This window comes from Neovison vison, chromosome 8, assembly GCF_020171115.1.
Source record: "Neovison vison isolate M4711 chromosome 8, ASM_NN_V1, whole genome shotgun sequence".
NCBI lineage: Eukaryota > Metazoa > Chordata > Mammalia > Carnivora > Mustelidae > Neogale > Neogale vison.
In genome coordinates, this window is record NC_058098.1 from 1,034,582 (window position 1) to 1,168,444 (window position 133,863).

The following is a 133,863-nucleotide window of genomic DNA, read 5'->3' on the forward strand; positions in this document are numbered from 1 at the left end:
TGCGCATTGGGACCGTCTTCATGCAGCACAAGGACAGTTCAGTCAGGAGTAGCCAACTGTCGACGTGGACCTGTGGAGGTGGGCTCCAGCCTCGTCACCCTGGGCCAGTCTGTGCCGGGCGGCCGAGGGCCGGCGCCCACAACAGGCGCTGCAGAAGGGTCGGAGCTCCCCGCAGAGGTGTGTGGAGCGCGCAGGCTCTGCCAGGCCCCAAGCAGGCCCCTCAGACCTCCCTCGCAGGGGGCTTCACGTGTCCACAGGAAGGACCCAGCCAGCATCACGCACACCGCGACCCAAGGGCAAGGAGCAGACTCCGGGCGCACCGCGCGGCTGCCTCCCCCCGCCCCCCAGCCCACCCACCTCGCGGCAGCCTGGCCAATCTTGCCAAGGCTTCTTGCTGCCCTGAGAATCAAACCTGGGAGAGCCCCGCAGCACAGGGCCCCCCTTCCCCACCCTCCAGCCCCAGGGGCTGATTCCCACCCGCCCCAGCCCGCACAGCCAGCCCCACTGGGATGGAGGGGACCGGCCGGGCCTCCGCTGTGCCCCCTCCTCCATGTGCGCAGGAACCAAAGGAGGCGGAAGCTATCTTCTGAGCAGAATTAACAGCGGTAGAGGGAAACGAGGGCAACAGACTGTGTAATTTCACTGGAAACCAGAAAGACGAACTTTATGATAATAAATGAATTTAATGCAATATAGGTTCTACACGTGGAATTCTTGAAGGTTCTGGAACAGATCATTCTCTTCAAAGTGCTGGTGAGTTCAGTACGTGAGTCTTGAAAACAGCGCTGTGCAACACGTTTCACACTAAAAATACGCCTGGACACCCAGAGATTACAGACTCGCTAACCCATGACTCTGGAGCCGTGCAGGGACCAGCACTGCCCCCTCCCCCTGGGTCTGGGTGCTTCTGCTGCCTGCCCCTCCCAGCCCCCCGGGGTCCCCGGGGCCTAGCCGGGGAGTCCTCCATGGTCCTCCAGCTTGCTTCCCTTCCAAAAGCCAGTTGGGGGAGGCCAGCCGCGTGATGCCTCGGTCTGGGCGAGCAGTCTGTCACAGCGTGGCAGGGAGGGATGTCACAGCCAGGCAGCGCTCCAACACCGGAGTCCAGCAGTCCCAGGAGCAGGGGCCAGCGGCAGCCTCGTCTCCTCACCCCCAGCTCCAGATGGGAGGCGCAGCCCCACAGCACGCAGCACACGGCACGCACGCTAGCCTAGGCTGCGTCCACAGCTGGGCAGGGGGCCGGCGGTGTGACCTGCTTCAGGACGTGCGGATAAAGCCACTGCCCCCGGTTCTCACTCCTTCTGCCAAAGGTTGTGGTTGGAGCGGAGTGCAGAGGAGTCCGGAAGACATTCTGTGCCACGGTCAAAGTGAGCCCATCCCCCTGGCCTTCTAGCCGGGGCCTTCCTGACCACACAGAGGTGTCTCCGCCCCACCACATCGACCCCGCAACGAGAAAGACCTCTGGCCCACAGCATCAGGGATGCGACGACCAGCTCACCCAGACCGCCCCTCCCCGGCCGCCAAGGCCCTCGGGCCGCTGGAGCTGGGGCCTAGTGTCCTGCGGCGGCCGAGCGGCTCAGGACCCCCCCAGGGCACAGAGTCCGCAGAGCCACAGATGCCCAAGGCCCACGCCAACCCTGTCTCTACATCCACGGACGTCAATCACGACGAGGACGGGAAGAGAGCCTCGACGGCGTCTGGGAATTAAGGCACATCATCCACGACAGACGGGCTTCATGTGCCAGGGACTGCGGTGCCAGCCAAACACCGCAGACGGTGTCGAGCGCAACCCACGCGCTCAGCGCTCCACGTGGGGACGCTCTCAGAACCGCGGCACGGCCTCCTGCAAGGAGGGGCAGGCTGGCGTGAAGAAGGCCTCAGACGCCATCGCCACCTGGGGAAGAGCGATGGGGAGGCTTGTTCTCCCCGCTCCAATGTCCATGCACCCGTGGGGGCCGCAGTCCATGATGCCGCTGCTCTGGCAGGAGGCACCTCGCTTCTGCACTCACTAGAAGGCACTGGAAAGCGGCCACTCCGCGTCTCTGCCAAGCGTCCCACAACTGCCTTCACGCGAGGCGCTGACAACCCCGCTGCCCGCGGCACAGGCCCTATGGGGAGAAGGGCCCTGGCGCTCACCGTGTAGCTCCTGTACTCTGAACGTCTGGAAAGATCCAGGAGTATTAAAAAAAAATAACGTCTCAGGTTAAAATCATGCGGTAGTGGCCCCAATCGATTTCCTTCACAAAAATGGAAGTTCAGGACCACCCTCTGAAGAACAGACGGCACACGGCACACGGCACACGCACAGCCATGCACACGCGCCCCCGGATGGTGCTGGTCAGAGGGGACGGAACAGCAGAGCCTCCAGGTGAGCGAGGCCGAAGCTTCCTCCTGCCGGCTCTCGCGGACGGGCTCCCAGAGGACCGTGTGTCGCACTGAGTTCCTTATTCTTATTAGAGTATCCCCAAAACCCGGAAAACCCCAAAAGACCTTCCAGGCAACCACTCTGAGAAAAACATAAGCAGTTGACCACGAACTTAAGAAGAGGCACCAAAAGCAACCTACTCTGCGTTCTCAGAAGACGCTGTGACGGGCACACGTGCCCTCAGGGGCAACGCGGAATCGGAACCAGGGGCGCACGGAGGCTCGCGGCTGGCCATGGAGGGACACCAAAGTCACATGACTGACACAGACAATATAATTTACTCTTAAATGCGAAAAAGCAACACATTTCTGAAACAGAAACATACCCGCTATAGAAACGAAGTGCGTGGTTTCCAAATAACACATCAAAATGCCACACCACGGGGCTTCTGAGGCCAGACAGCCTGGCCCCCGACGACCCACTGTGCTCGCATCTCGGGGGCAGGCCCGCCGGCCTGCCGGTCCCGGTCTGGCCTCCCGCTCATGCTGGGAAGGCCCAGTAACTCCCAGAAGCGGGTCCTGCCTCGCTCCCCCAAAGACACCACTGACTTGAACGTAAAACGTGCAGTTCTTTCTGAGCCCCCGGCTCCGCCTGTCCCCCAAACCGACACTGTCCCAGGACACAGACCTCACGCTGCCTGACGAAGACTGTCCCCAGGAAGCACCCTGACTGCAGGAAGAGCTGCCTCCTCGCTCCCGACGCCGCACACACAGGGTCTTCAGTCAATCCTGAAGACCAGTCCCGAGACACATCTGCCTTTTCTAGAACCTGGAAACCTTAATCCAAACGTCCAAGTACATTAGCTCTCACTGGGTTTACAAGAATCCCAACGCCTCGTCAAGACTCCAGAAGGGGGCGGTTCCTCACACAGCTTCACGATGTCGGGAACGCAGAGTACCAGGGTATTCTCAAATTTTATTTATTTCAAGGCACTTTCCACAAGAAAATGTAAAAAGAATAAACAATGTAAAACATCACATTTTAATAAACACAACAGCAAGATCCAAAGGAGATAAAGAAAAATTAAATTCCACTTCAAGTTCATTATCTCAAAATGGCTTAATGTCGTCTGCCTGAAGACAGAGAGACGGCAAACGGCGGCAAACAGGAAAAGCCCGCAAAGCCGCTCCTGCAGAGCAGGTTCCCAGCCAGGGACGGCACAGGAGGCAGGAAGCGCAGGCCCGCAGGGGCACAGCCAGGGGTCCCGGCCGCACCACACCCGGCCCGCACTGGCGGCAGTGCCTGCTCGCGACGCCACACGTGGCCCCGACAGGTGACCGCGCGCCAGCAAACTGTCCCACGCCGCTCACCCGCGCTTCCTGCACGTGACAAAGCCCGGGCCCTGCTGGCTCCTGGGTGGCTCCCGCATACAGCACGTCCCGTCAGCACGCACCTCACACCCTCTGATGAAGAACGGGTCAGGTGATCACGTGATTGATCACATGTAAATCAAGCTCGTAAATGACCTCACATACACGACCAGAAACACGCGGAGTCCTCCGGTGCTTTTCGAACGCAGGCTCCCGCACACCTCTCTGCTGCTGTGTCTTCCAGCTTCTGCGCTACGTGATGGTTTGCTGCCCGAAGATCCAAACCTCAGCTCTAACTTACCATGCTCAGGCCTCAGAGGAAACAGCCCCCAAAAAGGTCCCATTTGGAGAGGACTGCAGGGACAGAGCAGAAGCACGTCCTCTCCCTGGCGTCAAGAAGACCGCCCTCCAGCCTCACAAAACCACAGGGCAGAAGGGCAGTCAGAGGCCAGGACAGCCCCCTGAGCCCACACCATCTTGCCTCTGCGTCACTGACCCCCCAGGGCAGCCGACCCTGCCCAAGGCTCCTGCCCACTGGAGGAAACCACTGCTCCCCGAGCACGGCAGGAGAGGAGCCGACCGACATCACTTCACGCCACCACCCAGAGTTGCAGGCACACGGGGACAGGGCCCAGCCACCACCTGACCTACAGGAGCACCCACAAGCCTGCCCAACCTCGCCAGACACAAGAACATGTGCCCGGCAATTCAGCTGCCATGGGCATCTCCCTCCGTGAAGCCACAGGTGCCGGACCCCATCCCAGCACAAGGATCTACCCAGTGAGGACAGAGTCCTAGCCGCCACGGCCGCCGGGAGCCCCCACCAGGGGACGTGCACTCCTGGGCACCGTCACCACTACCTCCACGAGACACAGCTCTGTAACCATCGCCCCACAGAATCCGTGGCCAGTGACACCTTGCAGTGAGGCCACACACATGTTCGCATCCAAGTCACAAGGGCCCCAGCACCTGCCCCAGTGGTGGGACCGGGGAGAGCGCAGAATCAGGACACCTGGGAGCTCACAAACACCGCGAGACCGCAAGCGCACACCGAGCCGCTGTGGTGCCAGCTTCCCAAGGTGAGCACGCGCTCCCGCCAGGGACGTCTGCGGCCCTCCAGCCACAGGGACGAGCTGATGCCACTGCCGTCACCACCGGGACCTAAGCCCCGAGAGCAAAAGGTTTGAGATGATTAAAACTTTTTAGAAGCCGTTTGGTCATTCTTGAGATCAAAGAGAAACCTTTATTTTCAACAAAACTGCCTAGAAGAGAAGGTTCATTGATCCACCAGGAAAGAATCTCTCACCACAACCAGCACCAAAATATATATTTAAAAAATTAAAAAACACACAGCCCCACCCCTCAGGCACACATCTCCCCAAAAGCCACACAACCCAGACCGAAAGGGAAAACAAATCAAACTCAATGCCCTCACACAAGAAAAAAGTCTGTGAATTAGGATTTACAAATTTATATAGTCTTTCCTACGAAAAACAAAAACGAAAAACCACGGGGTAAGAAACAACTTCTGCACCGCGGCCTGGAGAGTCTTAGGAGATCTGAGAAAACGTACGCTCTGCCTACAAGCTAACAGAAAGCAAAATAACAATCAGCGCTTTTCGCAGATTTGAGCAGGAGGCCCCCGCTTCACGGTATTCCCTCCTGACCGAGCACTCGGCCGTGCGATCCTCCGGGAGCCGGAGGCAGGAGCGCCCCGCCGCCCGTCCGCGCCGTCCGCACACGCCCTGCCAGCAGAGTCTGCATCACACTTCCAAAGGGACAGTGCCATTCACGGCAAGGTTTCCAGCGCTTAAAAGGGCCACTTTTCCCTTTAAAAAAGATGCCAGGTCAAAAAAAAAGAAAGGAGGAAAGGGAGGGAGGGAAGGGGACGAGTTCTCCACTGCAGTAAAAGTGTCTGTCACGGACGGCTGCTCCGAGGAGTCCAGGCTGGGGGAGCACGGGGCCACTGGCGCACTCTACTTGGGCTCCTCGATCACACCTTTGCTGAGGTCTGTCATTTTGGGATATTTGACTTTCTTCTGGTCCAGCTCATTCTGAGCCCAAAGGAGGAGTTTCAGTAATTTTGCCAGCTTGGGCGTTGACTCCCGATTTTCATAATCTAGGACAGCTTGGTTAACCTCGCTCCACACCTAGAAAAGAAACACATCCCATAAAACCAACACACGCACAGAGCACCAGCGAGAGGCAGCTACCATGTGCTCTTTATACTTCCTGGAAGCCGTTCTTACAGGCCGAGCTCGTTCCTTATTTCAGCGAACGCGAAGCCCGTCCCCAGGGGGCATGCCGACAGATGTGCCCCACACACCCCTCGCCCAGAAGGCGCGCGGTGCAGTCGGCACCGATCACATCTGGCCTGGGAGACGCTTAAACTGACTGAGCCACCCAGGTGGCCCGAGGACACCTATTTCTAAGTCTCTGAACAAAGAGAAAGAGTACGACAAAGGAGGAGCTAAGAAAGACGTCGGAAAGTCGTACGATCGGTCACAAGGCTCTGCTCCGGGCCTCGCACAATGAGAGACCCCACGTCAGGGAAGGAGAGGGGCCGCCACGACCGTGCGGCACCCGCCCAGAGGCGGCCGCTGTGCTCTCTGAGCCCCACCCAAAGGCCGGCAGGCGGGACGGAGGACCCCTCGGCGGGCTTACCTTCTGCCTCTGCATCATATGAAGCAGGTCTCCGAACGGCGACTCCTCGGGGTTATCGAAGGCCAGCAGGGCCAGTGTGCGCTCCATCTCCGTCAAACACTCCCTGCTCTCCTCGCCCTGCTCCGCCAGCTGGGTCTGCGCGAACTCCAGCGCCGCCTCGGTCTCCCGTTGGCGGATCAGCTCTATGAGGTGCTGTTGCTGGTCACCGGCAAAGGCACACGGGCTTACACGCCGCGTCGGGCAGTGCGGCCCGAGTTTCTAGTCAAAGGTCACCTTAGAGGACAACCTCCCAGCATCCCTGCGTTACTAGAGTAACGTTTTTTAAAATTTTATGTATTTGAGAGAGAGACTGAAAACACCCAAGCGGGGTGAGGGAGGGGGGCAGAGGGAGAGGACGAGAGAAGCAAGCAGAGCCCGACCTTACAACTTGGGATCATGACCTGAGCCTTAACCAAGGGTTGGGTGCCTCAGTGACGGAAGCACCCAGGTGCCCCTAAATTAGCATTCTTAAAGCAAGAAACGTCTTCTGAAATGCAAAAAACCACAGCTACCTGCAACCCCTCCCCACGCAAACGCACACATACTGTAGGAGTGCAACGTAGCCCCGCGAGCTCTGGAAGCGCCGCACGCAGCCCGCGGCGCCCGCACGCGGCCGGCCGCTCACCTGCAGGTGGAAGTAGAGGTACCGGTTTGTGTCGAGCAGCTCGGGGTGGAGGCTGTTGATCAGCGCGATGGCCTCCTGGATCTGGCCTTTCAGGATCATCTCACGGATCTTGATCCGCTCGTCAAGTGTTTCTAAGTCCACACTAGGTTCAATCCCAGATTCCATTCGAAACTTCTCTGCTGCTTCCTTAAAGCCCTCTGAAAATGACAACCATCTCCAGTGCTCAGAAAGCTACCGAAACACGATGCAAAGCATTTTTAACCCCAAGAAGCCCACTCACCTCCAATAACCTTCAACATGACCCGCACTTTCTTAGGGATTTGGTATTAACATCTCTGTCACCTACCAGTTGCGCCCCATAGAGAGAATGAAAAGAATGAATTTCACTCCTTTGCATCCCATCCAAAACACCTCTCCCCCACCAGCCGGGGTGAAAACGAAGGCCACGAAGCCCGTACGTCGTGGGCCCCTGAAAGAGGGCTGCGGCCCAGGTCCAGAGGCAAGGAAGGTGCAGGTCTGTCCCGGGCATGTGTCCCCCAGGCACATCTGGACACAATGGCTGGCCTTCACAGATGACAGAGACCTGGTCCCCTGCCTCTTGGGAGACCATACTTCTCCTCAACGCCCAAGCAGCGCGTGTGCCGTCCCCCAACCCCACCCGGCCAGCAACAGGCAGACACTTCCTCGTCGCCTTTCAAATGACGGTCGACGAATTTGGGGAGGGGAGTGCTGTGAACGACAGGAAGGAGACTCATACCGGTCTCAAACAACTAGATTTCCTGATCGGGCACAGAATTACCCTTTTCCTTCCCAGTATCGAGGAGGACTTAGTTAGAGACCCCATTTGTTTGTTTCTGTAGGCTTCTACCTTTCCCCCTTCCTCTTTTGAGTTAGGCGCACCTTCTAGAGACAGGAATTTATCGGACTGGCACGAAGAGATCAACTACCTGGGACTTTCAACGGACTTCAGAACGTTCTTACGCATCCTGATTAACTGTAAACACGTCACCGGTCAAGAAACAGGTTTTCGCCTTTGAGCTCAGACACCCAGAGTAACAATCTCCTCTCCAGAAGACCTCATCTTTACTACACTGATCCACGCATTTGCTAAATCAGCCTGGTGTTTTTTCACAACAAGCAAACACGCTAACTTCACCAAGGATCGTCGGCGGTACAGCTCCGACCACGGGCACGTCCCCCGGGCAGCGCCTGGCTCAGGACGTTACCTGTCACCAGGTAGTTCATGATGAGGCGGTTCATGTCCGCGCGCTGCACATGCAAGTTATTGAGTTTCTCCAGCCACTCGTCCTTTGAGATTTCGTCAGGCTTCTCTGTGTAACTCATGCCGACGTGTTTCTACGAGAAAAGATATTTTCAAGACCAGTGAAGATGCCGGGAACGAGAGACACGGGACAGGAAACACACTCCGCGGCACGGCCATCGGGCAGGACAGGGACAGAGGGCGGCTGTACTTGGGAGCGTGGCACAACCCAGACAGCGGTCGAGTCCCGACACGGTGCACGGGAAACAAACCTAACACTGGTCTCTGCTAAACTTCGGTTAAAAAAAAAAATTCTTAAGAATTCTACGACAACTGTGATCGTTTCAGAGATAAACACAGCTACACAGTGTGAAGTGACAGAGAGAGAGTGGGCAGATTTAAATCTGGAGGACAGCAAGTGCAAAGGGCCTGATGCCCAAAGGCAGTGCGGGGACCAGAAAAAAGGCTGGGATGTTAGCAGACAGGATGTGTGCTAGGAAGAGCCAAGAGCCTCTGAACTGCCAGGTCAAGAGGTGGGGCACGTCATACTAAGGCATTAGAGACTCGGGAATTTAGATCAATTCTCTTCTAGACAGAGGGCAGCCACTCGAGAGCTGGGAGTGGAGGAAGCGTGCACTCTGACACAGAGCCCACGAGAAGTCCGCTGCCAGACACTTGCCGGACCGACCGCCACTGATAGCGCGACAGAGACACAGAGCTCCCTCGCAGTCTCGACGCTGCTGTCAGGGCAGGCGGGAACTGCAAACGTATCTGGTCCTTCTGCAGAGCTGCTCAGAGGCCAACAATCCTGCCGCAAGACTGAGACCCTCCAGGCTCCCCGCTGAGCACCAGACACGCACGAACCCACTCAAAGGACCACTGCTCAAAAAGGCAGAAACACGGGAGCCCAGCTGTTCACTCGGTAGCGGCATGGACAGACAGACTGTGGTTCACAGAACCACAGCCCCAGGCCCCGAACCCTTAGGCAGTTATGTTTCGGAATTAAAAATCTTGCAGACCTTACCGAGCCTGTTGGCACAACTCACCCACGTCACCGGACACTCGCAATGCAGTCTGGGGCGGCACCCCACGCTAAGTACTACTTCTCTGGGGACAGGTCTGAACACCCACACTGAGTGAAACAGAAGTTATTAAAAGCTTTCACCAACTCAGGTTTTTTGCCACGCAATAGTTCAAAAAATAAGCACACAAAAACTTCTGGCTTTCAGAGCTATCTGGATGTCAGGATTGCTGAAGGAGGATTATGGTCGTGGGTCCCCCAAGAAAATTGACTAGAACAGCTACAGTAGGAACACAGCCACAGGGGTGACTCTCGCCAGCCAGCGGGGAGAGGGACGGGTCCTGCGGCAGAGCTTGCAAACAGCCCCCGCTGCAGTAAGTGCAGGGCGGGCCTGTTTCAGCAGCGGCTACCGAGGGAGGGCAGGGCGGACAGCGGCCGGGGAGCCAGTGGCGCTCTCAAGACGGCAGTCAGCCATCCGGTCCTCTGTAAGCAGTGGATGCCACGGAGCAGCGAAGTCCACGCTGAATTAAGAACTTCAGCGGTGGAAGCCGGGTGGCCAGTGCGGAGCCACCAGTGAGAGCCGAGCCAGGAAAGTCAGAGACAGAGCAAGCGACAGCCTTGGCGGCCCGCGTGCCCAGGATGAAAACACACTCACACACTCACACACTCAGCAGCTGCCCCTGAGCCGGCCCTGAGACCTGGGAGGCCAGAACTGGGCCACAGCCGCGGACGGAGGCCGAGGAGAGGAACAGGTTCGAGCGGTGGGGCAAGTCTGGGCCGACTCTCCGACGCGCAGCCGGGACGCCCCGCAGGGCCCCCGCCGCAGGCCCGGCTCGGCGCTGGGAGCGCGCATTAGGCAGGCCCCCTCCGAACGAGGATGCTGAGGGCCAGGAGCCGGCCAAGGACCGCGCGGGGGAGAGCCCGGCGGGGGAAGCACCGGCCCAAGACCGAGTCGTGCAGCGCCCGCAGCAAGACCGCGGACGAGCCCCGCGCCGCGTCTGCGGCAGGCACGGACCTCGCTCGGGCCGCACGCCGCTTCCCCGACGAGCCCCGGCCTCCCACCACCGCACCGGGACGCCGCCGGCAGCGCGAGCCGCTCCGGGGAGCAACGAGCCGCCCGACGTGGCGCACCGAGAGCGCTGCCGGCGCACAGCCGACGGGCTCCGTCGCCTCCTCACCCGGCCGGCGAGCGCTCCGCCGCGCGTGTCCCAGACGCCGTTCTCTCCCCGGGCGCGCCGGCGCGGCGTTTCGCGGCAGGACCGGCGTTCCAGCGCGCGGCCAGCCCGGCCCGTCGGAGCCCTCGCCTGGCGCGCTCTGCCCTGAGGAGCAAACACCGGATTACGCCGCGGCCCCGGGGGGTCAGCGGCCTCCGCCGCCGGGACACCAGGGGCGGCTGGACGTGCGGCGCGCAGGGCCGCGGCGCGTCGCCCGCTCGGACCTCGGAGCCGGCAGAGCCCCGGCGCCCGCCCCTCCGCCGCCCCCGGCCCGCGCTCCGCCCCGCGCTCCTCCCCGGCCCTCGCCGGGCCCCCGCCCAGACGCGCCCCGGCCCGCCGCGCTCCCGCGGGGAAGCCCGGCCCGGCCGCCTGCGTCCGCCGCAGCCATCTTACCGTGCGGATCCCGCCTCCCGCGCTGCGCGGTCTCCGCGGCCGCTCGGGGGGCCGGGCCGAGCCGGGGGGGGGGGCGGTGAGGCGCCGAAGACGGGAGCGGAGGCGGGAGCCGCGGCGGAGGCGGGGGCGAGGGCGGGGAACGCGAGGGCAGACGCACCGACGGCCGCCCCTCCAGGCACCTCCCGCGAGATCGCGAGAGCGCAGGCTCACGATCCCGCAGCCAATCAGGAGCTCCCGCGGGGCGGGGCGGGACGCGGCCACCGCCCGGAAGCGCGGGACTCCGGCTTCCGTCCTTGCGCAGAACTCCGCTCGCGGCGCCCTCGCTGTACGGGTTGGCGCGAGAGTCAAAAGGCGTCGGCCGACCCTGGACAAGATGGCCGCCGTGGAAGAGTCGTTGTGGGGGAACTTCGCGCCGCGATGGCGACATCTAGACTGAGTCGGAGGCCAAGGTCCCAGCTTCCTTTCCGTCATTTGTGTGAGCTCGGAGGGCAGGGAGCGGGGGGCGGGCGCCGGTGCCGCGCGCCGCCCCGAGGTGGGGGGGCCCTCCCCGCCGGGCGCCTGCCTTCGCGCGGGCCTGGGAGGAGGCGGCCGAGCGCGCCCGGCGGGGGTCTCCGCGCTGTCGGTTGGGGCGGGCTGCGGGGGTCGTCCGCCCGCGGAGGCAGCGCCCGGCGCTTCACGAGTGGACAGAGACCGGCCTGTCCTCGGGGAGCGGCGCGGGGGTCCGCCGGCCGCGCGAGGTCGGGCCGGGGCTGCGGGCGCGCGTGCGGCCGGGCCGGGCCGGGGCAGGCGTGCGGCGGGGCCTGAGCTCCCGGGCTGCGGGAGCCGGGCGCCGGGGGCAGGGGCCGACGTCGTCCTGGGCTAGGAGTCGGGGCTCGCCGGGGTCGTGCGCTCGCTCCCGCGGGTGGCGGGTCGGCCTGACCGCGGCGCCTGCTGCGGCGGCTGCCCGGGCGACGGCCGACCTGCGGGCCCGAAGTGCCGACGCGAACCCAGGACGCGCGGGCGCTGCGTGTCGGTGTCGGTGGCGGGGCCGTCCGTCGCGACGCGGCCGTCGGTGCCGTGCGGCTGTCCGGCGGAGGGCGCGGGCGGCCGAGGGCTTCGAGGCCCTGGCAGAGACGCACACGCCCAAGCCCGAGCGCCGCGCCCTCCGGAGACGGACTGCTCCGCCCGAGGAAGCTCCCGCGCCGTCTCCCGGGGTCGCGGGCGCACGGCCCCTCCCGCCGCGGCCACCGGGTCCCCAGCCGCGCAGACCCCACCTCCCCCGTCCTAGGGGGATGCCCGCAGCGTCCACCGTGGGCAGTTCTGCCCCGACATTGAGGCCGCCCTCCTTTGGGAGTGCGTCTGCCGGGGTCCTGCGCCGTGCTCTCCTGAAGCCCACCCAGCGGCAGGGTGACCTCGCCTTCGGGGACCCCCTGGCGGCCCGGTCCGGGCGAGCACGGCCGGAGAGCTCCCCACGCCAGCCCGTTCCCCGCCGGCCCCTGCGGTCCTGGCGAGCGGAGGGGCTTCCCGGTCTCCCTGGGGTCGCCCTGGGGTCGGCAGCTCGGCAGGGTGGGGAGGCGTTCCCGAGCAGAGCGAACGAGCGCCCCCGCGTCCTCCGCCGCCTGGAGCGTCTCGCGCCGCGGTTGTGCTCACCGAGGCCTGATAACCGGTCAGCGTTCGGCTCAGACGCGGGAGCTTCCCGAGCGCCGAAAGCTCTGGGACGGTTGTTGAGGACGGAAGGAGCCAGCGAGCGATGCTGACGCCGACCTTCCCGACCAGCGCTGCCAGCACGGCGGGACCTTCCCTGTGGAGAGAACAGAGGCGGTCCTCCGGGACGGAGCTCCGGCACTGGATGGGGCTCCGACCTGCGGCCTGGCTGACCCCTTGGCGGTGGTGACCCCCGCGGAGGAAGGACCATCGGCTGGGCAGTGGGCTGGAAGGGGGAGGAGAGGCCGGCATCGGTGGTGCCTGCAGGTGAAGCTTCTGCGGGGAAGCTGGGGACCTCGGAGAGGTGTGCTTAGAGAAGGCCCTAGAGAGGAGGAGGCGAAGTCCAGGATCCAGACGGACCGCAGCAGATGGCGGGTACCCAGAGAGCCTGTCCGCTAAGGCGGCAGAGAGGCTTGACAGGGACGGGGCTGAGGCGGGCTCTGGGGACGCCCCGGGGTGAGCAGTTTGAGACGACCCGGACAGCAGCGGAGCACCCGCTGAGAGCGCACGGCCGTCCGCTGGTCCTCCTGGACAGGCGTGGCCATAGCAAGAAGCTCAGGGACATCAGATGGCAGGGGTCCCGAGGTGAATAGGGTGAGGGGGACACCTACGTGCGTCGAACACGTTCGGAAGCAGCACGTGAGGAGAGCAGGCCGCTGGTGACATCGATCCCGTGAAACGAATTAATTTAACTAGTTTAAACTAAATTAACTTTTGCTAAAGCAAAAGGATTTGGTGGCTGAAGGGACGGAGGATCTCCGAGCTTCCGGCGGGTGTGTTGGGGTTTACCGGGTGGGACCAGCACTGAACAGGGGACACCGGGGAGGGTCCCGATGGGAGGCAATGCTCAGAAGTCAGGAGCTCATTTTGTACACGTTAGGTTTTGAGGTGCATTTGAGGCGTCGGGTGGAGTTAGGGGAACTAAGTATAGGAGTAGATGGACCCGGGTCTGGGCACAGGTAAAGGTAAGCACAGCCAGGAGGGAGCTCCCATGTGGAGAGTGTGCGGAAGGCAGATAGAGGCCAGCCTGGGTCAGGGCCCTGAACCCTCCTTGCCGCTGGGAGTCTGGGGGTGTGGGGTAGCACGAAGGACGCTGGGCCACTCTGGTCGCCACCTCGGGCAGCCACCGCGTGGATAGGAAAGAGGCAGGGCTGTGGAAGGGGAGCTGCCGGGTGGCCAGAGCCTCCACTGTTCTCCAAGTCTGGGCGGAGAGTTTTGTTTTAATAGATGAGCAGTTCTGCACAGGGTAGTGTTAAAAGTTTGCTAGTCTTAAAAGAGCTTTAATGCATTTTTAAAAATGGGAAAGTATTTGGGGAATGAAACACACAGTGCTGCGTGTCCTCAAATCCTAGACTGCTCGGGAAGCTGGCCGCGGCGGTGTCTGCCAGAACAACGGCCTTCCGACGGCCGCTTTTATCTTGTTCTCAAAACCTAAAAGCATGAAATCAAGCCCGTATGTACTGGAGATCCTGCTTTCAAAGAGATTTGGCTAAAACAGACCTAATTCTTCTGGATAACACATAAACTGACCCGTTAGTGCTGCCCAGGGTCATTGCCACACAAGGCAGTTGGCACCAAGCGGTCACCAGCCTTAGCGGCCGCTTCTCACAGTGGGCTCCGTCTCCTCGTGCGGGTGCCGAGAGTCAGGAGGAACTGTGTGATTGTTCTGCTGCGCACATTCAGCTGCTGGGGGCTCAGCTGAATTCTAAGACCCGGGAAAGCACGTTTAATGGGGTTTTTGATGTGCCCCCCTGCCCCCCGCCTGATTGTATTTCTGAGACTGTACCATCGAATCAGAAAGCACCGGCTCAAAGTTTCCTCGTGTGCGTAAAAGCCAGAGCAGGTACCTCCTGGGGTAACCTGACCTGTGTACAGCGTGCTGTTTCCGTGGGGCGTGGGGGCCGCACGGCTCGCCGCTGCCCACTGCTGAGCCCCGTCGAGGTGCTGGTCCTGCACCGTTTCAGACAGATTTGACTGCACCCTTCAGACCTGGTGGGTCAGAAGTTGATGTACACGTGAGTTAGCCTTTCTCTTCTGAGTTAGAACGAAAGCACGGAGCTAGCACACACACACGTGCTCACACACACGTACTATTTCCCGCGCTCACTTCTGTCTGTACATGTTCTGAGGATTCCGCCCCTCCTCCACAAACCCAGCCATGTGATCGTGATCAGGTGCCGGACTGCGTGGTGCAAGTCTTGACGAGATTTTCCCAATTCATACGCACATTTGCTCTTTTTAGAAACACGTGTGAAATACTGGTTTTTGGTTTTTTGACTTTAAAATTCTCTTATATTCTCCAAATGCCTGCTTTCTGTTGGAATGAGAGGAACTTTCGTATGTCTGACAGATTCCCAAGAGTTTTCACTTCTCTATGCCCCCGTAGAAGGCAGCATCCTGGCCTCCCGCCTCCCTGGACAGATTGGGGGGGATGTCCCTTCTCCCTGCATCTCTTACATATTAGCAGCCGTTTGTTTGATTTGGAACTCAGAGTCGTGGTGTCGAAAGAGTAATTTGTGTGTACTGATGTTGTCAAAGTCCAGAATAAAGCTCTCTGGGTGCTCTCTTGAAACCTCCGGGGCTGAGTCTCTGATCCTCTTGTCGGCGCTTCCTGCAGACGTCCGCGCTAACCCTCAGCACTCGGGCCCCACGAGCCGGTCGGGAGGAAGACTTAATTCATACAGTATTTCTGTTCTGCACAAATCCAGAAAGCCACTGTTTGACCTGAGTTTCAATGGTCTCTCACTTTTTAAGTAGTTTAATTTTGGAAACAATATTTTTCAGTTATAGGCTGTACACCTGTAGGCAGAGCCCTGCTCCCGAGGGCCCCCCGGGCAGCAGACGGGCGCCCTGACACTTACTGGTGCTGACGGGCAGCCTCTCACCTCAGGGAGCCCCCCACACCCCCCCGTTAACGCACCGTGTGTGATGACTAGCCCTAGAAGCCTGCGTGGACACCACCGCTTTGCTCTCACTGCTTTTCTGTCGAACTCGGGCGACAGGCACGGCCTGGTCTGGCGTTTGTACTGGATGATGCTTGAGAGACTTAGGAGGGGAAAGCAACCAGAAGGAAAACACGGTTCTCATGCTTCGCACTCATTAAAACACTGGTTTCTTCTGAAGTCGACTTATTTTTCCCTGAACTCACAGCGCGATGCCGTTGGGAGTGGAGTAAGCGGGCACTGTGGAGTGTGAGCCCAACACTACTCGCCGCCGTTGCTCCGCGTGAGCACCTGTGGACACGGGCAGGAGGACAGAGGAGAGCACGTCTGCATCACCTGGTCTCATACACACTTCTTCGTACCTTGATTTAAGATAGTGCCCCAAGCCCCTGTCCTTGTCCCCTCATCCCACAAGCATCCACGTGATGCTGCCCCAGCCTCCCCGGAGTTCCGCCTCACCTTGCACGGCCACTGATGCTGGGTTTGCTTCCTTTAAAGACCCTGTGCGGGTTCCCCTTCCTACTTCTGACCTGGGAGGCCTCCTGTGATCCTCCCCTCCCCCAGCAAATGAGCCCGGTTTTACAGTGGGCCGCCCTGGGTCACGCTCCTTGTGGCAGCTGCTGTCCCCTTACACCTGCCTGGCCTCTAAACCCCCCGCTCCCCGTATCGGGGGGGCAGACTTGAAGACATGGTCAGGATGGAAGAGTGGACACCGCAGCCCTGCCAGATTCCAGGTCGGTGGTCCTCACGGAACCACAGCCGCAGAAACGAGCTGCGTTGTAGTCCTCGGGAGGAAACGAGCAGGTCTGGGGATCCCTGGAGGTGCTCATTAGAAGGACGGCGGTCCGCGCATCGGGATCTCGCCTCTCTGACAAGAGCCCCGGGCTTCCTGCGTGTGTGGGCCGCGCTGGGGGGGCCGTGGAGTTGCCTACGTCATGGGGCTCCTGCCCTCGGGGCAGAGGCGTGTGGTGCGCACAGTGCCCCGCGGTCCATCTGTGGCGTGTCGGGGACTGGCCGGGGCCGGCGCACCGAGTGAAGAACATCCAGGTGGAGGGCTGTGACCCTTGGCCAGACCCCCTTTCCCTTTCTGGGCAGTGACCGTCCCCACTTTCCTCGCAGGCCCTGCGGGGCGGTCGTGCGTGCGGGGACGAGAGGCGGGGGGCCGGCGTGCTGCGCTCCGAGTCCAGCAGAAACTTGAGAGCGCGGCTGGTGGCGGTGGAGCGCCGTCCCCGCCCCGTCGCCACGACGCCGGCCCAGGCCGCGGGGCGCTCCCCGGGAGGGCGGGTCGGCCTGCGGCTCACCGCGGCCTGGGATCCGCAGAGCGCAGGCGCGCGGGCGGGGCGCCGGGCCTCCTCCCTCCGCGCGGGGGCGCTGCTCAGGGCGCGGCCGGCCCTTCTAGCCCCGAGTCTCGGTGACCGGCGCCGACCCCGCCCGCCCGCCCACTCCGCGGAGCTCCGAGGAAATGGCTGCGGGACCCCAGAGGCCTGCGACCCGCGGTGAGTGGTGGCGTCCCGGCCGCCGGGCGGGGGGGTTGGCGGCCGCCGTGGGGCCGCCCTCGGGGGCGGGCGGGGGTCGGCGGCGGTGGTGCGGGAGGCCGGCCCGCCGAGAGCCGCGGCGTCCGCGCAAGTCCGCGCTGCGCTCCTGCCGAGGAGAGAAGATGGCGGCGGCCGCGGGGAGGGCGGGAGCGCGGGGAGGAGAGGCCCGGGGGGGTGAGGAAGGGGGCGCGCGGGGGGGGGGCTCTCCGCTCCCGCGACCCCGAGGCCCCTGCGGCGCGAGGAGGGTGCGGGCCGGGCGCTCGGGCGGGAGTGGGGGGCGCGCGGCGGCGGCGCGGGAGGCGGGGCCGCCCGTGGGGAGGGAAACGGCTTCTTCCGCCAACTTCGGGGTCCGGCTGGCGTAGACGCCGACGGTCCGCTTCCCAGGTCGCGGGCGTGGCCGGAGTGACTCCCCGGAGCTCCGGTTCCCGCCGTGGTCCGCGCCTGCCGGCGTCTGAGGCCGTGGGGGGGAGTGGGGCGCGGCGGTCGGCCCGGAAGCGGATGCGTGTGCGCGGCCGCGGGACACTGGGCGCTGCGGGGGCAGGGGGGCTGCGGGAGGGCGGGCTCGGCCTCGCGGCCCGGCGCCGGCGTCGGGTTTCCGGGTGGGGGCCGCGGGGCGCGCGCCGCCCCATTGTGTCGCAGCTGGTCGTCTCGGAGGTAGGAGGGCCCGGCGTGGAGCGTCCCAGGGAGGCGCGCCCGTGGCCCCTCTGTGTCCCGTGCGGTGGGCGCCGGACCCCGCCGGTGCTCTCCGTCCGCTGCCCCCGGCCTCCCAGCCGCGTACGCCTGCGCCGCGCTCCCGGCCAGCCTCCGCGTCCCCGAGGTGGAGCAGCCAGAGCGCGGCCGCCGGTGCGGGGCCACGTGCAGACTTCGCGGCCCCACTCGCGTCTCCGCGGATGGACCGAGGCCTTCGGGTCCCTCTTCGCTGCCCCGCAGTGCCGGTGGGACGCCGCAGCTCGGCGCCCGGTGTTGGGCTGCGAATCTGGCTCCTCAGTGAGGAGCTTGAGGTGGGCCCCGGGGTCAGAGTCGCCCGCGAGTTCCGCTGAAGGCAGCGCCGGAGTCGGCGGTCGGCCGCGGAAGGAAGGAGACGCGAGCCTGGTGCGCCCGCGCTGGGGCCGGTTCCGACCTCCCGGGAACCGCAGCGCCGGACGGGGCTTGCTGCTGGGTGGGCTGTCGGGGCCCGGCTCGGACGCACGTGCCGCAGCCTGCAGAGCCGCGGGGCCGGCTGAGACCCGCTGCCGGGAGGTGTAGCCGTGCGCCTCGAGGCGCTATAGCCCGCGCCCTTCACCGGGCTCCGCGGTGCACCGGGCAGATGCTCGCGGCCGCGCCCCCTCCCCGTGTGCTAAGCCCCCTGGCTGTGGCGGCGACCCGAAACGCCTCGGCCGTCCTGAAGACAGGTGCAGCGGGGGCTTGCGAGGACGTCCCGGCTCCTTCATTGGAATCCGGGGCTGGTGTAGGTGCGGGCATCTCCGTAGGACCCGTCCACGGTGCCGCTGCCTTAAACAGCAGCGCGGGCGTCTGTGAAGTGTCCCTGATGCCCCCGGCTGGAGGCCGCTGCCAGACACGGCGCCAGCTGTGTGTTCTAGGCGCCTCCTTGGTCCTGGTCTTGCCAGCGTGATCAGCGAAGTCAGGTGTGGTGTGGCACTTTACTGCCGGTGTTCCACCAAGAGCTGCCCCGCGCCAGCATTCGACTAAATTCGCGTTACTTCCCGGAAAGTGTAGTCACTCTGCTCCGTCCGGTGCGGGCTCCCACGGGTACCAGGCTCTCCTGCCCTCTGCTGCCGCGGGCGGGCCTGCGTGGGCATCACCGTGGCTCCCCGAGGAAACGCTTTATGTCGCTGGGGCTCGGTGGGGCTCGGAGGTCCGTGCATTCGGGGTTTCGGGTGGGGCTGGAGTCGGACTCGTCTCTGCTTGGCGCTGGAGCTTCCAGCTGTTGCTGCTGACACCCTGAGTCCTTCTCCCACAGGGGGAGCGGCTCAGGGACCGGCTCGCTCTGGGGCTTGGCGTAGTCTGCTCGCGCCCGCGGTTCTGGTTCTGTTTTTGCTGAGGTGGTCCGTTTCCCTTTCTGCGCTCCTCCGGCGATCTGGGTGGAGAGCGGAGGTGGGACGCGTGTGCAGGATCCACCGGAGATCGCTGGTGTCCTTGGGCCCCTGCAGTGCACGCTGTCCGTCGTCCAGGCTTGGTTCTTACGTGCCCGGTGGACTCCGGCAGCCCGTTACGGAGGGTGTTTTCTTAAGTGGAGTTTCTCGCCAGGGTGTCTGCGCTTATGTGGCAGGGTCCCTGAGAGTGGCTGTCTGGTCCTCGCGTCACAGGATGGGCCCTAACTCCGTTAGGAGGACCGTGCTTGATGGAAAGGCCCTACTGGGAAAGGGTCTGAATCGGGCTCACTTGCTCTAGGCGCTCACAGCGCTGGAGAAGTCCTCCTGCTTCCAGCCGGTGCTGATCCGGGAGTGCTGGTCCTCAGGGCCCCTTGCTGCACGGAGCTGAACCAGTAGCTGCAGGTGTCTTAGTCAGGATTCTTGTAGCCGTGGCTGTACAACGTGCTCCGTCGGGGGGCGGTTACCGCGTGTGTTACCTGTGAACAGGTGTGTCTTTGGGGATCCAGCTCCGATGCTGGGGCTTTGTTTTCCGTATGCTGATGCGGACTCGTAGGTGGCGTTTATCCCACCTTTATAAGAAATGGAATGAGCCCATCCCCCAGCGTAAAGATAGCTTTACCGTGTGTTGGGTCACAAATACAAACACAGAAAACTAAAGTAACAGAAGAAAAGCAGCAGAAACACCAGAAATGGCCCCATTCCGAAGCCCACGCTGCAGCTGCTCCCCCATTCGTGAACGTGGGTGGGTGGGTGTGGCAGGATGTATTTAGGGAGTGTGGTCCCTGCACAGGGCTGCCTTGTCACCAGTGCTCTTCACTCGCACAGCGCTTTCCGTGGCAGTGGCTCTGTGGTTCGTCACCTTTTACTTGCGGTCTTAAAGAATTCCATTATGTGGATGTTTCTTGAGTTTGTTCCCCCAGCACCATCCTGGTGATGGACATCGGTTTGTGTCCCTTTGTTTAAAAAAATACACGTATGTGCGTGGCTGGGAGCCCCCCTACAAACACGCCTGCCCGCTCCCAGTTCTCCGAGGCCGGTCATGCCTGGTCCTTGCGAACAGGAATGTTGCCTGCGCTGCCCTTTGCCAAGTACACAAGGGGATCTTGGTAAACACCTGTAAAATGACCCTCGCAAGAGGGCCTGTCTCTCCAAACGCCCACCCACAGGGATGTTGTCGTGTCAATAGATGACACCTACTGCTTAACGCTTGCCCGCCCTGTGCGCGCGCTGGTGGCCGCTCGGCACGGGGCAGCCTCCCGTGGCCTTGGCGGAAGTCGTGTGCTCACGGCTGTGCACATCTCCCAGGCAGGAAGGCGCGGCCCAGAGGGAAGCCCGCCTGTTCAGCGCGTCCACCGGTTCGGTTTGCAGCTGGGTGGGAGCCCCGGGCGTCCTGCCGTGAAGCCTGTGCGCTGGGCATCTTCTGCCCCGCTGCCCCCCCGAGCCTCCCGACGCCGGTCCGCTTACGAGAGCTTCCCCACTTGCGCCTGGGGTGGGGGCACTGCCGGCTGCTGCGGGCGGGACCGGGACGGCCCGTCAGGGGCCCCGGCACCCCAGGGAGGTTAGCAGGGCTAAGTGGACCCTGGTTGTGGACTCCTCAGCTTTGTTAGATTGTGGCCAGGCAGGCTTCCTTTTCACAGCGTGGGTCCTTTAGCAGTAAGAGACCCTTTCTCTGCCCTTCTCGCCCGTGCGGCAGAGAGGGTCGAAGTGCGGTCCCGCTGTCAGATTGGGAGTCTGGAAACTGGTACAGAATGTCCTCTGATTCTGTCACTTCTCCGTTTCACCTTGGACCTTGTCCACGACCCCCCGGAACAAAACTAGGCATTGAGCTCTGCTAGTCTCAGGGAGAGAATGGAAGACCCCACGTGAATCGCAGTGGCTTCCTGACTTGAGGTCCTCGGTCGTGATTCTCGTCTTCTGGCCTGTGGCCTGCAGTTCTGATAGCGCCACTCGGGAAGCAGGTGCTCGGGACGCAAGGCCTCTGCGTCTCCAGACCACGCGGTCTGTGAGTCCGGGCGGCGGCCGCTGCGCGAGGCTGCCGTCATCGTTGGAAACGAGCGCCTTCTCCGTGATCTCGGGAAGCCGGTTGAGGCAGGGCAGGGGCAGGGTGTGGAGGTGCTGCGGTCATCTCGGTCCTACTGACTGGGAGGGCCTGGAACGGCTTTGGCCTTCGGAGAGCAGCCCTGTGAGGTCCCCTCAGAACGCGAGCCTCTCCCTCCTGCGGTCCCCGGGGACACCGCAGACCTTCTGTTCCTGTCCTCACGTCTGTTGGTGTTTCCTGGGCTTGGCATGGAAAGAGGCATGTAAGCTTACTCGTTTTTAAATATTAAAACTTCATGGTTAGCCCGAATAACATTGTATTTAGAAACTATCTTCTAAGACAAAAACAGTAAGAGCCGTAGCATTGTTTTGCTTGAAGGTGTTTTTTTAATCTCGGACTTCTGGCTTAGTTGACAACAGCTGGATTCTCCGATCTGCACCCAGAGGCAGACGGTGGTAAGGTCATTGTGCTCCAGCTTCTGGAGGGCTCTGCCGTGCACTCCTGTAAGGGCCTGTGAGAGAGGCATCCGTCTTTTGTGTTTGTGCGGATAATTTGAGCTCAGGGACCTCCCCCAAAGGCCTGTGGACCTCATTTTGGGAACTTCAACTCAAAGTGTGATTCGAGTTGCTTCTGCCAAGAAAAGAGAACTTCGCGAGAGTCGACTCAACTGGAACACCTGCGGAACTGGGTTACTTGTAGGAGGATAGACCCTGTCTTTGGTTTGTTTTTTTTTTTAGTTGACTCAGCTGTGTGTTTGCTTTATGCAAAGAGCATGAGATAAGGACGGTTTGTGATTCCAGTGCACACCTCATTCCAGTAGACCACCTGCAAGGAAGCAAGAGACCCAGGGCATGGCCAGGGTGCTGGCTGGGTGGTAGGGCCCCGAGACCTCTTTTGGCCTTAGGTCATGAGGCCTGACTGCAGTCTGAGCATGTGGACAGCCCTTTCGCGGGGGCCTGCCTTCCTGCTGCAGGGAAGCTGGGGGTGAGGATGGACTGTATGGACTGGGGACTGATCCGGCCTCCCGTGGTGTGAACCCAGGAAACCACAACAGGGTGTGGGGTCCAGCAGTGCCCGCATTGGTGCTGGAAGGCAGTGCCAGGCAGCCACCCACGAGGACTGCTGTGGGTATAAAAGCAGTAGGGTGGCCAGTTGGGCAGGAGTCTTCCCTGGAAGATCAGGGTTCTGAACAGCTACAGGACCTGGAAACTCATTTGAGGGGAAACAGCCCCCAAAGTGCTGAGCGGGGATGACTGGCAGTTGCATGTCATACTGTCCTGGGAAATGACTGTCAGTGCTCTCGTCCCATCCGTGAGCATACACGCCGCTGTCCCTCCTCCTCTCTGTCTGGGAACCCATCCCGGCGTTATTCTTCGGTATTTAGCAGTAGCTGGACTTGTCCCGTAGGGCAGATTTTTAAACAAGCCTCAGAACCTCTACAGTTCAGGGGATCACAGGAACAAGGTGGTGGCCTTGTCTCAGGAGCACCAGTCCCCCAAGATGTAGGATTCCTGTAGTCCCTTGCAGTATTTAGACCATGTTTTTATCCAGAGGCACAAGGGGAGCTGCTCTGTATGCTTGGGCTGCTTTAACAAAGACCGTGGGCTGGGGGGCTGATAGAAAACCCACGTACCGGGGCGCCTGGGTGGCTCAGTGGGTTAAAGCCTCTGCCTTCGGCTCAGGTTACGATCCCAGGGTCCTGGGATCAAGTCCTGCATTGGGCTCTCTGCTCAGCGGGGAGCCTGCTTCTATGTGTGCGCGCACTCTCTGACAAATAAATAAAATCTTCCCCCAAAAAATCTCATCAGGAAATTAAAAAAGAAGGAAAACCCACGTATCTTACAGCTCTGGGGGCCGGGTGCTGGCGTGGTCAGGTCCTGGCGAGGTGTCTTCGGGGTTGCAGGGGGGGAGAGCTCTCGGGCTCTGTTCAAGGGCACTGACCCCACTCGTGAGCTCTGACGTGACGACTAAGCACCTCCCGAAGGCCCATCTCCTGGTAGTGCCATCACCTTGGCACTGGGTTTCAGCGTGAATTTCAGGGGCTGGGCACTCAGCGCAGACCACGGCCAAAGCCTGTCCGAGGTAGCAGCTGGGAGACCGCACCATGAAGCCGGAACCGCGGAAGCCGCCTTTCCTGCTCCCTGACCTTGGTAGATGTAACGGGCGCCCGTGTCGAGCTGCCCACCGAGGTCACGAGCCTGTGTCCTGCAGTGGAAACTGCCCAGAGAGAGGCCGGGGCCCCTTGCTCACCCCGTGCCGAGCCGGTGTCCCAGCCTCACAGCGGGGCCTGGCTGGACACTAGTCCCTAAGGGGCTCTCCGGTAGCACCTTTGGCTTTTTGTCCGCATACGTGTGAGCGCAAGGTACTAAGAAATTTTAAACCAGGTTGTTTCTGGGTTTCGCTCTGTATTCATCTCCTGAGAAGCTTACTGTGCTGGGGGTACGGTCACCTCATCGGAATAATTGTAAGAATGACCATGTTTCTCGGGAGCAGCAAAACTTTGAATTAGCTGTAAAAGCTCTAAATGTAACACAGTCAAGTCCGGTTCTGGGTAGATGTTCAAATCAATGAAAACTGGATTTCTTAGTTTACTTTGTGGGCCCAAACCTCTCCTGTGCGGGGTCAGAGCGCCGGCCCGAGTTTGCGGCTGCAGACCTCCAGGGCCGGGGCGGGGGGTGGCTCGGCCGTCCTCCAGCTCGGGCGGCGGCCGCGCGTTGACAGGTTAGCGGCGGTTCTCGTGATGGGGACCGAGGAGGGTCTTCAGTGGGGCAGGCTGCCCTCTTCAGTAGTGGGAAGAATTTCGCTTCTTGGCAGCCTTCATCCCCCGCAGGGAAGGGTTAGTCGGGGGCACGCGACCTTCAGTACGATCTGTGAACTTGGGCGTGGTCGGTCCTTCGGGAATCTCCGTTCACAGAGGCAGAACTGAGGAGGCCGCGCTGCGACACACGGGGCGCGGCGTGGCGGGTTAGAATTGTTCTTGGACATCGGAGGGCGGGGAGGGGGTTCCGAGAGACCAGTTGGGTCCCCGGTGGGACCGCCACGCACTTGCGTGTTTCCTGGGGAGGGGCCGCGGCTGTGTTCGCCTGGTTGTCTTGCTGTGCAGACGGAGCTGCTTGCGGTTGCGCGGCCCAGCGCCTTCGAGAAGGACCGGGGCCTCGCGCTGGGCCCTCGCCGTCGCTTCTGGAACTGCGCCTCCAGCTTTACAAGAAGGGTTTCAAGTCGCGCCTCCCTGACGCCCAACAACTGTGGGGCTTTTGTTTGTAAGAAACCACATCTGGCAGCTGAACTTTTGAAAAGTTGGAGACTCTGAAGGGAGAATTTAGTGGTTTTAGAGCAATTCTGTGGAAGGAGATGCTTGGTCCCTTCTGATACTGAAGCACAGAGATGGGCTGTTGCTTTGCACGTCTCCGGGGTGTGCTTAACTAGTGGGGGTGTGACGAGCGCGTCTCGGTGTGTCCCCGGGACGCCGGGGTTGGCAGGGCGGGCACGGTAGCCCGACCCGCAGAGGCCGGTCCCGACAGCGGCGCTCCCCTGTGTGGCGTGCTGTGTGCCGCTGAGCCCCAGTTGGTCATGGAAAATGTGCCGTTTGCCCCGAGCGCGTCTTTGCAGAGGCGACAAGGGCTGTTAGCTCAGTTGCGCCCACCACTCAGGGTCCTGTCCTGTCGCTTCGGGGTCCCTGTACCCAACGGGCAGGGATGTGCAAAAGCCCTCCTGTGCCCAGAGCAGGCGAGCCCGCCGGAGGAGCCCTGTGCCGCCCGGCCCGCCCCTCCCTGGGCCCTCGTGCTGCGGAGCGTGGACACGCACTGGACTTCAGACCCAGGACTAGGCATTTTCTCAGAGACGATGACCTGAGTCTCCAGGAAGCAGTGGACGATACTTGTTGCTCGTGATAAAATTCGAGCTTTCAAGTGAAAATTACAGTTTTGAAAAGCTCCTGTCCGCCCTTCACGAGCTTGATGGCTTCCCAGTCACTTAACAACGTTAGAGGGATGCTCGGGTGGCTCTGTTCAGGTCATGATCCTGCTTCTTCGCTCCCTCTGCCCCCCCCCCCCACTTGGTCTCTCTCTCAAATAACATCTTGGGAAAAGGAAAAAGAAAAGGACATTTGAGGAGGTGGGTGGGGGCATTAACAACAGTGTGCCTTTGTTGCAGTGACGTGTGCCGTGCGACCCATGTCACTCAGTGATGTGCCTGCCACGCGGGTCACAGGGTGGCGAGTGTGTGCGGTCCCGGCGGGCAGCGCGGAGGCGCGGGCCGCTCGCAGCCAGGGTCAGGTCTCAGGCCCCCGCGTGGTGGCTCTCCTCGTGAAGGTGGTCAAATTTGAGCCCCATGTCCAAGAACACCCACCGTTGCCTGAAAACTTCCTCAGCTGTAATTTTGGAAGGACCCCCTGGTCCTACACGAACAGAAGCATCTTGGACCCCCCGCTTGTAAGGGTGTAGCGGAGCCCAGAGAGCTGAAGCTGTGAAAAGCTGCGCATACCAGATGGTTTCCCGGCCGCCGCGGCCGCTGCTCGTGCTGGGAGTGGCCCGGCGTGTGTGGCGCCCGGGGGTGGGAGCTTCCTCGGTGGGCCGGCTCCGGCTCCGGCTCCGGCTCCGGCCGGCTGGGCTCAGACGCCGCCCTGACCCAGCGCAGGACAGCTCTGCGCTCTTCCGGTGCATTCCGTGTGCGCCGCCTGTTCTCTTCCCCGTGTCGGGGACGGCCGCCTTCCTCCGCTGCCCGGGCCGTGCCGTGGGTCCCTGACACACCCTCCCTGCCCCGCCGACAGGGGCTCGGCGTGGGCTTCTGTTGTTTTGTCTTGATAGACACGCTTTTGTTGCAATTGCTGAAATTTTTATTAGAATTTCTACTTTGAAGAAATTAGCAAAATGTCGGTTTTAAAGTTAAGTGAATCAGATGATCTGAAGTGATTTGATCTGTTCTGAAATCCCACTCACAGAAATAACTAGACTTCCCATTTTCCTTTTTTAATTGATGATTCGGAACTCAAACCCAGGAATATGTTTATTTCTCAGATAAATGTGTATTTAAATTTTTCATTCCTAAGTTCTTTGTTTTATAAACGCTCAGTGTTATGAAATACAGAAGTAAAGTATTTTAGTTTCTGCTGGGAAGGAAAGGCATCTGAACATTGAAGCCTTGATTTGAAATGCATTTACCACGTTTGAGAGATTTGAGGGTCGTGGTCGTGGATTTGGTTAGTGGAATGGGCACCGTCTCTTTAAGAGGAGATGCCTTGGAATGTTTGTCTTTGTTCTGGGGTCCCTAAGGAGACCACAGTTGGCAGTACCCACCCGTAGTGCCCACCTGGAGGCAGGAAGGCAAGAGCGGTGGAGGGGAGGGCTCGCCGGGAAAGGGGTTGGGAGGGACCCTGGGGGTCAGAGTGTGACGTGTGACGTGTGAAAAGAGCAATATTGAGGACCTGTCCAGGAGCAGAGGCCTGTTCGGTGCACATTCCAATTAGGTATGAGTTTTTTGCAGGACTATAATTTAGGAGAACTTTTCTAAATGCATGTAGATGAAATGTAGCACATCCACATCAAGTAATTACGAGTCTCCTAAAATCTTTCTTGGGCTTTTAACTAAATGATGGCGCATCTCCAGTGGTACGGGTTTGTGAGGACTTCTCTCCGCGGACGATTTTTTTGTTCAGCCTTTTCGTGTTTCTCTCTGCGTTTGGCTTTATCAAGCTGAGCCCACCTCAAACGTAGGATCATTCTTGGAAAGCCGCTGATAATCCGCGCCTGGTTTTGAAGCCGCCATGCTGCTGGGGCAGCTGCGCTTTCCGCCACCCCCCAGGGGACCGACCAGCGCCTGGCGCCCCTCCGTGACCGGCCTAGCCACGTTCCGTCCCCGTGCGCTCGCGCATCTTCTTTCTGCACAAGTCCTTAAAGAAGAGGACTATGCTCTTGCCTTTCCTTTTTTTCTTTTTCTTCCCCCACCCCAACTCCCTGAGTGGGTCACAGTTTATGACATATGTTCAGATAATAGATTACTTGGAAAGTTTGGTGCTTTTTTTTTTTTTTCTTCTAATGTTACAGTTACTTGAATCTATAAATAATTTTCTTATTTTCTTTCAGGCACGTTCTCCGTGGGAACAGTCTTGAGATGATCTTTACTGTTCCCTGTGGCCAGTGACGGACAGCAGCAGTGTCGGAGGCCGGGCTGTGCCTGGGGAGCAGGCAGTCCCGTCTGTCAGGCGTTCAGACCTTTGGAGAAGGCGTCGGAGCGTCCGGGGTCGGGGCAGGTAACACCGCCCTGGTGGCAGCATCAGTGACACGGTTTTCTCTTAATGGGGTTGAAGTTGTGTGTCCTGTTTCTGAAGTGCCGTTTTACGCGAAGAAACAAGTGGTCTGACGTTCGCACTTACTGCGTCTGCCGTTGGCCCGTGGTATGGCCTAGCATGTTCAGCCCTGAGGTGCAGGCGAACGTTCAGCCACGTGCTGAGAATTGTTACTCAGGGCACTCTCTCATTTTTCCACTGGCTGTTTGTTGGTGCAAGTACTTGACGTTGTAGGCTGTCTTCGGTGACAGGTGTGTTTGTTGAGGAGAGTTTTCCCACGCAGAATCTCAGGACCAGAAACGTGGTGTGGTCCTTGCTGGCGCGCGCGCCGCGCGGGTGTCACAGCCGCGCCCGGAAGCTCCCGCGTGGCCTGGGAGCGAGCCGGCCGGGCTCAGAGTGGAGGGTGGGTAGAGCCAGCAGGAAACGGGAGTAAAAGAAAAAACAAAAAACAAATCTGGTTGCGTGTGGTTTTGAGTTCTGTGTATTTTGTGTTTTTGAAGGTTTTCATCCCAGCACAGTCCTTCCCCTGCGACGGAATGTGGCGTAAAGGCTGAGTCCGCCTTAGCGTTCGGTGCGCGTGAAGCCTGGCTAGCCTAGAAAAGACTTTTCAAGGTACATGCTGTCTTTTTCAGGGTTCCTCAGGAGTGCGGTGCCCTAGTCGTCTGTCAGCGAGAAAGGGTGTTTGCACGGAGAGCTCTTCCCCGTGTCGTCATTTTCTAAAGTGGCCAAGTTACTCTTGCTGTGTGACAGCCAACCCGGAGTCCGGGCTTGGGAGTCTGGGCAGGCCTTAGCCTCTTGACCCTTATCTCCCCCCGGGGCAGGCGGGGGGTGGGGGGGGGCACTGGCACTCGGGCCGCAGCAGGCCTGGGGTGCCCTTCTCTCCAGCAGGGAGGTTGGACCACTTACCCAGCAGCTCAGGCCGCGCAGCCCGGGACGGGAGCAGCCGGTCCTCCCGCGCACGGGGCCTCCGGCCGGCCTGGCTTGCCGTCCTCTGTGCCAGGGTGTTGGGGGGCGGGGCCGGGTGCGAGGCGCCTCCCAGCCCTGCAGCCCTGCTCCGCTCACGCCCTCATAGCGCCCCGCTGAGTGCCGGGGGGACGGGCGTGAGTCGGTGGCTGCGGTTGTGTACTGAGCGCTAGATGTGTGACTGCTGACTTCGGGGTCCCCCCGGATCTTCTCTGACGCTACCTCTCAGGAAACCCTGATCGAGAGGACTCGTTTGAATCGACACCTTCACTTTGTGTCGGCAGAAGGTGGTGGTTTGATGTGCAGCCGCGCTCCCTCCGCGCGAATCCGGAGCCCTTTGTGTTCGCGGCTCCGGGGCTTGCTCTTGCCAAGAAATGTTGCCCCGTTAACGTGGCTCGTGGCTTGGTTCCCTTTCACCGCTAGGTATGGATGAGAAGGGGGATCCGAGCAATGAGGAGGTGCCCAAGGCCATCAAACCCACCAGCAAAGAGTTCAGGAAAACGTGGGGCTTTCGAAGGACCACCATTGCCAAGCGAGAGGGCGCTGGGGATGCCGACTTAGACGCCCCGGAGCCGCAGCCCCAGCAGCAGCAGAGCCTCTCCTTGCGACGGAGCGGGAGGCAGCCGAAGCGCACGGAGCGGGTGGAAGAGTTTCTCACGACGGTCCGGCGAAGGGGAAGGAAGAATGCGCCCGTCTCCCTCGAGGATTCCAGTGAAGCGGCGTCTTGTCCCGTCACAGATGTGGAGACGGCGTCTGAAGGGAGTGTGGAGAGCACCTCTGAGGGGAAGGGCGGGCCCCCGTCGGGCTCTGCGGGTGATCCGGAGCCACCGGCTGCCTCCGGGAAGGCCAAAGGAGGTGAGGACGAGGACGACACCTCGGACAGCGACAGTGACGGGTTGACGTTGAAAGAACTTCAGAACCGCCTGCGAAGGCAGCGGGAACAAGAAGCGGCCGATAGGCCCCCCAAGAGCCGCCTGAGGAAGAAGCGCCGGGAGCAGGATCCCACACGGACCGTGGACGTGGAGGCGGGCAGCGCCGCGGACGGCGTGCTGCCCCACCAGCAAGAGCCCGAGGCTGAGCGGGGCGCGGCGTCCCAGGCGGAGAGGGACGGCGGAGACAGGGAGCCGGAAGGGAAGGCCGCTCAGGGAGTCGAAGGTGGAGACCCCAGGGATGTGGGCAGGCAGAAGCCCGAGTGTGAGGCCTATGAGCCCAATGCTCTGTACTGCATCTGTCGTCAGCCACACAACAACAGGTAGGCCACAGTCGGGGGGTGCGCTGGCGGCCCCAGCGTCCAGAGAGATCCAGGGCGTGAAAACAGCAGGGGAGGGTTCTGTGCATTTGAGGGGACACGTTCCAGAGCTGGGCTGCCTGAGTGACTCACTCAGTTGGGAAGGATGAAGAAGGCATTGGAGCAGGGGGGAGCCACAGAAGGGGAGGGACTTTCTGTAGCCACACAAGGCCCCCCCACTGCCACCGTGGGGTCGGGGAGGACGCATGAGGCCGTATGGACTCCAGCGCTCCTGTCGTAGACGGGTTGGACACACCGCCCTACGCTGTCCTGGGGGGCACGCGTGAGCGGGCTGGGGTCGGGCTGCAGCTTCAGCACCTAGAGCCCGTCTGCGTGCCGGACCGTGTGGGGGAGCCACCGCCTGCTGTGTTCGGTGGGACAGGCGACGTGCTGGTCCGTGGGGATGAGGGCACGGCCTCCGGGCGGCAGTGCCGTGAAGCCTGCAGCTCTCACTCAGAAGGCTTCCCGCAGGAAACAGTCAAGGGAAGGGCATATGAATTGTTCTTTGTGTTTTGCTTTTTTTCGTAACGTGTTAACACCTGAGTTCAGTCTCGTAGTAGGTCCGAAGCTGTTTATCGAGCTTCACGTTCCTGACGCCGGTGTTTTACGATTTGAGGTTCATGATTTGCTGCGACCGGTGCGAAGAATGGTTTCATGGCGACTGCGTGGGCATCTCCGAGGCCCGGGGACGGCTCCTCGAAAGGAACGGCGAAGACTACATCTGCCCCAACTGCACCATCCTGCAGGTGCAGGACGAGACAAACTCGGAGGGCGCAGAGCAGCAGGAGGCCAAGCGCGCGCCCGCGGACATGGACAGCGCGGACTGCACGAGCATGGGGACGGTGGAGCAGACGTCCGGCGAAGACCAGGGGATAAAGGGCAGAATTGAGAAAGCGGCGAACCCAAGTGGCAAGAAAAAGCTCAAGATATTCCAGCCTGTGAGTACTTGTCTTCGAGGCCAGTGATAGACGGGGACGATGTAGACCTCGGGCCCCCGGCCGCAGAGATGTCAGGACTCCCGACAGTCGGTCCTCCTTTCGGAGCAGGCTGGGTTTCCCCTTCCAGACGGCGCTGTGTCTGCCGCGGGCCGGGCTCCGGAAGCAGACTCTCCCTGGAGCACAGGGCTTCGTGGGCCACCTGCGCTCTGTGCTCCCGCAGGACAGCGCGATGGGCCTTTCTTTAAGTCTTAATCGGCCTCCTGTACTGTTCGTATCGAGTTAACGTTTCCCTTAAACAGACTCATTTTTTTTTTTAAGATTTTATTATTTATTTGACAGAGACAGATCACAAGTAGGCAGAGAGGCAGGCAGAGAGTGGGGGGAAGCAGGCTCCCTGCTGAGCAGAGAGCCCGATGCGGGGCTCGATCCCAGGACCCCGAGATCATGACCCGAGCCGAAGGCAGTGGCTTAACCCACGGAGCCACCCAGGCGCCCACAGACTCATGTTTTAAAGTTAGTTTTTCCTTGAATATTTTTTTTAGAATGTCAGTTCACGTACACATACAACAGAATTATTAGGAGTTCCTGAAGTAAACGTACACTGTTTGACCTGATCCCGTTGTCCTCAGAGAGCTGGTGGTCTTGCACCTGTCTTGCTGTGAGACCCTGAGAGCTGGCGGCCCGAGCCTCCCGGGGCGGCGGGGGTTGGGGGCTCGCCACTGGATCCTTGGCATCCAGGGCACCTCCCTCAGCTGCCGCTGGCGTCGCCTCTGGAACACTCAGGCACTCGCTCGTAGGGCTGTGGCTTTCCTGTGTCATCAGCTTCTGATGTCGAGGAGCACAGTCACGGGCTCACGAGAGCACGTTCCCCCAAGTCCTCGGAGGCCCTACACAGCCTTGAATCGGAGGCCTGTGCTCGGGCCTTGGGCGTGCAGCAGCTTTGAGAGCTGAGACCCTCGAGGCGGAAGCGCTGTGAGGTCTGGACCATTTAAGCAGTAGCGTGGAGATGTCCGGACACCCCGAGTGGGGATATGACGGTTATTCTTACCTCGTTTGGTCATTAAGAAAAATTCGTGGAAATGGAACAGTGGGAAAAGTCACCCCAATATCGTGTCTTTGTTTTTGATGTTTGAGGCTGCACACGCTTCGATTTATTCTTGGTCAGACTTGGATTCTGTGGAAGAAAAACCGTGTCAGAACACCAAGGTGCAGACACTAGATTCAGCTCAAGTACGTCTGAGGGCTGGGTTTGGTTCGCTAGAGCCCCCGCGCTGCGCGGCCAGGGAGCCGGCCTTAGCGGCCTTCTGCAGTGCACACTTACAGCTTCCACGGGGCACAAGCCTGGGCCTGGCCTAGCCGGTCTCTGCCCAGGGTCTGAGGTTTTCTCAGGCTCGGTGGGGCAGGGATCCAGCCCTGCAGATTCCGTTGGGTTTGTGTGTGTGAGTGCCCTGCGCCCTGTGCGGGACTCCGCAGGGCTCGGCCGCCCGTCGTCTGCCTGAGACTCCCGCTGAACGGGTGTTCCTGGGTTTGGTCCGGTCGCTTCACCCTCAGAGCCTTGCTACGAGGGCCTCCCCCCACAGCCCTCTGTTCCTTCCAAACCAGTGGTGGAGTCTTCTCTCTGCTGCAGGGCCCAGTCCCTCCTCGGACATGTTATGTTGCTGAAACAGACCCTTTCCTTCGCTGAGAACCTTCTCGTTAGCGTCCTTAGTTGCACCCGCAGAGCTCCCCGTTGGCCCTGCAACGGGACCGAGCTCTGGGGGTGAAACCCCGTGGTGTCCAAAAGTCCCAGGAGCCTGCGGGCCAGGGCAGAGCCGGGGGCCGCCTCCCAGCCCTACAGCTACCATGAGGGCCCTGCGGCGGGGCAGAGTGGGGCAGGCGCTCTGAAGAAGGGACACGTTCTTAACCGGCATGGAAGGTGCCGCTAGTGTGTCCGTTAGAAGCAGCCCCGAGGCATGACCAGGAAGTTGGGGAGCGCGGATGCCTGCTGCAGCCCCCGCCTTCTGTCCCGCAGGTAGCCGAGGCGCCCGGGGCCGCGAACTGTATCGGGCCCGGGTGCTCCAGCGCGGCGCAGCCGGACTCGGTTTACTGCAGCAGCGACTGCATTCTCAAGCACGCCGCGGCCACGATGAAATTCCTCAGTTCCGGTAAAGAACAAAAGCCGAAACCTAAAGAGAAGACCAAGACGAAGCCAGAGAAGCTCATTCTCCCCAAATGCAGTGTCCAGGTAAGCCGATGAGTCCGGCCGTTGGAGCTGTTGAGGTGGGACGTGTTGGTGCGCCGCGGGCAGCCACGCGGGTTGGCTTGCGGCGCGTGGGGCATGGCAGGCACGCACCGAGGGCCGCGGGCGCCCGCCCACTCAGCCTCCAGCCTCGCACACTTGCCCTGTCGTTACTCGGGTATCGTCTCCCCGCGCCCGTGGTGGGCGTCCTCGGCACAGACCGCAGTGAGGCAGTGCGAGAGCCGAGCCCTCCATCCGGAGCCAGCACTTGTCGGGGTCCCGGGGGTTTGCCAGGGCCTGTGTGGCACGGAGATTCGCAGGCGGCCCAGGGTGAGGAGTGGGTCTTGGGGAGTCCTGGCTTGCGGACCTGTCTCTCTGCCGTGCCGTCTGCGACTCAGGCATATAGTCACAGCTGCTTCGGGAGTCGCCCAGAGTTCTAGCCCAGGTCCGGGGGCCGCATTGCAGTCCTGTTAACACCCGTGATGAGTGAGGCCTAAGTAGTGCCGTCTGGGGAGCCCAGCCCACTGTTGGAGTGCTTGCTTGGCCTGTAGATGGTGTGGTGTGTGCGGCTGCCGGTTCTGAGTCCCTGGAGCCCAGAGCAGCGGTTGCTGCTGCGCGGAGTGCCGTGCGGACCGTGCCGAGCGCCTGGCATAGGAGGCGCGACATCGCTGGCCTCCAGTCTCCCAGTGTCCCCAAGCCTTGCCTGGCACCCAGGTCCTTGTTTGTGACCATCCCTCCACGTCGCTTGGACGTGCAAGGGTAGCCCAGCCCTGCTGGGGAGCAGATGCAGAGCCCAAGGTCGGGGTGGTGAGGGGCCTCACGTGACCCTGACCATAGAGCATATCCTGACCTTCGTTGTGGAGCGCGAGGAGCGGGGGCTCTGTTCTGACCTCCTTAATGATTGGGGTTTTGCCGGTTATCCAGGCAGGCATTAGAGTCTCTGCTGTGCACAAGAGACCGGCTCCAGACAAGAAAGAGAACACCGTGAAGAAGGCGCTGGTGGCCCCGTCAAGGAGTGAGGTCCTCGTGAAGGAAGCAGCCAGCGAAGGCACGCCGTCCTGGGCGAGTGACCACAATTACAATGCAGTAAAGCCCGAACAGACTGCTGCTCTCTGGCCGCCACTGTTGTATAAATGTATGTATCACTTAGGGGTAGCGCCTGGACCCTTCCTGGTCTTTCTGGACAGCTGTCACTCAGGCCTGTCCAGGACCAGGAGCTTTAGCCGTGTTTACTGCACCTGCAAAGATGGAAGCAGGTGCCCGAGCCCCAGGTGCTTCGAGCCCTGTGCACCCCCTCAGTGTGTCGGCCCTTCCTATGAGTACAAACCTCACAAAGATGTACAAACCTCGTGGCTAAACGTCTCACCCGGCAACCAATGTCTTTAATCTCCTTCACTTTCACTGTCAGGCTCTGGTAAGTATCGGTGTGGTCTTCAGCGAGGTCAGCTGGGTAAACGCGCTCCCGGCATCCAGACTCCGGCCGCGCAGCCCTTGCAGGCTTGTCTCGGCCCCGCGGGCTTAGGAGTCTGTCCCGCTCACCTAGTCTCCGCGCACGCGCTGCTGCTTGCGGGGATCCAGTCTGCAGATAGGGACCGCCTGACACTCGACTCAAGAGCGGTCTCCACGAGTTACATTATTTTTGATCCAACGGGAATTGGTGTGTGTGCAACTCCCTAAACACACAACACACACACATACACACACACACTCCCGTATGTACGTACGTTCAAGTTTTGAAGGCTGTTTGCCGCTGCATGTGCTCCAAGGTAAGTGAGTGTGACGTGCTGGCCCTTGGAGCCGTGCCCCCCTGAGGGAGCCCGCAGTAACCTGGACCTGACTCTGTCCCGGAGACTTGCGCTGACGGGTCGGAGCCTCCTCGCCCCCAGACTGGTCGCAGAGCTGCGTAGGGCCCTGCTCGAGATCGTGCAGCTGGCCCCTCTCTCCATTCTGGCTTCTCAGCCAAGCACCCAAACGTAAATTTTGGAAATTTAAATTGGTCCATAGGACGCGTCTTGTGCTATTACTAAGATTATTTTCACTCGGTTTTAATTTATGTCGTTTACATTTTGTGCCTTTTTTAGAAAAGTACCAAAAGGCTCGTAGCTTTAAGTTCAAGACCACGGGCGTGAGCCACACTGTCCCGCAGCCGGCCCTCCCGCAGGGCCACGCTAGAGCCGATGGGGTTGGGGAGCTGTGAGAGGGACCCCGGACCTGCGGGGGTGGGTGGGTTGGGGGGAGTCGGAGGGAGCTGTTCCATTACAGGGTGAACTGGGTACTGGATTAACAAGAGTCCCTGACACACTTCAGGCGGTTGGAGCTACCCATGCTAACCGCACATCTCAGACCTCCAGCAGAGCACCCTGACGAGTCCCGCATGCACCTCAGTCAGCACCGCGGACCAGCGAGCACGGGGAGCACTCGCTTTGGAGTCTCGTGCGTCAGTGCTCGGAGTCGGTCACAGGCACATAACAGAACGGAACAGCGGCGGGGGCTTGGGAACCGCGGAAGCCCTGGGTGGCGGGCTTCAGTACGGCTCCGTCTTTACCAGCCAGGCCTGGAAAGCTGCTGCGAGGCTCCCGGTGGGCACGGGGCGGGGGCAAACGGGGATGGCTCCTGTCCCCGGGTTCTTCCCCTCACTTGGTCTTTGAGGGGAGTGGAGGCCAGGAGGAGGCCCGCTTCTCTGCCCCCTCCCTCCTGCCTGCCCTTCCTGCTGCTCCGCTCCTCGCCGAAGCCCCAGCTGCTTCAGTAGACAAAGCTGGGACCGGTGAGCGCGGCCCTTTGAGCACACTCCTATCTCACAATTCAAGTCGGCGGATACCCAAGGTGGATAGTACGCATAAGGGACCTATCTTTTAGCTAGGTGCTTCTGATCCTTTTCTGTTAGCCCAGAATTGTCATCTTCCAGTCATGGGTAAAATACGCAACTTCAGCCTCGGTGAGTAGTGGTCGTGTCTCCGCCTCTCCCCCAGACCATCCCCTCACAGTTGGGGGGCATCAGGCAGCGTGCACACACACAGCAGAACCCTGTGTCCCCACAAGGACCCCCCAGATGCCTTTCTAGCTGGCTGCAGAGCATGTTCTGGGTTGGGGTGGCTAGATTTGGGGTACAGCTGGCACTGGGACCTTTGTTAGAAGGAAGCACTCCTACATTGGCCTGGGTACATGTTAAGTCTGCAGGTGTGTCCCCCATTCCACAGTGCCCACTGCTAAGGGAGGGACACTGCCCGGGAGGTCCCCTGGACATCCCCCCCCCCAGGCCACTGCTGCTGACCTTGGATTGTGGGGAGTGACAGCTGTCCGTGAACAGGGTGTGAGGAGATCTCCTATGGAACAGACGGGGACTGGGAAGCTCACTCTTCTCCCACGAGAGGACCCGCAGGTGCTTTGTGTCCCAGGTGACGCGGTTCACGGTCACCGCTCTCACTGGTGTCTGCACGGCTGCTCCCATGTAGCACCCACTGCCGCTTCATTGACCGCTTCCCTTCAGCAACCATGTGTCTGTTTCGATGACCTTATTTTTTTCTGCTCTTTTTCAATGTTGGGTCAACTTCCTGTTGTCAAGGCATGAAGAGAAAAAGGCTAAAAATTTTTTTCTAAAATGTCCCTGACGTATTAGCATTTGGAAGTGGAGTTCTGATGCGTGTAGGCACAATTCCTGGAATCTGGGACCCCCCTAAGTGGCTCATTAGGGGACTTAAAACACTGGGATTCTGAACAGGTCTTGACTGGAAAGTGAGATTTCTACAGTTTTGTCTAGCTTTGAGAGAAAGCAAAACCTTAACAGCCGGGACTCCCAGACTCACAAGATCTGGTAAAGCAGTCTGCCACAGGTAGAAGCCTTTCCCTGTAAGTTCGTGGGCACGCCGCTCAGATGGTGCACCTGCTTGTGGAGTGGAACAAGGAGAACGTGGATTGCCACGGGGATGACGAGGAGCGGCTGCAGAGGCGCGCTTCCGGAGTTCTGAGTGGAAACAAGTTTCCTTACAATAAATACGCAGGGGGCGCTGGGACCCGGGAGTGTCTTGTAGAAACGTACATCCTTACCTGTGAGCGGTTAGGGTTGTATCAGTTACATGAGCCATTTTCAACCTATTCCAGAATCGTCATTGGCAATAAAATATGGTCGGGGACCAGCGGACCTGGTCCATCTGAACCAAGGTCGTCATCCGTCCGCCCCCCCCCCCCCCCCCCCGTTAGAGGGAAATCCAGAACTTGTACTGAGAAAGGTGCATCTCGACACCCTTCATACTGGGTGTACACCTGGGGTTCCCTCGGCGCTCAGTGATGTTGTGGAGGTATTTCGGACTCCCCACGTCTTGTGAGCTCAGAACCAAAACCAACAAACTGGGCAACTTTTTAGAAAATCAGGTCAGGGAAAGGTTTCCCACATACATGGACTTGAACACTGGAGAGGAAACCGCCAGTAGCGCCCAGTGCTGTTTGCGTAGTTGTGGAGCAGCTGCGGGAAGTTTCCAGGAGGATTGGCTCCCTCCACCTGCCCTCCAGTGAGCTGTTCACGCGGCCTTGGGGAGCTGTGGCTCTACTGTGATGTCTAAAGACATACTGTAGGGAAGTCCCTTTGGTGGCATCTGTGTCAATGCCCCCGTAACCCCTCCAGTGTGGCACACAAGTTTTACGGGGCACTTGGATTAAGCTGTAGCATTCTTTTTTTTTTTTTTTTTTTTAAGATTTTTTATTGACAGAGATCACAAGTAGGCAGAGAGAGAGAGAGGAGGAAGCAGGCTCCCTGCTGAGCAGAGAGCCAGACGTGGGGCTCGATCCCAGGACCCTGAGATCATGACCTGAGCTGAAGGCAGAGGCTTTAACCCACTGAGCCACCCAGGTGCCCCAAGGTGTAGCATTCTTAAAGTGAAGTTGCATCCCCTTGCACATAGCTATATTATTTGCTTCTGCAAACCAAAGAAGTTTTCCTGGAATGAAGGCTGGGTCCTCTTCTAGTGCCGAGAACCTGGAGAAACTCAGAAGCACGCAAAGGTAACTGCTGCAGGGCCCCGATTCTGGTCTGCGCAGGGCCAGCAGCCTTGGGGTTTTCTGTGGAATGGGGCCCTTTGGGACAAGGGATGGGTAGAAGGGTCAGTGAGCTCTTCTAACAAGCCCTCAGCCCCCTAGGTACGTGTTGGGTGAACTAGTAGGCAGTTTGGTACAATGGTAACTGGTTAAAATTTCACCTTCTGAAAAATCTGGTCATGCCTGTTAGCCCGCCGGAGAGCTGTTGGGAAAGCAGCTCCGCTCCCAAGTGAGTCTCGGGCCCCACGTCCACTCCTGCTCCGACAGCGGGCTGCTCACCGGACCCCAGTTGTGTAGTCGAGAAGAGGGAAGGACCACCTGTTTCCCCACGTGGCCTCAGTCCCATTTTGTCTGCGTGGTTCGTGGGGAAGGACCGTCTGACTGGTGGTTCTGTAGGTTACCCCTCCAGCCTGGCTCGGGCTTCGGGCTCGTTCTCAGAACGCACAGAGTGGAGCTGTTGCACAGTGAGGAAGGGGTCTTGCTTCCGGGTCTAGACTTGGGTTTTTTGTTTTACAAGCAGAGAGTTCTGTTCCTCTCTCCACTAAGGTGCAAGTCACTCATACACTGGACATCAGGAAGAAAGAAGCCTCCTTTGTGGAGCCCAAGCCAAGATCGTGTGCCTGGGGGTCTGCATAACGATGAGGCCTGGTCTGAGGAGTGTCAGGGCATAGCTTGGGCGTTCTTGTGTGTGAATTGGGGGATTACACATGGTTTTGGATGCAGAAGCAAATTGGTACTTGACTATGCTGCCAGGAAAAAACTCACTTTAAAAATTTTAAGCAAAGGCACAAAAAGCAGGATGGTTTTCTCTTACTACTGTTCATTTGACTTTAACACCAGGAGAAATCTTGCCAATCAGAGTTGAAGTGGGAAACTTCGTTGTGCACGTGTGCCCCTGAGCTGAGCCTAGAGCTGCCGTCCCAGCCAGCAGAATGCACAGCCCAGTGCACTGGGGACCCAGCGGGAATGAGGGGGGCGCATGGAGGTGGCTGGCGGTGGGAAGCAGGAGCCAGTGGGGAGGGAACACGTGGCGTCTCAGTTGGGGTCTTTGGGGCCTCACCTGCCCCGTGGAATGCACCCATGCTTGAACCCTTGTCACGCCAGAAGCTCACTCTTTTTCTGGCTTCTACAGCCAGTTATTCGCCAGTGAGCCCACCTGAAACCAGTGGGACTTTAATCTGGGGATTTTTAGGGTAGACTAGTAATAGTTGGGGCAGGACCAGAGCGCAAACGGTTTAAAGCAACTCGCCGCTACTCTGAGGGTTTCCCACCGGCCCCTGTGGAGGGTCGTCCCTGGAGGTGGGTGTCTGGGGCTGCTGGGCTGTGCCAGCCGGAGCCCCCCCGGGCAGTCTCCTCTGGTGGAGACCTGTGCTCCCGGCTCCGCGGAGGCCCACCAGTGCCACCCAGTGGCCAGCGATGCCGCCGCGTCCCTGCCGCCTGGCACTGGGACAGGGCCCCAGTCTTGGGCTGGTTGGGAAGTTGGCTGGTTAGAGTGTCTACAGGCAAACCCGCTGTGCTCAGCTAGGCTGCACCCAGAAGAGCTCGTCTCCATTACAGACGAGTGGCCAGAACCAGCGCAGTCCGCTCCATCTGGGACAATGGCCCGACCCATAGGGGCCGCTCTCCTGTAGCTGCTGAGGTCCTGCCTGTGCCGGTGCTGTGGCAACACTGCCCTTCCCCACAAGCAGGCCCAGAGCGTGGGGCTACCGGAAGCTCTGCTGCCAGGGTGACCGGCTTGGACGCTCCCTGCGGGCTGCCTTCCACACACACAGCAGCTTCCGGGGGGATTCGGGCCCCTCCTCTCTGCTGACCCGAGGGTTCCACACTGCTTGGGGGCATCAGCTGTCCCCTGGAGGCACTCTTGTCTGCTTTTTTAGACAAGACTTTTCTAGTTGGTTACACGATTATTTCTTGTCCTATAAATTAATCTGTGGTCTACTATGTTAAGTGAATTAAGGTGAAGAATTTTGCGAACTCGATTTCAGCTCTACGCAAAGATACTCGTGTGTCCTCACCGTGCGGACACTGCAGCTGCGTCCGCGGCACTTGCTGGATTGGGCCTTTGGCACGTTTGAAACATTTCAGGGTAGGAGAGGTCACGTCCAGCTTGCTGGCGGAGCCCCTCAGCGTCAGGATGTTGCACTAATAATTTGCTTACTTGCCTAATTGTACCTGTTGGTACACTTCCCAGAGCACAGGTAGGGGATAGCAGAAGTTGGCTGTGACGGGTAACAGTGGTCTGTGAAACAGCGATGTGACGGCTGAGGAGAGTCCTCATGTGTTTGAAAGATGGGGCTTATTTACCGTTGACCCGTTTGTGGACAAGAGGTCACTTCAATGTCATATGGGGACTGTCCTAAAAATAGTCTTGAGCTGGCTTTTTGCAGAGTATGTAGGGAAATGCTGGTTAGACCACCGGCAGTTCTGGCCAGGACACCTTGCAGTGTGTTTTTAAAAGTTAACTTTTCCGTCTGAAGCACCTTAAGCTGTCATGGACACAAGTGTTCTGGATGTGACCACCTCTGCTGGGGTTTCTGGACGTGCCCTAGGCCGGCTTTTTAAGTGTGCTCTTGAAGCACCCCTGGCAGAGATGGGCTTTGGGAAGGGCGGGGACCGAATGGTTCTGGGCCTTGCTTTTCCCAGTAGCTGCTCCTTCGTTCACAGCTGCTGGCAGGCGGCTGTCTCCCTCTGCTCGAGGTCTGTGTGCTGTGGGCCTTGCCACCTGGGCCCCTTGTCCGGGCTGTGCCACCGTTCCCTTCCCCTGGCTTCCAGCAAGCAAAGGGATCTCCATCCATTTGATTTAACCCCCAAACCAGCAGTCCCCCGGGCAAAGTGGACCTTCTAGCCAATCTGAGCTGGTGGAAGTTGGCTTCTAGGTGTTGGATACAGTACTGTCCACGGCCTGCACACCGGATGTGATGAGGTGCTCCAGGGGGGACCTGCTGACCGCCGTCCCTGCCCAGCGCCTGTTGTCTTTTTTGTGAGACGATTCTTGGTCCGTTGTATGCTTTCTTGCAAGCTCCTGTCCCCAGGGCACAAGGCCTTTAGAGGTGTGGCTACTGAAGACCTGGCAGTGGGGGGCAGCGCAGAGCTGCCGGCCGGGCCACGCTGAGCAGGGTTAGGCATGAGGCCCGAAGCTGAGGGCGCTGTGAGCGGAAGGTGTAGGATTTGAAGTCAGAAGTGATGCCTGGTGGCAGAGGACTTGGAACACTGCCCCAGGTGTGGCCCCTGTAGTGGTGCTGCTGTTCCTCCTGAAAGTGAGGGAACTTGAGGTGCCGGGGCTCTTCGCTCCCACTGCAGCACTGGCCTCGCCGGCTGCTCGGGGAAGGAGGACCTTGAGAGCAGGGTCTCTGGCCCTCTGCCACGATGGCCGGGAACCCACGGCAGCCTCCGGAGCGCTCTTTGTTGGGTCAGGCTCCTCTGTGAGTAGGATCACCTCTTTTCCCTCGGATTTGATACGTCTCTCCCTTGTTCATTAGAACAGTGACCGGTGATGGACTTTTTTCCCGGGGTCAAAGCGAAGGCTCGCTGGACTGTGGGACGAAGCCCCTGGTTTGGTGCCAGGAGGCCCCCTGCTGCGCATGAAGTTCAGGAGAAGCCTGTGCCGGGGGTGGGGGGTTGTCCCCGGGTCCCTTCGGGGACTTGACTGCTGCCCTAGAGCACATCCCCATGTGGCGTCCTGGCCCGCTTGCTGGACCCACTTCTCTGGCCATTCGGCTCCTCCAGATCCGTCCCTCTGGTGTGCGGAGCAGCGGCCGTATGTGTGGCCTTGCCGCACACCCTGCGGCCCTGGCCCCCTGACCCGCTGTGTCCCTGGAGGCCTGGCCAGCCCCAAGACCAGCAGCCGCAGCCCTGGCCCAGAACTGTCTTGTTGCTCCCCGGAGACCTTGATTGTGATGGTCTGGTACGGTGTGGATGTGATCAGTCCTTCGGGTCTCCTCTCTTGCAGCAGAGAAAAAGTGCCAGCAGCGTAGGCTTTTGTGCAGTTTGAGGAGTTTGGCTTTGTAGCTTTCAACGGCAATCTTGCTTAGACCAAAAGCACTAATTTACTGTCTTGCCCAAAGTGAGGTCCGAGCAGAGGGCTTGGGGACGCCGGTCACACGGCCTTCTCTGTTTGCATGTCAGGTGGCTGACCGTCCCCGTGCCACAAACCCCCGTCCACTTTCCCTCTTTATCCGTGTCGTTTCCACTTGACTTTGATCCAGAGTGGTGAGCTCCTGCGTGCGGTCCCCCTCCTGAGGCCCCGAGAGTGGGCAGAGGGACAGGTGGACGTGTGATAAAGGGGAATGTATCTGACCTGTCCTGAGATTTCCTAAATTCACGTTTACAAAGACTTGACACTTGAACTTTTTTTTTTTTTTAAGATTTTATTTATTTATTTGACAGAGATCACAAGTAGACAAAGAAGCAGGCAGAGAGAGAGGAGGAAGCAGGCTCCCCGCTGAGCAGAGAGCCCGATGTGGGGCTCGATCCCAGGCCCCCCGGGTCATGACCTGAGCCGAAAGCAGAGGCTTAACCCACTGAGCCCCCCACGCGCCCCGACACTTGAACTCTTAACGAAAGTGATCTTCTGCACCTTTTTATTAACGCACAGTTTGCCTTTCAGCTTTTATGCTGTGTTCAAGATTTAAATTAAGCCTGTGGTAACTAGGGTTTGTTGCTGAAGTGCAAGGTTTAATGTCCTAACACGTAGCAAAGCATATTTTTCTGAAATAAGGTGCGGTCACGGTCATGCATATTGTTCGCAGCCTTTCCCTGTGACGTTCTGTACTGGATGTCCGAGTTCGCGATCTGAGTTGGTCTCTCGTGGCAGCGTGGCCTCGCTAAGTGTGTGTGCATCTCTTGCAGCCGCGAAGGAGGACAGGCGGGCAGAGGAGAGGACCGTGGCACCCAAGAGAGTGGCTCCTGTGGGCCCCTCGGCAGGCGGCAGACAACCTGCACCCCGAAATCTCCTTCCAAAGAAGTCTCCGCCCTTCGCAAACGCAGCAGCAGCCAAAGTGGCCATCAAAAAGTCACCCTCGGGTTTCAAGGGCCCTGGTCCCAAGCGGCCCTGGCTCTCAACCACGCCCTCCAGCGGCGCTCCCCCTGCCAAGCAGGCAGCCCTGGCACCTGGGGCTGCTGCTTCCAAAAAACTCCCCAGCTCAGCCACGTTGGTGGGGGCCGTCAGGAAGCCGGGGACCGTTTCTGTGCCCTTGGCATCTCAAGCCCCAGGACGCCTGGGAACCTCGAACCCTGCCCTGTCGCAGCCAAATTCACAAATCCGGCAAAATATCAGACGCTCCTTGAAGGAGATTTTATGGAAAAGGTGGGTGCTTCTCCTTGAATTCTCACTGTTAGAGCAGCGGGGTGCGGTCACATGGTGACTGCCACACTTCGGGGACCGTGGGGGCACAGTGGCCCATGCGGGCTGGTCTTGTTCCTTCTAGAGTCAACGACAGTGACGACTTAGTCATGACGGAAAGTGAAGTTGGGAAGATTGCCCTGCACATCGAGAAGGAGATGTTTAACCTGTTTCAGGTTACCGACAACCGCTACAAGAGCAGATACCGCAGCATCATGTTCAACCTCAAGGACCCCAAAAACCAGGTGTGTGCAGGCAGCCCCGTGTGGGGCCTGCCGGCCGCTGGGTTCTCCGGCCGCAGCTCGCGGCGTTCCCCTGGACACAGCATCTGGAAGCTCTTGTCCTGCCGCATGAGCCACAAGGCCGCCGCCGCACCTTTCCTGGGCTGGGGGTGCGGGTTCACACGCGCTCGGGCCATGCCTGGTCTCACCAGCCGCTTCTCTTCTCAGCGTGACTGTGAAGTTAGGTTCCTACCGTTTCATTGGCTCCCGAGTAACATTCATGGGCTTAGTCTCAAGTGTAGGAGTGTCTCGGTACTTGGGCTCCAGACAGCCTTTTGCATCTTAATACCATCCCCTCGGCTGAGTGAGCCGGCCGGTCTGGCCTTGTTAGAGCAGCGGTCGGTGCTCCTGATCGCACCCTGCGGTGCTCCCGCGTGGGCAGGGGCTGTGCTCACGTGGGGTGGGAGCCGAGTCTTCCTAGCAGCTGTGGGTGGGCAGTGCTCTCCTGCTGCGGTTGAGACGGGAGTTCCTGGGAAGGCCTTAGCCACGTGCCCGGTGGGTTCCTCCCGCCGCCCAGGGCTGGCATCTTCAGGTCTCCCAACGGCCGCTCCACCTGCTACATGTGCTCAGGAGCGGAGTCTGACTTCCCGGCCCCCGTAGTAACCTCGCAGCAGAAGTGATTTCTTGCTGCCTTTATCCCGACCCACCTTTTTGAGTGGGTTTTGTTCTCAGGTCTTTTTAGCAGGGTCGGTGGTGTCCACAGGTGCAGCTAGCTGACTCGCGCCGGTGGTGTCTGGCCTCTGCGGGGCTCAGTCCTGTGCTTCAGGCCTCTGTCCTGCTGCCATCAGGCCTCCGGCAGAGGCTGCTTTTGCTGCTGTGTCTTTCTTGCAGTCTCTCTGGTGTTTTCGAAACAGACACCGGCATGTTTTGAACGAGTGAACGAGACGTGTTCGTTTACAGGGACTCTTCCACCGCGTTCTGCGGGAGGAGATCTCTTCGGCCAAACTGGTGAGAATGAAGCCGGAGGAGCTGGCGTCTAAGGAGCTTTCCACGTGGAGGGAGCGGCCGGCCAAGCCCGTGAGTGCTGGGAGGGGCCCGGGGTGCTCGGTGCCAGGCCTCCCTGGGTCCCCAGGGCTTCGGTTGATGGGTGAGGCACGAGTGAGGCCTCCTGAGCGAGCTTTCAGGCCCCGTGTCCTCCTCACGTCAGGTGCTGGAGTCCAGAAATAAGCTGCCCAGCGAGAGTAAGAAGACCGCCGTGAAGCAGGAGTCTGTGCCCGACATGGAGGACTCTCCACCCGTGTCCGACTCGGATGTAAGCCTTGGGGACTCGGGATGGACCAAGAACAGAGTCAGAGTGACCTGCTCCCAGTGTGCTCAGGTCTCCCAGGTTACCGGGCAGGACCCTGAGCTGCTAACGAGCACCGCGTGCAGCGGCCCTCCCCTCGCTTTCGGGCCGTTTCTCTGCTGCTGCCCTGGAGGCACAGGGAAGCGTGACCTGCTCAGCTGTCCCCCCTCTTCCCCTGCAGGAGCAGCAGGAGTCCGTGAGGGCCGTGCCAGACCAGAGCGCTGCTCCCCTGCTGGATGTCTTCAGCAGCATGCTGAAGGACACCACGGGCCAGCACCGGGCTCATCTGTTCGATCTCAACTGTAAGATCTGCACAGGTGCGTGCCGCCGGGGCTTCGCCTCCTTTGGCTCACGTCGGTGATCCTGACTGGATCGTATTCCCGAAGTGTAGGGAGTTCGCCTCTGCGGTGTTGCTTTCAGGGGCGCCTGGGGGGCTCCGCCAGCGAGGCGTCTGTCTTCAGCTTGGGTCATGATCCGGGGGCTTGCCGTCGCGCCCCGTGGCGGGCTCCCTGCGCAGCAGGGGATCTGCCGCTCCCCCTTCTTGTGCTCGCCTCTGGCTCGTGCTTGCAATCTCGAGTAACCCCTCACGATGTTGGGCTTTTTTACTCGCACAAGGAGTTATCTGCTCGGGGGCGGCTGCGCTGTTGAATGCGGGATCTCTCAGGAGGGTCTTCCTCACGTTCTCCAGGTCAGGTTCCCTCGTCGGAAGATGAGCCGGCTCCAAAGAAACAGAAGTTGTCAGCTTCCAAGAAGGAGGAGCCGAAGCCCCAGTACGAGCCTCCGCCCTCTGAGCCTGTCCTTGGCTCCGCTAATGAAGCGATGCCAGAAACTCTGCCCGAAAGTGCCTCCGAGCCAGACCTGGATGGCGCCGCTCACACGCACTTGGAGAGGAAGTACTTCCCCGTGCCGCCAGGAGACAGCCGCCCAGAGCCCTCCGCCCTAGAAGGTCCCTCCTGTCCGGCCACCTGCGGGGGCTCAGTGCTCACCACGGTCACGGTGTCTGGCCGAGACCCCAGGACTGCATCCAGCGGATCCTGTACAGTCACGGCCCCTGCAGCAGCCCGCCCCGATGGTGCCCACCCAGCAGAACCCCGACAAGACGTCCTGAAGCCTGCTGTGACCTCAGTGACGGTGCCCAAGTCCATACTAGCGAAGCCATCCTCGTCCCCTGAACCCAGATACCTCCTGCCGGTGCCACCGGCCCCACGTGTCAGGTGCGTCCCATACGCGGAGTGGGAGCAAGCCATGAGTTTCATTTCCTGTGGATTAACAGAAGAGGGGCGTGGGGGTGAGCCCGTGGTTGAGCTCCCACCCCCTCGGGACACACTTCACTCTGGCAGTTTGCACGGGCATGAGAAGGCCTGGTTTTAGCACGCCTGGCCCTTCCTTTAAGCACACAGGTCTTAGAAACCGAGGCGACCCCACGGCCGTTCAGGTCTGTGGCGCGTTCCATCCGCCCTGTCGAGAGCAGCACGTCTGCGGCGCCGTGCTGAAAGTCGCCAGTTGGAAAAGCCCGAGCGCAGGCTCGAGGGGGTTCACTGTTGCCCTTACAATTCCGTAAAGTCTCCATATTTTGGAGATGGTTCGAGCACAGAAGAAAGATTGATCTGTTTTCTGTGGTTTTGTTTTACAGTCTCTCCGAGTCCAGGTCCCCTCCAGAAGGAGATACAACCCTCTTCTTGTCTCGACTCAGCACCATTTGGAAAGGATTTATTAACATGCAGAGTGTAGCAAAATTTGTCACTAAGGCGTATCCCGTGTCGGGGTGCTGCGACTATCTCAGTGAGGTCAGAACCGAGCGTGAGCGCCCACTCGCTGTCCCACCCCGGGCCGGGGTCAGGTGGGGGCTGCCCTCCCCGCAGAGGGCCCGCGGCGTGAGCCCTGGGGAGGCGCGGCAGAGCCTGCTGTCCTGAGTCAGCACGGTCAGTCATTTGCACAGGGGTAGACGTTCGAGTGAAGACTGTCGCACCGTTTATGACAAAGCTGGGGTCGCTCTCCTCCCGCTTCTGTTCAGCGAGGGCGTGGCGCCCGTGTGTGCGCGCGTTCCCGGCTGACGGCGTGGCGAGGCGCGCGGGGCTGTCGGGGTCTGGGTGTGTGCAGGCAGGCGCTCTGCTTTCCCCGAATCCGTGTGCACAGCACTAGCGTTTACAACCTTAGCGAGCAGAAGCCATGCACTTGTGGATCATGTCTGAGTCCTTGCTGTGCGTCCACGTTCACAACCGATAACCTAGAAATGTTCTGCAGAACGGTCCCCCGTTCGCAGAAGGCCGTCGGGCTGCACTCCTGCCGGGGGGGCCCGAATCCCGGGTACTGACCGGGCGCCGTGTAGCGCTAGTGTTAGCCGTGTTCGGTGGAGGAGTTGCGGTCTGCTGGAATCTCGGGTAGTTTGGTGCCTTGAAATGACTCCATCCTTTTACTGGTCACTTACCCAAAGTCCGTTTTGTCTAGGACCTGCCGGACACGATTCACATTGGCGGAAGGATCACACCCAGAACAGTTTGGGATTATGTCGGCAAACTCAAGTCTTCTGTATCTAAGGTACTTGCTGTAGTCTAATCTCTGCACCCGTGGAGGAAGGCGTCTGTGTAAATGCAGCTCCTCCTTCCCCTGTCCATCTTGATGGGTTGGTGCCTGCAACGTCTGCTTATAAGTTGTTAAATATCGCCAGGTAAATGTTTAAAATTCCATCTGCAGTGGGACGGTTGTGTGGGTGACCGGTGGCAGCAGGTGTCTTACAGTTCATGTTAATGGGCGTGTGGCTCACGGTGAGTGGGTCACACAGGCACTGTGTCTTCCCATTGTTCCTGTGACTGAGGGAGCCGGCAGGTGCTGGAAGGGCGGGTCCCAGGAGGCCCTGGCCCTGGGCGAGCTGGGGGCCATGAGCCCCTGAGACGCAGCCACAGCAGAGCGTGCATGCGTGGGGAAGGGCTGCGGTTTTCCTCAGGCACACGCGGGGCTTGGACCCTTTAGTCTCGTTCAGCTTTCCTGTTGTGGAGCCGCTCTGGGCTCGTGTGTAGATCCCACAGCCGGGCGATCAGGAGCGGCGTCCTCACCCTCCGTGCCAGAGGCTGCTCTGGGCTAGCACCGCAGTGGAGGACGGGGCTGTCTGGGGGACAGTGGGGCTAGGAGTAGAGGCAGTCTTCCGGAGATTCCCACCAAAATCGGGCTGAGTCCAGCAGCCCGATGCCGGGGTCCCCGCCATCCCTCCCACTCCGTCATCCTGGCGTGCTGGACAGCAGGACTGTGGGGAGTGGGCCGAGAAGTGCTCGTCTCTCTCATTTCAGGTGGCCTGTGAGGTTTCGATGGAAGGGGAGCGGTGCCTTCCCCACGAAGCCACAGGCCAACGTGCGCTCGTCCTGTGTTTATGCTGCAGGAGCTGTGTCTCATCCGCTTCCACCCGGCGACTGAGGAGGAAGAGGTGGCCTATATCTCTCTCTACTCCTATTTTAGCAGCCGTGGCCGCTTCGGCGTTGTAGCTAATAACAGCAGGCACGTCAAGGACCTCTACCTGATCCCACTGAGTGCCAAGGACCCCGTTCCGTCCAAGCTCTTGCCCTTCGAGGGCCCAGGTAAGCACCAACTCTCTGAGGGGTGACTCGGCACACCTGACTCCCCACGACCCTTTCTCCCAACACCATGTCCCGCCAGACTTGTCATGCACAGATCTGCTGCCTCGCCCAAGCCGGGGCTTTCTAGCCACAGGAGCAAGGCCTGTGGATGGAGTTGCATCTAGCTGTAGACCTCGGCTTCTGGGGCACCAGAGGGTGGCCCTAGAAATACCCTTACCGTTGGCATGAATTGTCTTAGGAAAGGGGACAGGAAGAGCGGAAAACCCACAGCGTCCAGCCAGCCAATCACGGCCTTGGGTCAGTGGAGGCCGGAAAAGGGCCAGAGAGGAAGGTCATCCTCACAGTGGGCTTGGGGGGTCACCTGTGCTTGCCATGGAGCTCGGGGCTGAGCCTTCACCAGGCCAGAGAGACAGGAAAGCTAGCCCATGTGTTTTCATTCTTTAGAACGTGGTGGTTTCCGAAGATCACGTACAGATTAGCTCTTTAACAAAAACAAAGCCCTCAGGCTTGTTGAGGGGTTGAGGGGGACTCCGGGGGGACATGGTCTGTGGGAGGCCGACTCCTATTGAGCCGGAGAGGTCCACGTGGCTGAGTTGCGCAGTGGGTCGAAGATGCCGCGTTGAAGTGCCTCCTCGGCCACGAAGTCCCCAGAGGATGGAGCCCACAGGAGAGACGCCACGTCTGACACATGGTGAACGCTCTCGGAGAGCTTGGGTATAGAGCCGCGGCTGGACCCTAGGCCCTTGGTGGCACTGCGTAGACCTGGCACCTCTGGGTCCCTGTCACCGGTCCCGGCAAGCATTCCTGCCGCAGCCACATGCTGTACTTTCCGCCCCTGAGCTGTAGCTTGGCCCAGCAGGGCTGTGGGGCCGGAGCGCGCCCCCCGCGGGCACATCCCAGGTCCTGACCGGGGCACATTCACGCTTGAGCTGTGCTCGGCTGGTCCCTGTTTGCCACAGGTGGGCCCGCCGTGGTGAGGGCTGCGGTCGGGGTCAGCTGCTGGGTGTTACCTTCGTGCTGGAGACACTTAAAAGCCAAGGACTCGAGGGGGTCTCTTGCCAGCCCTCGCGGTGAAGAGGCGCCCCTAGTTGGTGGCGGAAGGCCCTCCTCGGAGGTTCTCGGTGAGCAGCCCTGGGAAGTGTGCGGGCCGCTCCCTGGATGACCGTCCTGAGGCCTGAGGTCGAAGATGAAGAAGCCGGCCTCTCGGGCCCTGGAGGAGCCTCCAGTCGGTCACCAGCACAGAAGCTCACGTGCACGCTGTAGCGTAAGCGCAAGCGCAGGGTCCCCTGGTGGCAGTTGCGGATGACTGTCGCAGCCCCCCTAGAGCCGGGCTCGGGCTCGTCCCGCTGTCTCGGCAGCAGAGTCCGCAGCGGCTGAGCTGCCCGGGGAGCAGGGTGGAGGCCGGCATGGAGGCCCCGCCTGGGCAGGGCTGCCAGGAGCTGGGCTTGGTGCGGAGGCAGGTGCGGGCTCCCCACAGTGGACAGGTGAGGAGACCCTCCAGCAGAGCCACGCTAGGGGCAGCCCAGCCAGCAGAGGGTCGGGGGTTGCATGGGACGCCTCCAGGGTGACATGGGGGGTGGGGAGGCACCGGCCTGGTCTGCGGAGCACGATGGGCTCCGGGCACCCGGACGCGCTCGGTGACGGCCACCTGCACTCCTGAAGCTCCCACGCCACCTGACGGGGCACCGGACGACCACAGACTTCTGTCCGCAGTAAATACAAGACCGGGCGGGGGGGGCCTGCGAAACAGTGATGAGTGAGGTTCTGCGTATAAGCTTTTAAAGACTTTTTCTAGTCTAAGGGCTTTCTAAATGTAACTCCATTTAGCATATATTTTTTTTGTTTTCCTGATACCGTTATTACCATTAGTCCCTGTGTGTATCTTACACAGTTCCCCAGCCAAACAGCCTGGAGCCCCGGCCAGGTTCTCGGCCTGACCTGCTTCACATACCCACAGCGTGACTTGGTGCTCTCTAGGTCCAAGTGTTCGTGTGTCCTGGTTTCGTGGTGTGTGTGTGTGTGCGTGTAGGAAGGCTGGGCATGGGCATGTTTCTCCCGTCACGGAGGTCCCTGTCCTCACGGAGCTGGTCTCTGCCTGGCATCCCTTGAAAGCACAGGCCTGGTCCGGGATGGGGGTGGCGTCCCTCAGCAGAGCGGCCAGTGGACTGGAGCAGGCGCCGTCCAGCGAGCACCGCCCACAGCCTGGCGGGGGCACCTCTGACTCCCCCCGCAGCCCCTTCTCCCAGGGGTGGCCCGTGCTACCCACAGCTGGCTCACCCAGTAACCAGTTGTGCCCAGGTCTGCACCTCCCCTGTCTGCCCCGCTCCATATTTGTGCACACGCACGGAGCACAGGCCTCAGTGGACACGGGGCTCTGGCTCCGGCGAGCGTCCCGTCTGGGTGGGCGGCCTGCTGTGTCGGCAGGTTGAGGTTAGGGTGGGGGCGAGCGTGTTGCAACAGGGCACGCCCGGCCCTCCCTGAAGCTCCGCTGGCGGAGGGTCCCTCCATCCCTAGAGACAAGCTGCAGGGACCCTCGCTTCCTGGACTCGGGCCCCGTAGATGTCCACGTGGGATTCTCCCCCAAACTCCTGCTCTCCATGCTTGAGAAGCAGGACACAGAAGGGGCCTAACCTGGGGACTCATGTGCACTTGCCCCTCGGCCAGCGCCGCGTCCTTCCCCAAGTCACGCTTCCGACGGTAAACCCAGAGCGCGTGTCCACACGTGGCCGCTCCTCGGCCCACACACCAGGTGTCCACATAGCGTGTCAGAACAACCCAGAGCACGCTCCGCTTCTCTAAGGACGTTTCTGTCCATGCGTATACATAGCATCTGTCCTCTAGAAATACCAGGCTGTCCTGTTCTGTATCACAAGTCATTCTTAATAACCGGACGGCCCAGTTCAGAAGACACCTGGAAAGCCCGAGTTTCTGATCCAGCTGACGGTGGACGTTCATCTTACTGTCCCGTCGCCCCGACAGGCTGAACCACGGGACTCGGGAGTGCGCAGGCCCCGGCCCCGAGCGCCTGTTGATGGTGTTAGGCTTCTAGGAGCGTGTGCCGGGGGGCTGGGGGCCAGGAGCTTAGTGCAGAGGGCGGGTTTCCTGGAAGCCTGGAAACCCACGGTGCCGTCTCTCCATTCCCGTCTACCTGCTTTCTAAACTAGCTGGAAACTTCAGTGAGGTGCATTGTCCTCAGGTAAGCGCCCCTCAGTTCTCTTGCGCGCGTGTGAAGGAATCCGGGGCTGTGCACACGTCCTCACGGTCAAGCACGGCGTTGAATTCAATGTACCGCTCTTTCTCCTTCAAAATCAATAAAAGTATTTCCTGGAAACCGGTCACTGTTTGTTTGAATTTGAACTGGTAGCTTCAGTTCCTGTCCCAGGCCCACAGGGGTGCAGGACGGAAGTCTCCATCCTCCTGTTGTAAGCCGGCACGACCCGCTCTGGGCGCACAGCCCGGACGAAGACGCACAGCCTTCCCCTTTGACCCGAAACGTGCACTGAGCCCAGTGGCTCTTTCCGGGTCTTAGGGATTCAAAATTGGAAAGAGAAGAGTGCGTGCGTGTGTGTGCGCGTGTGTGTGTAGTGGTCGCGGTGGAGGGTCGGGGAGGTGTATGGTGTCTCCCGTGTATTTGCCACGTCTCTTCCTAGGCAAGTCCTGCAGAATTAGGGTCTCTAACTCCCACACACTCTCTATTGAGCAGGAGTGAGAGGTTTGTTCTGATGGATTCAGACTAGAAGAGTTTTCATTTTAAAAAATGAGCAGAGTACCCGATAGCTTTGGGGGTAAGGAGTCCGCTTGCGGGTGGTTTCAAGCAGTTTTGTCCCGTGCTGTGTCGGGCTGGAGGTATGTACAGGGCTGTACTTCCCGCCCCTTCACCTTCCCTGGCCTCTCTGTTGCTCAGCACGCAGGAGCCCCAGCCCTGGTCTGCGTCTCGTGTCGGGAAGTCCGTGGACACATGACTGTGCAGATGTCCCCATCCCCAGTCCGTGGGTCTGCCCACTTTTTCTGTACGGGTCTCATTCTAGCCGTGGCCACTGAGGCTAAAGAATGCCTCTACCACAGAGAAAATTCAGGAATGCCTCCGTACAGCTAAGGAGGCTTGTGCGACACGTGCAGTGCCCCCTGAAGACTTTCTTGCTCCGGCATTTTGGAGCAGGTGGGTGCAGACACCCTTGTGCCCAGTGATCGCTCCTCTGGAAATGGAGGACGGCCCGCTCCGCTCAGCCCGCGTGGCAACCTCTCACCTAGTAGCTTGTTTCCATCGGCTTTAGGAATCACAACCCTAACCACCCTCAAAAGGGCAGTGGGTAAGCAAGCATCTCTGCTTCTAGGAATGGACAAAGGGAGGAATTTTGCAAAAGCAGAGAAGCAGCTCCGTGCCCTGGGCTGGAGCCCTTGGTCTGCACACTGCAGCCAGTGTGGTCGCCGCCGTCACTGCAGCTTCTCGGATACCCTCTCCTCTCCAGGGGAGCTGGGCAGTGGGCAGGCCTGCAGAGGGCCCTGGCTGCGCGGGGGACGTTCTGGAGGAGAGCCAGATCTCGACTGCCTCCCCAGGGGCAGGCACCCAATTGTCCTTGCCACAGTCACCCTACCTGCCGCCTGCCCTGTGGCAGTAGGGAGCATGGCCAAGTCTGGGGGACACCCTCAGCTCAGTAAAGATGGACCCTAAGGCCCAAGACAGACGAGTGAATTCTGCTGCGTATTTCACGGATGTCCGTTGCTGCCAGCGTGCTAGTTACTCTCCCGATAGTCAGGCACTCAAGTCCGTTGATAAGATCCCACTGCTCAAAACACACATGTATTTTGTGACCACCCAGTCTGAATTTTAAATACTTGGCAAAATTCACAGCTAACACCGATATAGTCGGAGCTTCTCACAGATTGCTTACGGGTCACTTAGATTTGTGCCGAGGAGGTAGTCGAGGGTTGAAAGCTACTTAGTTAGCTGCCTGTGTCCGGAGAGCTCACTGTTCTCAAAACCAATGTAAATGCTGAGTAATTTAAGCACCATCGTGGCTGTGATGAATAGGACAGCCAAGGTTGGAATCTACAGAGCGTGGCCGAGGTTAGGGTGTAGCGGTGGTTTTCTCCCGCCCGCAGTGAGACCGTCGGGGGTTTGGGATGGAAGGGCACACTGCACCAGAACCGCACGCCAGGTCTCCCTGGCTTTAACACAATGACTTCCCTGTCACGCACAGCTCACTGACCTGAGACTTGACCCGAAGCCACAAGCCCTGACGGTGTGTCCGGAGGTGGCATGGCCCTCTGCCCTGAATGGGGTCTTGGGGACTTCCCCCACCCCTCCCTCCCACCCACCCACCCACCCACCCACCCACCCACCCACGCACCCACGCGGCTGAGCACATTCCTTCACTTTGGCTCAGACGTCAGGTTCTTTCGGGAGAGCCAGGCTTCCGGAGCTGCCATCGTCGAGTGCGGCTGGCAGGTCCAGAAGGGCCGTGAGAGCCATTTTAGCAACTGATCGTACCCAAAACGACCTGAGTAAGCAATGCAGCGCTCCGTAAATGGCTGTCACGGTAAAAGAGATGCCATTCTGAGTTAAACTATCGCTAACTCGTGTTCATTAGGAAACAAACCGGATAGATGACCCCTCAAGTCTGCTGGGCAGAAACGTTGGGGTAGGACACTCGGGGTGGGCTGCCTGGCCTTCCGGTGTCTACTCCCTCCTGTGCCAGCCTCTTCCTTTCCTGGATACACGGCTTTTACTGGGGACTGGGGGGCAGGGAGAGGACGTTCTGGAAGCGGGGTCTCTAATGACGGTGGTGTTCAGGTCGTGGTGTTAGGAGTGGGTCTTCCACGGGCATCTCCACTCTGACAGCCGTGAAGCAGGAGGCCCTTCCCACGTGGGAGGGAGGGTAGCACCGTGCTCTGTGCACAGAGGCTGTCTCCCCAGCTCAGACCTGACTTTGCTTCTCAGGGGCTGGGTGGGCTGTCTACTGCGCTGTGTGCTCCGTGTGTCAACCCAGCTCTATTGGAATTTGGGGAGATTAGTAGACATTTTAGAATTACATAATGGTGTCCAAAAACAACTATTTGAAGTCACCTGTGAGCATCTTTAAAACCAGAAAGAATGGGCAGACGGTACTGATTTTCAGTAAGCGAGAGGTGGCACGTGCGGCAAAGATAGGTGTGTGTGACGGGAGCCTTGACTTACACAAGTTGACTTTAAGTATCTTTCACTATTGACAAATTTTTGTTTGTGTACCCTTTCTCCCTAAAATTACTCTTTTGTGACTTGGGTGGTTTTGTTCCTCTTTTGGTATTCTGGGTTTATGAGTGTGGGGTAGAGAATCATTACTGAAGTACTGACCTTCCTGGAAAGATGTGCAATTTAGAACAGAATAATGTTTTTTCACTTAAGAAATGATTATGTTTAAGAGCTGTCCTGTGCCCAGAAACCGCAGGGTCTTCCGCGTGGCCTGCTGTCCCCTGCTGGTTTTCTGAACACTCTGGGCTGCTTGTCTCTGTGCCGGCCTGTGCTTGCCAAGACCGTGCACATCTGGTTAGGTTCATGTTCATGGAGCGTCTTTCTAAACCCAGAAGAACGTTTACTTTAGCCATTTCAATCAGCCCGGTCCTTCCCGTTCACCGGAACCTGGACACTCGCAGCTGCCGAACTTCCCTAATGGTGTGTGCAGAGGTTAGGGTTGTAACCATGCTGGAGGCCTGGCCCTCTGCTTCGAACCTACGGCTTCATTTACGTGGCGCAAATCCCCAGTTAAGATGGGACGGGCCGTTGCCTTTCTGATGTGTTAGCAAGAGGCAAATAAAAGAATACAGCTATGATTTTGTGGCAGGTCCTCCCTGTAGTCTGTGCCTTACGCCCCGGGGCTTAGCAGATGCTGACGGACGGTTGCGTGACGGCCTTCCCCATGCCCGCCGTCACGCGGTCGCTTCGGCTTTGGATCTGAGGTTTGGGTCTGTAGCGCAAGTTCCGACAGTCGGGGTGAGTTTACCCCGGGAGCTAGGCCCTGGGCTCTGTGGTGGTGCTGCGGGGGTCGGGCCGCCGGGTCAGTGTGGGCCTGGACTCACGATCCTTGGCAGTAAGCACTTGCGCTCTTCCAACCCTTGATTTTACTTTGCCAGTGAGCCCCTTCCTCCTGCCCGTTGAGACGCGCCCACTACCGCTGCCCGTGGGATTTGCCCCTGAAGAGCAAAGGCTGAAGTTAGATTCTAAAATGTGCACAACCGTTTTGTTTTTCAGGTCTTGAGTCACCGCGTCCCAACATAATCCTTGGGTTAGTAATCTGCCAGAGAATAAAGCGTCCTTCAGGTGCAGGAGAATTAGATAAAGTAGAGGAGAAGCGGACCCGCCCTCAGACCCAGGAAGAGACAGAGGTTTCGGTGTATCCCAAAGTGTCCGTGGCCCCGCAGCCCGAGAGGAAGCCCCCCAGGTTCCAGGTGGGCTCCGGGGACATGGCTGTCAGCACCACACCCCCGGGGACTCCTCCACCGCCGCCCCCGCTGCCGGAGCCCCCTGCCGCGTCTGCTTCGTCATCCGTGCTGAAAATCCTGTCCTCGCTCAAACCGGGAGCCCCGGGCACCGTGCCCGCAGCGCCCGCCGTGCCGGCTCTTCCGACGGCCGCTCCTTCCGCCAATCCCTCCACCTCCAAAACAGCGTCACCCCTGGAGCACATCCTGCAGACGCTGTTTGGGAAGAAGAAGTCTTTCGACCCCCCTGCCAGAGAGCCTGCGGAGTCGGCCCCGGTCTCCCACCCAGACCCCAAAGCCAAGGCCGACGGAGGGCTGCCCGCGGCGCCTTTGCTGGATCCGATCGTGCAGCAGTTCGGCCAGCTCTCCAAAGACAGAGCCCTGGAGGACGAGGAAGATGACCGACCCTACGACCCCGAAGAGGAGTACGGTCCCGAGAGAGCCTTCGGCGCGCAGCTCGAGCGAGGGAGGCGCCCCGACGCGGAGAAGGCCCCCGAGACCGCCGAGCGGGAGGAGGTGGCCTACGACCCGGAGGATGAGACCATTTTAGAAGAAGCCACAGTGGCCATCGACGACCTGCCCAACCGGATGTGTGCGGACGGGAAGGGCGGCGCGGCGGACAGGCCCGCTGAGCCGGCGGCCCCCGGGGCGGCCCCCTCCCTGGTGGAGCAGCAGCAGATGATCGAGGAGCTCAACAAGCAGATCGAGGAGCAGAAGAGGCAGGTGGCGGAGCAGGAGGCAGCGCTGCGGCAGCAGAGGGCGGCCGTGGGCGTCTCCATGGCGCACTTCTCCGTGGCCGACGCACTCATGTCGCCGCCCCCAAAGGCCTCCCTGCCTCAGGCCGAGCTGTTCCCGCAAGAGCAGCCGCCCGCGGGCCGCCCGGCCACGCTCCCCGGTGCCCCTCCCGCGGCAGGCCCCGGCTGCGACCCGCGGCAGAGTCGGGACCCGCGGCAGGCCCGGCGGCTGGCCGCGGAGCAGTGCGAGAGCGAAGCCGGCTCCAGGCCCCCCGCAGCCCGGGAGGACGGCGCGGAGGCTGCCTTGCCCGCCAAGCCAGATGGCCCCAAGCACGAGCCCTCCGCGAGCCCGGTGGTGCCGCCTGCGGAGGGCGGCCCTCCGTCGGCGGGCTCGGGCAGCGCGCCCAGACCTGCCCGCAGGGTGCTGCTGCCCACGCCCCCCAGCTCCGCCTTCCAGCCGGGCTTCCCTCTGCCGAGCGACGCGCCGAGTTTTCCCTCCCCGGGAGCGAGGGACCCTTTCTCAGCTCCAGTGTGTGCCGCTCAGGAAAAGTACGAGGATCCGAGAAATGCTCAGTTTGCTGAAAAAGGTGACCCCCCTGCGGTTGAAGCCGAAGGAGACAGACCCGGTGAGGGGGCCGCCACGTTCCCCTCAGCTGGACAGAGAGGAGGGGCCCCTCTGCCCCCAACTCAGGGCCAGCGTGAGCCAGCGCCACGCACGTTTGGGACAGCGGGGCTTCATGGCCCCAGTTTCTCAGGACCAAGGGGGCCAGCCCCTCCGTTTTCTGAAGAGAATATTGTTTCTAATAGCGATGGGCCGCGAGGGCCTCCCCCGGCCAGATTCGGGGCCCAAAAGGGGCCCATCCCTTCCTTGTTCTCAGGGCCACATGGGCCCCCTCCCTATGGGGACAGCAGGGGCCCCTCCCCTTCCCACCTTGGGGGACCCAGAGGATCAGCACCACCCCAGTTTGAGGAGCGAAAGGACCCCCACGGGGAGAAGAGAGAATTCCAGGACAGCCCGTACGATGAGCTGGCCGGCCCTGCCCCTCAGTTTGAAGGAGCAGAACAATCCCAGTTTGTGGGAGGTCGAGGCGCGGCGTTCCAGTTTGGAGGCCAGAGAAGGCCTCTGCTGTCACAGTTTAAAGGACCCCGAGGGGGTCCTCCTCCCTCTCAGTTTGGCGGTCAGCGGGGGCCTCCCCCCGGCCACTTTGTGGGCCCGAGGGGGCCGCATCCCAATCAGTTTGAAGGACCCAGAGGCCAAGCGCCAAATTTCATGCCAGGACCCAGGGGGGTTCAGCCTCAGCCATTCGAGGAGCAGAGGGTGAGCTCACCCCCGAGGTTTGCCAACCCCCGCGCGCCCGCACCCCTCCCGTTCGGCGGACCGAGGGGGTCTGTGCCCTTTCCCGAGAAGAGCGAGCCCGCGCCCCCCCGCTTCCACTTCCAGGGCCCGCCGGCGCCGGGGCTGAAGGCAGCCCCCCGGCCGCTGCTGGAGCTGCCCAGTCACCCGCCGCCACACAGGCCCGAGCGCTGGGACGAGGCGCCCGCGCAGGGCCCTGAGCCCGAGTTCCGAGAGGCCAAGGGCCACGACTACAGGAGCCCGGCCTTCGAAGGGCGGTCGAGGGAGCGGTTCGAAGCGGGGCCCAAAGAAAAGCCTCTGGACGAGCCGGAAGCCGCGCCCGAGAGCCGGCCCGGCCGGGCCCTGGACGAGCGCCGGCGAGAGCGAGGGCGGCGCTGGAGCCGGGAGCGGGACTGGGAAAGGGGCCACGAGCGCGGCCGGCACCGCGACAAGGACGCCGGCCGCGAGTGGGACCGGAGCCGGGAGCGCGGCGCGGACCGGGAGCGGGGGCGGGATCCGGAGCGGGCGTCCGAGTGGGGCCGGAGCCGCGAGCGCAGCCGCAACCGGGAGCGGGAGCGCCGGCGGGAGCGGGAGCGGGAGCGCTCTCGCAGCAGGGAGCGCGGCCGGGACGGGACCCGCGAGCACGGCCGGGAGCGCAAGGACCGCAGCAAGAGCAAGGAGGGCGCCCGGGACCCGAGAGCGGACGCCCCGCGGGCCGCCACCCCCGCGGGGCAGAACTAGCGGCCGGCGCGCCTCCCCGCAGCGCCCTCGGGGAGAGCCGGCCTGGGACGCAGAGTAGAACCCCCTGCGCTTCGAAGGGACTGCGGCTTTGCGTACAGTGGTTTCTTACAAAATTCCACATCTTACAACTCAGATGCTTTTTAAAATCTAAGAACTCGGTATTTCCATTTAAAACTGCTGGAATGGGAATGTGTCTACAGAAGCATATTGCTTTCTCGGATTATAGAGTTATCTTTTCCAATAACTTGATTATAGTACATTTTAAGGGACTTTCCGTGGACCTTGGAGCCATAGCTGTACCGAGATCTGCTCTGAACAGATCCGGGTCTGTTTCTGAAAGCTGCTGTCACAGGCCGGCTGGCACCGAAGCCGAAGCCGGGAGAAGGCCTTCTGCTCCTCCCGCGGTGTGCGGAAAGACAGAGCTTTACAAATGCGTTTTTCTTTTGTCACGAGGAAATTTGAATTACAAATTTCAACCAGGAAACAAAACATTTCTTAGTTTTGCTGGTTTTGTAGATCACCTTATACATTTTTTTTCTCAAAGACAGGATTAAAAGCAACATCTGTCCAAGTAGAAACTGTTGCATTTTTTAAATAGCAATTTATTGAAAAAGGTGTAACCTTTACCAGCCTAAAAAAGGTGAGAAAAGAAGCCAATTAAGTGTTCTTTAAAACGGGGGTGGGGGTGGGGGTTGACTTTGATTTGCATAATCAGGAGCATTTTTGTTTGTGAGGCGACATCCCCACAGCCCTTCCTGTGGCCCAGGGAAAGTGCGCCCGCCCCAGGCTGCTGCCCTGTCCGTGATGCGCTGTAAAGTCTGTCCTTGAGAGTGGGACGGTGTTTGTGTGACGTCTGAGACGGAGGACGGTGACGTGCTGTCGCTCCACGACGGCAGAGAAGCTGCTCCTTGTCGCGCATCGTCCAGTCCTTCCGAAGGGGAAAGCAGAGACACCCTTGCTAATTTATTTGACTGTACAAATAAATACACTTTGATAATTTTTTTATATTTTCATAAACTTACTTTTGCAACTGTAACATTAGAGAATTTCATTCATTCTTTGGAGTCTCCTCCATTGTACGTCACTACGGATTTTTCACTTTCTAGCACAAACGTTCAAATGGTAAGAACGACACGGAGAACTTGGTGACTCGTGTGACCGGTCCCAGACCCCGTGTCAGTATGTTAAATTGCATTGAAGCGGCGTCAAGCTCCAACATCTATACGATGTGAAGGGTTTTTTACATGTAAAAGAAATTTTTCTAATTTAAATACACAAATGTAAAAATCAAGTGTGTTTCTTTAGGTTTACTTGATAGAAATTTCTGTAAATTGTATTTTATATTGCAAAGTGTGATATCACTGTACATTAAAACATGCAGCTCCGTAGGTTTGTTACTCGAGGTAGAATAAACGTCTACAGAAGGTTTTCTGTCCCTTGTGTGCTCTCACTCTTCCCCGCTGGGACTTGGGCTAGACCCGTGCGGGGGACACGACCATGTGTCCTCAGGCAGCAGACAAGCTCCGGCCTTGAGCCGGGTGACCCTGCAGCTCTGTCTGCTCAGCGTGTGGCTGGACGTGCCCAGTGCTGCTCAGGGAGCACGTGGCGAGGTGGCGTGCGTGGCGGTGGCGGGGCCAGCAGGCTGACGAGGACCCTTCAGGGCTCCGGGAACCTGCCCGCAGCCGCGGCGGGAGCAGAGGTGAAGGCAGCAAGTCACGCTACCCGTAGCTGCCCTCAGTCCGGTGACGCCTTGCCCGAACTTCCCTTTCTCAACTTGAGCCCCCCCCTACTCTGCTGTGGGCAGAAGCGAGGACATCTTTTCCGGCAGGACAGGCTCCCGTCCCAGCAGAGCTCACAACCAACTCCGGGGGCAGAGGGGCAGCCCACAAAAGTCCCTGGAACCTGCTGTGGAGCCTGAGGGGCCAGCCCTGACCACGTGGAGGGCCGCTCTCCAGAGAGCTGCTGGCCACCCAGACCCTACAGGTCGGAAGACCCAGCTCTGCAGGACAGACGCTGAGGAGTGCCGAGCACGGCGCCATGAGCCATCAGGCCAGCGGGCTGCCGCCAGAGGGGTCTCCCCGAAATGTCAGAAAACTGGGTCCCATTCTAAAATCCTCAGTCCATCGTCTACTCAGACGCTTGGTCTCGTGTGTGTTCACCCCAAAGCCCGTCTTCCAGAGGCTCCATGCAGCACCAGGCGGCGCCGTCCTCACCTTGCCAGCGGTCGCCCCATCAGCTCTCCCACCTGCGACCGCGTGCAGCCAGTGTCACCCACAGGCCGGGACCCCCGAGGCGTGTGTGGCTCTCCAGAAGCCCAACTAGCGAGGGGTCCTGCTTGAGGATGTGTCCCTGGGACCCGAAAGCCACAGTGTCACCTGGGGAGGGGTGCCACCAGGCTGTGGCCCGTAGTCCTGGTGCTGTGCCGGCTGGGCTGCTCGGTGCAGAGGCAGCTGTAAGGGGGTATGAAAGGAGCATGTTCCCCAGAGCGCTGGGAGGGGCTGGGCCTCCACGGGGACAACACTGAAGAGGCTGGGCACCCTCCCCAGCTCCACCCCCCACCCCACTAGTCCAGGGACCTGCCTAGAGGCAGTGCTGGGTAGGGGGTGAGGCCCGCAGGGACTGCTCTTGAAGGGGCCCTGAGCGAGGGGCCAGACAAGCACAGGCCGCTATGGACAAGCCCACCTGAGGGCCTTGGAGGGGAAGGAGGGAAGGGGGACCTCCGCCCCCGGGCTGCTGGGTCTCCCTGTGAGGCCTGTGGTTTGCGCTTACCATAGGACCCTGGTGGGGGGGGGAGCACTGAGAGGCCCTGTGACTTGAAACCCAGCAGTAACTGTTGATGACATTTGTCGGTTTCCTTGAATCTTCTTCCCCTGTTTTTCTTTCACAAAATTGGGATTCTGTAATTTTTTTTTTTTACGATTCTATTTATTTGACCGACAGAGATCACAAGCAGGCAGAGAGGCAGGCGGGTGGGGGTGGGGGTGGGGAGGAAGCAGGCTCCCTGCTGAGCAGAGAGCCGGACTTGGGGCTCGATCCCAGGACCCTGAGATCATGACCCGAGCCGAAGGCAGAGGCTTTAACCCTCTGCGCCACCCAGACACCCCTCAAAGTAGGGTATTAAGTAAACCAAGATACACGGCCGCGGTGGGGAGATGCGGCCATCCAGAAACCAGCGCTCCTGGCGGACTCTCTGGCCCTTTCTCTGCCGATGCCGACAGCTGCACCGCCAGGGAAAACACTTAGGAAACGCCCGAGCAACAGAGATGTTAAACTGAGCTTTGTCTGCGTGCCTCACGCAAACCCAGAGGCAGGCAGTCGCAAGGGGCAGAGGGGCCTCGGGGTCCCGGACAGCCGTCCTCGTCGCCGCGAGAAGGCTGCTGGGCCGGCATCACCTCCTCCCCGCAGAGCCTCGCACGGCCTCACCCGCCCGCGCTGCTGGTCCCGCGTGGTCGGCCGCGCGCACTGCCCCACGGCCGGCCCTAGGGCGACGCCACGGGTGGCACACAGCGGGTGAGCACGCAGGGGCTGAGCCACCACGGACACAGCGTGGGTCAGCGCGGCGGGCCGGGCCCGGCACAAGCGCGCGCCGCCGCAGGAAGCGCATCCAGAGCCACCAGGACACCCGCGCTAAGACTGGCCGGTTTCCGACCAGGGACGTCTCCGGCTAAACGCCAGCCCCGGCGCGGCCCCGGCTCCGCCCCAGCGAGAACCCCCAACCCGAGCACTGACCTCAGCACGGCCCCCAGCTGGGCCCGGAGCGCGGCAGCTCCCCGACCACCGCCCCAGCCCCGCCCCAGCCCCGCCCCCAACCCCGCCCGCAGCTCGCCCCAGCCCCGCCCTCAGGACGACCCCAGCACGGACCCCAGCACCGCCCCCAGCACCGCCCCCAACCCCGCCTCCAGCTCGCCCCCCAGCCCCGCCCTTAGGACGACCCCAGCACCGCCCCCAGCACCCCCTGAAGGCTCTCCCCCACTCCTTAAACCACGTTTCCAGGGCTCCTGGGTGGCTCAGTGGGTTAAGCCTTTGCCTTTGCCTTTGGCTTAGGTCCTGGTCTCAGGGTCCTAGATTGAACCCCGCATCGGGCTCTCTGCTCAGCAGGGAACGTGCTTCCCCTGTGCCTCTCTGTCTGCTTGTGATCTCTCTGTCAAATAGATAAACAAGATTTTTAAAAAATAATAAATAAATAAATAAACCATATTTTCTAAACTAGGACAATGGCAAAATCACGCCCCCCACCTAACCGGATGCAGCCATCCTGAAAACGGGGCAATCTCAGGAGAAGACAGTCTCTCCCAAAACAAGCAGGGACAAGGTCAGCCACAGCTGCTGTGGTCCGACCACAAGGCCTTCTTCACCACCCAGTCTGTGCTCCCGGCTGGGACTCCCTGCCTGGTGGGACCCCGAGGACTTGCAAAGCCTGAATTCGCTCCTTGTACTTTTGCACCGACTTCAATCACAGGACTTGGGGTACCTGGAGGTGCCCTGGGAATCCTCCGGCAGACCCTCTGCCCCTTGACAGGCAGGCCCAATCAGCCTGGCCCATACAGTATCCCTTCTTTGCCCCTTGACTCACTGGCACAAAGGGTCCCACGGGGCCAGGTGGCCGCCCCCGCCGACAGCCCAGTGAGACCGTCACTGCGTCCTCTGGACGAGGCTCTCTTCCACTTGAACTGAGCCTTCTAGAACCAGACGCTGCAGGAACTGGCAGCAGAGATCCAGCTCGTGGATCAGGAGAGGGACAGAGAGAGGAGCCACCCCATTTCCAGCTCTCGGTTCCCAGATCCGTGAGTCCTGGCTGTGCAGGAGCGAGACAAGCTGATTGCTGACCTCTAGCATGCACTGTGCCCCGGAAGCGCCACCCAGACCTGCAGATGCGGCCACCAAGCCCGCGCGGTGATGGAGTCTGCAAAAGGCCAAACGACCAAAATCCAGAACGCGGACCCGAAAGGCTGGTGAGGGTGTGGGGCCTCAGGCACCCTTATCCACTGCCAGTGGGAGCACGACCTGGGGCAGCCAACTTGGAAGACGGTTTGCTGGTTCCTTACAAAAGGCTTAGAATGCGATCTGCAGCCACTCCCGCTGGTGTGTATCCCAGGAAGCAGAAAACTCTTCTCCACACAAACACCTGCACGTGGACGTTTGGCAGCTTTATTCGTAACTGCCAAAACTCAGAAGCAACCAAGACGTCCTTCAGTAGGTGACAGACAGACACTCTGTGGGCCATCCAGACCACGGAATACTATACAGGGCTAAAAAGAAATGAGCCGGGGCGCCTGGGTGGCTCAGTGGGTTAAGTCGCTGCCTTCCGCTCAGGTCATGATCTCAGGGTCCTGGGATTGAGCCCCGCATCGGGCTCTCTGCTCAGCAGGGAGCCTGCTTCCCCTCTCTCTCTGCCTGCCTCTCTGCCTACTTGTGATCTCTCTCTGTCAAATAAATAAATAAAATCTTAAAAAAAAAAAAAAAAAAGAAATGAGCCGTCAGAGCCCGAGAAGACATGGAAGAATTTTAACTGCATCTAACAAAGTGAAAGAAGCCAATCAGAAAAGGGCTCCACACGGGGTGATATAGGCAACACTGTGGAAAAACAAATATCAGGGGCTTCCGGGGGAAAAGTAGGGAGGGATGAGCAGGCAGAACACTGAGGAGTTTTAAGGAAAATACTCAGTCTGACATCCAACATACATGTTCAAAACATGTGTTTTGTTGAAATTTATACCTAAGCATATTTTTGAGTAATGGTTAGTGGTATTGTGTTTTAACCAATGTGCACATGTCCATTGCTAGGGTGTAAGATACAGTGATTTGTTTTAAGATTTTATTTATTTATTTGAGAGAGAATGAAAGAGAACAATCACAGAGGGAGAGGGAGAAGCAGACTCTTTGCTAAGGGGAAAGCCTGATGCGGGGCTCGATCCTAGGATCCTGGGACCATGACGGCATCGGAAGGCAGACGTCCAACCGACTGAGCCGCCCAAGTGCCCAGGAGACATTGATATCTGAATGCTTTCTTCTATTCTGTGACCATGGTGAGGTCAGGGTTTTTCGGGCGTTTTTGACATAGATCGTCAGGTTTTCTGCAAGGAAAGACAGCTGTACTTCTCTCTCAACCTGGTGCCTTCTCTTCCGCGTGCTTTCTTGGACAGAGTGGAGCTTCCTGTACAATAGTGAGCAGCACTAGTGACGGGCGACGTCCTTGCCTTCTTCTGAACCTCAGGGAAAGCAGTCAGTGTCGTACTGGAAAGTGTGAAGCTGGCTCGAGGTATTTCATAGATACCCTGTGTCAGGTTGAGGACATTCCCTTCTATTTTTCATAGTTTTTATAGGGATCTTAGATTCGTCAAACACTTCCCCCCGCCTTGGTCTGTTAATAGAATAAACGATGTTGGGTTGATTTTCAAACGTAAACAACACTCGTGTCACTGGAGTAAGTTCTACCTGGTCAAGACGTTTTATCCTTTTTCAAAAATGTCATTGGATTCCATTCGCAAAGACTCTACGAGGAGTTTTTCCATGTTGGTTCACGTCAGATGGTGCCCTGCGGTCTTCGATTCCGTGGTATCTTGGTGGTTTTGACATCAAGTCACGCTGGTTTCACAAAATGCGCGTTTGTGTAACAGTTTCACGTCCAACACTTGCCCTCCTGACACACGGCTCCCACGGATGGTGAGCTGTGGGCCCCGGGGACCTAAACGGACTTCAGGACCCACGATGGGTCTTCCTAGATAAGGACCATGTGAGCCGCGCCGCCCTCCTGTCCTTGTCCTCAGAGTCCCTCTCGAGAGTTCCATCCTGTCGCAGGCGTGGGGCAGGGCCCTGCTCACAGCAGCGGGGGCGGGAGACTCCCTCACGCCCTGCACACTAGGCCCTGGCCTCCTCGGGGCTCTGGGCTCCTCGGGGCTGCCTCTGAGGGCCGGGCAGACCCCCGGGCGGCGCGTGTCGGTGTCCCGCCCCGCTGTCCCGGGAGCGCGCCCCGCAGCGAAGCCAGGTCGTCGCAGCTCCGTGCACGCGCCGCGCACGCCCGCGGCCTGCAGGACGCCGAGCGCGAACCGGGCACGCACCGGCGGGCCGGCTCTTCGCCTGCGGGGCGCGGACACCGCGGCGGACACGCCTGCAGCTGTGGGACGTCGGACCTCCACGGTGCTCCGCGCTTTCGCCCTTGGAGTCGGGGTCCTCGGACCCGCTGCGCCCGCACCGGATCGGGGCTCCAGGTCCCGCGCGCCCGAAGCAGACTCGGCTCCGGGCCCGATCCCGGCGATTCGGCGCGCGCCACGGCCCGGCCCCGAGGCTCCCCCACGCGCGCGGCGGCTCCGGCAGTTCGCGCCGGCGGGCTCCTCCGTCGGGCCGGCTGCGCAGAGCGTCGGGGCCGCGACACGGGGGAAGCGAGTGAGAACCGCGGCGGGCCCGACCTCGCCCCTGCCCCGAGAACGGACGCGGCGGCGCAGCGCCGCACGCTCGGGCACACGGGCGCGGTCCGGCCGGGGCGCGGGTCACCGGGTGCACGCGGCGGGCGGCTCCCCTGGGAACCGCTACCGCGCACGCGCCCGCCGGCCCCGCCCCTGACCTGCGCGCGCAGCCTGCCGCCCCGGCGGGCGCCCCCGCCCCCACCCCCAGCTGTCCGCACGCACGCACGCACACGCACACTTCCCGCAGCCGCCCGCAGACACACACACCTGCGCGCGCAGCTCCGGGGCCGACCGCCGTCGGAGGCGGGGCGGCCGCGGCGCGCCGGCGGCCGGGCGGTTGGCGGGGGCGGGCCGGGGGCGGGGCCGCGGGGTAGGGGGTGGGGTTTCCGTTGCGGGGCGGGGCGGCGCAGGCGCGCTGCGGGCCCAGCGGTTTCCCGCCCCCCAACGTCGCCCGGCGAGGCCGCGCCGCCCCGGTGCCCGCCGGCCCCCCGCCGCGCGCGCGCCCCGCCGTTGGCTCCGGCATGTCGGGCCCCGGGCCGCGGGAGCCGCCGCAGGCGGGCGGGCCGGCGGGCCCCGAGGGCGCGGACGCGGCGCCGGGCGAGGCGGGGCTGAGCTTCACGACCACCGACCTGAGCCTGGTGGAGATGACGGAGGTGGAGTACACGCAGCTGCAGCACATCCTCTACTCGCACATGGAGGCGGCGGCGGCCGACGGCGACCTCGACGCGCGCCTCAGCTCGGCCTTCCTGGCGGCCGCGGCGCCGGGCGCGGCGGCGGCGGGCGGCTTCGCGGCGGCGGCGGCGGGGGGCGCGGCGGCGGCGGCGGCAGCGGCGGCGGCGGCGGCGGCGGCGGCGGGGGGCGCGGCGCCCGTGTACCCGGTGCTGTGCCCGCCCGCGCTGGCCGACGGCGGCTTCGCGGGCGCGGCGCCCTGCCTGGGCCACGTCGACTTCCAGGAGCTGCGCATGATGCTGCTGAGCGAGGCGGGCGCCCCCCCCGCCGCCAACGCCGCCGCCGCCGCCGCCGCGCCCCCCGCCCCCGCCGAGAAGACGCCGGGCGCCGACGGCCCCGGGGCGGGCGCGCCGCGGCCCAAGGCGCCCGACGGCGGCGGCAAGGAGAACGCGGAGGGCGCGCCCGAGGCGCGGGCCAAGTCGGCCGTGCGCGTCCGCCTGGAGGACCGCTTCAACAGCCTCCCCGCCGAGCCGCCGGCCGCCCCGCGCGGCGCCGAGCCCCCCGAGCCCGGCGTGGCGCTCAACAAGTGGGTGTCCCTCCCCGCCGCCCTCCCGGGAGGCCGGGCGGGGGCGGGGCGCGGGCCCGCGGGCTGCACACGGCGAGGCCCCGTGGAGCGGCCGCCCGCCCGGCTGGGCCCGGGCTGGACGGGGTGACCCGGGAGCAGAGGCCGCCCGCCGCGCCGCAGCCTGGGTCTCCCCGCGGACGAGGCCGGGGCGGGTCTGGGTGTAGGTGGAGTCTCCGCGCCAGAGCGCCGGCAGGGCGGCCTCCTCCGGCCGGGTCTCCGCGGGGAGCACACGCGCTTGGGTCCGGGGCCCACCGGAAAGGTGGGCGCTCTGGGCAGGGGCCGGCCGCCCGTGCTGAGCGAGTGCGCAGCGCAGACCCCGCCGCCGCGCGTGCCAGCGTGCGCTGTGCGCCCCGCGTCTGCACCTGCGGGCCGGCGCCCCTTGCACCAGGTCTTCCACCCAAATGTCAGGAGAGGCCTGCCCCCCCCACCGCGACTCAGCTTAGGGGTGACTCCACACACGGGGCAGACTTGGTGGCAGGGAAGTGTCCCGATGACAGAACGCAGCTCCAGTCCCCCCACCAGGAAGCCAGCCCCTCCCTCGCGGCTCCCCTACTGAAGAGGAACTGCGCAGGGGTGGGGGGGTGGTCCTGGGCTTTCTGTCCCTCCCCACCCTGGGATTTTCCCCATTTTGTCCCTAGTCGCCAGATTTTGGAGAATGGCCAGAAAAAGAACAAGAGAGATTGGTCTCAGGTGACATCCAGCACCCTGGTCCTTCCAGGAAGAAGCTTGAGCTTGGCCACTGCCACGCCGCTTGAGCCTGGCTCTGTAGAGGTTTCCACGAGGAGGGGTGCTCATCCTGGCAGATGCCGGCTGTCTAGACGGCCTGCCGCTAGCTGGGAGAGCGTGCTGGGGGTCACAGCCTTTGGCCGCTTTCCTGCCCCATGGTCTTCACGCATCTCCGCGTCTCCTTTGTCTTGGCAGTTTGGTCACTCTTATCCGACATCCTTCCGAGTTCATGAACGTCCCTCTTCATCAGCAACAAAACAAATGCACAACGTTGGTAAAAAACAAAACCGCGGCGGCCGCCACCGCTTTGCAGTTTACATGCCCTCTGTTCACGGCGAACACTTGCCCTGGCTCGGGGGGCTCGAGCCTCTCACAGACGCAGGTAAGGGAGAGACTCGCCAGGGCTGCTCTTCTGTACCAGGTGGATTTTATTTTCACTAGGCCTGAAGGATTTTTCTTTCATTGAGCTTAATAGTCTTTAAAATCAAGGCCGTTCATGCGGTTTGGGAACATGTTAAAGTCCTGGATGTACGCAAAGTTCCTCAAATTCTACCGTCTTTGCCGTGGCTTCGGTTGGAGGGCATTTGGTTTGCGTGTGCGCTGGTAAACTTGCTGTCGCCTCATTTTTTCCAGGGTTCTGGGAACCCGTGTTCTGTACTCGAAGCTGCCAAGCATCAGGACATTGGATTGCCTCGAGCATTCTCTTTCTGTTACCAGCAGGAAATTGAATCCACTAAACAGACTTTGGGCAGTAGAAACAAAGCCTTGCCTGAGCAGGTTTGGATTAAAGTAGGAGGTAAGCCATAAAGCAGAGGGAGCCCCGTCCTGCTGGCCTCTTGGCCGAGGGTGGGGACGGCAAGACACCGAGTATAAACACGAAGTTGTCTTTTCTTTTTTAAAGATTTATCCTTATATTTGAGTGAGAGAGAGGGAGGGACCAAGCGCACGAGCAGGCTGAGAGGCAAGGGGAGAGAGAATCTCAGGCAGACCCCTGTTGAGCACAGAACCCGTGGCGGGGCTCGATCGCACGACCTGAGCCAAAATCGGGAGTCGGCCGCCAAACCGACTGAGCCACCCCGCGCCCCTCACGCGTCATATTTATGCTTTGGACGGAGTCGTTGAGTTTGAGGGCTGCTTTTCCTCACTGGTGATCTCCATAAACGGAAAAATGATAGACTTGCATAAATTCCGTTTCCTTCAAGTTGCTGAAAGCACTTAATAGTTGTGCTTTTGTTTTTTTGTTTCTTATTTTATATTTCGTGAGTGGGACAGGAGTCTGAAACCTGCTAAAAGCTTTAGGAGACAAGTCTACAGATGGGCAAAGGTTTCAGTTGGGAGCAAGAGGCCATAAGATGATTCAGAAAGTTTTAGAAAGAAACTGCTGAAGGCAGCTTGAACTTTGTTCACCTGGAGAGTGAGCTCTCAGCCCCTTTCTCCCTGCCAACAAAGTATTTTTCGACTTAACTTCCCGAGCTGATGGGGGCGGGGCGGGGGTGGAATGCTGCCTCCTCCCGGCAGTCGGGCGGGCGTTCTCCCTGTTCGGACTTTTTATGCAGAAGTAGGAGCTTCCATTTGCAGAGTGAAGGGTTGTTGGTGGCACAAACCACATACTAACTTCTTTGCTTCAGGAACAAGATAGTCCCAGCGCTGTGAACTCCCCGCCGTGTCTTCCTCGCAGGTCCCGATGTGAACGCTGTATGGAGGGACCCTTTGGCCACAGAGACTTAGGTTTCATTTGGCGTCTCGGGAATGCCTGTCACCGCACACAGGGGTTAGGTGCCGGCTGGCCTCGATGCGGTGGGGCTTGCTGTGTTCCCCTGGCACACATAAGAGCTGTGACGTGATTCCTCCTCCCAGGGGCGGAGTCGCTGGTCAACTGGGGGCACCCTGAGCCCTAGGGCACACAGGTCTTGTCCTCTTCTGAGCATGGGAGGTAGAGCACCTGCTGTCCCGCTAGAGGGACTGTATAAAAGAAAATCCTGGGGAGAAAATTTGTTTTTTCCATTCTGAACATCAGAAAAGTCAAACAACCTCTTGGTTTCCCTGTTCACAGACAGCAGCTAACACCTGTTGATAAATGAGGGGCTTCGGACAAGGTTCTGTGGATCACACGCTGCTCGGGGTGTTTTAATGTAGTTACAGATTTATGTTCAGTTTTGTGCTTTGGAGCTTGGAGCTTTGCGCGAACATCTTGTACCGGTTACCGTAGTGGGTCCGGCTCTTCCCGCTCAGTTCTGGGCGTCCTAAGCCCACTTGTGTGTCGTTCAGGTTTGAAAAATGCCACAAAATACATTCAGCATTAATGGGGACAAGTTAAGTAAAATAAAAAATTAAATGCCACTCTTTCCTTGTTTTGCAAAGAAGAAGCGCTATGTAAGCAAGCCGTAAGTAAGAGGAACCGGAGTAGAGCGCGCCAGCTGGACGCAGGTGGAGAACGAAGAGCCCTTGGAGAGATTCAGAACGTGGGCGAAGGCTCAACCTCCACGCAGGGCGCTTGGCCTCCCGCCGAGTCCTCGCAGGCAAACCTCGGGGAGCAGACCCAGAGCGGGCCCCAGGGAGGAAGGTCGCAGCGTAGGGAGAGGCACAACCGCATGGAAAGAGATAGAAGGTAACGCGTGTGCTTGCTTGTCGACACGCAGGCTTACTGCAGCTCCTGGCGACGTTGGGCAGCTTACTCCTGAAACAGTCGTTCAGTTCTTTCTAAACGTGTTCCCAGTGGAGACGAGCTGGCCGAGGAGATGCTGACTTGGTTCAGCTCGGTGGGCCGGGGTCCCCAGGGTCACCCCAGGTTTGATGATTCACTGGGAAGACTTAGAGCTGTGACCGATCGCAGAGAAAGGACGCAGCAAATTTAGCCAAGGTGCCTGGGGAGAAGTCCGGGAGCCAGACGCGAGCTCTTGGGTGTCGCCTCCGGACGCGCTCTGCTCCCTCGGCCCCTGGTCCTGAGGCCCGCGAGCTTCCCAGCGGGGAACGCTCGTGAGAGACTCGGTGCCCCAGGGTTTTATTGGCAGAGCGGGTCACGGGCACATTCCCTCCCTGGTGAGCCCCAGAAGGAGAGCCGGCGCTCAGCATGAACCGTATTGTTTGTACCAACATTTTAGGCACAGTTAGGCACCTCGCTAGTGGTGCCGGGAACCCTCCCGAGGCTGCGGTTCCCAGCAGCCGCCCGGCGCCGGCCGTGGGAGCGGGCCTCGGGAGATCGCTGCGCTGCACACCGGGGCACCCAGCTTTGCCTGTTTCTTTTAAGAATGTTGGGGAGGGAGGGGGTTAAAACTGTTTTTAGGTCATTTTATCTGCAGATTTTATTTAGAATTTTATTTAGATTTTACGTAGAACCAAAAGGTGGTTAATTTCTCTGTATTGCAGCTGGGTTTTTACTCGATGTTTCCGTAACATAATTAAGGTAGTTAACATAGTCATTGACGGGGAGTTCGCCCCAGTCTCCTTTCCGCAGCACGGGGCGAGGCAGGTATGCGGCTCCGGCTCCGGCTCCGGCGCTGACCTGAGGCAGTTTATTTCTTTTTAAGGGACATGTTACAGCTAGCTAGCCCGCCCGTGGTCCTTCTTAGACCTGCACACACGCACGCACGCACACGGGCACGTGCACACGGACACGCGCACACGCTCTATCAACCTGAAGGACGGCTGTGAGCTCCAAAGGGCTGCTTTCCCACCCTGACGTTTCGTCAGCGTTTCCTGGGTACCTGCCGTGGGAGGACCCTTCCCCGTGGGCGGGCAGCCTGCCGTCCCCTCGGGCACCACGCTGCCGGTTTGCTCCCTCTCACCTCCGTGCCTCGTCGGTGACATTGATCTGTCCCCTGCACGGACTGGAGATAAGCGTCTGCTGTTGTTTGCCTGACGAGATCCCTGCGTCCGCTCCCACGTGTGTACGTGGGAAGGTGGGCAGCAAGGGTTGCGCTCCGTCTGCTGCCCTGTGTCCGCGCGACGCCGAGTGTCCTCTGTGAGCGTTAATGTGGTCTGATTGTAAGGCCCGGTTGTGATTTAAGTTCTTTCTAAAATTCCCTCTAAAAAGACTGGGTTTCGGGGTCTTAGCAGGTGGGCGGTCCGTGGTCCTTCTGTGAGCCAGGGCCCCTTGGCGGTCAAAGCTGTGACGTGGCTGCGGATGAGGCCCTTGGAGAGGGAGGCACTTGGAGAGCAGAGTCGTGACTCTGAGTAAGGAACGATCTACCCAGGGAAAGAGCACACGCAATTTTGCTTCCCGTTTGGAGGGTTTGGCTCTGTCCTTGGTCTAGAGACTTGAACCTGGCCCTTGCTCCTGGCCCACGAGCAGGGCCGTCCCAGCGGAGTGCAGCCGAGTGCCAGGGGCCAGGCCAGGAGCAGTGGCCTGGCGCCTGCTTCTCGGCGTGATTACTTTGGATTTTGCCTGTAGGCGCAGGATCCGCATTTGCTGTGACGAGTTGAATCTTTTAGTCCCGTTCTGCAACGCGGAGACGGACAAGGCGACCACCCTGCAGTGGACCACGGCGTTCCTGAAGTACATTCAGGAAAGACACGGAGACGCTCTCAAAAAGGTCAGTAATGAGGGCGGGTGCAGTCTCAGAATGTTATAACCTACAAGTGATTTTTTGGTCCATTTTTCCCTAAGATACCCCCGACGGTCCGACGGTCCGAGGGTCCTTTGTTTCCTGGAATCCGTGTTGGATACTGAGTTCGCTTTGAACAAAAGCTCGTTAGTGTTGTAGCGTGTCACTTACGGACTGATGGTCCCAGCCTGGGTCGGTTCGCTGACCTGCGGCGTCTGCGTGACGGTCCGTGCTGTGGGCAGCGGACCGGATGGGGCTCGCCCCGGTTTCAGGCACCCGTTTCCCTATGACAGCTTCGCGAAGGGTTGAAGTGAGACGAGTTAGGCAGGAAGAGAGAGGCAGATAGCGTTCAACAGTCTGGAACCCACATGCATTCAGAAGGCGCGCAAGAGATTTTCTTCCATGGGCTGGGTGACCGGGGACAACATGGGGGCCCTGGGGCCCGAGCACCTGGACCTTGAGTGCAGCCAGAACCGCCTTGACCCTGTCTGTTTGGTCCCAGGGGCAATTCCAGCGAGCGAGTGCGGCTCCCGGCAGGGCCGATCGCGTGGTGTGAGCGGGAGGGAGCGCAGCCGCCCCTTCCTCGGGGGTCAGGTGGGAGAACGGGGCGCTCCCGGCATTGGCTTCACTGCTATGCCCTGGGGGGCACCTTGGCTCCCGGTGCCGGCCTTAGCGTGCTGGCGGTCAGGCTGAGCGCGGCTGAGGCCCTTGGGGGGCAAGCCCTGCGCACCCCAACGCTGCTCCCTGTCCAGGCCATCATGTGGCTTCTGTGGTCGCGGCGTCCTGCAGGGACCGAGCTGAGGTTGGCGTGTCGATGCGAAGCCTTTTCCAAAGAGCCTCCTGCGTGTGGATCGCACGGGGCAGGGCCCGCGGCTGTGCTTCCGTCCCCACTCTGTCTCCGCGGGTCGCCGTGGCATCGCCCGTGTGATCGCGTCTCAGAGCGGCATTTGCGTCCCGCTCCCTCCCAGTGGCTTACGGTGACCCTGCGGCTCGCGTTTGAGGTTACGTGTTCGAGGGAGGCTGTGAATTTTAATAAAATGATGCTCTTGTGCATTTTTTGTGAAGCTTTTTTTCTCGATTCCAGCCAGTTAGCGCAGCGTGATGGTGTTCGTGGCAGGTGTAGGACAGACGGGCACGTCCGGCCGCCGCCCGGAGGTCGACAGCACAGGCGTCCCCCTTCCTGCCCGTCCCGGCCCCCGCCGCCGCCCGTGCCCGCTCTGCTGGCCGTCTGTGTGCTCTGGAGTGCGGAGTCTGTTTCTTTGTTTTTCTTAAGGGATGAGGTATTTAATTAGGTTCTTTGTAAGAATTTAGAACGCCGCTTTGTGAGGGCCAAGTCTGTCTGGGAGAAAACACCGAGCGGCGGTGGCCGTGAACAGAGCAGTGGCTTTGCGCCACGGCAGAGGCCGGGCCCGCGGCTGTCCTCCTGGCCTCGCGCGTCCGCCGCCTCCAGCTTCTCTTCTCCGTGTCGACGCTCTCGCCCTCCGGTCTCTGGGTTCTGCAGATTCCCGCGGGAGGCGTCAGCGAGGCTCCGGGGATTTTCACGCTGCGGGTTTGGGCACGGGTGGCGGTGGCGAATTTCCGATGCGATCGACCGCGGAGCTCAGCTGAGGGCCAGAGGCGCAGGCCTAAGTGGCAAAGCCGGTGCGCGCGGCTGCAGGGAACCCGCCGTCTTGCCTCCGCATCCCCTGGCGAGCCCCAGCTCGGTGGTCCCCGGGGGATGCGGGCTCACGCCTGCTCACGCGCTCGCTGGGAGGTCACCCCCGCCCCCAGCTCAGCAGCGCGCAGGCTCATCTTAGGAGAAAGACCTCGGCGCTTCGCGAGGTTTACCTGTCGGGGCCCGACCGTCCTCGTCACTGCCGGCTGCATCTGCAACAGTTGCGCGAACCTTCCGTCTCTTTCCAGGCCTGGACTCAGCTGCCAAGTGCCTCGTCCGCTCGGGCCCTCCGGAATGCGCGGTGGATGGGGAGTGCCGAGGCGGGGATGGGCTTTCGGCCGCGTCGGCGTTTCCCCTTCTGGCACTTTCACCTGCAGGTTACCTTCTCCGCCTCGCCGCCGGCTCCCGCCTTCTCGGCTTTCCCGCCCGCCGTCTTCAAGACGGGACGAGAGTCCGTTTCTTGTTTGACTTCTCTCTTTTTCCCCTTGGCTGCCGCGTTTTCTTTCTTAAATTCCACGTGGGAGAGAAACCATACGACTCTGCTCCACAGAGTTCACTCGCACGATCCCCTCCAGTTCCGACCACGTCGATGCAAAAGCCGGTCTTCGTGTCCTGACGGCGGCGCCGTGGCCCCATCTTGCCCATCCGTGCAAGGGCGTCGCGGTCCCTGGCACAGCTCGCCTACGGCGGACGTCGCTGCTCTGGGCGCTCGGTGCGCGTCTCCCTTCGCGCCACCGCGTCCGCATCTTTGGGGGAAATACCCACAGTGCGATCGCTGGGTCGCAGGCCGCTCTCTTGTGAGCTTTCCGAGGGAGCTCCGTGCTGTTGTCCGGAGTGGCCGCACCAGCCTGCGTCCCCGCCGACGGTGCGGGAGGGTCCCCCTTTCTCCGCATCCTCGCCAGCATCCATCGTTCCTGACTGGTCAGTTCCAGCCGATCCGACCGGCGCAATGATGCTCCTGATGCCGGGTGATTTGAGCAGCTTTTCATGTGTCTGTTGCCACCCGGATGCCTTCTTTGGAGAAAAGCTTTTATATTTTTGAAGATGATTTGGGGCGCCTGGGTGGGCTCAGTCGTTAAGCCTCTGCCTTCAGCTCAGGTCATGATCCAAGGTCCTGGGATCGAGCCCCTCATCGGGCTCCCTGCTCAGCGGGGAGCCTGCTTCTCCCTCTCCAGCTCCCCCTGCTTGTGGTCCCTCTCACTGTGCCTCTCTCTGTGATAAATAAACAAAATCTTTTAAAAAAACCAAAAATGGAAATGATTTAACGTTTGGCCTGGTGTACCTGTTAGCGGTGAGTTATTAATATGATTCATCTGTATGTGATGACGGCACTCAGCTCACAACGGACCTGTTAACTGTCTTTGTATGTCCTCCGAGACCAGAGATGTGAAAACTCATGTCTTATATCTCATGTATAAACATGGCTTGGGTGGGCCCGGCAGGAGCAAAACCTCCCTGCGGAGACCTGGGACCAGCGCTGTGGCCAGGCACTGTCAGGCCACGGCCCTGGTCCCAGGTCTCACTGCCGGGCGCTCCCCGTGGGCTGGTCCTGCCCTTTCCGAGTTGGGGCGTCTGTGCCCTTGTCTCTCGGCGGCCGTGGGTGTCCCGGCTTCTGGTCTTATTCTGCTCTGTTGGCTTTTGTGGGAGGGCACACGGTAGTGTTTTTTCCCGTTGTAATTTGCTTGTATGTTGTTCTGAAAGCTTACCTTCTTTATTTTTTTGTAGTTTCAATCTTTCTGACATCTTGAGTTTAAAAGCTTTTGGTCTGTTTTTCACATTTATTTATTTCGTTTTCATAAGCGAAGATGGTCTGTATAAAGAAACAGTTTCTTGAAAGTTTGCTGAGACTTTCGTTGTGACCTCTTCTGTGGTCAGTTTTTAAAACGTCTGTATTTATTTGGAAAAAGCATGTATTGTCCATTTGGTGAGCTCTGCGTTTGTTAGGTTGGGACCATTAATAGTGCCTCAGACCCTTGCTCTCGGGACACCTGGGGGGCTCAGTGGGTTAAGCCTCTGCCTTCAGCTCAGGTCATGGTCTCAGGGTTCTGGGGTCGAGCCCCGCATCGGGCTCTCTGCTCCGCGGGGAGCCTGCTTCTCCCTCTGCCCCTGGCCCTGCTTGTGTTCTCGCGCGCTCTCTCTCTTTCCCTCCCTGTCAGATAAATAAATAAAAAGTTTTTAAAAAGAATCCTTTAAAAAACAAACAAACCAGACTCTTCCCGTCCTCTGTTGTCGGGCAGACCTGCTCCCAGAGGCCCGGCCCGGTTCCCCGTGCTCAGGTTGGTCTGCGCTCACAGGGCCCGCGTCGCCCGTAGCCTTCCTGGCGCGGCTCCTGGACGTGCGGTTGGAGCCATCGCTCTCTTCTCTCTTAAGAAATTTGCTTCCCAAGGCACCTGGGTGGCTCAGTCATTCAGCGTCTGCCTTCGGCTCAGGTCCTGATGCCACGGTCCTGGGATGGAGCCGATGTCGGGCTCCCTGCTCACTGGGGAGCCTGCTTCTCCCCCTGCCCCGCTTGTGTTCCCTCTCTCGCTGTGTGTCTCTGTCATAAATAAGTAAAGTCTTTAAAAAAAAGAAAGAAATTTGCTTTTTTTAAGTTTGGTTTTACTTATATCATCTCCACACCCACCTTGGGGCTCAAGGTCAAGAGTCACACATTCTTCCTGCTGAGCCAGCCAGGTGCCCGCAGAAGCCGCTCTTTCTATCAGGCGTTCTCCTATTTACAAACCTAATGTGCCTGTCAGCTTTGTCTAGACGTCACGTCAGGGTGTTCTGACTCGTAAAACTCCTAGAAACTCCGTCATTTCACTGAAACAGATGCTGGTAGAGAGGGTCGGACAGCGGCTGCCGGCTCGCCTCTGGCCCCGGTAAGGAGGTGCCGGGGCCCCGAGGAACCCAGCCCGCACCGCGGCGCCCCACTGCTGGCAGAAGTGCGCCCAGCCGGGTGGACGCCCGGCGCTCACCTTGTCGTGTGCACGGCGTTCCCGTAGTCTCGAGTACTTTCTTTGTCAGAAGTGACGGTTTCCTTCCTTGTGACTTTTACATTACTTTTTTATTATTCTCAGAGGTAAATTCTACCTTCTCATATATGGGCAAATATTTTCATTTTGGGCTTTTGAGTGTCAGGATATACATAGGAAATTGGCTCATCTTAGACCCTCAAGCCCTTTAAAGTTCAGGAAGAAAATAGATCTGAGCAGGTATAGCCCAAGTGCGGGTGGCAGGAAGCGCACTGCGGCCACCGCTGGTGGGCCTGGTGTTATCAGTGAGGCGCGGTACTCCTGCGTCCCTTGGTGGATGTGAATCCAGGAGGAACCCGCTACAGCCCAGCGACAAAGACAACATGATTCAAAACCAGCAAAGGATTTGAGTACCTTCTTCCAAAGAAGATAAACAAATGGCCCGTAGGTCTGTGAGCAGACGCTCAACATCCGTGATCGTCCGGGAAAGGCAGATCCAAACCACGGGGCTCTGCCGCATGCGCCCAGTGGGTGTGGCTGGCACGGACAGATGGACAGACAGACAGGTGGAATAGCAGGTCTCAGAGCGGAACACTGTGCAGCTGCTGTGGAAAATGGGGTGACAATTCTCAGAAAGTCAGAATTGCCAGATGGGCTGTTGGATTTGTGGGTGGGGATCCGGGTGGACACTTGTATGGGAATGTCCACAGCCGCCTGGACGTGGAGGCCCCAAATGTCCATCAGCAGAGGAGTGGGTGAGCACAGCATGTGCACCGACAGCAGAATGTGGTTTGGCCACGGCCCGGGTGCCCCCGAGGCTGCCGCTCACGGAAGGACAGCTTTTGTGCCAACCTCTCTGTGGTCCCAATTCGTACGCAGAAAGTGGGACATGGGGTGGGTGCTGGGGGAGGGCGACAGTCCGTGTCTCATGGGGACAGAGTGTCCGTGGGGGGGATGGTGAAAAGTCGGAAACCGTACTGATCACCTGGCACCGTGAAGGTAGTGCCACTGCGTAAAACCATTTAAAGTGGCTGAAATGGGGGCGCCTGGGTGGCTCGGTGGGTTGAGGCCTCTGCCTTCGGCTCGGGTCAGGATCCCAGGGTCCTGGGATCGAGCCCCGCGTCGGGCTCTCTGCTCGGCGGGGAGCCTGCTTCCCTCTCTCTCTCTGCCTGCCTCTCTGTCTACTTGTGATCCGTCTGTCAAATAAATAAATAAAATATTTTAAAAAAATAAATAAAGTGGCTGAAATGGAAAACTTCATGTTCTGTATTTTTTTACCATAATAGAAAATCTATAAATGTAAATTTAATTTTTAAGAATGTTATGCTTTAGGGGTGTCTGGGTGGCTCAGTGGGTTAAAGCCTCTGCCTTCAGCTCAGGTCGTGATCTCAGGGTCCCGGGATCGAGCCCCGCATCTGGCTCTCTGCTCCGCGGAGAGCCTGCCTCCCCCTGTCTCTGCCTGCCTCTCTGCCTACTTGTGACCTCTGTCAAATAAATAAATAAGATCTTAAAAGAAAAAAAAAAAGAATGTTATGCTTTAAAAAAAAAATTACAGAAACGTATCCATGCGCAGACACGGGGAGAGCAGAGCACAGAGCTCCAGTGTTCCTCGGACACAAGGGCGCGATGTCAGTACCCCCGCCCTGCGGCCCACGATGGGTGGTTTAAAGCCTTCCGCAGATCTCTCGGTTTCATTCTCAAGGGCATCTCTGCACGTAGACACGTGGTTAAAAAGCCACACCGCATCCAGACGCCCCAACGGGCTTGCAGCCGTCTCTGTGCTGCCCACTCCCTTGATTCAGGATCCAGATGCCGTCCAGCCGAACATTGGTTGGTGGTGCTCGACATCGCTGAGTACACAATGGTTTCCTCCTTTCCTCCCTGTCCTTTTTTAAAAGATTTTATTTATTTATTTGACAGAGATCACAAGTAGGCAGAGAGAGAGGAGGAAGCAGGCTCCCCACTGAGCAGAGAGCCCGATGCAGGACTCGATCCCAGGACCCAGGGATCATGACCTGAGCTGAAGGCAAAGGCTTTAACCCCCTGAGCCACCCAGGCGCCCTCCCCCCGCATCCTTTTTTGACTGAAGAGATGGAACCCTCCGTGCTGTAGCCTTTCCCGCCTTGTACATTGTGCGTACCCCGGTCCTTGTTTCCCAGCGGCTGATGAGATCAGGCCCTGTGCTTGCTCTCGCCTTCTTTTGTGAGCTTGGGGCTGCCCGGTGTGCTCAGGAAACGGCCAGTCTGGCCCTGCTGTGAAGCCCGGGACTTGTCTAAGTGCCTAGAGGCAGAGAGCAGGAGCAAGGGCCGCGGTGGACAGGGCTCCGCGGGAGCCAGCTTTCAGCTTCCAGAGCTGACCCCTGATGCCGGGCCCGCCGCTGGCCTCACTCCCGCCGTGTGCGCGGGGTAGTGACGGGCCCGGTGTCTAGTGGGTGATGGAAGTTCTGCAGGGGACGGCAGTGATGCGGGACAGCCGGCCCGGCAAACGCGTGCACCCGTGAGAATGGTTAAGTAGCGTGCAGTTGACTGTGTTAGAAAACATAAGTATAGGTGTTTGTTTTTAAGTAAAGAAGCCTTTTTAATATGGGTGGGTATTACGAGAATTATTGGAAAATTAATCGTAGGTGTAAATGTGACTCTGAGAAAAACGTTAGAATCCCTGTTTTCACCCCGCACACCCCTTACAAGAGGGGACGTGAGTTTGTGGATGACACGTTTCCATCTTTTGAAGTAGTTTAGGTCATAACTTCAACCTTTGGTGTATTTTTAATTTTTTGTAATCTTATTTATTCATCTTAAGTAATGTCTACACCCAGCATGGGCCTTGAACTCACGACCCGGGATCCGAGAGCTGCCCACCACCACTCGCTGAGCCGGACGGGCGTCCCCAGCCTTGTCTGTTTTGAGATAGTTTCTGAGTCCGTAAATTCACAGCATTAATGGTTCTTTCTCAACTTCAGGAATTCGAGAGTGTGTTTTGCGGTAAGACTGGCCGAAGGCTCAAGTTGACCAGACCAGACTCCTTGGCGGCCCGTCCTGCGCAGGAGAGCCTACAGAGCAGCCCGGCCATGGACGTCAAGTGACAGGAAGGGACCGCCAGTTCCGGCAGCGGCGGCGGCTGCCCGGGGCCCCCAGCGTCCGCGCGGCCCCGGAGCCCCAGCGATCTGGCTCTGGGGGACGTGAGTCCCGCTGAGGGGCCTCCATGGGGACGTCACAGCGCGTTTTGTAGAGATGTTTGTCTAGAACGAAATCCTTAGCCTTTCGTGTCCTCTTACACCATTTGGGGATGAAGACATGTTGACAATTAGCAAGAAACTTTTCAATTATCTGCCTGATTCCATCATGTTTTCTTAACATGATAACTTCAAAAATTAACATCCTTTGTAATTTCCTTAGTCTTCCAAGGTGCACCGCTTTTTACTTACCTTATTTACATTTTAAATATGCCCACTTAGCAATTGGAACAAGTTAAATTGTTCTTAATTAGAAGTAGTTTGGAAATTTTACTCCTTTGTTTCTCCCTCCCCCTGTGCTGACTTCCGGTGACATGGGCCCGTGTTCTGTGACGCGGTCCGTGTCCAGCCTTGTCGCTGGACATTTTCCAGAGACTCCCTTTGAAGCCACTTTTGCCCGTAAAGGAGATGTTGTCACCGTGGATTCCTTCAATGCCCTCATTTTCATATTCAGAGTCATTACTTGGTGTGTAATAAACTAGTGTTTGGAACTGAGGTTTTCACACGAGTGGCTTTATTTATCACAACAGATAATAGTGGGTTTTCTCGCGGTACAGACTCACCTTCAAGAAACATTTACTCGGAGGCAGTTTGCACACGAAAGAAGCAGGTAAATCAGACCAGACCATGTGGAGGGGGTGCCGTACATGAAACCCTTTATTTGTTAGACTGGGGTCGCTTGGGTCCGTCTGCCTTCTTACTGGGATTCGCTCTCAGTCCTCACACGAGTGTGGTGCGGACAGGCGGCCGTTCCAGGCCTCCGCGTGCATGTGCCCCGTCCCCCTCTCAGGGCTGGGGTCCAGCTGGCGCACCTGGGCCTGTGTCTGAGGTGCGCGGTGACCGCTGACGGGCCGTTGTAAATGCGCTAGGGACGGCTCCGGACAACGGGTCGACGAAGGACACTCTCAGGGACTAAGTGTCCTGTCGCTGCCGTTGAGGACACGAGGGGAGGCCAGGAGGGCCGTGAGGGCCGTCTGGATGACATGTGTCGCCGCCCCCCGCCCCCAGAGCGCTGCGGCTCCTCGCGTCCTTCCGGGGCTCCCCGCTGGCGTCGGCACTGGCTTCTCGCTTCCTCTGGTTTTGTTTTAGGAACTTCTAGAACCTGACTTCTCCCCGCCGCCTCCCATCACGGCTCCTTGGCAGGCTGAGGTGTCACAGATGCCAGGGGTTCCCTGAGCACCGACAGCACCGGGGAGGCCAGGATCACCTGGAGGCCCGGGCTCGCCGTGGGCCCCGTCTCGGCCGTCTTTGCTGACGCCAGGCACACCCTGCGGTCCTGGAGACGCAGCAGGAAGGTGAGTGTAGACCTAAGCCTAGAACAGCCACTGAGCCTCCCGCCCCTCGCCCTTCTGTGTGGGGCTTATTTAAGACTGTGCGGGGGGCAGGGGGGAGAACGAGGGCAGAGGATGAGGCGGGGAGGAGGTGGGGCCCGGGGCCTGTCCCCAGTGCCTCGGCTCAGACCGGAGCAGGGCTCCCGGGGAGCTGAGGGAAGAGAGCCGAGCCGGGGGTGGGGCTGCAGGGCTGCCTGGTGAGTGGGGACAGGTGACAGTCAGCATGGCCTGCGCGGGAGCCCTGTGGGGCGTGCGCCTTGGGGATGGGCCCCCTGGGTAGGTGGAGCAGGATAGGGCAGCTGGGGGCGGGGGGCACGGAGCAGGGGTGCGGCCTCAAGGGCCGGCGGAGGAGAGGCCTGGGTGCTCAGGGAGGACTGGAACGTGGTCTCCGCCCGGCCCACGGTGTGGGGGCGCATGGAAGGCTGTGCGAGGGGACTCAGGTGTCCTGTGAGGCTGGCCCGGGCTGCATCGCGGGGCCGGGGGGCTCCTCATTGGACACTAAACCTCAGGATACATGTGGGCCAACTCGGAGGGAATTCTGGAATGTGACCGCCCCGGACGCCAGCCTGCTCTCGCCCAGCGGAAACCGACCGTGACGAGACCTGCCCAGACCCGGTGTCGCTCCGACGGGTCGGTCTGACAGTTCCTGGCAGTTCCCGACCATCTGAGATGGCTTCGCCCAGAGAAAGACATCGTGACACGCGTTCCCCACCCAGGTGCAACCCCGGGCCAAGTCCCAGCGCCCTGGGAAAGCTGCCGGTGACCGGCACTCACCTCGCAGCCCCTGGTCCCCAGCCGGCCCGTCCAGTCCCGCGCCCGCCGCGCCTTTGTCTCCTCTGTCTCCCGGAGCCCCTGTCGGAAAGCACCGGACACGTGAGGACCCGGCTGGGGTTCGAGGGGGGACCCACCAGCGTGTCACCCGCCTTCTGACGGGCAGGGCTCCGCCTGCTGAGTGTTCTCCTGAAGTGAAAACACTCAGAGAAGCAACACGCCCCCCGGGAGTGAGGGCGATGGAGGCCTGTTCGCGAGGGTGTTCGTAGCAGGCCAGAAGGCCTTCAGATCCCTGCTCGGAGCAACCTGCGGCCTGCTGGATGCCTGCTGCTGGATGCCTACTGCTGGAGGACAGCAGGGCCTCGCGCCCCGAGCCGGCACCGGAGACGCTCAGAGCCTGCAGCCGTCCTGCGGCCGCGCCAAACCGTGGGACCGTGACCTCGGGACCGTGACCTCGGGATGGACACCGCATCTGCGAAGATGTGTTTGTCTCCAGGGCGGAAACTGTTCAGCCTTGGAGTTTCTCGAATACAAGGGCAGCAGCCCTGCTCATCCTGGAAGGGCCGGACTTGCAGTAAACTTTGTCTCACCAAGGAAGAGAGGAAATCACAGTTAAGTTTCTCTCAGAAACGGTTTTCTTATGCTTTTTCTTAGAAACAGAACTCCTGGATCAGTAAGCGGGCGCGGACCGGAATGCCGAGCTCTAAGTCCAGAACTGGGGCCGGGCGGCCCGGTGGCGGGAGGCGGGTGGGATGCGGTGCACACTCGGACAGGAGTGCGTGTTAAAGGCCGTTTTGGAAAAGCCCAGTGTCCACGAGTTCCCACTCGTGTCATCCACGAGGCCCGGTCCATGGGGAGGGCGTCCGCGGCTGCGGCTCGGCGGGGACCTGCACGGACCCTGTCAGCAACGGGGCCCAGCCATGAGGCCATGCGGTTTCTGCACTGCACCTCCCAGCGCTTAGGACGGAGTTCTGTGTGATTGTTGCCTTTTACAACAGAAGCGCTCGCGTGCGCCAGTTTTTCAGGGGCGGATGCAGTTAAGCGTGAACAGGCTCCTGCTGTTCCTCCCTCACATTTTGTCTGCCCCCGCCCCCGACCGCTGTTCTGATGGTGTCCGTGGGGCCCGCGGCATGAAGAAGGGGTTAACCGGGCTGCACAGAGGTCGGCGCGGCCCACTCACCTCTGGGCCCCGGGTCTCCCAGCTCTCCGGTGGGACCACGGTATCCAGGGGGCCCTCGGGCACCAGGGTGGCCGATGGAGCCCGGGGGTCCTGGGGGACCTGGGGGCCCCGCTGGACCAGGCCGGCCTGCAGATCCGGGTGCTAAAGGCTTCCTCAGGTGGGCGGCTAACTGTGCGATTTGTTCTTTTGGAAAAACAAAGATGCAAGCGCTTACTCGAGGAGGATCAGCAAAGGCCGCCCGCCAAGGCAGAAAAGATCGAGGCCCCTAACTCTCTTCGGGGCGCAGCCCTGATACTGCTCCCTCTCCCGCGTGCCCAGGAGGAGGTGCTCATTTTGGGAGGAGTCCTTACAAATCCTCTGGCGCAAAGTGGCCAAGAGCTGGCCACTTCGTCCGTGAAGGCTGGAAGGCGCAGGTCTCCGTCCCTGCTGCCGGCGACCCAGACATCTAGACCCGCCCCCCGTGCCCCTGCCTGTGCGGAAGCCGGGGGAGGGAGCCCCCGCCGGGCTCAGATGGAGACTAGCCGCCCCCCAGGGAGGAGAGAGGTGGAGGAGGCCGGGGTGCGCAGGGGTGGAGGGCACTCACCACCGAGCATCCCTCCGCACAGCTCCCGGATGTGCTGTTCGCTGGCTTCTCGCCCCTGAAATTCACCCCGTCAGTGCGGCTGCAGACTGGGGGCAGCCGGCTCCCTTAGACGCGGCCCCCCGCCCCACATCAGTCTCGGAAAAGTGACCAAGGCCGGCGAACACCACCCTCAACAGAGGGAAAGACGTACCGGGACTCCGGGCTTCCCGGTGATGCCAGGCAGGCCTTGTACTCCTGGGAAGCCCACGGGGCCGGGCGGGCCTGGGAGGCCCTCGACGCCACTGGTGCCGTTGGGACCCTGGATGCCCTTTGGGCCCAGCTCCCCTCGACTGCCGGACTAGAGGAAACAGGACGAGGCAGGCCGGAGTGCGCAGCGGCCAGCAGCTGCTGCCCCACCCCCACAGGCCGGCCCGGCGTCTCCTTTGGACTTGGTTGCTGGAACAGCTGGCGGCCACTTACCTCTCCTTTGGGTCCGACCGCACCACCGGGACCCTGCAAGAGAGCGGTTGTCCACTGCGCTGTTAGCCGGCGGGCATTCGCTTCCAAAGGGCAGGGCTAGTGCGGGCCGGCGCGGGGCGGGGGCAGGTGGGGAACCGCCAAGAGACCACCCTTGGGGCTGCCTCAGGACGTGAAGCGGCCACTTCCTTTCACCGTCCGGAGTAGTTCTTCTCTGGCTGGGATTGTGTTCTACGCACGGACGTTTTTGTGACTTATTTTCCTAACGAGGGTTTTTGGTAGCCGCCCGGCACGGCTCGTTACACGTATTTACTTTGTTCCCCGTCTCCAGCGTCACCTCGCTCTAGTAACGGGCGTCTGGACCTCTCTGTGCCTACAGTCCCCTTCTCCAACCGCGTCCTCTGGAAGCTTCCCAGCTGCACGTGCGGAGGGCCGTGGTCCCCACCGAGGGGCTCCTAGCAGGCAGGCACGGCTGCCCCCATCAGGTTGACAGGGCTGGGGGCCGGGGCCGGGGCCGGGGCGGGGGGCCAAGGCCGGGGTCCGGCTGGTCAGAGTTGTCCAGGAATTCCGCAGAAGGACCCGTGCGTGCGCGCGCACATGCAGCCGAGCTTGTCCTGGCTACAGCCACGGGGCCCGCAGCCTCAGCGTCCCTGGGGCTCCCCGCGCTGCCCAGAGCTGCGGACTGCACCCCCACCCCGCAAATGCGACTAATTTATTCTCAGCTGTTGACAAAAGCGAGGCCGATTTAATCCCACTCACCAGCTCTCCTTTGTCCCCAGGAAAGCCATCGGAACCTGCGACGCCCTGAAACCACACGCCCCAAGGTCAGAGAGCGGCTTTCCAAGCTCGGGCGCCAGTCCCCAAGCCCTAGGCCCAGGGTCGGATGCCAATGACTGCACAGACCGGCAGGACACACGGTCCCTCTCTTGCCAAGCAGCATCTCAGGGTGCTGTTGCTTACTCTAGGCCCTCAACCAGTACGAAGAGGGCCAGGAGTCCCCAGAGGTCACAGGCCCGGCCCCTGAGCCTGTCCTGAGAGAGTGCGCCTTCTACAGACAGTCCTGGGGCCCAGACTCCACTCCCCACTTACAAGGCCCCATTCCCAGAAGGTCAGCGGAAACACCCCCTCCCTGTGAGCTGGGGCTGGGTGTCCAGAGCGGTCCCCTCTGCTCAGAAGGCATGAGGGAGAGCAGCTAATGAAGGAGGGAGGGAAAAAGAAGGGACCTGAGCCCTGGGCGTCCACTCACCTGGTCTCCCTTAGGGCCGGCGGCTCCTCCTGGGCCCTGGCACAGAGAAGGGCAGTGTTAGAGGGAGCTCGGGGATCCCTGAGGCGGCCCCCTCCAAGCTGCGGAGCACGGCGGGGCTGGGAAAGCAGGCCCTCCCCAGGTGTGTTTCCCGTCCGTGGCAGTGTTCTGTGCATGCCCATCTCTGGAATCTTCCAGAAAAACGGTCTTGGGGGCCCCGGAGCATCGCATCCACGGTGCTGTGACTGTGTCACAGGCCTCCTCGAATCTGGCATCCCTCCCAGTACCATGGGCCGTGCGCGGGTCATTGCCCATGTGAACTGCTGCGTCCCAGCGCTCAGGGCTCGTGTTCGTCACCTTCCCAGCGGACCCTGAGACGAGGGACGGGTCTGGAGGAACTGCCAGGATTGCTCACAAAACATGGAAATAAAGATTGTCCATCTGCTCCAACAGCAGCAGAGTGAGAACTTGCCCGAGGGGCAGAGATGAGGCCGCCCGACGACAATGGAGGCCAAGGGCAGCGAGGGGCGGGAAGATTCAGGCAAAGCCGGTGGGCACAGCCCCCGGGGAGGCCCCAGCCCGGTTGGCGAGCCCCAGACACCTGGGATTTCCTGCCTGGAGGCTGATGAAGGGCCCCTGGTCCGGCCACAGGCCCGTGGTTTCTGTGCCCCCCGCCCCTGCCTCCCCCTGCAGCTCCTCGGCCTCCCGCCTGCGGTGAAGTCTGGCGGCCAGCCGGCCATCGTGGGACCCTGAGCTCACATCTGAGGAGGGCTCCAGGCTGCCCTGACCATCCCCAGACGACAGGGACCCTACAGCGAACGTCCCGACAGGCACAGGGCCCCCAGGACGGTCAGAAGCAGTGAGGCCTAATGGTGCCTAGAGCCGGGGCTTCGCTTATCTAAAGTGCGTCAAGCAATCCTCAAAAACCCAAAACATGAAGCCCTGGGCCTCCCCTGGACTCCACGGGGATCCGCCAGCAGCGGGCAGGTCCACCGCGTGGGTCCTCGGGATGGAGAATGGGGGCGGGGACAGCCACTCACCCGGTCACCGGTGCCACCTCGAAGGCCCTGGGGGCCCGGCAGGCCAGGGTCTCCCATGCTGCCCTTCTGGCCCTACAGACAAGGACCAGCCTGTCAGCACCCACAGGGGAGCCTGGCGGGGACAGCGCCCCCCGCCCAGCAGGCCCCCCTGGGCTCACTGGGCATAAAGCCTGGCCCCAAACCTCACCCACCTGGAAGCCTCGGATACCAGGGGCTCCAGGAGGGCCTTGTGGGCCCAGAGCCCCCTGAAAGAGAAGGGGAAGGAGTGAGTCCCGCTCCGCTTGCCCCGGGGACGCTGGGCATCAGGCCCGGAGGCTGCGGACAGACGTGGGAGCCCTCTTGGCGGCGGGGGGGGGGGGGCAGTTGGGGTTGTAGAGCTTGGCCTTCCCCTCCGCTGCCACGCCTCAGTCTTGGGACCCAGGTACCCACAACCAGGGCTGTGGGGCCGGCGTCCTCATGATCCCTCTGTCCGTCTATGGAGGGGATGGGAGGGGAGGGCAGCATCTTGTGGAGCCGAGACCAGGCCGCTGACCTCGGCCAGGTGTGGCGACTTAGTCCCTCGGCCCAGAGGTCCCCAGCTGGGCTTGGCCCTCACTGTCTTTCGGCTTTCACGGGGTCAGCCCACGGGTGCACCCAGAAGGCCTCCCCGGCCTGCACAGAAACCTGGTCACGTGGTGTTGCCGCGGCACCCTTCCCCTGGGCCACCCTGCGTCCCTCACTCACCGCTGAGCCCCTGTGGCCAGCTTCCCCACGCTCCCCAGGCACGCCAACGTCTCCCTGCACAAGGAGAAGGGGAGCGCCGGTGTCCCCGGAATCCGTGGACTTGGGGGGTGGGGACGGGTGGGGAGGGGGTGGGGACGGGTGGGGGAGGGGTGGGGACGGGTGGGGGAGGGGTGGGGACGGGTGGGGGAGGGGTGGGGACGGGTGGGGGAGGAGGTAGGAGGACTTACCGGGACCCCGGGCTCTCCTGAGGGGCCGGCCTCTCCCAGCTCGCCAGCTCGGCCCTGCACAGGACACGAGATCCCTGAGTGCCCACACGGCCCCTCCGTCCCCGCCCGGTGCTGCCCCCGCCCACCCACCAGGACAAAGAAGCCACATACCAGTTCTCCCTTCTCGCCCTTGGACCCTGCTCGTCCCGGGAGGCCCTGCACGAGTCAGAGGTCAGGGCTGCCGAACCCGCAGCAGAGCACCCCAAAGAGGGCCGGTTCCCCTGCACAAGCCCCTGCTTGGGGGCCCAGGGGCGTGGACCCCCATCTCAGGAACAGCGAAGGAAGCCCGTGCTCTCACCGGCAGCCCGTTGGGACCCTTCTCTCCTGGGGCACCATTGCGACCAGACTCTCCCTGCGGGAGATCGGGGACCGGCTGCTGAGGCCCAGGAAGCCGAATCCCGCAGACCCCCCGCCCCGCAGGCCACCGGCCCGACACCAACCTTCTCACCGTCGAGTCCCGGCACACCGTCGCGGCCGTCCTTGCCTGGCACACCCTGGGGACGGGGGACGGGGTGAGGCCTGCTGTGCCCCTCGTTCCCCCTCCTCCCCAGTCCCCGCACTGTGTCAGCAGACCCCAGGCCGCCCCGCCCCACGCGGTGACCTGGGCAGCCCTCAGACTGCAGCCGAGGGCGGCTGGTGCATGGCAAGGGGCCAAGGACAGTGTGAAGGGTCCCACACGCTGCCACCCACATCCCCGCAGGGACACTGCCCCATGGCCTGGGTCACAGGTGATGGAACAGGCTTGGGAGCCAGGAGGAGAGCACACGGCCTCCCTCATGTGCCCTCCCTTCATCCTGCTTTCCCCGAGAAGGAGGCCGGAGGAGCGTCCGGGGGGCCTGTCCTCGCGGGCTGGGGTCAGGAGGGGACGGGAGGGGGGTCAGGCCTGGGCTGAGCGCCCGAGAACCCTCAGAACCCTCCTGGCTCCAGGCCAGGACAGCACGGGGCACGCAAGACCCTCCACCTGGCCCCCATGCCACGAAGACACCAGGGGTGCCCCGTCGTTGAAGGAGAGGGATTCTCCGGGGGATGGGGTGGGGGTGGTCGGGGCAGCAACGCCATGCTCCGTGCAGGGACCCAGCCTCCGCCCAGCGCCAGGGTGGCCGTGGGTACTCACCGGCTCTCCACCCGGGCCTGCTACCCCAGGGACGCCTTTGGGACCAGGCCTGCCCTAAAAGACACACAATTGGCTACATTTTGGGGGGAGTCTGAGAAAGCTCCTCCCGGGTGCCACCCCTCAATCCCAGGCAGGCTCGCGTCAGGGACTGTGGACTCCGGGGCCTGAGTGCTCAGGGCTGGGGGACGGCCCCACTGGCCCAGCCCGACAGCAGGGGAAAGGCCTGTGGATCCAGGACCCAGCCTCGCATCCCATGTTCACGTCGGCCGCCAGACACGAGCTCATTAGAGCTCCCTGGAGAACTGCCCAGGACCCCGCGGGCCAGGCCGAGCTGCTACCCAGAGATGCACCACCCCCAGGAAAGGGCAGCCCCCCCCCCCGGCATGTGTCATCTGGGCGTCCCCCCCCCCACCGCCCCCCAGATCAGGGTTTTTGGAGGAAGGAGCCAGAGAAGCTAGATTTACTTACAAGGTCACCCTTGGGGCCACGGAAACCCTCAGGGCCCCTCTCGCCTCTGTCACCCTGAAACGACGGGGCGAGGAGGGTGGGGGGTGGGGGAACAGAAAGTTAACAGCTCGAGCAGGTTGGAGAGCCGCCCTGCGGGGAGACTGACCAGGCCGGGCCCCAGAAGTGGTTAGAAGAGCAGGTGCTGCCAAGGACCACGGGGGCCAGAGGGGCCAACTGCATCCCGTGAGTGTCCGGACAGAAGGGTACCAGCTCTTCCAGCACACTCGACCCACCCCCCAGGTGTGCCCACTGCCACTGCTCAGGTGTGCCCAGGGCTATGGGCCCATGAGAGGACTCAGTCCTGGGAAGGGCCAGCCCAGCGCAGTCCAGTGGGACTGGGGGAGGCACCGGCGTGCGGAGGAGGAGGAGGAGAGGGACGGAGAGCCCTGGCTGCTCTCCACCCCAGATGCACACATACCACTCTCCCCGGGGCTCCTGGGATCCCTGGCGGCCCTCGGAATCCAATGGGACCCTGTGAGGGAGAGCGGGGGTATCTGGGCCTCTTGTCTGAAGCCTGGCCAGCGTCCCTCCGAGGACCTGGCTCCATCCAGAAAGATCTCGGCTCCAGCAGCCCCAACCAGACAGCCCCCAGCAGGCCCCTCCTCACTGGCCACCCAGAGGCCCAACCCTCTTCCCCCCATCTTCCAGGGCCTCCCCCCAGCCCCTCCCCTCCTGAAGGTGGCCTCCCACAACAGCCTGGGCTGATCTGAGATGGCCAGACTTACCCGATCCCCTGGGGGTCCGGCTGGCCCTGGCAGGCCCCGAAGTCCCCGAGGTCCCTGTGGGGAGAGAGCTGGGAAGGCAGGGCTTGGGCCAGCAGCCTCTGCCCCCACCCCATGATTGCATACCCCCTGGGTGCCACTGAGGGCCCTATAGTCTTCCCTAGGAGCACCTGACCTCAGGCAAGATGGAGGAGGTGGTGGGCAAGATGGAGGAGGAGGGGGCCACAGGTGAAGGGGGTGGTGCAGGGCCACAGGTGGGCAAGATGGAGGGGGTGGGCAAGATGGAGGAGGAAGGGGCCACAGGTGAAGGGGGTGGTGCAGGGCCACAGGTGGGCAAGATGGAGGGGGTGGGCAAGATGGAGGAGGAGGGGGCCACAGGTGAAGGGGGTGGTGCAGGGCCACAGGCCCTGGAAGGGGGACAGGGGAAGGGGAAGGGGCCACAGGTTGGAGGAGATGGGGCCACAGGCCCAGGGGAGGGGGCCTGGGACTTGCAGCCTGGTAGACACAGGACCTGGCCGGTTCCCTGCACAGGGACCTGGCGGACGGTCCCCTGCAGCCCTAGGCAGTCCAAGGGGCTCCGGTCCCACCTCCTCACCCCTGTCCAGCTCCTCCCCCTCCTCACCTGCTGCCCCACAGTGCCTGGGATGCCAGCAGGCCCAGGGGGGCCAGGATCGCCCTGCAGTTGAGATAAAGGGGTATGAGCAAGATCAGCCCAGGCTCTTGCGGCACCTCTCCAAGCCCACTGCCCACCCCCAAGCCCACGCTGTTGGGGCCATCGCCCCACTCACAGCCTCCTGAGGCTACTGACCCTCCACCAGAGAGGCCCCCAGGCTTTCCCAGATGCCCCTGCCTGGCTGGCGTGGGCCCTTCTGCCGCCCATGCAGTGGCCTCTCTGGCTAGAGATGCTGCCAGCCTCCCTGGAGCCACGGGAGCGGCCGCAGGGGCAGGGCAGGAGCCTCCAGGAGACACTTCTCCATCCACCTGGGGGAGGGGGCGCCTGAGCTCAGGGAACCACGTGAGACTGGGCAGGCAGGGGTGTGTCCCGGGACCCTGGCCCAGCTCGCCTGGCTCTGACCAGCTGGGCCCCACACAGGCCTTGTACACGGTGCACCCCAGATGCAGCCAGTACTCTCTCCCTCACCCCCACCATCCATGGGGGCCTGCCCAGACCGCAGCCCCGGCCGAGCACCCTTCTCTCCAGCCACCACCCCCCAGGGCCCTCATTCACCTTCTCGCCGTCCTTGCCGACCTCTCCTTGCTCGCCTTTGTAGCCGGTGGGTCCCTGAAAGCCAGCGGTGGGCGGCAAGTCACAGCCCACCCCCTGTGGCCCTGAACAGGGCCTGCATGGCCGCCAGCCCAGGTGGGCAAACTGAGGCCTGGTCAAGAGGGGCAGGGCTTCCCAGTCCTGGTGGCCACACCAGTGCCCACTGGTTACCACTGTGGAACGGGGGGTGCGGACAGAGCGAGGCCCCCAGGCTGGGCCGGAAGTCGGCCCTCCTTTTCTTCTGGAAGAACTGGCAGACTTTCTGGACCCCTGTGTCCCCCCAAGTCCCCTAGGGATCTCAATTGGACCAGGCTGCCTCCTCCTATGGGGCATGGAAGGGGCTCAGTCACCCTGTGGCCGCTGCTCACCTTGAACCCCGGCATTCCTGGGGGGCCGGGGGGGCCGGGAGGGCAGATGGCTGGGCACTGTTGGAAGACAGAGCAGTCAGAGCCCTGGTCCACACAGCCCTGGACCTGACCGAGTTCAGTGCCCAGGGGCCCTCGGAGGGGCTGTTCCACCAAGCAAAAGGGACCACAGGCCACACCCGGGCCTCCTGGGACCGCAGACAGGGTCTCATTCAGTGTGGGTGCGGGGTGCAGGGAGGCCTGCCGGGAGCCGGCCTCGGCGGTCTGGCCCCTCGGCCTCCTGCTCAGAGCTGTCCCCCCTTTCTTAGCGGACATCCAGCTACAGTGGCTACCGGCTTCACAAAGGGGCCTGAGTCCTGTGCTCCCTGTGGGCAATTTCAGGCCGGGCTTCTCCTCCGTGCACAGGTGTCCTGCAGGCGCACTTGGGATGTCCACACCCAGGGGTATTGTGAAGCCCTGGGACGGCACGGGGTTTTCTAGATCATTCCACAGCTGATCCGGCACAGACCCGGTGCCATCCATCTCTGCCCTTGCTGCTCCTGCCGGGCCCTTCCCCGGATTCTGGACAATCTCCCTCTGGGATACCAGCTGGTCAAGCGCTCTGGACCCTAGGTGGGGCAGCTTCCTTCAGGAGCCCAAGACCTCTGTATGCCAGCCAGACGCTGAACCGTCCACCAACAGCCACGCGCCGTGGAGAAGGACCCGGGGCCACCCCGGACGTGCTTCTCTGCTTCCGGGAGTGACACACCTCCGAGATGGAGAGAAAAGGGAGTCCCAGGCACTAGCCCAGGGCATTCTGTGCTGGGGACACCCTGTGTCCGTGCCAGCCAGGGTGGGAGACACTGGCCACATGTGGCTGGGCACTCCGGATGTGGCCGCACCACAGAGGCCCAGGCCCATTTACAATCCCTTCTCCCTCAGCCCAGATTCGTGCGGCCAGGGTGCAGGGAGGCTGTGCCCAGAGCCAGCGCCGCCCGCACAGGCCGCACCCCGACCCTCCTGTGGGTGGGGAACAGGCCACTCTCCGCATGGGTCCCCAAGGCACCCCAGCCCCCTTCAGAGATGGCTGTGAACGCCTACCTGAAGGTCGGTGGCGCCTTCAGGGAGGACCCCCGGGTGACCCTGGAACACAAAGACAGCTGACTTTGAAGCTGCCCCCCACCCCCAGCCCCTATAGGCCTGCCAGGGGGCTCAGGCCCTGCCTCTCCCACAGTGGCCAGTGCTGGGCACTCACAAGGACAGATACCAGCTGCCTTTGGGGCGGAACGGTCGCCAGGCCCGAGCCCTGCCCATCCCCACGTCAACTGACCCAGCCGCCACAGCCCTGGGCTTCACGCACATCCAGAGAGTGGACGGGAGTTATAGGGCATGGATTTGGGGCTGAGGGCCCCGGAGGGGGCAGGAGAGTCAAGCCCACTGTGCCTGGCACTTCCCCCAAGAAGCTCTGAGGCCCCTGCCCCATACTTACGGGGGGTCCTGGAGGTCCCGGGGGGCCAGGGAGGCCGGGTAGTCCAGAGGGTCCCTGGGGGTAGGGGGTACGACGTCAGGTGGAGCAGTACCAGCCCCTGCCTGAAGGGAGGTAACCAGCTACTTCCAGAGAGAAGCCTCCCTCCCCTGTGCCCTTCCGGGGACGCTCCCACTCTGCCAGCGTCGCCCCACCCTGGCCTGGTGCTGGTGTCCAAGGTGCGTCCCAAGGCCCAGTCTCTCCTTGTCCCTGAAGGTCAATCAGGGCTTCTATCAGGCCACAGAGAAAGGAAAAGGGGGGGAGAGGAGGAGGGGGAGGGAAGGGCAGGAGAAAGGGGGCGAAGCAGGCAGGGCCCCTGCTCTAAGCAATGGGGCAAGGTCAGGGGCAGCCACTCACCGGGGGGCCCCGGAGACCCATTCCACCTGGGACGCCACTCTCTCCTGCTTCTCCCTGGGGCGGGGGGAAGGGAGAGAAACCCAGGGGTCTGCACCCGCAGAGCTCTGAGGACCCCGCACAGTGCTGGTCTGCCCCCTCGGAACAGGAACCCAGGCAGCCTGTCAGGCAGCTGCCCCTAAGGAGGACCAGAGCCGCAGCCCTGGTTTGGGACCTGGCAGCCAGCTTAGCCCTGGGTGCTGTTGGCTTGCTGGGGGCTGGGGTGCAAGGGTGGTCAGTACTCACCGGGGGTCCGGGGAGGCCTTTGCCCTGCAATGCCAAGCACTGAGTCAGAACTCGCCAGGGACTGGACGGCTTTGCCTGCCAACCCACCCCTTCCCCTAAGACGGGTGGGGTGCAGGGAGCAAGCCCTCAGGGGATGACCCTCCCTGGGGGAGAGAGGGCATGGTCCAGGGACAAGAGAGCTGGACACTGCCTCCCAGGGCTCCCGGAGGGCCCCCCTCACGCTGGTCAGTCCTGCTGCAGGGGAAGCGATACTTACCCCCAGCCCGGGAGGCCCCGGGGGTCCGAGACTTCCCTATAGAAGGAAACCAGGGTGTCAGGAGCAGGCTGGGCCCAGGCTCCCAGGTCTCTGAGAGCACAGCTGTTCCCCTCCCCCACTCTTTTACAGAAGACAGGCCCAGGAGGAACCCCGGATGCCCGAGGGGCCCGGGACAGGTCTTTTGTCAACAATCCTGCTGAGAAAAGTCCAGACTCTGTTGGAAGTGGACACAGAAAACAGCACAGGTAGGCCAGGCCAACAAGAAGGCCCAGCCCCAGGGCTCCCGGAGCCCCCACCGGAGGGCCCCATGCCTGGTTCTGGTTACCAAGGAAGCCCGGGGACCCCGGAGAGCCAGTGCCTCCTGCTCCTCTGCGTCCAGAAGACACGGTCCTGGCAGTGGAGACCACCTCCCTACCCATGTCCCTGCCCCCCTGGGGCTCCCTCCAGAAAGCCTACAGCTGACCCCCTACCGCCTCCTTCCCAGGAAACAGAGGCCTGGAAGGCTGAGTCATCCCCCCTCCTGAACCCGGTATGAACCTGAGGACCACCAGAGGCCAGTGACCAAAGGCCAGTGTGGGGCTTGGTGGGCTGGCTCCTCACCACCCTGTGCCCACTTCTGTACCCTCTGCCTTCTTGCAGACATGGGGCCCAGCGGCACCACAAACCGGGGGCTTCCCCCACCCCCTCAAGTGGAACCCACACTCTGGCAGCAGCACTGACCCGCTCTCCAGGCGCGCCCTTGGGGCCGGGCGGTCCGTCCTGGCCGGTCAGGCCCTGCGGAAAGAGGCAGAGGGAGGGCTGGAGGGGCCACACGGGGAAGACAGGCCCCCCAGAGCGCACTTTCCGAACTAAAATGGGTCCAGAGGCTGACAAGGGCCTAGCGTGTGGCCCCGTGGGCTCCAGCCCACCTGCCGTCCACCTGGAGGGCGAGCAGCTGGGGGGCCCACTTGTCTGGGAGCCCCTGCTCCGGTCCCTACAAAGCCCAGCCTGGGGCTCCGAGGAGGAGGGCCGTCCGCTCCCGGACCAGCAGGAGCAGGTAGCACTTTCCCCTCCGTCTGGCGCGGCTGGGTCTCCGCCAGCCGTTACCGCCGGCGCTGAAGGGTCTGGGCTGAAGGCCAGCGGAGCCCTGCTGGGGGACCTCCGGAGACCCTCGGGGACAGAGCAGGCACAGCTGGAGGACAGCAATTAAACTCGGCCCCCGGATCAAACCCCTCCAGGTCCAGGCCCGGGGCGGGGGGAGCGCAGAAGGGGGCTCTCGGGAGGGGAGTGGGCGGGGGGAGGGGCAGGCACACTCACGTCCACGCCAGGCAGTCCCGGCAGCCCAGCCTCTCCCGGCTTCCCCGGCTTCCCTGGGGCCCCTTTCGGTCCCTGGAGGAAGGGGGCGGGGTGGGGGGGCGGGCAGAGGCGTGAGAGCAGGTCCCGCCCAGACCCGTGGCCTTCACCAATGAGAGAAGCGCCTTCCAGCTGGGGCCCCGCCCAGCAGCTAGAGATTGGCTCCCGTCCCCCAGAGGCCCGCCCCGCCTGCTCTCCTGCGACCCCCTCGCGGGCCCCCGCCCGCGGCCCTCCCCAGCTGCCCCCACTTCCCCCCAGTCACACCTGTAGCACATTCACCAGGATGCTGCTTTGGCCGCCCCAGCGAAGGGCCAGTGGGTCCCTCTGTGGGACCGCCCGTGTGCCCCAGGACCCTCAGCTCCCAAGCCTGGACAGCTCTGGGGAAGCTCGCTGTGGGACTTGGCCTGCCTGGCCAAGGACAGCTTCCAAGCGGGTCCAAGCCGGACCCTCTACCCAGAGACCCGCCGAATCCCACACACCCCCTCCCACCCGCTTCCTGGCCAGGCCTCTGCTCTGGGCCCTCGGAGCCCCCCGCACCCCACCTCCCCGCGGCAGGTAACCGGGGCCAGGGGTAGCGGAAGGGATGTCAATGACCCCTCTGTTCTAGGTCCACCCCTCCCCTCACCGGAGCTGGACACTCACCGGGGACCCAGGCAGACCGGGAGGCCCAACTTCTCCCTGCACAAGGGAAGACACCGCATGTGAGCAGTGTCTCCTGATAACCCGGGCCTAGAAGACCCCTGGAGATGACACGGGAGCATCCCCACCTCATGCACATCTGGGGGGCACTTCCCCTCTGGGGTCAGGCTAGAGGTGGGGGCTGGGGAGGCAGAGATGGACCCTGGGGACGCCGCCCCTACAGGGCCCACAGACCTTTAAGCAGGGTTCTGAGGGCAGAGGGAACAGGTCCCACAGCCCCCCACCAGCACCCACCAGCCTGAGAAGCTTCGGAAGTGTGGGCTGTGGGCACTGAGAGGCCTCCTGCTCCTGCCTGATGTAGGGTGGCAGTCCCCCAAGACTCTCAGAGGCCCAAGGCGGCCCCCAGCCCCCTCCCACCCATGACCAGCCGACGCTCTGCAACATTTTTAAGGGGAGCCCTCCCCGGAAAGAAAGACTCAACTTGACTCCCATCAGCCTGGGAGTCCTATGGGGGGCCGGGGCCCAGCCCCAATGGGAGGGGTGTGTGGGCCAGCCATGAGCTGTCCCAGCCCTCCCTGCCTCCACCCTGCAGGGCTGTCGTTGAGCACCCTATGGGTCCAGGTCGGCCAGGGTGGGGGTGGGTAAGAGACCTGGGGCCATCCAGGGCCTGGGGGACTCAGAGAGGCTGAGGACCAGTTGCGGGGGGGTGCTCCTGCAGTACATTACAGGTGAGGAGAGGCCTGGAGCGGGCCCCTACCTTTCATGGAGGTGGCTGGATTGGGGGTTCAGCCCAGATAGTCCTGGGACACCCACGGAGGACTCCGTCTCTGGGGCAGAGCCAGCTCCCAAGCCCAGCCCCCTCCAGAGCTGGCTCCCACCCCTAGCGGCCTCCAAGACCCACCCAGAGGGACAGGCCCTGCACCTCCACTGCCATGGCCCCTCTGGGGACCCGGAGACACACACCTCAATACCCACAGTTCCAGCGCAAAGGCTACTTGCGGCACCCCTCCCTGCTCTGGGGACACAATCCCGGTGGGGCGAACCCTGAGCAGGAACCACCCACACCCCTTCCCCACTTTGTCCCAGCCCTGGGAAGTGGGGCTTGGTTTTGTCCTCATCAGGTCTGGAGGCTCAGGGAAGTTGGGGCTGGACTAGAACCCCACCGAACCCTCCCTGCCCCTCCCTCTCCCAACTCACATCAATGCCATCTTTGCCTGGCTTTCCAGGTGGCCCTTGGGGGCCAGGGGGTCCTTGAGGTCCCACTTTCTGAAACGGAGAAACGTCGTTATGCAGCTGTGTCCTCCCCCGTCTCCCGTGGTGCAGGTCCCACCTGCCAGCCCCGGGTCGGCCCAACAAGATTGTCCCCTCTTCCTGGGTCAGGAGTGGTGCTGGGGCCTGGCTCTGGGGGCCCCCCTGACCGAAGCCTGCCTCGGAGACCCCCCCAAAGCCTCAGGCCGGCAGGATCTGTGGCCTTCATCTTCAGGCCAGGAGGGGCTGGCCACTGCCCCACGGGAGCCTCAGGGAACAAAGGCGACATTATGCCTCTCTAGAGGTGGTGGCCGACCCGGCCAGGCGAGGACAAGGCACCGTCCTGAGCTCGTTCCTGAGGTGTCTCGGTGTCCATGGGGGTGAGGGCGGCCATGGGCTTCAGGTCCGGGTCTCTAAGGGTCCTCGAGTTCCAGGCTCACTCGCTGGCCCAGGGTGGTCCCAGGGCCGGACCGCTCGATGCCCCATCTCAGAGCCCCAGCCTCCCCCCCGGGGCCGCCGATCTCCAGTGCGGGCCTGGCGCACCTCTCCGGCCCGCGCTCACCTGTGCCTCGCTCCCGGTGGCGGCCAGGAGCTGGCCCAGCAGGAGCAGGACCAGCGTGGCGGCTCCGGCCATGGCTGTGCTCGCGCTCTGAGCGGCACCCGCGGTGGCGGCAGGGGCTCGGAGCGGCGGGCGGGGCGGGCGGCGGGCCGGATGCCAGTTCCCGCCCCGCCGGCCAAGCACAAGCCCCCCATTCAGCAGGGCCCACCTGGGGCTTCGGCTCCGCCCCACACCTCCCCGCCGCGCCAGCCAGGGTAAAGAAAGAAACCCAGTGGCATTTTTTTGGCTGGCCTCTGAGTTAAATTTATCCCCGGGACTGATGAGGTACATACATACACCTTTTAGCAGAAAAGAAAGACGCTCTTTTCTCCGCCTGCTCCTCCGCCGGGGTATGGAGAGGGCAACAATCCCACATTGAAGGGCTCCTTTGGAGAAGGGGCAGCTTCAGCCCTAGAAACAGAGTGACCTCTGCAGAGTCCCGAGTGGGATAGAGGCTGCCCGAGACCCAGGAAGACCCCCGGAGAGGGGAGCATCCCTGTGCTGGGGACCAGACCAGGTCCACTACAGCTCCCATCCTGGTACCCCGTCCTGCCTGGGCAGAAGCCTCAGGCCAGGCTTGCGAGGCTGGGAACACCTCCTAGTCCCAGGGTCCTACTCCAAAGTTTAACTATCTGGAGTGCTCCAATCATGGTATCCATCACTGGCAAGGGTCAGACTCTTACCCTCTTACCTGGCCCTCCCCACCACAAGAGAGAGCCAAATGTGGTGCCGGCACAGGACAGTAACAGCACCGGGACCCCGGGGCCTGAGCAAAGCTGCTAATGGACAAGACCTCCGAGGCTGGTGTGGCTGTTCCTGCTGTTCACAGTCTCGGGCAGCTCAGGGTCGCGGGGTTTAGGCAAACTCTGCTTTACCCTCGGAAGGCACAGGAGCAGCAGGGTGGGGGGCAGCACCGGGGACCAGGAGCCTCCATGCCCACCCCAGGGGACTCCCACAAATCCAGGTCACCTAAAGGCCCACCAAACTGGCAGGATCTCAGCCCTGCCCACAGCCAAGTATCGGAATGTTTAGAATTCCCTGGGAAATGCTGCTTTGGGATTTATAGTGCACTGCATGAACGTTGCTTTCCTCTCTTTCTTTCACTGGTCAAGTGCATTAGCGAGAGGAGGGAAAGAATGAGGTACAGATTCCGATCTGCACCTGGACAGCTGAGAGGCTCACGAGGGCAGGCCTGTCTGTGGAGGAACTCCATTTCTGTGGGTGGGAACTCAGGACTTCCGCGGTGCGTGGGTTCACAAGGGACCAGCGGGTGGACGAGGAAAGGGATACAGCGGGGAAGCAAACGGACTCGGTCAAGAACCTCAGCTCAGCACTGTGGTGGACGGGCTGCTCACTCCCTCACATGGGGGGCGGGGAGCGGTGAGAATTCTATCAAGGAAGGCAAGAGAAGCCCGGAAGCTCTCGCCCTCCAGCAGAGTTCAGGTCATCCTAGGACATCTTCAGACACCCCAGCCCTTCCACCCCACCCACAAGCCCAAAGCCTGGGGAGCAAGTCTTCTTCCCCAGCAATCCCTCCTCCCTGCCGCCCACGCCCCCCTTCCTGGATCAGACTCAGAGAAAGTCCAGCTGGGTCAAGGGAGTGAGCCGGTGCCTGAAGTCTGGCTCCAGCCTTCACCCCAAACCGGTCCCTGGCTCCACACAGCCCCTCTCCCTGGGGAGCTGCCTGGAAGCTGAGCCCCAGTGGGCTCGAGTGGGTCACGACCTCGCACCTGGCACCCCCAGGCAGAACCAAAGCATCACCCCTCTGTTTCAGGCCATCGCTCTCGGTGAAGTGTGGGGGGCGGGCGGGCCAGAGTGCCTGCCAGTCTCTAGGTCCCACTGCTGGGCACAGGCACCCCCCTCCCAGGGTTGTTCCAATGGGATTTTCCTCCCACTCTGGGTTCAAGCTTCTCCATGGAACCTGTGCTCCACAATTGTCCACATTGTGCATTCTCACCACTAGGGGCTCGGGGGGGGGGCTGCTGAGGACTCAGTGTTGGATGACCCCCTCATCTTCGTGACGCCGTCACCCCTCTGTGGTAGAAATTCCATCCCTGTGCCAAACTGAGTTCAGGCACCAGGGGACCATCCCTTCCCGCAGACTGGAGGGGGCAGGGGAGAGCCAGCAGCACCGGACACAGCCCGCCCCAGCTCCAGCACCGGGGAACATTAACTCAGGGGCTGGCCCTCCCCCAAAATGACTGCCAGTCTGCCCACCTCTCCCACCAGGATAGGAGTTAACGGTCCACGCTCTTGAAAAACGGAGCCCAAATCACAGCCTGTGACTCAGAGCCCCTCCCTCTCCGGAAAAGCTGTGACCTGGTCGCTTCAGTGGTTCAAAGGCCAGGGTGCGGCCCTCTGCAGGGCTCTCACCCCGTTGGTGCTGAAATTCCAGTGTGTCAGGAGGGGGACTCCGGCCCAGGGGGACAAAGCCTGGCTGAGAGCCCACCGGTCCTTGAGGACAGGGAGGTGCACTCCACCCCTACCAGTTGGAGGGGTCAAGGGGTCCTGGTGTGGTACGTAGAGCAGCCAGGGTAGGGACGGAGGAAAACAGAGCCACAGAGAACGCTGGGGAGCGGGCCCCGAGGCACCACAGTACACCCCAGACCAGGGTAGGCAAAGATCTCGTCCAGACCCAGGGTCCTATCAAACTGCTGCTCCTCCTGCTCAGCCCACCCAAGGGACCGCACATGAGTCCCAGACCCGCTCCTACACCAGTGACCAGAAGCAGCCATGGGACCAAGTGCCCAGCTCCAGAGGGCCCAGGAGGCCGTGTGGTCAGGGTGCCTAGGACCGATGCATCTGTCCAGGGGGCTGTACATGGCTGTTTCCACGGGTGCTCACAATGGCCAAGTGGGCCACAGCTGGGCTAGGCCCACCCAAGGGGCAGAAGCCCAAGGAGCAGCACCACCGTCAAACTAGCCCCCTTCCCGGACTCCAGCCACCCAGAGTCCACCCACAGCCCCGTGGGCCACACTCAAATGCTCAAAGTCAAATGAGTTTATTCAGAAAAGGCCTCTGCACCAGACTAAGAAAATGACACCCCCCCCAGGCCAATTTACAAAGAGGGGTAGGGGGCAGGGCACAGAGGAGGTGGCAGGAGGGGAGTTCGAGGTCAGGATTTCAAAGTCCTGGCTTTCCAGCAGCTGCGGTGGCCACTATAGTGACGATCAGGGAGAGGCCAGGACTGCACGGTGCTGAGAACAGATGGCAACGGGGCTCCCCAGACCTGTGGCCCGGCCAGGATGCCCACGGGCACCCGCTTCCCTTAAAGGTTTCTGGGTTTGGTCTAAGGCCCCACCTCAGCTTCCTTATCTAGCCATGGTCCTGCGGTGGCTGAGCTCCCCGAGGCAGCAGGCTGCAGCCCTGCCCAGCCTCCTGCCTCTTCCACTCCATTCTCACTCTCTTGAGCCTCAGGACACCCTGGCACTGCGCCATGCCAGGCGGGGACTGGCCTCTTGGTCCCACTGTCCCCACCATCGCCACCCACCGAGGCACCGTCCCCAGGGTCCTGATCCACCTTCCTTCTCTTCCTCACCTCCTCTGCCACCTTGGCCCCCGCGTCCTGTTGCCCGGGCTGCTCGGCCTCCCCGGGGGCCTGGCTGCCCGATTCCTGGGACCCCCCGCCAAGGCTGCTCTGGCTGAGGGCGCAGCCCTCCAAGTTCAGGGCAATCTTCTCCACGTCCGAGGCGCTCTGGGCGCTCGGCTCCTCCGGGGCCTGCTCCCGCCGGCTGGCCTCCAACTTCCTCTTCTTGCTCTCCTTGGGGCTCGGGGGCTCCGCGTCCTCCTCCCCGCGGCCCCCCGCCTCCCCTTCCTGGTCCCTCGCCAGAGCGCCGCCGGGCGGCGAAGGGGCACCCGCGGCCGCGCCGTCCCCGCCCTCGGCCCGCCCCGGCCCGCAGGTCCGTCCCGAGGCGCCGGCGTGGCGCAGGGGGTCCCCGGGGCTCCCCGCGCCCTCGGCCGGCCGCAGCCTGCGCAGCTTGTCGTGCGGCCCCCAGACGAACTTGCGCCGCGGCCGGAAGTGCTCCCAGGCGAAGCGCAGCAGCCGGCGGCGCTGGCGCGCGCAGCGCACGGAGAACACGAAGTAGTCCAGCGCGCTCTGGCGCACGGCCGGCAGCTCCCCGCGCACCAGCGTCTCCTCCAGGAAGAAGCGCGCCAGCGGCGCCTGGTAGCGCTCCAGGCCCAGCTCGCCCAAGGACTTGAGGATGCGCGTGATGCGGAGGTTGTTGTGGCTGTGCCTGGGGGGGTGGGGGCAAGCGGAGGGGTGCTGGCGGGGGGGCCAGGACTGTCCTCCTCCTCCCGCCCCACCCTTTCACCACCCCACCCCCACCCCACCCCCGCACCCCGCTGCCCTGGAGAAAATGGCCTGGGGGCCCGGATAGTGCAGGTGGGGGCTGCGATGTATTTTCTACAAGGCTGCTGTCCCCTTGGCCCCGCGCAACCGCCCCTCCCTGCCCCCCAGCCCCAGGCGCGAGGCTGCAGGAGAGCCGCGCGGGACCCTCTCGAGCACGGGGCCTGGCCCAGGGGCCTGCTACCCACCAGCAGGGGAGCTTGCTCGCTCCCCGCCCAGCACTTCTCGGCAGGGGTGAGGGGTCCCGTGCTTGCAAGGCTGATGGAACGGTGGGCAGCCCGACCCACACCCAGGTGGCGGTGGGGGCGCAGGCAGGGAAACTGACTCGCACGACTTTCTCGGTTCTCACCCCCAGTGTTGGGACCAGCCCCCCGTGCAGTGCAAACAGGGACGGTGCTCAGGGCCTTAGGCGCGTGCTCCAGCACCCCTGCAGTCCCTCCTCCCCCAAAGTGCTCCCCCACACCTGCCCGGAACCTAGCACAGCCCCATCCCCCTCACTTGGGGTGGAGTGAGGGCTGGTCCTTACCGGTTAAGGTTCTGGAAGCGCTTCTGGTAGTTCTGTGCTCGGCGAACTTGTCCGGTGTCCCGGTCCTCCAGCTGGATCCCGTAGAACCCCAGCATGAGCTCGTAGGCCTGGACAAACCGCTCCCTGACCTCCTCGGAGCTTTTAAATGCCTGGAACACCCACCCCCCCGCAAGCCAGCGGGAGCTCAGGGGCCATTGCAGGCGCAGTGGGCTGGCTGCCGCCTCCCTCAGGCCCCAGTTCATCTACAGGCCTGGACTCAGACGAGAATTCTGAATGTGACTTTTCTTCTAGCTGCTACGAGGTCTCACTGGGGCCAGAGGCATCTGCCCCAGCTCCCAGAGGAATCCTGCCAGCCGCCAGGACAGCTTGGGGGGCTCCCAGGGTGGAGCACATGGTAGGAGACACACAGTGTCCTCGGCCCCCCAGACCCTGCCATCTCTCCAGGTGTCCTGCGCCAGCCCAAACCAGGTGCGACGAAGCCCCCATCACGAGGACTCTGCTCTCTGCCCTGGCCTCTCTGACTTAAGGCAAAGGGCTGAAGAGAATCCGATTTCTCTAGAAGCCTGTGGGGAGCAGCAGGGGGCAGAGGCAAGGAACCGTGAACCTCGCAGGGCAGGGCAGCTTCCCGGCCCGCATTGCTCACCTCAATCTCCCGCAGCGTGAGGGGCTTGGCGTGCCAGTTCACTCCCGGTTCACGCAGAGGGAAGAGCCTGTGGGAGAGGGCGCGGCACCGGTCCCAGCACAGCAAACACGGGCTCCCACCACGGGCCAGGTGCTCGCCAGCCTCTCGGGGTTCAAGGCTCCGCTCCTGATGGTCTGGCTGGACGAACCCGTGTCATGGGCTCTCACGAGTCACAGCCGGGGGCGAGGGCAGAAGGGTCAGGGGGAGACTGTTCTGGACCAGGGTGCGGGGCAGGGCAGTGTGGCCACAGGAGGCTCAGCTCCAGGCTGTCCTCTTTATTCACTTAAAGATTTAGTTATTTTTAGAGAGAGAAGGGAGCAAGAGCGTGCAGGGGAAGGGGCAGAGAATCTTCATGCAGACTTCCTGCTGAGCACAGAGCTCAACTGGGGACTCGATCTCATGACCCTGAGATCCTGACCTGAGCCAAAACCAAGAGTGGGACGCTTAACTGACTGAGCCGGCCACGCGCCCCTCCTCTTTATTCTTACGTTCTTCTTTCTGTCTTGTCATTCATATTGCAGAGCTGTCCCCCACAATACTGTATGCCCAGGAGAGGCCCTAACCATGCCATCTTCAAATGCACAGCGGATTTGGGGGGCAGTGTCAAGGGTCCCCAAGGCTGCCATGCTGACAAGTTGGAACCCTGCCACCCCTGAGCATCCGAGGGGCTCTGCAGGGCCACATGGCCTTTTGGGACTGGGGACCCAGTCTGCGTGCCACTCTGCCTGTCCCCTACGTCTGTGTTCAGCTCCCAGCCTCAAAGGCTCTGCACAGCTGCTGGACACACAGACTGCAGGACAGCGGTGGTGCAACGCGGGGGAAAGACTGCAAAGGGAGCACGGGGAAAGGCAGAGGCACCTGCTCCATAAGCCCCGCCCCTCTGGCCCCGCCCACTCACCACTGGATGTAGGAGTGATTCTCTTCCAGTAGGTCATAGTCCTCCCTCCAGTTCTGAAGAATGTCTTCAATGAAACAGCCTGGGGGCCCCATGGGGACAAGTCAGTGCAGAGCTGCTGGAAGCCACCCCCACCCCCTTGAGGACCTTGGGGCTCCGAAGCTTGTATATGTCTCATGTGACCAACTCCCCCAACCAAAGCCCTTGATTTCTTTGCCATTTAGACGTGGGACCTCCACTGCTGGCTGAGTGTGGACCCGGGTGAGAGTACCGCACTGGGCCTGGGGGCAGGAGAGCCCAGGAGGCCCCTTGGGAGAAGGACATGGGGTCTCCAGCCCCACACCTGTCTTTGTAGAAAGGTGGCCTCACTGCCCCCACCAAGCCATGGCCTGTCAGCTGGAATCTGACCTCAAACGGGGCGTGTGTAGCGGAGCCCCACCCCGTAGCCTGGCCTCGGGCAGGGCAGCTGCTGTTTCTGCAAAGGGCCAGACAGTGAACGCTTGAGGCCACAGGTCCTGTGGGCACTGTCGGGGGAGGAAGCCACAGACCGAGCATGGGCCAGTGGGCGGGTCCTGGCACATCTCGCAGACACTGATCCCTGAATTCCGTGTAGCTTTCACAGTACAGAGTATTATTCCATCTTACGTTTTTTCCAACCACTTGAAAACGTAACAGTGATTCTTCCTTGCTAGCGTGTGCATGCGGGTTTTCCACTAAGGCGGCCCCGCCTAGGGGGTCTGGGAAGCCCTATTCACTGCCTGGCCCTGCACAGAAAACAGGCTGTGGGCAGCGGCCCGGGCGTCCCCTCAGCGGCCTCCAGGGGGCGCCGTGCGGCTGGCCGAAAACCTCAGGTCCACCAGCGGGGACCCCAGGACTGGGAGCAGGGGCAGCCAGTGGAGGGGAGATGGCCCGGACACCCCGGCTGGGACAGAGACGCGGGCCGCCTGGCAAGCGCGCACCGTTGGGCAGGAACCGGATCTCGTTTCTGTAGAAACTCAGGTTTGGCATGTCACCGTTGCCATCCCGTTCTATCAAGTCCTGAGGAGCCAGAGAAAGGTGCCCGTCGGAACATCTCCAGACACGGGCTGCCTCCAAGGGTCCCTCGCACTAGAACACTCCTGGCAGGGGCAGGGGGCATCTGCTCTGGGGCCCACAAACCTCTGACATGCTGAGGGCTGGCGAGGACCCCACGTACCCCGCAGGTGAGGACAGCAGCTCCCTCTGACCACCACCTTCTCCTGTCGCCACTGCGGCCCGGGGCTGGCAGGTCCCCATCATCGGCCCCCCTTCCCCACCCGAGGCAGCTCAGGGCTTGCCTGAGACTCAGGGTGCAGAGGGCACGGATGAGGGCGACGGGAAGGCCACCTGCACAGGCCCCGGCATGCAGGACCTTGCGCGTGTGCTGCTGGCTGGCACTGGGCCCTTATTTTAAAGGCCAGGGCGTGGAGGCTCAGAAGGCTGGCCCACTATCCCCGTCACCCCAGGATGAGGGGAAGGAGCAGCTGTCCCAGATGGAACGTGGGACTTTGTCCGAGAAGAGGTGCTGACCGGACCCATGGTCCATGAGGCCTTCTCCGGGTGGAGGGGGGGAGGACTCTTGAGCTGAGGGGGGCTGGCGAGGTGGGGGGGCGCCCCAGACAGCTGTTACCTACCGGGTAGTTGTGCCGGTACCTGCGTGTGTCCCGCATGGCTCGCCAGTTCCGGGACCCCAGCATCCTGGCCTGGGAAGAGAGGAGAGGGGCTGAGACCCCCGTGGGAGACCCACCAGTAGGCAGGATCCACCCCTAGCGAGCCCCCATCATAGTAAGGACAGCAAGGACCTGTCGGCTATCAACAAAACCGGAGGGGACAGGAGAGCATGGAGCAAGGTGTGCCCTCTGCTTGGCCGCTGCTGCCTGCCCCAGCTCTCGGGACGCCCCGGCTGACCAGCACATTCTTGGGACACAGCCCCCTCTCCCCCATTTCTAACTTCACCTCCTACTCCCATATCCGCTGGTTACCTCTGCTTGGACCCCAGCCTTAGGACTTCCCCCTGGGCCTACCCCATTGCATCCTCTTTGCACTGTGCTCGAAGTTGTCACCAGGCTGTGTCCCCAAAGGCAGCGGTCTCACAGCCTACAGCCCTGGGAGGGGCCCCAAACACTTGTCTGACAAAGAGATGAATGACCGAGGCTCCTGTCTCTGCCCAAGCCCGGAGCTCATAGACCAGATCCTGTCCTCCAGTCCTGTGGGGGAGCCCCCTGGGCAAGATACAGAAGCTCCTCGTTGCCCTCCAACAGCTACGGCCCCTATAACTGCAGGCCAAGCACCCTGGGGTCCTGGGAAGGACAGAAGGGAACTGGCGACCAGGATGCCAGGGCAACACTGCTTGACCCATCCTGTTAGAGGGTGCGGGGCATGAGCAAGGCTGAGCGTGGCTGGTGGTCCCACAGATGCTGGGGAGGAGAAAGGGCCGACAGATAAGGCTCCGGGGCATGACAAGAGGGGACCGCTCGAGCCAGGAAATACCTGTGTCCCGGATCCTGGAAGGAGCAGAAGAGCACTGGAAGGGGGCTTAGGAGGCCAGGCCTACCACTGTGTCCCTTGGCTCTGACCCCATCCCAACTCCCCAAGATCCTCCAACTGGTCTGAGCCCCAGCAAGGATCAGGGGGTGCCTCCATCCACGATTTATAGACAAGGGCAAGCTAATATTCTTGCCTACCAGCCAAGGGCCAGCAGAGAAAGCACAACTCAGCAGAAGCTGGCCCCGCCCACCACCAGTTTCCTTTTCTCTTCCTCCCTGGGGCCAGCCAGGCGCCTCCCGGGGTCAGTGCAAGACGACCAGCCCCACAGGTGCACAGACGACACAGCCCAGGGCAAAGCACCAAACCGCCATGCTAGGGCTCAGTCTGGGGCATTTGGGGTGTGCTATGGGGTGGGGGTGGGGGTTTGGGGGAAGGGGAGAGGATTAGGGCCTGAGGAGGGACAGAAGCGGTAGATGGCAGAGGACTGTGGGGAGCCCCCCGTAGGTGGGTGCTGCACCCCATCATGGGATGGCCGGGGTGCTGGAGCACCGCTTTAGGAGCCGTGCCCAGGAGACTATAGCAAGGGCCGTGTCCTCTCACTCCGTCCAAGCGTGCATCTGGCCCAGGAAAAGAGCCCGATTCCTGCCCTCTGACTCCAGCCCAGTGACCCTGACCACGGCCCAGCCCTTTTCCTCAAGAACCAAATGCCTGCCCCAAGCACCACAGATATGCTCAGGCTCCTGGGCTACTTGGCAGGTCCAGGACCCCTGGGGTCCCTCTCACTGACCAGTCCCCAACAGAGAGAGCCACCAAAGAGCCAGAACTCTCAGGTGCCAGTGGGAAAACCGGACCTGGAGAGCCTGCAGGCTGGAAATCAGACGCGAGAATACGCTGTCTTCTAGAAGCGACCCCTATCGTGCTATGTCCCCCATAACACCTGGGACCCCAGCTGGAACCCCTGTCCTTACACCGGGAAGGACGTGCTGCCCAGCGAATCCTCGCCCATGGTAAGGAAGAGGAACACTAGTAACAAAAAAGAAACCAGTGGTAACCAGAGAAACTCAGCGGCAACAAAAGTAACTGAGGATGACAGGGAGTAACCAGTGGCAACAAAAGTCACCATGGTAATGACAAGTAATCAGTGGGGACAAAAGCAACTGCTGGTCACAAGTCATCAGTAGTAACAAAAGAGACAGCTGGTAAGGACAACCAGCACTCAAGTGTAAGCGGCCGCTGGTCACCACCAGTAACCCAGCGCCTCCGGGACAGGCCTGGCTCAGCCAGGCCACCTCCAAGGAGGCGGGAGGCCCCCCATAGGGGGGTGCTGCACCCCCAGAGCAAAGTGGGGGTGGGGCGGGCTGGCAGGGAGCAGGTGGGGCAGAAGCCCGGAGCACCAAGAGGCAGGGAGGCTGGCGGAAGCAGGGGAGCGGCGGCACAGAGGATCTCTCAGGAGGAGCCTAGGGCCTGGAGGTGGGAGGTGACAGAGAGCGGGGTCAAGAACGCGCCCAGGGCATCCCCTTGAGGAAGTGTCAGCGCATGATTCGGCTCCGGGCACACAGATCCGAGGGTGGCCCTGGATCTCCCTGCAATGTCCCCTGGCTGGGCCAGAGCTGGGGGGCGCAGGTCCGGGCAGATCTCAGGGTGTCGGGGGGTCTTGAGGGAGGCACGAGGGGGCTGTGAGCGGGGGAGAGGGCGACAGCTGGAGGGAGAGCCAGGCCCCAGGCCGGAGCTCCAGGGAGGACGGCTTGCCCGGAGCGGGGCCTAGCTCCCACCTCGCGGCGGCCGGGCAGGCCTGCCCGGGGGCTCGGAGACCCCAGCGCGCGTCGGGGCTGCACCTGGAGCGCTCCGGGCCGCGCCGCCCGCGCGTCCTCCTCGTCCTCGTCCTCCGCGTCCGCGTCCCCCGGGGCGCCGGCCTCGCCATCCTCGTGGCCTCCGGCGCTCGGGCCCTCGCCGTCCTCCTCCTCGTCCTCCTCCCAGGTCGAGTCGCAGTCCGGGTCGTCCATGCTCCGGCGGCGGCGGGTCCCGCGCTCCGGCGGAAGCGAAAGTGAGCGAGGGAGGAAGCGCGGGGGCGGGCCGGGCCGAGGGGCGGGCCGGGGCCGGGGGGGGCGGGCCGGGGCGGGGCCGCCGCCGCCGCCGCCGCCTGCCGGAAGGAGGTCCCGGCTCCGAGAGCATCCCTGGCCGTGAACGTCCGTCCGGAGGACGCCCGCCCGCTTCCCCGCTGAGATTCCTCCCGGGGCAGGTCCCCAACCCCGCGGCCACGTCTCCGGGGAGGATGCTCTCCACCCGGGGTCTCCCCGCAGGATTCCCCACAATATCCCTTCCCCCTGGGAGGATGCCCCTCCCCAAGGATTTCTCCCCGAGGTTGTCCGTAGAGAATGTCTTCCCTCCGGAGAAGCCCTCCCGGAATATGCCCCCTCCCCGCAGTATTGCCGCCTGGACACCTCCCCCGAGAGAATTTCCCCCAAAGTCCTCTGTGCGAACGGCCGGCCGGGAAGCCGGCTGGAGCGCCCGCAGTCTAGAGGACGCCTCTAGATGCAGGGGATGTCCCTTGCAGATGCTCATCCCAGAGAATCAGTCCCAGAATGCCCCCCAGGACAGTATTCCCCCGAAGAAGCCTCCCCCGGAAGATTGTGCCCCTGGAGGATGCCCACGGGCTGGGAGGCCCCTGTCTCCAGAATATCCCTTTTTGCAGGGGTGTTCTCCTACAGGAAGTCCCCCCAGAGGGACGTCTCTCCTGGAGGAGGTCTACCCACCTCCTTGGAGAATGTCCCTTCATAAGGATGAACCCCAGGAAGATCCCCCTGGAAGTCCTCCCCAGAAGAGGCCCCAGGACACTCCCTGCACGGGAGGCGGGGGCTGCTGCGGTCTCATCAGAGGCTCCTCTGGAAGGTGGTTTGCTTCCGTGATCCCCCAGACCGTAGGCAGAACTCATTCTTGTGGGAACAGGATGCAGAGCCCCGTGTTCCTCCAATAGTCCACAACTGGGCAGTTTGCCTCCTCAAGGCCGGAGTGTCTTTCCAGTGTGCGGAGAGTCCTAGAACGTGCCGCCCTCGTGGGCCTGAACTCTGTCCCCTTAGTCTTGTCACATTCTCTCCGTGAAAAGAAAGCACAGGGGCTCCCTGCACTTAGTGGGAGGCACACACAAAGTGCCAAACACCAGGACTCAGAGATGACTGGGGGTCACCCTAAGGCCCCAGTTCAACACCCCCTCAGGGGCCTCTCTAAGGGCTGGGGGCGGCTGCTGCTGGAGGCCCTCTTGCATACAGCCGCACATTCCAGACGCGGCCGAGAATCGCCTTCAGCTGCAACCTTCCCAGACGCTGCGGGTCCCTTACTTCATCTCCGCCTTGATGTCTGCTGGTGGTCACAGGACAGTGGGTGACCCAGCCCTCAAAACGAAAGTGGAGACAGTCTCCGCAAAAAACATGTTTTCTGTAGCTAGCTACTCCCCCACTTCATTATTTCAAAAAGCTCAGCGAACAGTGGGTGGCTTTTAGATGGATCTGGTCTTGAGGAGGACTCCTGGGGTCAAGGCCGGCCAGCCCCCGGGGACGCTCACCTCTCCCAGCCCTGCAAGCCCGCTAGCAGGCCCCAGGCTGCCTGTGCAGCCAGAGACAGCCGGGAGCTCACCAGAACCTTCCAATCTTGGCTGTGGGCACAGCGGAAGGCCTTTCTTGGTGCAGGTCCGGACTCCTTGCTGGCTTGTTGATCTTTGTTAATTCGCTGGGTACATTCTCACTGGGCGGGAACTGTCTTCACGCTACCTTACTTTCTAAAAGGTTGACAGGGACGCCCTGAAGGTGTGGACGTCTGAGTCCATCTGTCTGTCTTTCCCTTTCTCTCTCTTTTTAAAGATTTTATCTATTTGTCAAAGAGAGAGAGAGAGAGAGAGAGAGAGAGAACACAAGCATGGGGAGAGGCAGAGGTAGAGGGAGAAGGAGGCTTCCCACTGAGCAGGGAACCTGATGTGGGGCTCGAACCCAGGACCCCGGGATCATGACCTGAGCTAAGGACAGATGCTTAAATGACTGAGCCACCAAGCCACCCCCTTCTCTCTTTTTAGCTTTATTTATTTTAGGGAGAGAGAGAGAGCGCGCGCGCAGCGGTGGATGGGAGGGGTGAGGAGAGGCAGAGGGAGAGAGAAACCAGGCGGACTCCACACTGAGCAGGCGGCCTGGGTGCCTCGGACCCAGGATGGCCACCTGAGCCCAAACCAAGAATCCAATGCTTAACTGATTGAGCCACCCGTGCACCCCCATCTGGGCACATCTGCAGGTGGTCTGCCCCAGGCGGCCAGGGCAGGGTTCTGGGGTAGCAGGCAGCCATGGCACATCTGGCGAGGCCAGCTCCTGCCCTCTTTCAGAAATGTCCTACTTCTGTGAGGGCGACACCCCCACGTCACAGACCGGGTCCCTAGGCCGGGAGAGGTTCAGTGCCCCAGATGCCTGTCAGTTTGGCCGGAACTGGCTGCCGGGCAGGAAAACTGGGATGGAGAGAGCTGGGCAGGGCCTCAGGCACCTGTGAGGCCGTGCCAGGGATGCTTGGGCTGGCCTCAACCCTGCCGAGGACTGCAGCCCCCACAGACACAAGGGAATGGGGACTGGGCCCCCCAAAAATGCCTGAGCCAGGGGGTGGGGGACACCTGCTCTTTGGCCATGATGGGCTCAGTACGCCCCTCGAACCTCCTCTCTCAGGCATGCAGCAGACGGTAACTCACCAAACGAGGCACTAGCTTTTCCAGCAAGTTCGAAGGGCCGTGAAGATACGGTTTCAGATGGGGGTTTGCCGGCAAGCCTGGGGAAGAGCCCCAATCTTTGCTGGTACCACTTGCGACTGCAGAGCTGTTTGCCCCGTTTCCCTGAAGTTCTCTCCAGGGACTGGGCTTCTGGCAGGCGTTACAATTCCCACCACAGGACCTGGCCCAAAGCAGGCCTTGTGGGAGGTTGCAGGGCACTGAGCTTGCTAGGACGCAGACCTCTGCTCCCCCTTCCCCCTTGGACACACGTGGGGCATGTTCCTACTCTGTGGCAAGCACAGGGACAGTCCTGTCTGGGCATCTGGGGGTGAGGGCGGGGTCTGCTGCGCTGGGACAGTAGCAGGTCTCACGGGACTGCCTCTCAGACCTCGGGAGAAACGCCAGTGGTAGGCCCTCGTGGGGAAGTGGCAGTCTGGGGCTCCATCCTGGGCACTGACCGGCTCCTGCTCAGGGAGATCACGCACAGGAGGCCCACCCAAGCTCCACAGTAGGAGATCAACCCACGCCAAGCCTCTGCTCCTGGTTCCAGCGCAGCGTGGACAGCTGGGCTGGGCACCGGGGTGCTCAGGTTCAGGAGCCCAGACACAGCTGGCCTTTCTGCGCAGGGTGGACTGGGCCCTGCTGGGGAGAAGGGGCGCCAGCAATATGTTCAAGGCCACACGTGTGACGGCGGGCTGGGGACAGGCCAGTCTCCGACCACGCTGGGCCACTCGCTGAGTGTGAAGTTCCTGCCCTCACCTGGTGGACTGCTCTGTGGGCCGGGCGCCTGCTCCGAGTTGCCGGCAGAGGCTCTCGGTGGATGGGAACGCAGCTTCCGGGTGCCTTGTCCAGATGAAGCGCCTGGGACCAGGAGGGCGGGCGTCCTCTTCTCTCTGCCAGGATGGCTGGACCCTCCTCCACGGAGAACAGATTCAGCCCAGAGTCCCACGTGGCCTGCCAATGAAGCCCCAGACGTCCCAGCTCCGCCCGAAATCAGCCTTGTTTGCCGTCCCCGCATTTTGTATTTGAAGGACCCGCCACACTAACAAAGTTTCCACTCTGGCCTTGTTTCTAGTTGGTGAACACATTGTATCAGGGGAACAGCAGGAGGTCTGAGAGTGTAGGCTGCATTGTAAATCTTGGGGAAACAAAGGCTTCCTACTGTTAGAAAAGGGGACTTATTCTGGCGCCAAAATCACGAGACCCGCCGTGGTTCTTTCGTGCTTTAATGGTCGGCGCTCAAACGCAAGCCCCTCGGCGGCCCGGCCGCAGCACCGGCCTCCACACACTCATCAGGCCTAGTCCCAAGGTCCCGGAGATACAAAAATAGCCCGTACGAACTCTGCTCCCGGCATGTAACACCGAGTGGAGTGTCTCGGTACTCACTACCGAGCACAAAGCATCTGAGGAAAAATACAACACAGCTTTAACTTCTGCAGTATTTTTTTTCATATAAAACACTAGTAAAATAGGCTTCTTAAAAATTAAATAGTGAAATACCACCAAATTATATACATCGTTACAGTACAAGTGAGTGAGGCGAAGTCTCCGGCCTGTTTCTTGGGTGCAGGCGCTGGGGGGCAGGGCAGCCTGAGTCTCCTCCCCAGGGAGCAGCCCGATTAGGAAGAGCGGCTGACAGACGGACACACGGACGGACGGGGAGAGCTGCGGCACCCAGCAAGACCAGTGCTCCCCACAGGCCGAGCAGGCACCCCGCTCCTCACTCCAGCTGTCCTGCTCCTGCCCCGCGCTCTGCCCCGTGGAGCCCGGACCACAGCCCCGCCAGGGGCCAGCACAGCTGGGGCTTCCCCGCTGGTGCGGGGGAGACAGGCCCAGACGCCGGCTCTCCACAGCCGAGCCAGCTCTGGTCTCTCAGGGCCCCCCGGAGCCCCAGGTGGTCACAGTGGGCCCCGCGGGAGCCCCACGTGCCTGAGGGCAGGCGGCGGGCCGGGGGGTGTCTGGCCGGTGACAGCAGTGCCCCGGCCCCCTGCCGTGGCTGAGCCACGACTACGTTCGGCGCCGCTTGGCAGCGCTGGGGCTGGAGGGGTTGCTGTTCGCCGTCAGGACTTTGTCGGTGACCCGGCTGCGCTTCCGCTTGTCTGCCCCTTCCTTGGACCCCAAGTCAGAAGGGTTCTTGTCTTTGCTGGACTTTTCTGTTGCTTTCCCCAAGCTTCCTGAAGACGAAAAAACTGGGAGACAAAATCATTTGGCTGAAAACAGAATATCCAGAGTTTTACTTCATCTTCTTACCAAATTCTAGAAACCTGCACCTACACAAGGCACTTGGGGCTGGGGCTGCCACGGGACCCGCAAAGAGCTGGGTCCCTGAGGATGCACCGCCTCGCAGCCCTGGGCCGCAGGACCCTGCCCGCCTGCCCACCGATCCTGCCTCGTGGAGCTCGGCCTGTGCCCGCTGCCTGGCAGCTGGTGCTGGACCTGAGGTCTCCAGGGCCTGCTTGTAGTGCGGGCTGCCCACGCCACCACCCAAGGCTCCCACCCAAGCGGATGGAGGAGCGGACAGGACAACTCTGGCCACAAGCGGACTGGACACCCAGGCTGGGGATGGGGTTGCTGCTCGTGGGGCCTAGGGGAGGGTCTGGGGTGTCCCCCACTCACCATCGTCAGCCCCGTTGTGGGGGTCCACATCTTCCTTCATTTCCTCCTTCATTTCTTCTTCAATGACCACTTTGCCTGTGGGGCGACAGCTGACGTTTACCAAAACGGCGGGAGACGTGGCCCTGCCCAATGCTGTGGACGGCTCAGGCCGGGGACGGCTGTGTGTGTGGATCTCAGCTGCCTCCAGGCCGCTTTCAAAGAGAGCCGACTGTTCTAGAACAAGCTCCCTCCACTCCCCAAGGCTCCCCGGACCGCCCCTTCCCCAGTCCACCTGGGCCAAGAATCACCAGCCAGTGACCCTCACCTCCTCCCTGAGGCTCGTGACCTTCACCCTGACATCACCTCCCTCGCCGCATCCTGCCTCCTAATCCCGGGCCGGACCCCACTAGGCGGAGCCTCACCTTCTCGGACTTCATGAATGATTTCTTCAGGAAGGACAAAATTCCTCTCTGGGTTTGGGAATGGAAGAATCTCAGATTCGTGCTGATGGCAAAAACGGCGATTTTTGTTATAGAAACAAAGAAAAAACCACGATTTTAGCAAGTCACCAAAAACGTGGAAGAGCCAGCTTTGCAGCACCTGACAGACGCGGAGTCACGGAGTCACAGGGCTGCGGAGTGGGGCGGGAGCGGCTGAACGACATTCTGTTCTGACATTCTGTTCCGTTCCGTTCCGCTCTGCTCGCGGTCTGCGGGGAGCTGGGCTTTCCTAACACACCCGCAGGAGGCAAAGCTACAGCGCCAGCTGCCAGCCAGCGGGGGGCACTCCTGCCCACCCCCCCCACCCCCGGCCAAGGGCAGGACCCAGTGGCCATCAGAGGGCAGTGACCGTGCTGAGGAAAGGCCAAAGGCCGGGGCACCTCCGGTCTGTCTTCGGAGCAGGAGCCCAGAGGCACGGACGGTGCGCAAGGGGCAAGCCTCTGCCTGAGAAACCAGGCGAAGCCAAGAGTCGTAAGGGACACCGCGCTTACTGGAGTTCCACTTGCTCTACAGGACCCAAGGGCCCCACAGGCCAAAGGAGACAGAGACCCTGGAGACACAGGACCCCCAGCTGAAGGGAAAGGGGAGCGGGCAGGAAGGACTAGGACTGTGAACGAGCAGGCCTGCTCCTCTGTGCAGGCTGCGACCGTACTGCAGCCGGCTGCTAGCCCACACCCATGGCCATCGGCATCTGCTGGGGCTTCAGCAGCCCCACGGCTCCCGGGACTGTGGGTCCCCCTGCAGTGGGGGTCATGGACCTATACAGCCAAGGTCCCACCTGACCCCAGCAGCAGCCCCAGGGAAGCCCAGGGGTCTGAGCAGGGGACAGCCTGGGTGTCTTGCCTAATCCTGAACAAGGGACAGGCAAGAAGAAGCTGAGAACGGGAGAAGGGCTATCTGTCCGGGACCCAAGTCCCCGAGTGCTGCCCTGCGGCTCGCCAAGGTTGTGTGGACCTGGGCTGGGTGTCTGTGTCTGTCTCCCGGGCTGCAGCAGGGCCCCCCCAGGACAGGAGCCCCGCCACCCTCTCGTCTGTATCTGGCTTCTGGCCCCCACTGGCCTAGAATCAGGGCCCAGGAAGTCTGGGGACCAGGTGACCCCATGACGGGATGGGTGTGGAGGCAAGGTCCCCCGGGGAGCAGCCCCTTCAGCATGACAGCTGGGCCTTGCGGCCTCACTCCCAGGACGCCTCCTGCAGGCTGAGCATTCAGTCCCCATAGCACAGCTGCCATCTTTGTCCCCTCTCTACGAGGACAAGGAGATGCAAATGACCTGCCCACAGCCCCCAGGGAGCAAGAGCAACACTGGGTCTGGACAAAGTAGGCCTCGGCTGGGAGGGCTGGTGCTGGGAGGGCTGGTGCGGCTGGAGTCAGCCAGGAGGCAGAGCCTTACCTCCCCCCTGCACAAACTCCTACCCCTGTGCGTGCCTGTAACTCCCACCCCCGCACCACTCTCCAGGGGCTCTGGCCTCCTCTCCACTCCTTGACCATCATCTCCCGCTGCCACAAAGCCTGAACCGCTGCCGCTCCTGGGCTGGGAACATCCCTGTTCCTTTGAGCCTTCCCAGTCGCCGAGTGAAGCTGCCTGCCTTCCCATGAAACCGCTGCGGGGGCCTTTGAGGAGGGGACCGTTACTGCCTGGCTCTCACAGAAGCCACCAGATTTACCTGACTCAAACTCCGATCCCATCACCTTCCTGCCTAGAGCACTGTGGGGCCTCCTGCCTACTCCCACAGGCCTCAGCAACCTGGTCATCTCCCTGCAAAGACTGTCACCGGCCACCCCACGTGAAAGAGGTTCTGCATCTGAAGCCAGCCACCGTCACCAGGGTGGGGTTTTTAGTGAAACTACTTGAGCTCCCCGGTTTATTTCCTGCTGTCCCCTGGGATGTGCACAGGTCAGAGGGACCCCAGAGGAGGAGCTGTGTCTGGGGGATGGTGGGATCTGGCTCACCAGCGCCTGCATGTCATACATGGTGCTCAGATGGTCCCAGATGACCTTGGATGGGACCTGACGACCAATGTTCTGGCTGAACTTGTCCCGAATACAGATCATGTGGAAATGTCGGTTCACACCTGTGGGAAAAAGGAGTAAGCCTGTGAGGGGGGGCTTGGCTAGCACTTAAGAGGGGAGAAGAGAGGTGGGAGGCAGGGGTTAGCAGCAAAAGGGTAAAGATAGGGCAGGAGAGTGGGTGTAGCAGATGCAAAGAGAGGGTTTAGGAGGGGACAGGGTTGGAAGAGCACAGGCAGGTGTGGGGCTGGGGATGGGGTGGGGGAGGAAGAATACTGGGGGGTGGAAGGATGCGGAAGGGGAAGAAAGCGGGTAAGAAAGGGTGGAAGAGCCCAGGAGGGGACAGGAGGAGTACAGAGAGTGGGGGTACAGCAGGGGCGCAGGAGGGGGCAGGGTCGGCAGAGGTAGGGGGCTAGGCTAAGGAGGGAACGGAGGGAGGGGTGGGGAAGGGTTGGCGCGGGGTGGTGGGCGCAGGAGGGGATAGAGGGAGGGTACATGGGGGGTGCAGAAGGGGGCAGGGTCGGTAGAGGTGGGGCTAGGCTAAGGAGGGGACAGAGGAAGGGTACAGCAGGGGTGCAGGAGGAGGCAGGGTCGGCAGAGGTAGGGGGCTAGGCTAAGGGGACAGAGGGAGGTACAGCAGGGGCGCAGGGTCTGAGAAGTGGGGGCGCTAGGCTAAGGGGCGGACAGAGGGAGGGGGCCGGAGGGGTGCAGGAGGGCGCAGGGTCGGCAGGGAGGGGTGGGTGGGCACAGGGGTCTCCGGACGCAGAGGGAGGAGGCGGTGCAGGTGGGTGGGCGGGCGTGAGTGGCCCCGCCCCGCGCCCCCGGCCGTTGCCCGGTCTGCCCCGCCCCCACGCGGGTCCGCGGCCTCCGCGGCGCTCCGCTCACCGACGGGCTTGTGGCCCAGCATGGCGTGGAAGAGGCACACCTCCACCTCGGGGCTCCACACCACCGTCTCCTCGGCTGGGCTGGTGGCCGCCTCCCCCGGCCCCTTGTCCCCCGGCGCGCCGCCGCCGCCCACCTCGGCCTCCCCCATCGCCCGGCCGCCCAGCGACGAGCCCCCAGCGGGAGCGGGCGCGGCCACGGCCTCCGCGCAGGCGCACTTGCCGGGGGTGCGCGCGCTCGGCGGGTTTGCTCTCGGGCTCGAGCGCGGCGCCAGCGCAGGCGCAGCTGAGGGGCGGCCCCCGCGGCGCCCCCTGGCGGCTGGGCCCCGCGGCGCGGCGCGGCGCGGTGGCCGCGGGCGGACTGCGGAAGCGCTCAGGCGGGCAGGTGGTGACGCCGGCGGCGCGGGGTCCGGGGCGGCCCCTCCGAGCCGTGCGCTCCAGGGGCGGGACGGCAGCCGGACTTCGCCGACTGAGGCGCTTAGGGGGAAGAGCAGGCAACTGACCACGCCCGCCGGCCTGGGCTCCCTGCGGCCTCCGCTGCACCTGCCGGACCTCAGCACGCCACGCCGCACGGGTCCACGGCGGGGGGCGGGGCCTTCTCCGGGGCGGGGCCAAGGCGGGCGGCCGGGAGGAAGTCCCGCGAGGAATCGAGGCATTACCCAATCAGGGCCGCCGGCTCCGCCCCGTCCCGCCCAGCCACGCCCACCGGTGTTGGGGCCCCGGGGCGGGCGCCCGCGTGCGTCGCGTCCCGCCGGGCGCGGGGTCAGGTCCGGCCGAGGTGCGGAGCGTCTCTAGGCCTTCGTCTCCTCCTGCGTGCAGTGGAGCGCGTAACGGCGCGTTCCCCGGGGGTCCTGCCGAAGGTCGGGCGCCCCGCCCGCTGGCCGCTCGGGTGCTCGCTCAGGCTTCCCCTCCTGCCGAGCGCTGCCCCCGGCCGGTGCGGGCTCGGGTCAGTCCCGCTCGCTCGGACGGACCGGGAATCAGAGCGGGCTCAGCGGGCTGGGGCCCGAGTCCTCGCTGCCAAGGGGGCTGCTGGCGACTCGCGCCCCCCCACGTGACACCGGGGAGTTGTGGCTCTCCTGTCTCGGGGTCCGGAGAGCGCCCAGGGGTAGTGACCTTGGACCTGAGAACTGAGGCCTGGGACACAGGCTGAGGGGCGGAAAGAGAGGCCTGTGTGGTCCTGGTGCCAGAAGGCGGGTTGCAGGGGGAACCCAGCTAGGGGTCTGATGGGGTCCAGAGCAGGCCAGGCCCAGCTCCTGGGAGGGAACTGGGTCATGGGTGGTGGCTTCTGGAGGCTTCAGTTCCTCGCTTGGTGTTTGACCATCAGACTGTCTTGAGGTTTCTCACCCTGACCCCCACGCAGAAGGATCCCACCTGGTGCCTCATGGGCCCACACCCCGCCAGTGCTCCGCAGTGCACACTGCCTATTTGTCATCCAGACCATCCGTGACTGCTTGTTTGGCATCTGCCGTCCCCGGCAGCTTGTCTCTCAGATCCAGGGGCCAGGGCCAATCTGGCCCACAGCAGGAGGACCGAGACCACTTGTTCACGGACCCAGTAACCAACTGACCAACTCTCTCTCTTGATTCCTGAAGCTGAATGATCCCCTGTCCCCCCACTGCGACCTGTGTCGTCCACATCTTCCAAAGACGCAGTAGGCCTCCCAAGTGTCCTCATCCCAGCAGCGGGGGCTTGGACCCCATGTGGGAAGCACCCAGGCCCTGGAAAGGGATCTCTCCCATGACCAACAAGCACACGAGCCGTCTGGTCTGTTCATCAGTCTTATATGAGTCTGGGTGCTGTAAATTATTCCCAAGACATGCTCTGGGTGCTGCCCAAGTGGAGGTTCTTGCCTGGGAAGCTGATGTCACCTCTGGAAGGTAGTGACCGTTGCTTATCAAAGGACACCTGTCCTTCACTCCTAAGGGGACATCTAGTTCTTGGTTGTGAGAGCTGGGTTCCCAGGAAGGAGAATTTGGAAGGCTTTGGTCAGACATGCTCTTGTGTGTCCACCTTCCTTTGGGCACTCTGTCCTCGCCTCTGAGTCTCTGGGGTGGAAACGGAATCCTACCCCAGCTTGGCTGGCACTGCTCTGTGGACCACTCCTCTGTGGCACAGAGTGGAGCTCACCGCCGGACACCAGAGGAGTACGCTGATGCAGAAAGCACAGCCTTCAGAGTTGGGAGGCCCGCCATGGTGGTTCACGTCCACTTGCTCAAACACGGGCCTCCTCGGACCTTGTCCTGACATCTGGACGTCAAGGGCAACAGCATTATCCCCATTCCTGGGCTGAGGGGCCTCAGAAGCGGGAGGTGCCCAAGGCACCCAGGGCTGCCAGCTAGGGTGACAGGAACGTCCCATCCGGTGCTAGCTGTGACTTGCAGCCCACACATCTCGCCGCTAGGGGACGTCTCCCACCCACTGTTTGACTCGGACCGGCACTTTCTACTCCTACGCCTGCAGTCGGGAACCACGTGAAGGCTTTTCCTGTTCCCTTGGAAAGAAAGTCCAATTCTTCACACAGGGCATATGAGGAATCACCGGATTACCGGGACGATCCCGTTTGTCCTGCCCACCAGGCACGGCTACGCCACGTCACCTGCGGTGCTAGGCCTGGCCCAGGGGCAGCGGGGAGCTGTGGGACACCAGGCTCCCGGCTGGTCACTGGTTAGGTGGCATGTTGCCTTCTTTGCGGGGTTGCCAGGTTTAACACATAAAAATAAAGGATGACGCTCAGTTAAATTTGAATTTCAGATGAAAAATGAGTAATTTTGCAGTATTGGTATGGCTCAAATGCTGTGTGAGATATGCTGATATCCAAAATTATTCGTTGTCTATTTAAAGTACAAATCTAACTGGGTGTTCTGTGTTGTATCTGCTGATCCTACTCCTTTTGCCTTAATTACGGTCTGGTCAGCAGCTTGCTTTGTCTTGCAATAGAGAGACTGCCAGGCGCGAAGTGTCCCCTCTGCCTGTCACTGAAGTGAGCCACGTGAATGAGGGAAGGGGAGGTCCTGTCCCTGCTGGCGCTCATGAGGGTTTGAAGGGGGAGTGAGCCATTCAGGCTGTGTGCGCTGAAAAGCCCTGCCGGCGTGGAGTGGGGTGCGTGTGTGCACTTCCCACCCCGGGGCTCTGGGACAGACCACACCGAGGGGGGCTAAGTTCTGGCAGCCTGGGTTTTTGCGAAGGCAGCCCCTCGCCAGCAGCTTGCATCGCTCGGGACAGGTCAGAAATGCAGATATTCCCACACATGCATGCGCATGCCCACGGCTCTGCTGAGTCAGGGTCTGGGGGCCCAGCACTCTGGGGGAAGCAGCCCTCCGGGGGCTTCATGGGAGGCGCACAGAGGGGGCTCCACCCAGCAGCCTCTCTTGCGGGCTTCAAGTGGCCTTGAGACGGGTGGGGGTGGGGGTAGGGGGCGGGCGAGGCTGAGCTGCCTGGGATCATCTTTTCCATTTCCAGTTTCCTGGTGAAAAGGAGCATCGTGTCTGCTGCGTGTCAGGGGACACATGGCCTCCCAAGCCCTTGGTCATCAGAGCCAGCCCTGCATACAGCTGTGAGTGCAGTGGCCTCACCTATGACCGTAGGGGCCCAGCCGTCAGCAAGTACCCTGGTTATTTTTTGCTGGTGGCTATTACTCTCCCTTCTGCGGATGGGGAAACTGAGGCACACGAACGTTGGGCAAGTGCTCTCCTACACCAGCTGGGGAGCCAGGCTTTGACCGTGCAGGGCCAACCCTGTACCATCTCACCATCTCTGAGAATGGGGTTCCCCAGGGGACTGCCCTCATTTCATCCCCCCCTGAGGGGACTGACGACCTGCCCCTCCTCCTTCTTGTCCCACAGTCCCAAGGGAGCCTGGGGGCCCGTTTGTGGGATCGTGCTTATCCAGGACAGTGTGGACCCTGAGGGCCATGGAGAGTGTGGGTGGGGATGCAGGGAAGGGAGCCCCGGCACAGACCGGGTTGTCTTCTCAGCTTCTGGGCTGGACCGGGCCCAGCCCCGGGGCACAGGAACAGACCATTGATTTGGAGCTATGTATGTTGGCTTTGAAAACCTCCTGCCCCCAGATGATTCAGAGCCAACTCCAGCCCTACTCCTGCCCATGGAGCCCTTACCCCCCCTATTTGTTTAACATGAAGGTCTTTGCTGGCCATCTGATGCCAAGTGTCCTGCAGCATTTTTTTTTTTTAAAGATTTTATTTATTTATCAGAGAGAGCGAGGGAGAGAGAGCGAGCACAGGCAGACAGAATGGCAGGCAAAGGCAGAGGGAGAAGCAGGCTCCCTGCCGAGCAAGGAGCCCGATGTGGGACTCTATCCCAGGACGCTGGGATCATGACCTGAGCCGAAGGCAGCTGCTTAACCAACTGAGCCACCCAGGCGTCCCTCCTGCAGCATTTCTGACTGCTGCCCCCGCTTCCTTGGATCTCTAGGGGCCCTGGGACGACTCCCACCTCCAGAGCCCTGAGGGCTGGGATGTGGCCACAGTAAAATGCCCTGGCACCGTGCGTGGGCTGTTGGTCATTTGGGCTTCACGTCCATCTCAAGGGTACAGACGAGGGGCCAAGTTTATTGCTCAAAGACAGAATCTTTCCCCATTCATTCACCTTCCAAAGGCCAGCTCTGCTTCCCTGTGTACCTACAACAGAAGGAAATGCTTCGTGGGGTCAACGTGGAGAATGACTAATGTTCTCTTTGGACCAGGGAACAATTCTGTTTCATAGGCAAGAAAAGTCACCCTGGGAGCACACCCCCATGTCCCGTGCTTCCCGCCCCCGCACCAGGCTCTGAGGTCTCCAGGCTTTGGTGCACCTTCTGGTCCCCTGTGAGGAGGTAGAGGCCAGGTGGGAGGGCGGTCAGCTGGAGCCATGGACACAGTGCCACGGGCCCAGGGCCACAGCTCACCAGACGCCCAAGCCTGGCAGCGAAGGGAATGTGGTGGCCGGCGCGGCTGGAGTCCGGTTCTGTGGTTCAGTGGAAGGGGACAGAGTTTCCTCCCCCAGGGCCCAAACCCAGCACTTCACGCCTCATCATAACATCGAGTACCGACCGATAACCAGCGTGGCCGGTTACACCCCACCTTACAGAACGAGCCGGAGGGCCTGAGCTTGTCAGGGAGCAGAGGGCATGCGTCCCGTGGGGCACAGGGTGGGCACCGGGCGGGCGGAGGTCACAGCCCCCACGCTGACCTGTGTCGAGTCACGCAGGTGTCCCCAGAATTTGAGGAGCCCTGTGGCGGCCGGAGGAGTGTGGGGAGACGCGCCCCAGGCAGGGCGTTCTTCAGAGTGAACGAGCCCTGAGCGACCAGGAGGGAAAAGCCTCCACCGATGGAAACTTCCCGCCCAACGGCCGTTCAGCGTGGTCCATGCCGATGCCCCGTCTCACGCTCCACCTGTGGCCGGAGCCCCGAGGTCAGGGTGCTGCCTCTGCCCAGGCTGTGTCCTCCCCAGGCGCAGAGCTGGGCTGGAGGTTCCCTCCCATGCCTTTGAGAGGCCTCTGATCTCATCATGGGGCTCCGTCCCCACGATCGAACCACCTCCCAGAGACCCCGAGAGCGAAGACCATCACCCTGGGTATTAGGTTCTCAACAGAGGGGCTTCTCAGGGACACAGGCACCCAGAAGGGTTAGGAGGAAGCCTGAGACAGCGTCCCTGGGGCGGGGGGCATGGGCCTGGCCTGCGCCAATGGGAGCAGGGGGCGTGCGGTCAGGATGGAGCCTGGTGCGCGGCCTGAAGACCGTCACTGCGCTGCCCCGCCGTCTGACCTTCCCCTCCCACTCAGCTTTTACTTTTACTAAAAAAATGAAAACACACAAAGAAAATAATCTCAAATGATCCAGAAAAAGTGTTCCCAGAGACAGGGATTGGAAGGCAAATCGGGGAGCCCGGAGCCTGGGGCCGCATGGGGCCTTGCACAAGCCAAGCAACTGCTTAGCTTCAAATTAGTTTGAAATAAGACTTTAAAGAAATATGTAAGGATTGGGAAGGAAAACAGACACATGAAGGAGACCTACCCCCATGGCAGCTTTTCACAAACAGCTTTTGTGTAATTGCATACGTGATTCCCAAAGACGGAGGCGGCGATCAGGGCATGTGGGCACGTGTGCGTGCACACTCTTCCTTAGCAACCGGGGTCTCTGCTAGGACCACACAGAGTCAGAGGTGGGGTGTGGAGGCCCTGTGGGGAGTCATGCGGTCTGGGTCCCTGGGGACTTATGCAGAGCAAGGTTCCAGCTCTGGTCGGAGGAAACACACGCACAGATGGCCAGCTGCCCCCTTGGTTTTAGACACGAAGGGAAACACCCCCTTGCTCCGTTGTGGGGGCAGCCGAGGGCCCCCCCCCTGGCTTCTGCCTGGAGCAACAATGATCATGTGAGTTTGGGGCTCTGGTCCCCCCAGGGCCACCGCAGTCCTGCCAACAACTGTGGTCTGTCCCGGACGGAGTATTTGCAGAGAGCTGCCCCAAATGGCTGTGCCTCATCCTCCCGGTCAGGCGTGAGGCGGGGACTCTGGTCCACCCCTGGGCACTCAGCGCCCACCGGCATCTGATGCACATTGCTGGGGTAACTCCTGCCGGGATGGGCCTGGGGGTCAGCGGGGGTGACGACTCAGGAGGGCCCTGCAGGGAAGGTGTTGGCCGTAAGTCCTCTCCACGGCAGTCGCTGGTGGGACAGTGCGCAGGGTGCGCTCCGGGCTCTTGTCTTGCCACGGCTGGAGGGCGCCTCCCTCACGCCCCTTCTTGGAGACGCATGGGGTAGCATCAGCAGAAGGGACCCTGGCCAGCTCAGGGGATGGAGAATGACCGAGTGCCCTGGGCTTGCAGAGCTCATGGGAAACAGGGTGACCAGGGGCAGTGAGTCCCCGCTCTCAGACTTGGTTCCTCTGGTCTGGTGCTCCTGCTGGTTAGCTCCCAGCGGGGTGGGAAGAAGGCCTTTTCTTTTCTTTTCTTTCTTTTCTTTTCTTTCTTTCTTTCTTCCTTTCTTCCTTTTTTAAAGATTTTATTTATTTATTTGATAGAGACACAGCGAGAGAGGGAACACAAGCAGTGGATGTGGGAGAGGAAGAAGCAGGCTTCGGAGCCCGATGCAGGGCCCAATCCCAGGACCCTGGGATCATGACCTGAGCCGAAGGCAGAGGCTTTAGCCCACTGAGCCCCCCAGGCGCCTAAGAAGGCCTATTCTTAAGGAAAGTTGAGGTGTTGGGAGAGAGGCTGGGGGTCCCCACCGCATGCGGGTGACTCCAGGTCCTGTGAGAACGTGTGTCCCTGCTGCCTCAGTTGGGTTTGAAGGGCAGGGGCAGGCCCTACAATCCTTGTGTGGAGTCGGCCTCTCGGGCTCAGAGCCCTCCCACCGGGCTCCCTGCCCTGGAGCCCTGTGCACTGGGTCCCCCGGGCCCTGTGCTCGGTCCCCACACAGGGCACCCGTCTGGGCCCGGGCCGAGTGCCCCTGGCCGGCTCATCTCTGAGGCAGGTGAGGTCCCAGTGGGCAGCTCATGCTCATGCTGGGTTAAACTGGAAGTGCCGGCCCTTCCCGAGACGAACTCGAGCCTGGGATGATGCAAGTAGGGCTCAGAGCCAAGCACCCCTTCCGGGGCAGATGGTGGGAGCCAAAGCTGGGAGCTGGGCTCCAGGCTGGGTGGAGCTGAGCAGCGGCTGATTAAGCCCAAAGCCAGGGATGTCATTCAGGGCCTGGGTTGCCTCAGCCTGGAGAGCTGCCCTCAGCGCCCCGGGGTCATTCCGGAGCTCCCAGCCGGGGGGCATGGCCCCTGAGCCACGCGCCAGCCTGCTCGCTGGGGCGCTACGGGGCAGCATTGTTTGTGCTCCCGGCCAGGGAGCTGAGCACATGCGGTTTTCTGGCAGTCCAAGCTGGGAGCCGTGCTGCTGTTGCTGATGCCTCTGGCTTGGGTAAAGCTCTTGGGTTTTATGTAGGGAGGCTTGGCAGGGGGACAGGAAATTGTGTGCTTCCTCTGGGACTCCCTGCCGGCCTCTCCTGGGGCCACCACAGTCTAAGCGCAGCAGGTGACGGTTCTGCTGCAGGCTCTGGGCCAGAACTTGATTGTCGAAAACCCCCGAAGGAGCCTCTTGCTGGTCCCTCGGAGTACCCTGGGTCGTCTGGGCCTGTGTCCGGGTCAGCGGGAGGGTTCGGGGAAGAAGCCCACTCCTGGCAGCTGCCCTCGCAGCTTCAGAGGCGCTGCTCACAGGCCCCCCCCGGTCCCCGAGATCCCCCGTGTGCGACACAGAGCCCCTCCCTCCTCCCTGGCAGGGAGTGATTATAAGCATAAGACTTTGCCGTATCCCACTGCCCCATGAAGTCGGCAACAGACCATCCTCAGACCGAGGTCCCGGGCTTTGGTGGGCGGGGGGTAGGATTCCCTTATTTTCTAGGTCAGGAGCTTCCCCAGAGGAAGTGGGGAGGATGCTGCCCAGAGCCCGGGGTGGGCTACTTGCTTCCTCCCCTGGTCCTGGACTGGGGTGCTGGGGGCTGCTGCCAACCTGGGAACCCCACACCCTATCCTTCCTCCTTTCCCTTCCCCCATCTGCCACTGTAAGTGATGAGGAATTCACGCTCGTCTTTGGAGGGGTCATGGCCCAGAGGTGCATAGTCTCCCCCCACACTAGGATGGCCAGAGGTGGGAGGTCCCTCCTATGTGAAGCCCCTAACCAAGGGAGGAACCATCTAGAAGCATCAGGCAGACAGAGTGATGGGAAGGGCTTGGATCTCCGGCCTCTGGGCTGGGCCTATGCAGGGCTCCCTATCATGGGAGTCTGGGGCTTGGCCCATGGCTGATTTTCCACCCTCGTGTTCTATGGGAGTATCACTGTCCCACCCCCACCTGAAGCTGCTAGCGGACGTTCTAATGGTCATGTGTGCGCTCAAGCACAATGTCCCTGCAGTCCATCTTCGTGGGCTCAGCTGCTCAGTCCATCTCCATGGCGTAGCTGCCGGACTCAGCACAATCCTAATTTCCAAATGGAAATTTCCGTGGCAAAGTTTGGCAGACACTGCCCTTGTTATTAGCTGCTGTTTTGGCTCTACAGGGAAGAAGCTTCCTCATGTTGACTCTCTGCTGACAGGGCAATCAATGCAAAGAACAGTGGGTTCTTCCTGTAGTGCCCTGTACAGCTCCTTCACCTTCCACCCACCCACCCTCCATCCGTCCGTCCGTCCCTCAAACACTTAAGGGGTGCCCCCTCTCTCTATGTGCCGGGCACTGAGGAGGGAACACGGCTCACGCTGGAGAGAAGAGAGACCAGTGATAAGAGAACGTAACACTCTGGTAGTGAAGAAAAGCGTCAGAAGGCGGAGGCGGGTGTCCGCAGCCGTGGGAGGCCCCATTGTCCCGAGGCCTCGGGGCGCCCCCATGGAGCTCCTCTTCGCACCATCTTCCGGCGTGTCTGACAGCTGTGTCTCCCCCTCAGCACTGCACCGCCCAGGCCAGCCCAGTTTGCCCACAGCTTTGCGACATCGTGGTCAGTGACACAAATATTTTCCTGTCAGTGTCATTTCCCCCCCAATATCCTGATTCTTGGCCATGGAGGATTCTGTTTCCCATAAAAACGGACCCTTGATTTCCCCTGAAGCCTTCTCTTTCCTCCGCCTGATTGTGAGGTTGGGAATGATTGCCTCTGGGATGTCTGGGGCTCCACTTGTGTCAAATCAGAAAGCTCGGCAGCCTTCACGTGGCAAGTCCAGGAAACTCCCACCAAGGGTGGGAAGGGATCCAGCTTCCTAGTGTGGTGGACACAGGCCAAGCCAAGATGTTGGACCAAACTGTTTCCTTTGCAATTTTGACACAACCGGCTCAATTCCAGGACCCAGAGACCCGGCGGGTCTGCCAGAGGGGTCTCCCTCCATGCTGTTGAGAAATGACCTGGAGCATTTTTCTGCAAAGTAAACCCTTTCTCCTAGACCTGAGTAAGAAACGGGCCCGGCACCTTCAGCCAATCCATACACAATCTTTCTTTGTTTTTGTTGTTGTTTTAGATTATTTATTTATTTGACAGAGATCCCAAGTAGGCAGAGAGGCAGGCAGAGAGAGAGGAGGAAGCAGGGTCCCCACTGAGCAGAGAGCCCGATGTGGGGCTCGATCCCAGGACCCTGGGATCATGACCTGAGCCGAAGGCAAAGGCTTTAACCCACGGAGACACCCAGGCGCCCCCACAATCTTTCCAGTGGCCCCAGCGCTGAGCCTGTGTCGCTGCTGGACCCTGGGGGCACAAAAGGCCCTTCTGGGAAAGCCAGAGGCTTAGCCCTGGTGGCCGACAGCCACATTTTGAAGCATCAGAGGGAAGGGGCTGGCGAGGCATGGGCCCAGCCAGGGGCTCAGCCAGCTTTGAACGTCCTGCTCCCTTGTCTGCCTTCTGCCTTCCCTGTCACTCACCAGTGACCGTGCTATCCCGGCCCGTCTTGCCCTACAGCCATCTTCTTCAAGAACAGTGCTCAGAACGCCACAGGGCCTTGCTGGTTTGGGAGCTCAGACCGGTCCAAGCCTTGAAGACCAAGGCCATGCCCCGTGTGGCCCGTGGCCCCCAGCTCAGGTCTTGTGTGTCGCCTGCTCAGCACAAGGCAGGTGAGGGCTGCAGAGCTCCCAAAATTGGAGGGCGCCTGTAGGGAGAGGGCATGCTCAGGATCCGGGTCCCCGCGACTGTAGGACTGAGCCCCCGGTCCCCTCCGGCCACGGTCGGAGGAGGCCCTCAGTCACTCTGGCTTGGGCCTCTGTCTCCCTCTCCAGAGGCAGCAAAAACAGCGGGGTCTTTCTCACCTTGGGGTCTCTCAGACTTCCCATCCTCACTCTGGAGATGCCCAAGCCGGTTCTCTGCACTGAAGGGTTCACATGACTGTTTGGGGCCTGCCTGGAAATTTGGGATATTCTCTCTCCCTTACTGGTGACGACCTTAATCCCATCTGCAGAGAGCCCGCACGCTGCCGGCACCAAGACACACACTTACCGGCCCCGGGGACAGAGGAGTGTGGATGTCCTGCCTCCCGCGGGTCACGGGGAGCCTGTGCCGGAGCCAGGGGTGTCTGCGCCTGACCTGGGACAATGCAAAGCTGCGGTCAGAGGCGGGGGGGGGTACCTGTTTGCCCACGTTCTGGAGGCTTCTCCCTTTGGGAGGGCAGAAACAGCCTAGCAGGCTGCCTCTGGGAGGCCTTCGAGGGCACCGGCTTCGGCCCTCTTTGTGCCGTAAGTCCCAGTGTGGACTCACATGCAGACTTGCAGGTTGGGGAGCTGTCTTGGGCTCCCTGGCGAGTAATCAACGGAAAGTCATTTAAAGTCACGTACAGGCACTTGCCTTTGAAGAACCGTGAGCTCAGCCTGGGGCTTGCAGACGGCCGGCTGCTGTCATGGTTCCTGGGCTCACCTGCTGCGCTCTTCCAGACGGACGGACGGGGACTGTGCGCTCTGCCTGTTCTGGGGCTGAGGGAGGCGGTGTGTGGTTTCCCTTTATTTTTAGGGGCATCAACACCTTGGGGTAACACATGCCCCTCTCTCGGTGGCATGTGGCTCCTTGCGGAAAAGATGCCGCGTCCACGGGTGTGTGAGAAAGTCAAGGGTGCACAACCGGGCAGCTTCAAGCTGGAACGCGGCCGGGTGAGCGAAGAGGGACGTCGGCTGGGCCCCCAGCGTCGGACGGACCCATGGCCTGTGGGGGAAACAGAGCTAAACACGAAATCTGCTAGCCGGATAGGCCTCCGCACGGAGGCGGGAGAGAAAGGAAACGGTTTTGTGACCGCATGAGCACTAAACCAGAATGCAGCGGACCGGGCAGTGTGTCTCACAGACCATCTGCCAGGAGGGGCCAAAGACAGAGGAAAATGGCACATACTCGAGCACCAAGAACACACAACGCATCGCACGCGCGTTCTCCAGCGCGTTAGGCTTGCTGTGAAGGAGGAGCCGCGCAGCTCTGTGCGTCCCGCACCGTTCATCCTAAACCACCTGACGTTGTGCGCTCCTCCGTCAGCGGGCGGACTTCCTCGGAGGAGGGACAAGCTCTCGCATCTTTACGCAGGAGGGAGCTGTGGGGGGTCTGGCCCTTCCCTCCTTCGGGCTGGGGAGGGACGCCACCTCCCTCGAGGGTCCGTTCCAGAGACGCGGCTCCAGGCCCTCGATAAACAGTCCTGGGTCGTGAGCTGGCGAGACGTGTTCAGCTTTTAAAAAGATTTACGGACCTCTCAGAGGAATGTACACCCCTTTGAGAAAGAATTCAGCTCCTAGCTTCTTTTCTTTTTTTTTTTTCAGTTCCTAGTTTTCTAAAGGAGAGGCTGGAAGGGGAGGGGAGGGAGGGTCTTTCCCTCGCAGCAGCAGCAGCAGAAGTCTGGGGTGGGGGCGGGGCTCGTGGTCCCCTGGACTGGGGCCGGTCCTGGGCCCTGGGGTGCTGAGGGCACAGGGGACCCTGGGTCCAGGCTCCAGCCACCATGGCTCTCAGCCTGGCGATCACCCCAGAGCCCCAGGGCCCCCAGGACACGGCTGTGTTGATGTTCCTTCTCTGGGGCTGCGGGAAGGACGGGGAAATGGCAGGAGGTTGGTAAGCACAGACGTCACGCTGGGGAAATGCGGCCTTTGGTCACCGTCCCCATGGTCAGGGAGCCAGATCACAGGGCTAAAACCTGGCACGTGCTTCTGGGGAAGTGGGGTGTGCGGGGGGCACGGACAGAGGCTGCCCCCGAGGGGCAGCAGCCAGCTGTGGAGCTGTGGAGGGCGAGAGGCAGGTTCGGGAGTGGGGGAGCAGCGGCACCGGGCATCCGAGGCACGGCTGGGGCCTCCCAGGACTCAGGCCCCACCACGGCCACTGTGAGGCCGTCCCGTCACAGACCTCACCTCGTCATGCAAGAATCCACGTCTCCCCCTCTTCTTGGTGCTCCGACTGGGTGAGACCTCGTTGGGGTCGGGGCAGGGGAAGGGGGGCTCAGGACACAGGATGGAAAGAGGCCCCTAAAATTCATTTCCTGCCCACTCCTGGCAAGGCTGGATTCCTGGGGCAGCGGGGGACGGGATGACCCTACTTTTTTTCTTTTTTTTAAACGATTTTATTTATTTATTTGACAGACAGAGATCACAAGTAGGCAGAGAGGCAGGTGGGGTGGGGGGGAGCAGGCTCCCCGCCAAGCAGAGATTCCCGATCCCAGGACCCCAGGATCATGACCTGAGCCGAAGGCAGAGGCTTTAATCCACTGAGCCACCCAGGCGGCGCCCTCCCCTATTAACAGACAGTGAGGAGGGGCCGGGGCTGCGGGGAGGCTCCGAGGGAGCCGGTCCACATGAGACTTCCTAGGCTCCTTCCTAGAGCCCTGACCCGGGGTCCCGACCCAGAGAGGCAGCCTGATGTTCGGGCTCTCAGGGCCTCCCCCCAGGGCCCCGATCTGGGTTCCTTCTCTGGCATGGCACTTAGAGTAGATGCCCCAGAAAGAGAGGCACGGGCTGACTGTGTGGGCCACGGGGACAGGGGGGAGGGCCCAGGGCACCAGCGTCAGATATGGGGAAGCCAGTGGTGCTCGGGGGCCGGGAGGGGTCCCCTCTGGTGGGCCGGGGTCAGACAGGAGCTGGGGCTCTGTGGGGCGCGCGGGTGTGGCTGGACCAGGCAGGCCTCTCCCCCTCCTGAGGCCCCTCTGACGTGTCACTTTCTAATGTGAACGGATGACAGGGATGCCCGCAGGAGCCTGACTGCCGGGAGGAGGAACGTGATTAGAGTAATTTGGGCCCAAGAGCAGTGATGGATGCAGGCGGACAGAGCAGCGGTGCCGGTCCCCCGCTGAGCCACCCCCCATCGGACACCAGGGTCCCATCGGCAGGGCTGGGCCCGCGGCCGGGGCGGGGGCTCTGGGGCGGCTCGGATGCTGTCCCCACCTGACGGCCCCAAGAGGCTCAGGACGAGGCCCCCAGCTGCCTCGTTCAGCCCTGCCTACCTGTCGTCCCGCTGCCCTTGGCTCCCCTTCTGCTACCACGGGTCACTGTCCCGACCCCGGGGAGAGTGAGCTCCTCCCGGCCACCCGGTCTGCGCCCACCCCAATATCCTCATCTCCTGTTCTGTTTCCCTGATTCCCACCCATCCTCCTTGGAAGCCCCTGGGCCCACCTTGCTCAGCTCAGGGTCTCCACGCAGCCCAGGTCTGGCACTCAGGAGGGCGCAGGTAAATCTGTCCACGGGAACCTCCGTGTACTTGGAGGGCTCTGGGGAAGCACGGCCCAGGCTGTCCCCTCCACGGCCGCCTCCAAGCAGCCTCCCTGGATTACAGCCACCAGCCTGCCTGCGGTGTTGGGGGGCTCTGCTTCCTTGCTGTGCTGGAGGCTCTGCTCCCACGGGTGACCCAGTCTGGGCAGGACTCCCTGGGGGACGTTGGGAGGTGGGGATTTGGGTGGGGATTCGGGTTTTCTCGGGAGCCCCTCCCTTGGGGCTGAGGCATCCAGGGTGACAAGTCGACTCTGACATGGGGTGTTCACGTTTCCCTCAGGCTTCTCAGATGACGTGGGAGAAGCGGTCAGCTGTGCTCACAGGCCGCCCAGAGAAGAGCTCATCTGGGGGAGGAAGGATAGTCAGGAGACGCCTGCGTGGGGCATGTGGGCTGAATGCAGCCCAAGGCGGGGGCGCGGGAGGGTCCCAGGTGGAGAGAACTCTGGGCGGTGGCTGGGAGACCAGAGCGTTCTCCGCTTTGCCGCCGACCCTGAGGGATGGCGCTGGGTCTCCCTCTCAGACTGCATTTCCTCACCGGGAAAAGGAACTTCCTTCCTGCATAGTGACCCCCGCGAGGCCGTGCAGCCGACCAGCGCACAGCAAGGGTCTCATGTCCCTTCTCTGCTGTCCCGCCCCCTTCTACTGTGCCTGTCCCTCCCCTGCTGGCTTGTTCAGTGGGGGGTAGAAAGGCCGGGCCCCCTGCGTCCCCCGGCAGGACACCTGGAAGGCCATTCTCATGTCTGAGCGCCCACGGGTCAGCTGAGGCGTGTGGAGACACGGCGAGCCCTCTGCGTGGGCGCTCCGGGGACGGGGACCTCACTCTGTATAAGACAGACCAGTTCCCTTTTGGAAACAGCTGAGTATCAGAAATTTATTTGAACTTTGCGTCCAAAGCATGGCCTTGCCGGTGGGCCGAGGGACAGAGCACCCTGTGGGCGACGGGCAGCGCCGCGGGGGACACGCAAGGGTGCGCACCTGCGAGCGTGCCGGCCGCCGTCCAGGCCGGGGATGCTCTGCGGCGGCCGGCACGGCCCGGGCCGGGCAGTGGGCCCCCCGCCAGCAGGGGTCACCTCTAGGTGGGCCCAGGGGGACACTGTCCTCGGGACACTCTCTTCCACGTCATGAGAGAAGGTATCACTTCATCACGGAGGAAAACGGTCCCGCATCTTGAAAGTGAAAGTGAGCACAGCCAGCGAGGCGGCCGGGGTGGGGGCGCCTCCCTGCCACTTCCGCCCTTGCTCCGGGTCCTGCACCGCCTGAGCCGCAGAGCTCGGGCTCCGTGAAGAGGAAGGGGGCAGCCGAGTCGCTGTGTGGACCGGGAAGGGGTCGGAGGGCGACACCGGCAAGAAGCTCCTCGGCAGGCTGGGGCCCGGGCTGGGGGGCTGGAGTCCCGGGATAGCCTCGGGCAGCCTCTGCAGATGGCTCTCTAGAAGCTTCCTTGCAATGTCAGCGTTTCAGGATTTGGCTGGCCGTTGAGTATTTATTTATTTATTATTTTTGAAGATTTTATTTATTTATTTGACAGAGAGACACAGCCAGAGAGGGAACACAAGCAGGGGGACTGGGAGAGGGAGAACCAGGCTTCTCGCTGAGCAGGGAGCCTGATGCGGGGCTCGATCCAGGACCCTGGGATCATGTCCTGAGCCAAAGGCAGAGGCTTAACAACTGAGCCCCCAGACGCCCAAATATCTTACTATTATGATGATTTTATTTAGTATTTCTGAGCCAGCACATAT

General features: G+C 61.4%; 7 protein-coding genes across 17 annotated transcripts; 2 read left to right on the forward strand and 5 right to left on the reverse strand.

Annotated features, from left to right (window-relative positions):
• Positions 1-4,948: 4,948 nt before the first annotated feature.
• On the reverse strand, positions 4,949-11,059 carry GID8 (GID complex subunit 8 homolog). 3 transcript variants are annotated; one of them, XM_044262695.1, is made up of 6 exons: positions 10,950-11,059; positions 10,521-10,661; positions 8,287-8,416; positions 7,061-7,257; positions 6,397-6,594; positions 4,949-5,882 (listed from the first exon to the last, which is right to left on the reverse strand). In XM_044262695.1, the coding sequence occupies exons 3-6, from the start codon at positions 8,402-8,404 to the stop codon at positions 5,709-5,711; spliced, it is 687 nt and encodes a 228-aa protein (XP_044118630.1). In that variant the 5' UTR covers positions 8,405-8,416; positions 10,521-10,661; positions 10,950-11,059; the 3' UTR covers positions 4,949-5,708. The 3 variants fall into 3 exon arrangements, with proteins under 3 accessions (XP_044118630.1, XP_044118632.1, XP_044118631.1); XM_044262697.1 differs by lacking the exon at positions 10,521-10,661; XM_044262696.1 differs by lacking the exons at positions 10,521-10,661; positions 10,950-11,059 and adding an exon at positions 9,001-10,302.
• Positions 11,060-11,248: 189 nt separating this feature from the next.
• On the forward strand, positions 11,249-60,124 carry DIDO1 (death inducer-obliterator 1). Of its 5 annotated transcripts, none has more exons than XM_044262700.1 (18): positions 11,249-11,424; positions 27,321-27,487; positions 28,024-28,135; positions 28,910-29,738; positions 30,391-30,712; positions 31,847-31,942; positions 32,724-32,936; positions 33,855-34,065; positions 42,807-43,263; positions 43,385-43,544; positions 44,481-44,597; positions 44,728-44,832; positions 45,047-45,182; positions 45,554-46,079; positions 46,499-46,652; positions 47,314-47,403; positions 48,239-48,434; positions 55,663-60,124. In XM_044262700.1, the coding sequence occupies exons 4-18, from the start codon at positions 28,912-28,914 to the stop codon at positions 58,695-58,697; spliced, it is 6,645 nt and encodes a 2,214-aa protein (XP_044118635.1). In that variant the 5' UTR covers positions 11,249-11,424; positions 27,321-27,487; positions 28,024-28,135; positions 28,910-28,911; the 3' UTR covers positions 58,698-60,124. The 5 variants fall into 5 exon arrangements, with proteins under 5 accessions (XP_044118635.1, XP_044118634.1, XP_044118633.1 ...); XM_044262699.1 differs by having other exon boundaries at positions 11,249-11,398; XM_044262698.1 differs by lacking the exon at positions 11,249-11,424 and adding an exon at positions 17,013-17,070.
• Positions 11,623-18,570, reverse strand: LOC122915846 (collagen alpha-1(I) chain-like). The gene is made up of 6 exons (XM_044262571.1): positions 18,392-18,570; positions 17,018-18,308; positions 16,683-16,881; positions 15,781-15,865; positions 15,608-15,677; positions 11,623-12,729 (listed from the first exon to the last, which is right to left on the reverse strand). Exons 1-6 carry the CDS (start codon positions 18,568-18,570, stop codon positions 11,623-11,625), a joined length of 2,931 nt encoding a protein of 976 aa, XP_044118506.1.
• A 6,482-nt stretch (positions 60,125-66,606) lies between the features above and the next one.
• Positions 66,607-80,999, forward strand: TCFL5 (transcription factor like 5). 4 transcript variants are annotated; one of them, XM_044262703.1, is made up of 6 exons: positions 66,607-67,355; positions 68,316-68,502; positions 68,754-68,916; positions 70,482-70,728; positions 72,511-72,652; positions 80,232-80,999. In XM_044262703.1, the coding sequence occupies exons 1-6, from the start codon at positions 66,622-66,624 to the stop codon at positions 80,352-80,354; spliced, it is 1,596 nt and encodes a 531-aa protein (XP_044118638.1). In that variant the 5' UTR covers positions 66,607-66,621; the 3' UTR covers positions 80,355-80,999. The 4 variants fall into 4 exon arrangements, with proteins under 4 accessions (XP_044118638.1, XP_044118639.1, XP_044118640.1 ...); XM_044262704.1 differs by having other exon boundaries at positions 70,485-70,728; XM_044262705.1 differs by lacking the exon at positions 80,232-80,999 and adding an exon at positions 74,869-75,372.
• A 96-nt stretch (positions 81,000-81,095) lies between these two features.
• Positions 81,096-93,951, reverse strand: COL9A3 (collagen type IX alpha 3 chain). The gene is made up of 25 exons (XM_044262572.1): positions 93,931-93,951; positions 93,538-93,591; positions 93,150-93,191; positions 92,073-92,129; positions 91,669-91,722; positions 91,063-91,116; positions 90,444-90,497; positions 90,137-90,190; positions 89,680-89,733; positions 89,212-89,265; positions 88,538-88,591; positions 88,396-88,449; positions 88,209-88,253; positions 88,059-88,112; positions 87,832-87,885; positions 87,300-87,353; positions 87,109-87,180; positions 86,072-86,107; positions 85,585-85,629; positions 84,829-84,861; positions 84,560-84,706; positions 84,370-84,424; positions 83,787-83,969; positions 82,610-82,687; positions 81,096-81,780 (listed from the first exon to the last, which is right to left on the reverse strand). The coding sequence occupies exons 1-25, from the start codon at positions 93,949-93,951 to the stop codon at positions 81,590-81,592; spliced, it is 1,653 nt and encodes a 550-aa protein (XP_044118507.1). The 3' UTR covers positions 81,096-81,589.
• A 7,319-nt stretch (positions 93,952-101,270) lies between these two features.
• On the reverse strand, positions 101,271-109,255 carry OGFR (opioid growth factor receptor). Of its 2 annotated transcripts, none has more exons than XM_044262709.1 (7): positions 109,077-109,255; positions 106,389-106,457; positions 105,696-105,774; positions 104,740-104,818; positions 103,803-103,869; positions 103,160-103,230; positions 101,271-102,520 (listed from the first exon to the last, which is right to left on the reverse strand). In XM_044262709.1, the coding sequence occupies exons 1-7, from the start codon at positions 109,242-109,244 to the stop codon at positions 101,575-101,577; spliced, it is 1,479 nt and encodes a 492-aa protein (XP_044118644.1). In that variant the 5' UTR covers positions 109,245-109,255; the 3' UTR covers positions 101,271-101,574. The 2 variants fall into 2 exon arrangements, with proteins under 2 accessions (XP_044118644.1, XP_044118643.1); XM_044262708.1 differs by having other exon boundaries at positions 103,160-103,308.
• Positions 109,256-113,186: 3,931 nt separating this feature from the next.
• Positions 113,187-118,111, reverse strand: LOC122915908 (MRG domain binding protein). Its single transcript, XM_044262710.1, has 5 exons — positions 117,964-118,111; positions 117,022-117,143; positions 114,994-115,075; positions 114,593-114,667; positions 113,187-114,165 (listed from the first exon to the last, which is right to left on the reverse strand). Exons 1-5 carry the CDS (start codon positions 118,109-118,111, stop codon positions 113,984-113,986), a joined length of 609 nt encoding a protein of 202 aa, XP_044118645.1. The 3' UTR covers positions 113,187-113,983.
• Between the last annotated feature and the right edge of the window lie 15,752 nt (positions 118,112-133,863).

What these genes read in the sequence shown, in the direction of transcription:
- OGFR (XM_044262708.1), bottom strand. Translation starts at nt 109,244, where the DNA reads ATGGACGACCCGGACTGCGACTCGACCTGGGAGGAGGACGAGGAGGAG. An exon ending in GATCCGGTTCCTGCCCAACG is followed by an intron (nt 104,819 to 105,695) that starts GTGCGCGCTTGC and finishes TGGGGCCCCCAG; the next exon opens with GCTGTTTCATTGAAGACATT. An exon ending in CGCTTCCAGAACCTTAACCG is followed by an intron (nt 102,521 to 103,159) that starts GTAAGGACCAGC and finishes CCACCCCCCCAG; the next exon opens with GCACAGCCACAACAACCTCC.
- GID8 (XM_044262697.1), bottom strand. Translation starts at nt 8,404, where the DNA reads ATGAGTTACACAGAGAAGCCTGACGAAATCTCAAAGGACGAGTGGCTG. An exon ending in CATGAACTACCTGGTGACAG is followed by an intron (nt 7,258 to 8,286) that starts GTAACGTCCTGA and finishes TGTCATTTTCAG; the next exon opens with AGGGCTTTAAGGAAGCAGCA. An exon ending in ACCTCTACTTCCACCTGCAG is followed by an intron (nt 6,595 to 7,060) that starts GTGAGCGGCCGG and finishes GCCGGTGACCAG; the next exon opens with CAACAGCACCTCATAGAGCT.
- DIDO1 (XM_044262700.1), top strand. Translation starts at nt 28,912, where the DNA reads ATGGATGAGAAGGGGGATCCGAGCAATGAGGAGGTGCCCAAGGCCATC. An exon ending in TCCCCAAATGCAGTGTCCAG is followed by an intron (nt 32,937 to 33,854) that starts GTAAGCCGATGA and finishes CCGGTTATCCAG; the next exon opens with GCAGGCATTAGAGTCTCTGC. An exon ending in CACCCGTGTCCGACTCGGAT is followed by an intron (nt 44,833 to 45,046) that starts GTAAGCCTTGGG and finishes CTTCCCCTGCAG; the next exon opens with GAGCAGCAGGAGTCCGTGAG.
- TCFL5 (XM_044262703.1), top strand. Translation starts at nt 66,622, where the DNA reads ATGTCGGGCCCCGGGCCGCGGGAGCCGCCGCAGGCGGGCGGGCCGGCG. An exon ending in CGAGCCTCTCACAGACGCAG is followed by an intron (nt 68,503 to 68,753) that starts GTAAGGGAGAGA and finishes CATTTTTTCCAG; the next exon opens with GGTTCTGGGAACCCGTGTTC. An exon ending in ACGGAGACGCTCTCAAAAAG is followed by an intron (nt 72,653 to 80,231) that starts GTCAGTAATGAG and finishes TCTCAACTTCAG; the next exon opens with GAATTCGAGAGTGTGTTTTG.
- LOC122915846 (XM_044262571.1), bottom strand. Translation starts at nt 18,570, where the DNA reads ATGCCCGCACCTACACCAGCCCCGGATTCCAATGAAGGAGCCGGGACG. An exon ending in CCGGTGCACCGCGGAGCCCG is followed by an intron (nt 18,309 to 18,391) that starts GTGAAGGGCGCG and finishes GCGGCTCTGCAG; the next exon opens with GCTGCGGCACGTGCGTCCGA. An exon ending in ACTCCCAACGGCATCGCGCT is followed by an intron (nt 15,678 to 15,780) that starts GTGAGTTCAGGG and finishes TCCCCTCCTAAG; the next exon opens with TCTCTCAAGCATCATCCAGT.
- LOC122915908 (XM_044262710.1), bottom strand. Translation starts at nt 118,111, where the DNA reads ATGGGGGAGGCCGAGGTGGGCGGCGGCGGCGCGCCGGGGGACAAGGGG. An exon ending in TGTATGACATGCAGGCGCTG is followed by an intron (nt 115,076 to 117,021) that starts GTGAGCCAGATC and finishes TTTTGCCATCAG; the next exon opens with CACGAATCTGAGATTCTTCC. An exon ending in CATTCATGAAGTCCGAGAAG is followed by an intron (nt 114,668 to 114,993) that starts GTGAGGCTCCGC and finishes GTCGCCCCACAG; the next exon opens with GCAAAGTGGTCATTGAAGAA.
- COL9A3 (XM_044262572.1), bottom strand. Translation starts at nt 93,951, where the DNA reads ATGGGTCTCCGGGGCCCCCCG. An exon ending in CCGGACCCCCAGGGGATCGG is followed by an intron (nt 90,191 to 90,443) that starts GTAAGTCTGGCC and finishes TCTCCCTCACAG; the next exon opens with GGTCCCATTGGATTCCGAGG. An exon ending in GTGCGGAGGGATGCTCGGTG is followed by an intron (nt 83,970 to 84,369) that starts GTGAGTGCCCTC and finishes TTTTTCCAAAAG; the next exon opens with AACAAATCGCACAGTTAGCC.